Source organism: Hetaerina americana, unplaced genomic scaffold (assembly GCF_022747635.1).
Source record: "Hetaerina americana unplaced genomic scaffold, ioHetAmer1.1.p SCAF_6, whole genome shotgun sequence".
Lineage (NCBI taxonomy): Eukaryota > Metazoa > Arthropoda > Insecta > Odonata > Calopterygidae > Hetaerina > Hetaerina americana.
This window is the reverse complement of record NW_027287205.1, coordinates 72,615,797-72,758,548: the sequence shown is the minus strand read 5'-3', so window position 1 is coordinate 72,758,548 and position 142,752 is coordinate 72,615,797. Positions and strand designations below refer to the sequence as shown.

The 142,752-nt window shown below is 38.6% G+C and overlaps 2 protein-coding genes across 4 annotated transcripts; both read left to right on the top strand.

Annotated features, from left to right (window-relative positions):
- The first annotated feature begins 5,668 nt into the window (after window positions 1-5,668).
- Window positions 5,669-27,909, top strand: LOC139695003 (uncharacterized). Of its 3 annotated transcripts, none has more exons than XM_071593571.1 (7): window positions 5,669-5,752; window positions 5,841-6,090; window positions 7,208-7,345; window positions 20,791-20,952; window positions 21,039-21,098; window positions 25,498-25,714; window positions 26,572-27,909. In XM_071593571.1, the coding sequence occupies exons 2-7, from the start codon at window positions 5,956-5,958 to the stop codon at window positions 26,940-26,942; spliced, it is 1,083 nt and encodes a 360-aa protein (XP_071449672.1). In that variant the 5' UTR covers window positions 5,669-5,752; window positions 5,841-5,955; the 3' UTR covers window positions 26,943-27,909. The 3 variants fall into 3 exon arrangements, with proteins under 3 accessions (XP_071449672.1, XP_071449673.1, XP_071449674.1); XM_071593572.1 differs by having other exon boundaries at window positions 5,709-6,090; window positions 26,572-26,736; window positions 27,305-27,909; XM_071593573.1 differs by adding an exon at window positions 11,908-11,996 and having other exon boundaries at window positions 5,709-6,090.
- Window positions 27,910-49,505: 21,596 nt separating this feature from the next.
- Window positions 49,506-141,370, top strand: LOC139695229 (xyloside xylosyltransferase 1-like). The gene is made up of 3 exons (XM_071593914.1): window positions 49,506-50,764; window positions 125,874-126,227; window positions 140,629-141,370. Exons 1-3 carry the CDS (start codon window positions 50,156-50,158, stop codon window positions 141,001-141,003), a joined length of 1,338 nt encoding a protein of 445 aa, XP_071450015.1. The 5' UTR covers window positions 49,506-50,155; the 3' UTR covers window positions 141,004-141,370.
- The last annotated feature ends 1,382 nt before the right edge of the window (window positions 141,371-142,752 follow it).

The following is a 142,752-nucleotide window of genomic DNA, read 5'->3' as shown; positions in this document are numbered from 1 at the left end:
AAGGGAGTATTGACCGGCAGCAGGATGTTGAAGACTGTGATAGAGGGGAGAATGTTAGGCAAATGAGGAAAGGGAAGGAACAGGATAGGGATGTTGGACGGGGTGAAGGGAGGAAGAAAGTATTCAGAGCTGAAGAGGGACCTGATGTAGAGTAGGATGTTGTGTTTTGCTAGGGGTCACAAATTTTTTAATTAGTTATTATGTCCATCCAAAAAAAAAACCTATCTTAACCGGTAGATTACCTAATAATAATCTTAAGTCTGGGTCCTATTGCCTGATTTACTGAAACACGGGCTCTAATGGGTGTTTATCCCTCATATTAATTACAATTCTAACCATGCTTTTTGGAGAAGATTAAGTTAAGACTTCCAATGGAATTACTTTGGTCAAATTCACCAAAGAAGTGGTCGCTGCAAGAAAGCCCACGGCATTCTAGTTCTATCAGGCACACAAGTATTTATATTACATTATATTAATTATGTGCTTTCATAAGTCCTTCAGAAGAGAGGGCCCATGAGTTGGATATAAAACATTCTAATAAAATCAATCTTTAATCATCAAAGAGCAGCACTTGCCACTATGGATGCCATCAAAAGAAAACAAATAAATGCATATTCATTACTCTGGTGAAGAGATGCACATGTATTATAATTCACTCTTGGGAAGTCCAGTTCAAAATATCCACTTAAAGAATGCAATGGGTTTGAAATCAACCAATGCTCAATAATGTTTTTGAACCTATTACAGCTAGTCTGCCTTGCAGCGTAGGGAAGTTTGTCATAGCATTTTAAGGCGAGGTGACTGATTGAAGGTTTTGGACAATCTGCATTGAGTAATGTCAAACAAATTTCAAGACCTTGTATTACGGCTGCGTTACCTGCCTCTTGATACATAGCCATTTACTTTATTATTTAGATGCATTCAGCACTGGTAAATATATATGTTAAAGACTGTCATAACTCTTAGCCTGACAGATAGTGGATAAAAGTAATCATGATTGCCAGAGCTGGCTCTTAACTCCTTTCTTTTGTAACATAAGCAGAACTTCTGGGTCAATTACATTCCCCAAAGCCTTAGGCCAAAATTTTGGTGACCCTGGAAAAAGGCAAAGTAGGTATCTCAAATGTTTCTAAGGAACACAGCTTTTAAGTCTTCTGATTAGGAAGAGATTCTTGGAATGTGTTTTGGCGATCACAGTGCATGACTTTTCCAGGAAATACTAATAATAAATACTAATGAAAAACCTTTGGAGCTTGACAGAGCTTTGAGCTTCACCAGCACTTCCAAGGTCACAATGAAGATGTTGTGTTTTTTCACAATTTAAAAATAGTTTATTAGCTGAGAACCAGTCACTAGTTTGTTGTTGCACGTCTTTCAGTTCTTCATTTGCCTGTTAGGGTTTTTGCATTTATTTATAAAAATAGTGTCATCAGCATGCAGGATACAATCAGCAGGTATATTCATGGTAAGTCATTGATCATCAGCAAATATAACTGAGTACCAAATATAGACCCCTAAGGCACACCAATTTTTACTCGTAAGAATTTTGACTTACAGTATTGTACTTCTAACATTTGCTTATGTTTTTTTTAAATATCAGGTCATGAAATTTAGTTCAGTGCCTTGAATGTTATAATACTGCAGTTTTTTTAATGAGGATTTAGTGGTCTACACAATCAAATGCTAAGGAGAGGTAAAAAAATGAGAGATAAGCACAGCCTATCTTAAAAAGCATGCAGTCTTTGTTTCAAGACATTCAACAGCTTGCTTAGTAGACTTTCCAGGTCTAAAGTAAAATTGTGAATGCATCGTAAGTTCCTGCTTCCTAGATACATAAGTATTTGGGCACTGTCAATAGCCTTAATTACTGGAATGATGGAGATGGGGTAGTAATTTTTTGGATCTTTTTATCACCCTGCTTATAAATTGGTATTACTTTAGAGTATTTTAGGACATCAGGAAAGTCTCCAGACCAGAAACAGGAATTTATGACCAGAGAGTGAGAAGGAAATTTTATGAACGATGGCCTAAATAACATCATGAGGGAGACCATAGACATATGTTCATTTTGCTCCCTTAGCCACCACTATCCCTTTTTCAGATGGAGTGACCCACTGCCAGCACAAAGTTTCAGTCGGAGCAGGAGATCTATTGAGGCAATATTTAAAACCATGCTAGTTTAGTAGGGTCCAGATTATACTTACAAAGTAGCTGAATTAATACAGTGTCATATTCTTGAGAAACAAGTATTCCCACTATATGCCAGTGTATTGCTATAGAAGCTCCTTCGTGACTTCCAATGCCTAACCTGCAAAAAGCTGGAGATGTCAATTTCAGAACTTACCCATGAATATTCTGATTAATCAACAGTTTTATTTCTTGTTTGACAAAAGGGAATTTTTTTGTAAATTACCTGCTTTCTATTTTTTTAATTGGGAATGAATTTTAATTCCAAACATACTTCTAGTAGTGAGCAATTTTAATTCTTAACCCTTGTCAATGCTTTGTACTTTGGATTTACTTTTGCTTTTTGTAATTTGTTAATTCGTAAAAAATTTTCCAGCAAGTAATTTTTAACAACTCTGTAAAAAGTAATTTTTTCATCAAGTTTACAAAATGTTATGCCCTTTCTGAGGTGAAAATATTTACATTTGCTAATTTTTAATGCAAATAACTTTCCTATTTATGTTGGTTTCCATCATAATTATGGAAGCAGCGCATTTCCAACAGTGGTATCATCATCATCAGGATTTCAATACTAGGATTGGTTTGCTGCAACCCTCCATTCAATTCTATTTAATGTCCATTCCTTCGATTCCTGATACCTTCTCTGTTTTACGTCCTTCTTATTTGTTCTATGAGCATGTCTTTTGGTCTTCCTCATGGAATTTTCCCTTCTATTTTTTCTTCAATTATATTCCTTATCAATGCATTGTGCCTTAATGTGTGTCCAATCCATTGTGCCTCAATGTGTGTCCAATCCATCTACTTCTTCTTTGTCATAGAGTTCTCCACGTGGTCCTATTCTCTTCTGCTCTTCTACATACTTACTCAATCCTTTCTTTGTCTTTGCAATTAATCTTTAGCATTCTCCTCCAGTACCACATTGCAAAGGCTTCTATTCTTTGCTGGTCTACTTTTCCAATGTTCCAAGTTTCGGCACCATGGAGCACCATGCTCCACATGAAAGTCTTGACGAATTGCTTCCTTGTTTCCAGTCTTAGGTTCTTTGAACATAGTGACTGCCTCTTCTTCATGAATGCCTTCATAGTTTGGGCTATTCCCCACTTGATCTTGGTCTACCTTCTTCCATCACATGTAATGCTGCAGCCCAGGTAGATGAAGGATTCCACTTGCTCTAGTTTCACCCCTGGAATTGTGATATCTGCAGACAGCTACTCTCTGCCACAAACAAGGATTTTAGTTTTCTCCTTGTTGATGTTCATATTATATTTCTCCAGTACTTGGTCCATAGCACTTAGACTTGCTTGCAGGTCCTCTTGCGTTTCCGCCACTACTGTGATGTCATCTACAAACTGAAGCATGTTGATTCCTTCTCCATTTACCTTGACTCATTTGATACACAATTCTTGTATTTCTTTTATTGCCTCTTCCAGGTTTGCATTGAATATTGCTGGCGAGTGGTTGCATCCTTGTCTTAGTCCTTTGTTTTTTTTGGCTACTATTTATACCATTTTTGTTTACAATATTGTAACCTAATTCTTGTAGGGGTTATGGATAATTACTCTATCGATGTAGTCCAATCCCGATGCTTCGAGTAACTTGAACATCTTATACCATTCAACATTGTCAAAGGTCTTCTCTAAGTTCACAGATGTCAGCTCTTTGGTTTTCCTAGAATCCAAATTGGTTTTCCGAGAGATTTCCATCAATCCTTCCTTCTATTTTTTGGCTAATTATCCAAGCAAGGATTTTCGATGCCTGAGCCACCAGGCTCAATGTTCTGTGTTCTTCCCCTTTATCTGCTTTTGGTTTCTTCCGTATTGCAATGATTATACTTTTCTCAAAGTCTTCTGGTAGCTCTCTGCTGTCATAGCTATATTTGATTATTCCATAGAGGGTACCCTTTGCTTTGACCCCAAGAGTCTTGATTATTTCTCCATTTATTTTGTCAACTCCTGGTTCCTTGTCTATCAGGTCTCTGTTGATTTTGCTTCTTAATATCTGCAAACCCTGATCACCTTTATCTATCATGCTTTCATCTTTAATTATGCCATCTTCGAGTGGTTTGGGAGCTTGCTAGAGTACTTCAATGTAGTCCTTCCATCTATTCCCAATGTCATCATAATCTATAAGCATTTTTCCATTAGCGGCTTAGATATTTTGCAAGTTTGTTTTTCTTTATCAGAATTGCCTCTACACTAGTTTATGAGCCATCTTGATATTTCTCTTTTTCATTTTGTCATTGATTTCCTCGCAGCAGCTATCTATCCATTCTTCCTTTGCCTTCTCACTCTCTCATATGACCTGGTTCTGCAACTCTTTATAATGGTCTTCTTCACTCTTATTTCTTGTATTTTCTTCTTTCCTTTAAGACACCACTTATTTGAGCTGTTATTCATGATTTCTCAGATATTTCCCCCTTACTCACAAGTAGCTCATTTGCGGCTTTGGTGATGATATTCTTCATTTCTTTCCATCAATCCTCAGTGCTGGTATTTTCATGATTTCCTTCTATTTCCCTTTCAATGGCTGTGATGAACTTTTCTCTGGCAGTCTTTTCTTCCAGTACCTTTGTGTTCCATCTGGGTTGTTGTGTCTCTTTCTTCATCTTCTTGTATTACAGTCTACTGTCCATGATCACCAGGTTGTGATCACTGTTTATATCTGTCCCGGGGTAGCTCTGACACTTCTTGTGCCTCTTCCTGACAAGGATGTGGTCAATTTGAGAAAGTCAAAGTCAATTTTCCCAATCTGAAGTATCTCACGCTACTTCTATCTTGCCCCTCGCCGACCACAGCGTTCCGATTTCCCATCACTATGAGGTTTTCCTTCCCATTCACTGATTCTAGAACCCCATCTTGTTGCTCATATACTTCCTTTATTTCCTCATCTGAATGGCTGGACGTCGGCATATACACCTGTACTATCACTGTATCCATAGGTTCTGCTTCTAACTTTATCATCAGTATCCTTTCATTTTATTGCCGGTACGATATTATTTTCCTTGCCTATTTCTTCGTGGGTATGATACCTGCACCTACAATTTCCCGGTCATGCCATGAGTATAAATGTATATAAGGCGGTAAACAGATCATTATTTTCTTATGAAATATATTCCCTAAAATAAATTTTGTGTCAAATTTTGTCAACTTTTTCTTAAACGTCGTCTTTAGAGATAGTTATTAATATGAATGGATTGATATTGTTCACTGATGAGGGTCATATTCTGCATTTAGAGGTTTTCTTTTTAATTTGACTTTCTGGTATAGTAAGTGAATTAGAATAGCTCTAAAACGAATGATATACTCTTATCTAGTTTTTGATAAAGTTGAAGAAAAGTGTACCGTTATTTCATTGTGAAAAACATACCTTATCGCAAATCACACTTTAAACTATACACCCTTTTGAATTCCCTCCGGTATCCATATATGGCAACACCGCATGAATACGATTGCAATATACCATTCAGCATGCCATGAGAGAAGGGATATGTTGTCGGCAATTGACGTGGCAACACAGGTCTCCTACTCCATAACGTGCTAGCTCCGTATGTTGAAAATACCCGCCGGTACGGCGATGAGGAACGACGTTGAAATTCTATTAATTGCTCTCCCAATGGTTAACATCAATTAATTTTTTATCCCTCTCGATTCTAGCTAGCAACCAGTAGTAGTTTGGCCGTAAATCTGCAGTTATTTTGCCAGCCTACTGTAAGCTAATTACTTCGTGACAGAACTTTTGCCAGTACTGAATTTTAGTATTTACAACATCATGCGTAGCGTAAAATGTTTCCAGCAGTGTAGACTTTGCTTATGCAACAAAAAGTCGATGGTAGAAATTTTTCCGGAAAATGTGAAAGAGGAGTATGACGTTAAAGTAGCAATTGAAGATCTACTTGATTTCAAGGTTTGTGTCACCTAATTATAATTGTTATTTGTGAAAATTAAAGAGTCAGTGAACAGTGAAGTATTTGAATTGTTTTTGCGCAGCATTCAGAGGTGGTAAGTACATTGTGATTTGGAGATAAAATATTTTATACAACAGGACGCAAGCCTATGACTGCCATAAAGACGACTTAAGAGAAGAATTTTTATTTAGTTTACATTAGGCTAAGAACATTTGAAAAATGTTAAATTGAATAAGCGTATTTAAAGCATTCTTAGCAAGTACAAAGTGTGGACATAATTACTCATGTTATTACATTAAAGTAATGCTAAACTCAAGAGAAGTAGCCCAAAGATGACATCAATCTTTTTATTTAACTGACAGGAACAAAACAGTTGGTGAAACAGTAACCAGCTGCTTGGAAAAGGCCAACTTAACGTATACTTTCTTTATGAGCGTTACTTCAATGCAGAAATAATTACCTTTCCCCTTTATTTTTTTGAACAATTTTTTAATTTGCTTCTTTTCATCCATTTGTGTCATTTAAAATAGGCTTATAACCATAAATAAGGATGACTTCACTCTTATGGAAGAAGACCAAATTAGCGAATTCGGAAATTTAGGGCTGTGTCGAGGAGAGGAGAATTAGATAAAATAAAGCGAGAGATGGGTTTATTGAGTCGTTGGAAAAATGCTGGCTAAAGTGTGCCGACGTTCTAAAGATGTACTTCGACGAATTTTGAGGCTCTGTGGCAACCTTTTAAATAAATTTATTTTTCCAAAAATGTTCACGATACTTTTTATTCAAAGCAAGTATAATGCAATAATATTCTATCTGTATCAATCGGTTAACTGTTATTATTACCACTCGACTATATTTTTTAATTTCCTTCTTTTCATCCATTTGTGTCATTTAAAATGGGCTGATAACCAAAAATAAGGATGACTACACTCTTACAGAAGAAGACCAAATTTGCGAATACGGAAATTTAGGGCTGTGTCGAGGAGAGGAGAGTAGATAAAATAAAGCGAGAGATGGGTTTATTGAGTCGTTCCCAATAGCAAAACTTTTCTGGAACAGGATTAATTAAGGCGGCTAAAAAACCTTTCTCTTAACCTAAAACTTTATTTATTTCAGGTACTTCAATCTGATGGGTTTCCAGAAGTCATCTGTAATGATTGCTCCAAGAAGGTATTGGGGTACAAGAAGTTCAAGGATATGTGCCTGAAATCAAGGGAAATATTGTGGAGAAAAGCCATGGAAAAATTCAGAGAGGTGTGTCCTTAATTTTTTTATCTGTAATGCTTTTTAGGTCAGTGGTTCCTTTAGAAGCCACCCAACAAATAATAATCATAGACTATAACATATGTTCCTTAAGGTCCTACTTGGATTTTTGGGCTATCTGATTATTTTATTTAGGTAATCTACTGGTTAAGGTAGGTTTTTCGATGGACCCAACTACCCAATAAATATTTTATTACTCCGAACAAAACACAAAATCCAGCATCCTACTCTACATCAGGTCCCTCTTCATTGCTGAGTACTTTCTTCCTCCCTTCATCCCATCCAACATCCCCATCCTGTTCCTTCCCTTTCCTCGTTTGCCTAACATTCTCCCCTCTATCACAGTCTTCAACATCCAACTGCTGGGCAATACCCCTTCATCCACTTTTCCTGCCTCCATAGGATTTCTCCCAACAAACCCCTGTCCTTGCCCACCATACCAAGTACTTCCTCATTTGTTTTCTTCTCTGTCCATTTCACCTTCTCCATTCTTCTCCACACCCACATTTCAAAAGCCTCCAGTCTACGTCTATCCTCCTGCTTCAACGACCACATTTCCGTGCCGTACCTAGCTACGCTCCATATCAAAGTTTTTACGAGTCTTTTCTTAACATCCTTACTCAACGTCCCCGTCATCAACTCCCTCCTCCTTGTGAAAGCCTCTTTGCCTAGCGCAATTCTTCTCCTTACGTCCCTACCACTTTGACTGTGTTGGTCCAAAACACTTCCGAGATACATAAACTCTTCTACCTGCTCTAGTGTTTGCCCTTCTATTTTAATGTTTAGCTTAGCCTTTTTCTTTCTAGAAAATCGTATAACCTTTGTTTTATTAATATTGATTCTCATCCCATGCCTGTCGCTCTGAATTTCCAATTCACTCAGCAATGTTTGCAACCCCTTGGCTGACTGATAATGATAGTTATTATTGTTTGTATTCTGTTTACAGTAAGTTTTGAATGAACATGAAAAGATCATTACTGCCTTCTTAGCTTCTTCTGATTAAATACCCCAATCACATTAAACTGTATTTTCTGAAGTACCAAATATCTCCCTTCATTCTGTCCAAGGTGCCTGCTGATTTCCTCATCTCACTTCACCTGCCTAGAATCCTCCCCTGTTTCACAGTATTCTGTGTTCAATTAATAATCAAATTATTCTTCATTCACCTTTCCTACCTCCTTCAGACGTTAATCAACAACCCTTTCTCCTCCCCTATCATGCCCAGCTAGCATTCATCCTTTGTTTTGTTTTCCATCTATTTTGCCTTTTCCATCCATCTCCACAGCCACATCTCGAAAGCCTCAATCTATGTCTCTCATTTTGTTTCAACAAACAATTTTTCCTAACTACATATAAGAAACCACTTGAAATATCCAAGTTGTAATGACTATTTCCTGAGCATGCCTGTCATCAACTTCCTCCTCCTACAGCAAGTCTTTTTGCCCAAACCAATTCTGATATACCTACCACTGATATACCTACTACTTTATCACCTTGGCCCAAAATGCTGCAAAGATAGGTAAACTTTTACGAGTTCTAATTTATGTCATCCTATGTTAGTATTTAAATTTATCTCCCTCTTTCTTGAAAACCTCATCATCTTTGTTACGCTTACATTGATCGTCATATCATAAATATCACAATAGTTTTCTAATGTAGTCTGTTATGATTGTGGCTGAAAATAATTTCCCAATCAAATTAAGCCGTACAAGCGGATGGAAAAATGGGCTGCTGCTTAAACCTGTGCTATAATTTTTGACAGCATAATCTCTCTCAATGTCTGAATATGCTGACCTACTATCTTAATCCTATATCCTCTCTCTGTTATCTCTGTAATCTCTTGAATATTTTGTTGATCAATAATTTCCTGCCATATTTTTGATAGTGTGCATGCATGTGTTTGTGTCTCTTCTTACTGGCTTATGAGATGTTGGTGTGGAAAGGAATGGAAAAAATAAAGTGGGTGGAAAGGGAAAAAAATTATGTATTCTAGGCATGGTAGGTTAGGATAAGTTGCTGTTGAGAGAAATTGGTTCAACAGCAGGTGGAACAAGCAGATGAAGGCGATATTGACATCCACATTTGCCCAATACTCCGCAAGCTGCAGCTGGTGTTAGGTTGCCACCGGTAAAAGGGAAGAAAACCGCATGCAAAGTCAACACATCCATGCAAAACCTATACCCGCGATGACTTATAGATTCATGGCAAAATCCTCTCAACTTACACACATGCCAGTTCATGTACTATTAACTAACAAACAATTGCACCTTAGGATGCAGTGAAAAATTTATCCAATAACATCCAAGGTAGAATTTGAAAAGCAAGAAGGCAAAATTACACTATCACATGGACATGCAACATACAATGGTCTCCTCCGCCTGGACACAGGAAATGTGAAACAACGCTGTAGGCTGTGGGAGGGTCCCCCCCCCCCACTCAGAGAGAGACAAGGGATGGAAGGTGAAACTTAAAAACATATATTGCAGAGCAAGCAATACTGTAAAGAGCACTGCATTATTTAACAGCATTCTAATGTGGTCAAGCAGGATGGTCTTTGACAGGAAAACACGCGAGGTTATTGAAAGTGCTTGCATTTCAGTAGAACTAATTATTCCCTAGACGCTGAGGGAGGCAAGTGGAATTTTTGCTATCTATCACCCTACAGTTGCGATCTCGTATTGTCCGTGGGAAGGAGTCCTTGAGTCTGCTAGTTCTGTCATCTATTTCCCAAATTTATAGGCATGAACTTAGCAGCGACCAATGTATGTTGGAGTGTGAATAGTTTGAGATACCTCGGTGCTGAAACATGTGGATTTGAATTTATTTAGTAAGTTCAGCCTAGCATTGTATCGTCTTTCTTCTAATGATTCCCACCTCAACTCCATAAGCATTTTAGTGACACATTTCGTTTTATCGCTACAGTTTTTAATAAAACTGGCTGCCCGGCATTGAAACTTCTCAACTTCCCATATTATCCATGGGATAGCAACTGTAGGGTTATAGATGACAAAAATTCCACTTGCCACCCTTAGCATCAAGAGAATAATTAATTCTACCTAATTGCATGCACTTTCACTGACCTCTTGTGTTTTGCTGTCAAAACCCTTCCTGCATGACCGCATTAGAATGCTATTAAATAATGTATTGCTCTTTACGGTAGCAAGGGGATGCTGAATACGGGAAAAGGGGAAAAATGCTGGAGAAACAAGGCAGAGGGAGGAAAAGAATAGGATTGCAGATTAAATTAATTGAGGTAAAAAGTGTGTAAAGCTAAGGAATTACTTATTGGCTTAGGCAGTATGGGGTTCATGGATTATTTGTAATGTTAGCCAGGAATTGAAAGTTCCCTAGGGTGTGTTGAGTCATTGTTTTAAAAACCTATCATAATGCATTAATAATAAAATTAAAATTAACTTCCTGACACTGCCAAGTAAGTCTTCATATACAGTGCACCAATCACCCTCCCATGCGCACTCGTCTAAACATACTTGAATTTATTGTCTTCTACCACCTCACTTCTTTCTCCCCAGTAAATCTTGCCTCAGTTTATTGTTCAACTCTGTGTACTTTTTTCTGCCTAATTCTGTGTTTATGTTCTTCGATTTCCTTCTCTCATCTATCCCCTTAGCAATCATCTTGCGTTGTAATCCAAGGTTTCCTTGTCCTCTCCCTATTCCTTCATTTATGGCTATGATATACCTTCTCTTTGTACTCCCATCTTTTCTCAATGTATCTATCTCCTTGTCACTCATAAACTTTTCCACTGCCTCCTGGTAATCTTTATTTATCATCCCTATGAGTTAGCTTTTTTTTCCTCGCCTATTTTTCCTGTGTGATCTTCTTATATTTGATTTTACAATTCATCAGCACACAATTATGGTCTGCAAACTGTGGGTTTTTGTCAAATACACCTATGTAAAAGTATATTGTGGTGTTTAAGCCAAATGTTTGTTTTGATCAAGCCCTGTTTCCTCACAGAACTCAATTGCTTTCCCCCCAGTCATTCCTTGTTCCTGAACTATTCATCCCCTTACCCACTACCACCTCTCCCTTTGTTCACTGCAGCATTCCAATCCCGTATTGCTATAAAGTTTTTCATAACAGGGATATCCTCAAATATTTTATCTAATTGATATACTCTGTATGTTTCTTCATCACTAAGATTGATTGTTGGCATGTATGTCTTAATAATGACCAAGCTCATAGATTCAGCTTTTACGCCTACGTATTATTTTTATCACTCATCTGAACTGTTTAGTAAGCTATTTCCCTTCTGTTCAACACTACCACCCCCTGTCACCTGCTCTCTTCCTCTATGATTTATTATTCCATATGTATCATTAGAGTAATATCTGATATCGTTCCATAACATATAGCCCTTAAAGGATCAATATTTTCTCTCTTCATATCTTGCTTTACAGTTTATAATTTCCCTGTCCTTAACATCATCCTGACTTTTCAAGTCCTTATTTCAAGATGTTCATTACTCTTTTGTTTCCTCTTTCTTCGTTGCTGTTAATTCTGGTTCTGATTTGCAATGATTTCATGTGAAGACTGGAAACATATGGAGGCCTGAGCCATTGGGGGAATCCTGTAGTTGCCAGAACTTCCTATTCTTTTGTTTGTAGCAAACATTGAGCAGGTGAGTGATAGAATATATTTAGTGCACGTAAAAGCTGAACCAGTGCACTAAGTCATTATTCATGTCTACGTGCAATCAAGTAATCATTGGGAGGAAGAAATATACTGGGTATGCGATCAATTAGAGATGATAATTACAGGCAAATTTGTTAGAGAATATTTGATAGTGATGTGGGGGATTGGAATGAAATGGTAGGGAAGAGATTAGAGTGAGGTAGAGTGCTGCTGTTTAGAAAAAAGTAATGAGTGTGGGAATACTGAGTTTATCCATGATGAACACCAAGTATAAATATGACAATGCACTTGCTATACTTTTAAAATCCCTTAGCATTCAGGGAGATATCAGTTACATTATACTATGGTGAGGCACAGATTAAGGGCAGCATGATTAATTCACACAGTTACCTGGGAGCTTGCTAAGATTCAGATCATAATTTAGTTCTAATGAAATGTAACCTCATCGATTGAAGAGGATAAAATAGGGGAGAAAGATGAGGAAATGGAATGTAGAAGCATCAACCAGGATGTATTCAACAGATTCAGGTGAGATGTAGTGGAAGTTCATCATTATGAGAAAAACAACATTTGCACTTTTCCACTGATTTATTTGTAACATACATCAGTTCATCGAACAATCTTCAGGGACAAGACAAGAATCAACATGTGATACATCATATTTATACCCGTTTGAGGAAGGGGGGGGGAAGAAAAGTGTGAGGAGTAAGGTATAGGCGGGGACAAAGAGGGGAAATATGGAAAACCCCAAGAAACAAGGAAACTAAATAAATGGAGTACAATTAAGTTACAATTTCAATTTGCTCTAAAATATCAAGCTTTTGCCCTTATTATATTAATAATTGCAGATAAGCAAAATATAGGGTTGAGAATTCCATTCACTTAACATGTAATCTTCATCATCTCTCTTTGCCTCCCAACTTCAAACTAGTTTCCTTTGACAAAAAATTCATTTACTTCTGTGCGCATTCAAAAATCTTTGTTACTCGCCAAGGATTTACTGAGAGACTCCAACATGAACCCAGTGTTTACAAAAGAACTCCATCTGCTCATGGAACTGTATGCCAACCAGAATTGCTTTTTAATCAGTAATGTGTTCTATCATCAAATGGACAGCTTAGCAATGGGATCTCCTCTGTCCCCTCTATAAGCAGAAATATTTATGGACTATTATCAACTTAATTTAACTCCGGCCATCCTATCCTAACTAATATTTTCTACTGGTATCGCTATGTGGATAACATCATCTGCTGTTGGACTTGGAGTATGAGATAACTAGACAGTCAAATGAATCTTTTAAATTTCCAACACTCCAAAATTAAGTTCACCATGGTAATCGAATCCGGGAAAGAGTCGAACTTTCCTGACATTTCCATATCTATCATAGATGATAAACACAGTTTTGGTATAAACAGGAAACCACGTTACAGTGATGCAATCATCCCAGCCGATTCCTGCCACCCTATGAACCAGAAACTGTCAGTCTTCTATTCAATGATACACAGACTTGTTAATTTACCACTAACATTAAAAAGTTTCTACCATGAGCTGGACACTATTGAAATCAATAGCAGTATCCAATGGCTATAGTGTAAATATTGTTGCCAATCTGTGAAAGAAAAAATTAAAATTTAAATCTATTTCACAGTTATGCTCCCTTACTCCCACGCAAGAAAAGCCCAAAAATGTAACAAAAGGAAATTCAATATTTCATTTCATAATCTGCCAAATCTGGGAAAAATCCTTTGCTGAAACTAAGACAAATTAGAACCCCTCTTACAATCGGGAATTTACAAAGTGAAGTGTGATTCCTGTGATATGTGCTACATAGTCTAGACAAGAAGAAGTTTAAAAACCAGAATAAAAGATCATGAAAGATGCTGGAGGACTTTCAATGAAACATCACTCCTAGCTAAGCATCTACTACAATTATCTCACTCATGTAAATTTAATCTGGGAATTATGCACTATGAAAACAAAGGCAAATGACTTGATATTTTAGGGCAAATTGAAATTGTAAAATTAAAGATTAATGGTATTTCAAATGACAATATTTCTGTTAACTGCTCTCTGCTTCTCCTAATCCCATTTCCACAACAAAAAGTGAAACTCCCTCTTATCTTTTTGACTCAATCCTTTGCGTATTTTCCTATTCAACCACACTCCTACCCTTTACTCTCAGTATGTGTCGAACAGCTCTTCTCTGATAATGTCCTTGGAATCACTTATACCTCATCCCTCAACCTGCCTCTATCCCTTCGATGTCTCTTCCCCGCTTAAACCTTCTTTATTCTTTCCTCTTTCCTACCGCCAGGATGCCAGCTCCATCCACTCAAATAATGACAGAAATGCTTATTCCGCCCCTCCATTTACCTGTCCATTTCTTTATGTTCCCTGTTTCTTTGGGTTTTCCATATTTCCCCTTTTTGTCTCCGCCTACCTTACTTATCATCTTTTCTCTCCCCCCCCCTTTCCTCAAAGAGGTATATATACGAGGTCTGTTCAAAAAGTATTGCGAATTTTTAATTTTCCTGGGTTACATATATTTGAATTTTGATTTTTTTGTGGCGTGATGTTGGTATTTATGACTCTCACTTATGACGAAAAGTTTAGCCATTTTGAATTTTCAGTTATGTGTTGACAGCTGTTTTGCTTGGACGTGTTTTGGCTTGTCTTTGAATTTTGCCTGCTCCAAAAAATGGATCAAAGAATCTGTATCAAATTTTGTGTGGAAAACGAAATTAAGTGCGCAGACACATTCCAAACGTTGACTTTGGCATGTGGAGAAGCTACCTTGGACCGAAGCAACGTTTATCGTTGGTACAAAATGTTCTCAGAGGGCCGAGAAGACGTGAACGACGAAGAGTGTGCCGGATGCCCGAGCATGTCAACAATAGACGAAAACATTGATGAAGTAAAGAAAGTAGCATGGGCCAATCATCGAATCACCGTTGATGAGAAGTTGCTGAAGACCTAAACATATCGATTAGCTCGTGATATTCGAGTTTTACCAATGATTTGGGCATGACACAGGTCACCGCAAAATTCATACTGATATTGCTCAATTTTGACCAAAAACAGCAATGCATTAACATTGCTAATGAGGTGTTGGACTGTCCGCAACGACTCAATTTGCTCCAGAGGGTCATAACTGGTGACGAATCATGTTATGGTTTATGGTTATGGCGTGAAATCTAAAGCTCAATCATCCCAATGGAAGCTGCAGCACGAGCCATGACCGAAAGAAGCGTGCCAAGTTCGGTCAAATGTGAAAGTTTTGCTTATAGTTTTCTTAGATTGCAGGGACATTGTGCATCATGAGTTCTTGCCTCAGGGTCGAACGGTAAATAAGGAATATTGCCTGCTGCAAAGTCATGCGCAATTTGCGCGAAGCAATCCACAACAAATGCCCGGATTTGTGGAAGAAAAAAAATTGGCTTTTGAACCATGACAACGCCCCTGCTCACACATAGTTACTTGTGCGTGAATTTTTGGCCAAAAACAACACACTAATGACGCGGCAGCCACCGTATTTCCCAGATCTGGTCCCCAGTGACTTTTTCTTGTTCCCAAAACTGAAGAGGCCCATGAAAGGATGACGCTACGCTATGATTGACGAGATAAAGACTGCATCGAAGGAGGAGCTGAACAAGATCACAAAAAATGATTTTTTGAAATGCTTTGAGGATTGGAAAAAACATTGGCTCAAGTGTATAATATCTAATGGGGATTATTTTTAAGGGGACAAAATAGATATTCATGAATAATTTTTGAAAAAACTCAACAGTCACCATACTTTTTGAACAGACCTTGTATGAAGTCTCACACGTTGAATCTTGTCTTGTACCTGAAGATGGTTCGATGAACTGAAACGCATTGTATGTTACAAATAAATCTGTTGAAAAGTGCAAATTTTTTTTTCTCATAATCAACCAGGATGAAAAGAAAAGATTAAAAGCAGGGGATAGAGAAAACTATGAATGAGGACAGGGGACATGTAATGGAGAATAAAAATGGGAATGGGAAGGTGAGAGCACTATCAGTAAAGAAGGTAGGCACACCTTTAAAATTGCAGCATGAAAAATATTTATTCAACAAGGAAAGATTCAAGAGAGATGGAAAGAAAACAAAAAGAATATATATGGTTAAGATATTAGGCAAGCAAGTTTATACATAGGAAGAGAGTATGACATACATGGGGCTAACTTAGGCCCAGGCATATTTGATTGTGAAATAGAAAGCACATTATGGGAATTGAAATCAAATATGGCTGTAACAAAAGATAAAATCTCCATAGGGTTGAGGAAAAATGTAGAAGGAAGAGTTTTTATGGGTTAATTCATAGGTTTTATGATGGAGTAAGTTGGCCAAGACATTACGAGGGTTGTCCAAAAAGTAACCTCTGTTATGCTATAAAAAATATACTGAAATAGGTACAGAAAATTTATCATTTTCATCTAAAAATTACATATCTCTACTGTTTTTATACATATTTGCCAGACAGATTTAAACATTTGTCATATTTCTGAACTAATTTTCAACTTTCTTCAGCATAAAATTCTGCCGCCTGAGATCGCAGCCTACCGATAACGGTATCTTGAAGTTCCTCGTCAAACGAGCACAAAACATGTGGCAGGCTAACTTTTCAGTCGTGTTTCCATGCAACAGAGTCGTAGAAATCTGTGGACAACTTTCTAAATATTTCAGATGTCATAAAACCCTGGTTTTCACGAACTTTATGTTAAATTTCTGGTGAAGTTCATTGTTCACCAAAGACTTCTTGTTCATTGTTCACCAAAGACGGGCGGCCAATTCCGTCGTCATCATGGACATTTGTGTTCACTCTCAAACGAACGACAACACTGATGCACAACTCTCGTCACCCATAACATTTGGTCCATACAGAGCACAAATTTCCAGATGAATATCCGCAGCTTTGAAGTTTATTACCAGTGCAAACCTTATCACAAAATTGATTTTAATTTTGATGGGATTTCCAAGTGTATTGTTCATTTTGACTCGCTGCTGTAGACAAGCAGCATGGCCTCCCAAACACTGCAGATCGAGGAGTACTGTCCTAGTGTGTGTGTCAATACAGCAAATATTCTGCTCCCCCTATTACTTTGCTTGCTAACGGAGGTTACTTTCTGAACACCCCTTGTATATCAGGTATGTGTTAGTTGCAATCCTAAAAAAGAGTAAGGTAGCCCTATGACCTGCAGAACAATAAGTTTGATATTAAATATGAAAATAAGAGTTCACAGACTGGAGCAATGTACTTATCTTTGAAGTATTTTGAATCAAAATAGTCAAAGTGGTGTGAACATAGTATGAAGAACTGGGAAAATAAGCTTGCACAAGAAGGGAGTCGATGATAGAGACCTTGGATAAGAATGTTAAGAAATGCTAAAACATTCAGATGGACCATGGTATTGTACTGCAAGAAACATCGCTGTTAAATCAAGATGATAAACATGGTTTAGAGACTTTTGAGAAGTGGATGTGGAGAAGGATGGAAAAGGTAAAATGAATGAAAGGGAAGAGCAATGAATTATACTGGTACTAGGCATGGTGGACAGGACAGATGATTGTTAAGAGAAATCCAAAGGAGCTGGAAAGAGTGTATACAGAGTATTTTAATTGGTGATAATATGTGTGAAGGTTCTTAGAGAAATAGATAGATAGTCGTCTATATTTTGGGGTTAGATTGAGACTATGGAGTCTCTTCTACCATCTTACACCTTGTCACAAATTAACAAGATTAAACTTAAAGTTAAATTTCACAAACTATACATAAATAGAAGTAAAATGAATGCATATAGTATCTTAGCACTAGCATGCAGCAATACAGTACATTAGTTGTCTAGTTCAACTACTAGATTTAACACTATTTGTGCGGGGTGTGGCAACATAACTTCCTTTTTAAATGCAAAACACTTGTAAAAAAGGAAATAATGAAAGTTTTGAAAGCATTTTGCTCTTGAAAAAAGGAGGTTATGTTGCTGCACTCTTTACAACATACACACATACAATGCATACTATACATATACATACCAATAGATGCAAACAATACTTGTAAATTAATATTCCTGGATATGTTTACAAATGCCAATACAAAGTATGATGCTCCTGCGAAAGAAAAAGGAAGGATCTCAAAGTCTGTTTACAGCTGGATTTTTCCTGGTTGGTTTGCTGTGAAATTAGTGATTTATGAAGTGCGCAATTGAATGATGGGAGAGAAGGTACATTTGTTATAACAGATGGTAGCTCATTCCACTGATGACACGCTGTGACTGCTAACGGCATAGCCATATTGGTTGTATGTAGTTATTCTGTGATGAGGGATAATGACTTTATGAATAAGTCTGGTATTTAGTTTATATATTCTATCAAGGCTATTGAAGTCATTGGAAAAATACTGAGGGGTTTTATAATTTAGTACTTGGTAGAGTAAGGACAGCACATGAAGTTTCGTGCAAGAATCCAGACGTAACCAGTTGAGTTTGTTAAAATATTCTGCAATGTGGTCTGTAATTTTCAAGTTGTAAATGAAGCATATGCATGAGTTAAATGCTCTTTGGAGTTTTACCAACAACATATTTGAAAGGTCCTTATACTTGACACTGTCACCATTATCAAAGTGAGGAATAATGAGAGAATCAACTATCAGCTTTTTTAATACGATGGGCATAATATATTGAAATTTCTTAAGGCAGTGGAGGGTTTGATTGACAGTTCTGCAAGTTTTAAAAACTTATGAAGGCCATGAAAAGTTTCCATGTATAAGGATACCTAGATACCTTGATTTGTAATGGCATTCTTAAGTGGAATGAGTGTGCCTTGAAGATACAACTTGAGTGGTTAAAATACAGCAATAGATTTAAGCAGTTTAGGATATACAATCACTATAGCTTTCATTTTATTTGAATTAAGGCTAACTAAGTAATGCGTACTCTATCTTGTTATGTTATTGAGATCAGCATCATCATGTAAGTTGCCAAGAAGGCTGACTTGGGTAGAAAAGAAATCTACTTACTTTCAAGTGCCATAAATCAGCCAATCAGAATGTGCTTAAACAATTCAAATCTTATAAGATGGAAAAATTGGATGGAATGCATAGCATCGGCTTATCATCATCACTGTCATCCTCCAAAAATGATTAATCTGGCTCCTCTCTACTTGTTGCCCACTCTTTGGTGGTCACGAGCAAAAAGCCTTTGAATGAAATGCAATTTGGTTCATTTAGTATTTTATAAACTCTAAAAGCATTAAATAAAGCACAAGCTACAGCACTTCTTTCTTTGACCATTTCATTGTTTTTCTCTAAATTGTATAATGCAATTAATACCCATCCGCCCTTTCTATGCCTTTCATGAACTTATTTTATTTCAAAATGCAGATAGGTTTTTTGATTGGCAGTCCTGTGATCCTGACTTTCAACTGTATATTACCCATCCTATTGCTGTGAATAGTGCTAATCATCCTCACCTTCCTTTTGTCTTTCCAAATCACCAGAAGCACTTCACCTTTACAAGTAAATGTGCACTGTGTCTTATTAATTGTTTTCACCTCACTATTCAATGTGGCAGGGAGACCTGATGGTTTTAGTAGAGATTCTTGGTGAAATAGCATCTTCATTGGCTTTACTATCAGAGTCACGTTCACTTATCAAGATAGGAGTGAATTTTCTATTTCTGGCCTTCACTACAATATCAGAATAACTTCTTCTCTATTCGTCATATTGTAATGGCACATCTGACTAGTCATCACAGCACAAATCTAATAAAATTTCTTCCTAACGCAAAGCACTTTCTTTCTATGTGATGACATTATACAAATGCCACCATACAAACACAACATCAAAATCACAATGCTCCAGGACTCGAGGAAACAAACCTCTCAATTTGCATAGAGAGAATGAACTGACCATAGCTGTGAAAGATCTATTGACGATTCATTCTTGGTCCCCCTCATGCTTTTCATAATGAATGTTTACGTTGACGGAGCAGAGCTGAGAGTGCATTCCATCAGCCAGGAGTGGAACTTTCAGTTAAGGCAATGGTTCCTTGCTGATAGCTCAGCTAGGGCCATGTGGATAAACATTCAAGAAATAATGAGGCAAGGGGTTGGGGTACCAAGGAAGAGATGAAAGAAATACTATCCCTGAAATGAAAAGGGACGATGAATAAGTTTCAAACTTTTGAAATTGAAGTTGTGTCCCATTACAGAAAAACTGTCAGGAATTTAAATAGAGTTAAAAAGCTCATACTATCAAACTTACTTATCGAATTAAAAATGAAGTTACAACTTCTTATTAAATAACAAAAGGCAAATGGAAAATTACCACCAAATATGTAAATAATGTTAATTTAAAGGTTAAAACGATGCTCCTAAATGGTAAGAATTCTTGCCAGCCATACGCAACATTTTAACAGTGGATGTTTTTTTTAAGCCAACTTTTGGGAAGAAACTTAATTGTTAGCTATTAATAGATTGACTGCAAGATATTTGGGCAGATACAGAGCTCAGTGTTCTGAAGTAATGATATTTTGGACAAAATTTTCACTACCTAATTACATATATGGCATAAGATGATAATACTGCTAACACACATACTCTGCCTAATACAAATATGTACCTGTTAACAGAATAGAACAAAAACTGTTTTTACTGAAATGTTTAGAATATTATGCCAATTCCAACATATTAGCTATGCTTAAATTACATATTTTATTACTCTTTGATGACTAATGAAAACAATGCCTTTATTTTCTAAACAGCAAAGAATGGAGTTACATGATTATTATCTGCAGGCCATTGGATACAAAGAAAGTGCTGAGATCGATCAAGCTGGAGATGAACAAAGTGATGATGATAATATATCATCTGTATCAACTCTTATTTGGGCTGATGAAAATGAAAATGGACTGGATTTTGATGAAGTTAGTGTTGATTGAAGAGTTATAATTTAAATTCTCTTTATTCTTGTTTTAATGAAATAATTTGCATTTAAATATTTTTCCCACAGGAAAGTATCCATCTAAAATTGGAGACCTGCAGTGTAGCTTCTGAAACCAATAGTGTGCAGGTAACATTTACCATACTTATACAATTATGAGTAGTACTTCTAAAAAAATTAGCATATTAAAAATATTCAATTTATTGAAGTGTGGTTTCAGTTAATTTTGAAGCACTGTTCGTATATATATTTAAGCACTGTCCATTAAGGTGGGTTTTGAAAGGACACAACTACCAAATAAATATCTTGTCTGTCCTAACAAAACATGACCCAACATCCTACTCCGCAAGTGCCCCTTCATCTTTGTGTACTTCCTTCCTTCATTCCATCCAACGTCCCTGTTCTATCCTGTATTGGCTCCTTCCTCTTTCTCCAAACTTTTTCCCCTCCATCATAGGCTTTAGCATCCCTTTCCCAATCAATATGCCTTACATGCATATTTTCTCTCTCCTCTAAGTATTTCTCCCAGCAATCCCCTCCCCTTCCCCACCATACCTTGCACCTCCACATTTGTTTTCTTTTCTGTCAACTCAATCTTCTCCATCGTTCTCCATCCCCACATTTCAAAAGTCTCCGATCTCCACCTATCATCCTGCTTCAATCACCTTATTTCCATGGAATTCTTCTCCTTTTGTCCCTACTAATTCGGTAATTTTGGTCCAAAACGCCTAAGAGATACGTAAACTATTCCACCTGCTCTAGTTATTGCCCTCCTATTTCTACATTTAACTTAGCCTTCATCTTTCTGGTAAACGGCAAAACCTTTGTTTTATTTATAGTTATTCTCATCCCATATACAGGGAGCATTCCAAAAGTAATGCAATTGAATTTCCCGTGCCGCTCCAATTGGTTGGAGAGGGATCAAAACACTTAGACTAAGTGGGGGGGGGCACTAAGCTTTGCTGAGAAACCCATCTCTGTGCCCTCCAAGCTGTAGAAGCAGCAGGACGTCAGTTATTGTAAACCTCTGCACGCTGACCATGTCATGAAAAAAATGGAATCGACTATCGAGCAACATTACGCGATTACTAAGTTTTGTGCTAAACTGTATATCACATCTATCCGGCATATGGAAATGAAAAGAGGATTTCGGTAGAAGAGGATATTGGATTGTTTTGTTAGCAGAGAGAAGATATTTATTTGGTGTTTGTGTCCATCCAAAACCTAGGATAAGGGTAGTATACTATACTATAAGGGTAGTAACCTATAGTAAACACAAATACATATATATGTAATATTAATATAAAAAGTATCAGGAAAAGTTTTGTAGAAAAGATTCATTTCAGATATTGGTACAATGCCTCCAAGTTCTAATAAGAACATCCCTTGAGTGTTGACTCACTTCTGCCAGGGTTTTTTCCAAGACTTCAAGGCTGCCTGGTAGGTGGATTCCGGCAGGTCCTTAATGCACGTGTGCAAGCTTCTGTGAGGGTACTTGGGATCCCACAGTGGTGTCACATTAGGGAGGGTTTCAATCTTGGGAATAGGAAATAGTCTGATGGTGCCGTGATTTCACAGTGGCCATATTGGTGGAATTCTCTTCAAAAACCCTTTCAACTTACACGCATGCAAATTCATATACTATTAACTAACAAACAAATGTACGTGAGGAGGCATAATTCAAACACCACATGGACATGCAACATGCAATGATCTCTTCCCCTAGGGACGCAGGAAATGTGCCAATGCTGTAGGCAGCTGGAGGGTCCCCCCCACAGAGAGAGATTAGGGACGAAAGGGGAAACTTAAAAACAAGCAAAGAAGAGCAACTAGTACTGTAATGAGCTCTACATTTTTTAATGGAATTCTAATGCGGTCATGTGGAAAGAAAGGGTTTTGACAACTAAAGGCATGAGGTTAGTGAAAGTGCATGAAATTGAGTAAAACTAATTGTCTCCTAGACTCTGAGGGTGGCAAGTGGAATTTTTTGCTATCTATAACCCTACAGTTGCCATCATGTTTTGCCCGGGGGAAGGAATTCATCCTAGCATGGAATCATCATTCTTTACATGATTGGCGCCCTAACTCAATAAGCATTTCAGTCATGCTTTCCTTTTTTTAACGTATGAGTTTTTAATTAAATGGGCTGCCCAGCATTCAACCTTCTCAATTTCCCTAAGGAAGCCTTTTTCACTCAGATGCCATTCACTAGATGCATATTCTAAATGGAGCCTTACAAGAGCGTGGTATCAGCATTCCTTGACCTTGGAGTCACTTCTCCCAACAGTGCATCAAATTAATCCCAATTTTGTATATGCTTGCCTTCAGATTTTACGTTTGCGGGTCCCCCAAGTTGTCTTAAGTGATTGTGACGTAGGTATTTTACCAAATCAACTACTTCTAGGTCAACTCCAGTCAATTTTTTTTAGAGTCCCATTGATTTTTTAAAGAAATTTACCGCCAAACATTTAGTAAGGTTAAATGGCAATCCCCATTTTGAATGCCAAAATGATTCTGAAATCTAGATCCTGCACTAGAATTCAACAAGCTTCATCCCCAGGTATCTCCCGATAAATCACTGTGTCATCAGCAAACATCCTAATCTTACTTTTGTTGTACAACTCATTTACAAAAATCAAGAAAAGCAAGCAGCAAGAAAGCAACAGCCCAATAATAATTCCTGGAGGTACCCCGAAGGTCACTCATACGCTATTAGAAACAGCACCATCCAGCACCACCCTCTGCTCCCATAACATATTCCATATACTTCCTCCATTCCATTTAGCTTCCCTTTGCTTTTTCTACCCCTTCCTCGTTTTCTTAACATTTTACCCTGTATCACAATCTTCAACATTCCATTCCCAATCAATGTACTTTGCATCAATTTGCTAAGTATTTCTTCCAGCAATCCTTTCTCCACCCTCGCCATACACCACCCTTAGCACCTTATCATTTGCTTTCCTTTCTGTCCCCTCAATCGTCTCTCCATCTCCACCTACATTTCTAAAGCCTCCAATCTACACCTAGCATCTTTCTTGTATTAGGTATTTTGTAAAATCTTGTGTTATTTATAACACATGAAAATTACATTTTAAAATATTTTTCCTTAAGTTTTTCAACCTTTTAGTTTAACCTTAGTTTTTCATGGACCTCTTTCTACTGGGACCACTATAAAAGTAATGTGCATTTGCTGGGAAAAATAGATTCATTGATTGTACTTGTACAAATGCTTAAAATCCTTCAAAATCCTCTCCCCATTAATCAATACACTTACGGAGACATGTCAGCCATGCCTGGAAGGCACCCTGAAACTTGCCTGCGGTAATGTCTCTCAGAAACGTTGTAACATGCTTTTGAATGTTTTTCATGGTCTCCTAGTGCTTTCCTTTCAGCTCTCACTTTAGACGGGGAAACAAGAAAAAAGTCGAATTGAGTGTCTTCGGGTGTGATATGGTGGAAGTTGAACATAATGAATAACTGATCGTAGCACTTTTCCACTTGATAAAATTTATTTATGACCAGGTTTCGATGTATTACATCATCATTGGGTGACAAAATGAAACTGTGTGTCATCTTATATACATTTAAGATTCTGGAAGGAGGGGAGTTGATGTGGTAGGAAACGAGGGGAGGGAGGGAGAGAGAGGGGGAAAGAAAAGGGAGACATTTACAAAGGATAGTGGAATACAGGGTCTCGACCTTGTTAAAAACAGTATACACAGTCTTCAATGTGTGAAGTGGCCCTCTTGGGTGAATGGTGGCTGTCACCAATAACCCATCTGCAGCCGGGGCAACGCCAGTAGGCAGGCCAAGGGTTGGAGTCCTGGCCATGGGATAAGGCCTTTCTGGAAGGGTGGCAGCGGAATACCCCACTCTCAACTCACACGCTAGGGGAGACTCAAGGGAAGGGGGCGGTTTTCACACGTGGCCAATGTTTACAAACGAAAGTTGATGGAAAGGAGGGGGAGGAGGAAGTGAACTACATATCATAGAGGAGGGAGGTGTTCTTCTTTATTCGTTGGATAATTTTGAATTGTTCCAAAGCATCTAATTTTTCGCTTTTATTAGACGCATATAAAAGAAGAAAAGAAGTGGCATTGGGGTGATGCTCCAGGCCAGGAAGTAGGTAACAATGAAGGATGTGTGGCTGGGTGCCATGTTAAAACACTTCATGCGCAGGCACGTCTTTCCACTCAGATTGCTCAGAGCAAACAGGCGACCAGCTGTGTTGGAAGGGCAGACCACCCACTACATTTCCTGACTGGTTTTACCGCACTGCCATGGATATTCACGTTACCATAAAACAATGTGCATTACTTTCATAAGGGACCATGTAATATATTTTTTCACTGATACCCTCAAAAATGTGAATTCAAGGTTTCACTGTATATGGTTTTAGTGTAAAGTAATGGTCAGTGGTAAATACAGTATGACACTTCTCAGGCCATCAAGCATTGATAAGTGAAGACAACTATATTACTCTAAGTACCTATAAAAAATTGACTGAATAATTTGTGTTTAATTATAGCTGGTGGATGAACTGAATAATTTGCCTCTTCCAACTGTGCAAGAGGTGCCTATAAGTACATCATGTGATTATCAACTTGCTGACTGCAGGGTTGTGTTAACAAGATGTGATTTGGAACAGTATATAGCATCACAGAAGAGCTCACAGACCAGTGATGAGAGAGCCAGAGAAAAGCAAAAAGCATCACAGAATAGCTCAAAGACAAGTGATGAAAGTGGTAGGTGCACATGCCCCAGTTCTTAAAAAATGATATTTGTCATAGCTAGACAAAGTTATTGGAATGTAAGAATAACTGAAAATTGATTGTTTGCTTGAAATATGACTTAAAAATTCATGTTTAATCTAAGTTATATACTCAACCATTATCTATTCCACTGGCTCTCCAATGTGCCCAGCGATGGCTATAATCCCTTGATTGCTGGGCTAATTAAAGCTTGATCATCTGTAAACCTAACTGATTTAATGAGTTCTCTAATTACTTACATTCCTATGTCCAGTTCCTCCCATTCTTCTTTTACCATTATCTACATGTATACAAGTACATTGAAAAGAAGTGGTGATAAAAACATCCCTGACTTACCCTCGTTCCGACACTGCCTATCGTGATTCTTCATCTGTCAAATGCACCTGAGTAATCTGAGAATTACACAGGTTGTGCAGATAATTCTAGCCAGCTTATCAAATGTCTTATCAAAAACTGTTGAACCAACAAATACATCCTGATGGTACTCTTTCTGCTCCTCTCCATCAGTGACTACATTACTGCTATGCCATCATACGATATTTAGGCAAGGAGGTATAAATGTAGCAAAAATAAAGCTAGCAAAATGTTAAGAAGATTAGTTTAAAATGTTCTCAATATATTTTATCTTTTTTCAATAGCTGTCAAATTTTTTCAACATAAAATTCATGTACTCCCTCAAGCAGTCCTCATCCAGAGATTCATACGAGGGACTTGTTTACCCCCAGAAAATGTTTCTCAGGATGTTTCAATAATGTCCTCATTGGGTAAAGCAATTAGTTTTATTGCTTAATAACAAATATTTATATGGTTTCTTTTTCTTTGGTTTTCAGGCAATCCCTTTCTCTGTATTGACTGCCAGATTTCATTCTTATCCTTGGACTTATTATTGAAGCATAAAGAATATGCTCACTCAGGTGCCATGCCTGAAGACGTTCAAGTTATTGAGCTGAGGGGTGATAGAACAAATAAAACTTCTGCTCGCAGTTATGGAAAACGTAAGGGTTTGCCAAAAGGAATCAGTGGCCGAACCAAAAAGAAAGCAAATATTTCTAAACAAAACCATAATCCGGGGATAAAGTCTTCTAGGGCTAAAGTTCCAAAATGTTCCAAACAAAAAATGAGTATTAAATATAAAAAAATTAACAGTGCATCATCAAAAAAGAGGAATTCTCCTAGAAAAAGTAACACCGGTGCATTTTAGTTCACATTCTAATTAAACATCAGTAGAAGAGCAAGTGGTTGAGAGAATGCCAATAGAAGAGAGAGAAAATAAGGTTGAGAGCTCTTCAGGGAACAGTATTGTATCAAGTGTTATCGATTCAAGGATTGGTTCCAAGAACCATTCAAATGGATGCTAGAAACAATTTTAGTGTGATATATGTCAAAGTATCTTCACAAAATAGATATACCTGAAAAATCACATTAAAATTCACAAAAGTTTTAAATCATTCAGTTGCCAGATATGCAGTAAAACTTATTGTAATAATTTCACCAAGATTAACCATAAGTCTACGCACTTGATGATATGCTCTCTTCATGTTGTAATTGTGAAAATTGTTTTAGGACAATTCTTCCCATGTCCAGCAATTGAAGACTCACTCCAGGCTGAAACCACTTAATGGCCAAGAGTGTCGAAAGGGATTCCTCCAAGACATACATCTGAGTTGGCACGTGCAGATTCACACTAGCGAGAGACCCTTTTAATGTCAATTTTGCCCCAAACATTTGCAGTGAATTTGACTTTGAAGGTGCACATGAGGCAGCATACTGGTGACTGTCTACTTTAGTGCCTGGACTATGATGGCATACTTTAAAAGAACTCCCATCCTTAGTACCACCAGCAAAGATATCATTTTAATACGTTATTATAAAAAACCTATTAATTGTGCATGAAATTTGCCTGAAGGTATATGCTTGTTTGGATCAATGAGAGTAACAATTGTGTGTAATTTATTGTAGATGTTGTATAAATGCAATCAATGAATCAAGGAGGTTTGTCTATGACTATGGCAGTAGCTTACCTGGAAAAATACTCTTATGGTTAATTCAGAAAGGAACAGTTTTTCAAATGTTTCCTCACTCTTCTGCTAGATTAAAATGCAAAGTAAATTCTATGCAAATATAAGATATATTGCCTTGTAGAATTGTACCCAAATGAAATACTAATATTTAAGTGATATTTTGTAATAAAGATATTTTGTTTTGCAAATCAAATGTTTTATTCTATCCAGTAAAACACCTCATTCAAAAAGTTAGGGCTCTAACCGACTTCCAATGATTACTTTTGCTACTATCCTTTCCCCTTGTCTTAGTCTATTCCTCATTTGGTTAGTGAAACAGCTCCCCAATGCCATCTTGTGGCCAAAGAATCAGGGCAAGTGTTTGCACTGCAGATTTCAGTGTTATTTTTTCCTGTTATCTTGTTATTTGTTTCCTTGATAGCTCAATCGTTAGAGCATTGTTTAGACCTGGAAATTCAAAGATCTGTGGTTTAATGTATATATAAATATACAGGGTTTGTCCAGAAAATAAGTGTACTGACTCCTGGGCTGGGCGCGCCGCTCCAGGCGCGCCCAGCACCGCTCTGACGGGCTGCGATTGGAGGGGGGTATGTTGGCAAGCGACGCTGAAATAGGCAGTCGGCTCTGAGCTGTGGTGTAGTGAGGAGCTCTGTTAACGCGAACCTCCACGCTCGACCCACGTCACGGAACGCGATGCCGAAGCAGCGTTATTCCATCAAATTTGCGGTAAAGCTTGGGAAATCGTCTACCGAAACTGTCGGTATGATTAACCAGGCTTACGGGGAGTCAGCCATGTCCAGAAACATGATCTTTCGGTGGCACAAGATGTTCGTGGAGGGCAGAGAAGAGGTCGACAACGAGTCTTCGAGAGGTTCCCGATGATGCCTTCGCGGGAGCGTTCCAGGAATGGGAACGCCGCTGGAACAAGAGTATCGACTCACAAGGGTCCTATTTTGAGGAATATTAGCTTAAGATATGTAAAAGTGTAATAAATTTTTTTTTCCTGAGCTCAGTACACTTATTTTCCGGACGAACCCTGTATACACATGCATGCATATATTTTTTTAGGTAAACTGCTGGTTAAGATACCTGTATACTTCCTTCCACCCTCATTTCGTTCAACATTCCTATCCTATTCCTGCCTTTTCCTCGCTTACCTAACATTCTCCCTTCTTTTTCACAGTCTTCAGCATCCCTTTGCCAACCAATATGCTTTTCGTCCATTTTTCTTGTCTCTTTATGATTTCTCCCAAAAATCCCCTCTCTTCTCTCATCATACCCAGCACTCACTCATTTGCTTTCCCTTCCATCCAATTCACCATCTCCATCCTTCTCCACACCCACATTTCTAAGGCTTTCCATCTACATCTATCATCCTGTTGCAGTGACCATGTTTTCACGCCGTACATAACTATTCTTTATACTTGTAATAAAGGCTCATCGTTAAGAGTTTTAACAAGCCTTTTCTTGACACCCATACTCTGCATCCCTGTCATCAAGTCCCTCCTTGTGAAAGCCTCTTTTCCTAGTGCAATTCTTCTTTCTGTCCCCCACTCGCACCTGAGCAGTCAGAGGCATGTACAGGTTAAGGATTAGCCTCCTATCTTTCCAATCTATTCCTATTTTCTGCAATATATTCGTTAGTTTTTATCAATCCACTCAATCTATTGCCTTATTTGATTCCCAGGCATACCTTTCTTGGCACCCTCAGCTCCCCCCAAGCTGTGATTTTTAAGGTGCCAGATTTTCTTATGAAACCATTGCCAGCTCAGGGAAAGGAATAGGCCTCCGTACTATAATATGGAAATTCTGGATGCTTTCAGTCTTAATATCAAGTGAACTCTGCCATTATACTACCTTGATCAAAAAGTTCCCGGAATAACCACCGTGTGGCGCTCCCATCGTTCCGATTTGAGTTCTGTTTTTTTTGTTAAATTGGTAGTATACCAAATGAACCGTTGGGTGGATTACTGTATTTATGGTTCATATATATGTTTTATAAATAGAGTGTACAAGGGGTCCAAAAAGAAGCAGAAACCTTAAATATTTCAGAAACTAAAGGTTTACAAGAAAAATTTAAAAGCAAAATTTGAAGAATTTTGTATGAAGAGATCAAATATGGCCTGTATCTTGAGGTCATTTTTAACCTTGAGATTATACATGAAGGTCTTTTTAGATCAAAATATTTTTTTTTCAAATAGGCATATTTTTGACCCTGGGTATGGTAAGAGGGGGAAATTTTACTGCCAGATATGTACAATTTATTTTTTTTTAAAGAATGCCTCTGTAAGTTATTTCAAGATCAACTATTCGTTAAAGGTTTTGCCAACTTCCGATCCATGAAATTGAATCATTTTATTGTAATAACCTGATATTTGAATAGTTTCTTAGTTAAGGCACGCTCCTGCAGTCTGCAGCTAAGAAATCTCCCAGTTTGGCCAATGTAGCATTTTTACACTAGTACATTGGGTCCTGGTATACTCCTTTGTAGAGGTCATACGTTAGCTTGTAGCTGTAGTTACTGAAGGTGTGCATTATAGATATTTTTCTTCATGTTGTATGGAGAAATTGTCTTCATTTACATTGTACCCTGCAAGCCTCTGCTAGGGTATGTGTTGGGGAGTGACTAGCAAAGCAGACTACTTCTGACACTATGCTTTTCCCCCTATATCCTACCACTATTGTATTTAAACTTGAAATTTTGAATAATGCTTCAGAACAGAGAAACAAGGTAGCTGAAAGGCAATTTGACCCACCACAAACTGAGAAGGTGATATGATAATAGAGAGAGCAGAAAATGAATTTTAAAAATGCTGATGGGTTGAAAAAATTAAGGTTCATGAGCTCCTAAATGACTAAAGATTATGGAATTCATTAGGAATTGGATAATAAATCACTGGAAGAAAGGGATTACTGTTTATGATTTTAGCTGAAGTGAGAAAATAAGTGATAGGTATGTATGTCTATTGCCAATTTTTTGTTAGATGTCATGGTGTGAGATTAATCAAGAGAAATGGTCTGTGCATTCCTACCAGATCTACATTAACACAAAAACTGACTCATGAATGTGAAAGAAAATATGTAAGTCACCAACTCCTGATGCCACACTTGTGATAAGAATGAAACAGCATGATTACTATATTTTGCTATTGAACAAGTCCTGGCAGGAAGTTAAAAGTGAGGTTATCATTGTCTTTTTAAATATGTGAAGTCATTAATGGGCTGAATGGAAAAGAGGCTGAAATTGGGTAAAAGGAAGGCGACAACCCCGGTGTAAATAAATGCAGAATTGATTTAGCAGCAGTGATGTCAAATTTTTGTGATTCAACAATGAATAAATATTGATATACGCGTAGCTACTAATTTTATAATTCAATTCACTATGTGAAATTTCAATTTCCTTCATAATAAGTGTTAATATGAAAATACTTCGATCCTTTTCTCTCTGATCCAAGCATTTTTCCTAGATTCTAACCTGAACAATCAGGGTGCAAAATATGGGCTAGGAAATACAGTATCAATATTCATCTATAAATGTGTGTGCATATATATTAAGAGTATTATTATTGGAATTCTACCAGTCAAGGTAGGTTTTGAATGGACAAAGCTGTACAATGATATATTTACTCGCCTCTCCCAACAAAACTCAACCTGATATCTCACAGTATAAGAAGACCCTCTTCAATTCCACATACTTCCTCCTTTCTTCTTTTTTCTTAGTATCCTTACTCAACGTCTTTACCATCAATTCCCTCCTCCCCATTAAAGTTTCTCTGCCTAATGCAATTCTTTTTGTCTCTATGACTTTGACATGATAATTTTGGTCCAAAACACTGTCATGATCTAATCCCCCATCAATGTGAAATGTTTCCTTCAGAAACACCTACTATTATGTCCCCGAAAATATATATATTTCCTCTCCACATCTCCTCTTGCTTTATATTCTCTTATTTTCCTGTCCTCAGCCTTGCCTATGGGTTAAATGGAAGAAGGGACCATTTGGTCTCAATTTTGCCCAAATAAAGACCACTATCTATCTTAACATTCTAAGTTCCTGATTGAACTCATTCACCCCTTTTCTCTGCCTTCTGTACAGCTCCTGCTGCTTTTGCTTAACTTGGATTTAGTGAAATGACAGCCGTTGAAGCCTTGCCTTACCTGCTGCTGGACAGGACTTGTTACCCTGCAGGTAGAGTCCTGAATTTTCCAGGAGTCATGCTCTTATCTATGCCCATAATTGCTTTGTGGGATAAATAATTAAGGTAGTTTCCCTCAGTAGTTGCCCTCCTTCTATAGTATTTTTAATTTAACAGCAGCAATCAAATGGCACCCTAATGGGGTCAGATGTCTTTGTAGTTGCTTCACTGAGGAACACACTATGCATAGACTATGTACCTTTTATCTGACCTGCCCTTTGACCTATCTGGCATGTGTGACCATTCCTAGAGCCAATTTCATTGGTCCTACCAGCATAGCTCTAGGGGTAATCAGACTGTACCAGCCCTTGTCCCACGTCAAGGTTGTGGTAGTAGCTTACATAATGAAAATTTTAAAAATAATTTTAACTATAAAATTAACTCAAGACTTTGCACTGCCTATCTGAGAAGTATGAGGAAATAGTCAGAATTATAAATCATTGGTGGAAGCCGTGAACTGACTCGGGGCAGGTTTTTAATGGCAATACATAAATCTGTACTACTAAGTCCTAACTAACATGAAAAAATATCCTTACACCCCAATTAACTATAAAAATCTTCAGCCTTGCATACTTTCTACCATCCTTAATTCTTTTCCCCTCTCTACCTCACTTCTCTGGCAATCTCTCACGTGTCTCCTGCATCAACTTGCCCAGCCTTCTTTAACTAAATCCTAATAGTCGTACTACATTGCCTAGAGTTTCTATTGTTTGTTTACCTTTCCATATACTTCATTTATCCCATTCTTCCTCACAACCACATCATCTCAAAATTCACGATGATATACTTATGCTCAATGACCAAGTTTCAAAGTTATACAAAGCAGTACCCCATATTTAGGTTTTCTTTGGTATTTTCTTTACATTTTTACTCAAGTTGCTTGTCATCAATCTGGGAGTCATCTCACATTAGACTCCATAGAACTCATCTTTCATTCAATTCTATTTCTGCCTTCAACCAAATGTTCATAAATTTTATCAAGCTTACTTATTGGGGATATTCTCAAGATCCATGAAGAATACAAATACTACATGTTCCTCTCTACTTGTAACATTATCCTTGCTATTGCATCGCGCCTTTCCATCACCCTTTTAAATACAAAATGATCTCCTTATAAGCACTCATTTACTATCTTCTTCATCTTCAGTGATCAGGTGCACCTTTGCATAGAGTAAAATGAAACTTGCGGGCCACAGAAACTCCTGCTCTTTTTATTGTATGGGATTTTACCAAAATTGATTAAACCTAGTATTCCGACCTAATTCCTCTCTTATAAAGGGCATTGATTAAAAGAATATGTTTTTCTTTATCAACCTGGATCGTCCGGCAGGAGGCATTAACTTCATTCTTCCCTAATTTTTCCGAGGAATCAGAATGGCATCGGTCGTATCCGATACCGTTTGCTGGTGTTATTCCCGGGCGCTTTTACGGAATAACTTCCGATACAATTTTCGGATCCGTTAGAACAAAAGCATCGGACGACTTGAGTTAGGAAATAACCCCACCCCCCCTGATTCTAAGCTATCATTTCCACATTGCACATATGTACTAATGATAGCAAAAAATAATAAGATACCACCTAAAATTTTTAAATGTGATTACTATTTCATTATTTTCTCTTTCAAATAATTATTTTGCTACACCTATATCCTGGTAGAGAACAATCGCGACCGATAAAACTGTGTCGTAAAAATACGCTTCCGAACATAGCACCTACACCTGTCAGAAATAAGGAAAAAATTAAATGAATGAAGTACATAAAGCTGATAAATCCAAATGATATATATGGGATAAATAATTTTGATATTCCCATTGAGCCTTGGTAAAGACCAGCTGTTGCCCATAAAATAGCGTCGTAGAAGATGCATGCCAGAATTTTATGACCTACACCTGCCTAAACAAGACGAAAACCCAAGCGAATGAAGCCGATTAATTGTAAGGAAATAAACATTTGAGGAAATGAAACTCTAGGGCCCGTCATCGAGAGCCTAGAAACCATAATGCCAGGCTTAGAAGCGCCCACGGAGCGAGCATAGAGCGCGTCCCTCGGAGGGGCGCTTTTTTTGAAAGTGAAAACTTTCAAAGGAGACCAATGAGTTGCGTGTGGACGGAATATCTCTATGTAAATGAGCGTTACGTTACGTATTGAAAATATTTCAAAGTGCATTTACGAAAATTTTCTTAATTCTAACAATAGAATAATATTACGTCCCTAGGTTATGTGTATTTTCCATGAATGCAGCTCACTCTCTTTTTTCCGTCTCTCTAAAAAAACAATAAAGATTTTTTATTACTTTTTAGTTTAAGATTAAATATATTGTTTGAAAGCCCCACAGTTTTTAAATTCATCAAATGGTTTTAACTAACCTAAGAATAAAAAATTGCATAATGTCTAATGCTGAACCTAATAATTTCCTATCTTAAAATTCATGGCATCCCAATCTAAGGACATCTTACTTTTTCATTTGGTCTATTTTCTACATTAATAAATAAAATCTATATTAAAACCCAAACTATGCCATTGTTACAGTGGAGGCCATTGGCCCAAAAATACAAGCTGCAAGTAAAAAGATTTCCTATGCCTGGCAGCGGTAAAGACAATTATGTTATCCCATTTCAACGTTATTTATATATATTAAAAAATATGGCTATTTTCTCTTCATAGAGCACCATTATAGCTTCTTGTTTGAAAACCAAACATTTGATTGGAATTAACAATGTTCCTGATTATGTAAATGAATAAAGGAATGAATATCCTTTTTCATTGTTCCTCCAAGACCATCATCTTATCAGGTACAGTTTTCAATATATTATATTCAATTATTTTATACAATTATACCAGTAGTGTACACTCTGTTCTTCCTATTTCACATAAATTACACTTCTTTCATTTTAGGTCATTTCAATCATATCATTACGTTCAGCAGTGATAATTATAAAGTGATTGCAATTTCAATTGGCATTTAATCATTTTTCAAGAGTTGCATAGAAATACGTTTTATGAGCTTAGACCCCAGAAGCAATTACATTGTTCCAGCAGTTATTGCACCTTAGAAAGGATATTTCTAGACATCTGCAGTGGGGCACACACACCCGAGTAATAGTAACAATGATTTTCAAGATTGAAATATACATGTGCATGCAAAATTCTTGGCCTATTATTAAGAAATCTCTAAATGGCTCACATTTTAGTTATTCCAAAGATGCACTTGGTGCACTGCAAAATAATATATTGAAGTCATTTTATAGCAAACTGTCATAAACAAAGCTCTTGGTATATATTTCAGGTTCCCAAAGCTTCTGTGGCACAGAAGATGGTGGTAGGGTTTCAGAAACAAAGCTGATGAAAGAATTGAAGATTTTTGGACTGAGGTAAACAAAAATATACTTATTCTAGGGACACCCAAAAGGGTTAATAGTGCATTTTTCTCTTAGATTTTATCAAGGTTGGAAATAGATTTTATAATTCTGTTACATTTATAGAGAGACAATGACACAATTGGGCCTTAAATAAATAAACCTGAGAGCTGACAGGGCCTTTTGTACATGACAAATATGGTGGCTGCATCACATCATGTCATTTTCATTCGTACACATTTAGGACTACTCTAAGGCCCTGATCAAGGACTTTATGCTGATAAAGCAATTCAGAATGAAGTTAAGAGTAAAATGCTTGAAATTCATTAAGAATAGGACTAGTTCACATTTCTACTTTAGGGTCAACTCTAAGCAACAAAAATAGATAGAGTGAGTGGTCCTTTTTATCAACATGGAGACAAGAAATGCTTGCTGATTTACTGAACTCAGGATACATATGTAAGTTGATGTGAACAATGTAAAAATTTGTCCTTTGAGTAAATATAAATGGAGCTTCTCTTTAGTTCAGTTCTCACATTTCAATATGACCAATTAACCAGCCTTCACTTCCTGACAGTTCTTTCATCCCTCTGTACTGAATACCCATTTCCCCATTTTGCTGAAATCTTCATATCCTTAGCCTCCATCTTTTCACTGCAATTCTTTTTTCCTATCAGACTCTCACTTGAGTTTATTGTTTATCTCTTTTTGGTTTCTTCTTCCTCATTTTGTGTTTATATTCTCCTATGCCCTCTTATCTCTTTTTGAAATCATCTCCAATGATCCATGGCATACTCATTTTTTTCCTATTAACTGTTCCAATTGTTCTGCTTGCTGCTTCCATTATTTCTTCTTTGAGATGTTCTCCCCTTTCTTCTAGTTTACCTATCCTCTTATTCTCTCTCAGAATGTTGTCAATTTCTTTGCTCTCTTCCTTCCTTTTAATGCTGTTAATGCTTTCTACAGCCCATTTTCTCATTTCTCTTACACTTGGAGTGAATTTAAATACATATTAATGAACTCATATATTCAACAAACTACCATTTTTCAGTATATTGTTAAAAATATTTTTCATGAAAAGATTCACTTAACATATCCATCACTCTGAGATTTTCTAGTAGATATGGATTCCATAATATCAGTAAAAGACTTGATTCAATATCATTTGGTTTAGGCCACTTCAGCATGCTTAGTTAAGTGAACTTCAAGCTTAGAATCATCAACACCTGACAATAAATTGGCCTGGACTGTGTTCTCATTATATTACCCTCCACTCATGGGTGTAGGATACATATTTTTTCTATTTAGCTAACTGTTGAACCCAAAAAATTGGTATGCATGTATGCATCTGTTCTAAAAGAAATTCTGGGCTTGATAGAATTTTTTCGGATTCAACAATTTGAAAATAAATATATGATCCTACAATCAACAAAAGCCAGGAGACCATGAATTTTCAAATTGGCAAGCTTCTCACAATATGATGGTCTGATTGGTTATTGACCATTCAAAAATTTAATTGTTTCCTTTTAAAAATTCATCTTCTTTCCATAAGAAATGGAACTCTGCCCATCAGATGCATTCAAGCCATCAATATATGCAAATAGATTCCCTGATTTTTCCTCCCTGAGAATTTGATGACCTACTTTTCATAATCTTTTCCTACTTCAGCATAAAAATTTTCTGGTGTATTTATAATTCAAAACCACAACAATTCTATAAATTTCAATGATGAAATGAAACACAAATGAATAACTCATGTTTGCATAAGTTCACACCACACTTCCGCTCAAGGGCTTAAAACAGACCAAGAATAAATTTTTAACTGATTTCTGCCGTATACTTGTATTAATCTTGTATCTCCTGGGTGCATCCGCTTATATCAAATGCCTATTTCATCCAATTACCTGAGAGTCCAAGCTGACTGGCGATCTAGAGAAGTAAAGCATTACCTTGTGAAACGGCAAGCATCTGCAGTTTCTCTGTAGCCTTATGAAGAGCCTCCCTCTGACTCACAATGACATTATACTACCACTGCACATTCTTATATTTTTTTAGCTGACTTTTTGAAATTTCTTTAGGTTAACACCATGTCAGCCAAGAAACTCAGAATGAATAACAGATCAATATTTGGTGTTTACTCAAAGACTTCCAGGGAATACCATGAAAGCTATTTATCCGATGATGTGCACTAAAATGCGAGAATTTCATAGTGTAAAATTAATTCGAATTTCCACAACAGGAAACTCCAGCATTTTCATCTTTATTGTCTTATGCTGGTATATTCGTCCTAAATAACAATTGCGGTCCTAAATAGCCAGGCCAGAGACCGAAAAAAATTCGCCATGGGTGAAAGGGGTTTTTTCAAAAAACACCAATTATTTTTAAATCATGCATACTGTTCACGCCGTTCCCTTTATGGTTAGACAAATTAAATAAAACCTGGCTATAATATTAGAAGGAACTTATTCTCTTTTCTAATTTTGAATTAAATTAAATTTGAAGTTAAAAAAATATTTTTCACTTCGAAAACAATGAAAATTGGGAAAATGGTCCCACAATCATGTATAGTCAACGAGCATTATTCCCATGGCATTGTATATCGAAAACGTTATGCAAGGTATGTGACAGGGCACCAAAAGCAGTCTTTTTGTACTACCCTCGTGTTCCCAGCAGTAGTTCCAATAGAAAGGTCCAAGGGGACATCCTGCGACAAAAGTCAATCAAGGCACCATGAAACCATGGGTTTAGACCACCTGTCTCATAAAGTTGGGAAATATCGCACTTGAGATAAATAGGTTGTTGCTCTAACTGCGTGTAAACAACACATAAGGCCAGTAAAATATTTTTTTGTTCATTTACTGCCATTTATCTCTTTTAAAAAATCAATCTCCAAGAGTCACTGCTTTTAGAGTCTACGGTGTTCATATTTTATGCGAACGCAACTCTTCGTTAATGTTTATCGTTGTGTCTGAAACCAATCCACTTCTAAGAACAATATGATCATGTAAGATTTATGACTGTAGGTCGATGGAATAATGCAACTTATTCCCCCACTCCTCAAAAATAACGATAAGAGGCACTCAACATGGTAGTAGGTCGGACCGGAAGTCACATTTTTCCGAGTTTTGGATAATTAGCCGTTATTTTATAAACATGCATGTATATGCATGCGCGAGAATGTACAGACATGTATAATCATAAAGCACCATCTTGTTTAACCGAATTTCCCTTTTGTCTTAAAATTGAATAATAGCTGTCCTTAATTAAACTCCCATGATCAGTTTATCCTAATTTCACCAGAATATGAACATCGTTCGGTATTTGTCTACAACTCTTCTGTTAACATAATAGTTCAGTACTACAAGGTCGGTTCCAAACATATTTAAATAAAGCTCATCGTCTTTTTCGACTCAAAAGGTGTTATCCTCAAAGCGTCTGTGCCTTAAGGACTATCAGCAAACATTTAGTTTTTCGTGGAAGTCCTCGAATGGCTGCGGAAAAGCGTCAGGATGGAGATCTTTGCCAACGAGAGGCTGCACCGCGACAACGCGCCATCTCTCACCGCCATCCTCGTAACCGAGTACCTAGCCAAGTACACGGTGGCAATGCTGCCCCAGTCGCCTTGCATCCCCAATGTGATACCGCCGGATTTCTTTTTGTCCCGAGAGGAAAGAACACGGAAAAAGCTACCGTCGGTCGCGCGAATGAATGCAGTGCCTGAGCGATGAGCACGAAGGCGATGAACATTCCTGGCGCCGTTGTGAGGTCCGTGGATCCAGGTCACGAGATACTTTGGGGGGACACTGCCCGGACATGTCCCTGAGACAATGAACTCTGGGTAACGCCCATCCTGACCCATTCCCAGCGTCATCTCTGAAGTCATGGTTCGTTTATTGGACACGCGTGTAGCTTAAGGCTAGTTAATACAACATCGACGGAAACCCTCTCAAACTCCGTACGTAGCCGCCCAATCACCGTCATTCTATTTCAAAAGGTAACTCACCCACATTTTACACAACTCTTTTAAAATGCTTTACAATATAAAACAGACGTTTAATGAATTAATTTGATTTGGCGAAAAGCGGGAAATGCCGTGACGGTAACTTTAGCGGACTGACACGCTGGCGCAGGCATAAATACGAGAATCTCCCAGTGCAAAAGCTTGTCGTCTTGACGGGATTCGAATTCGGAGTCATCGATTTCACATCGAATGATTAATGCTAACGATATTAACTCCGTGGTTAGCAGTAAGATACACTAATTTGCCGACGACGCAGAGATATCCGTAGTCCTGAGGATAAAGTAGCTTTAGCAGATGACCTTAATGCCATTAAAGGTTGGTGTGGCACTTGACAGCTAGAATTAACCTAAAAAAATTGCGCGAAGATGAATTTTTGGAACAGGAGTAGTTCCCTCCCGAAATCCTCTTGCATTTGTATCATTATACAGAAATAGAAAGTTTAGACTTGATTAAAAAATTGGGCGTTGTCCTTCATAGCGATCTCTCCAGGGTGAAACGCACTTTTCTTGCTGGTTCCCCATGGGGTCGTGGTCAATAACTCATCCACCCTATGTTATTGCCCTTTTTGTTACATATGGGTCCTCTTGTACGCGTAGAGAAGTGTAACTCACTTAGATACCGTAGTGTATGCCCTAGTGATCACTATGATCTTCTTTATTTGAATTATTTTACATAAGTACATTGTAACTAAAAAATTGGAAAAACTTGATTTTTGATGTTGCATGCCTGGTGTGTAATCGCCCCCTTGCGGTGGCTTCAGGGTACATGTAGAATTCAATAGAATGATAACGACATCGTAGAAGAGAAATACAAATGGTTTACCTTTATCTACATCTGTACCATATCCACCAGTCGCCGGCATAGGAGCATATGGCGGGGGGGGGGTGGTAGGGCGTCAGTCATGCATGTTAAGATATACATAGATTCGTACACCTATATGCATTTTAAAACGTATTACCTGAAGTATGGGTACACTTGATCACATACACGAATGAATTCTTCCGTGCATCATGCAGTACTAGATGTATGCGATTAAAAATTAAATATTGGTCTTTAAGTAAATATTTATATCAGGACGCTTGGGTCCAATTTTATTATGAGTGAAGGAGGAACGAATGATTAAATCTGTTTGTAGTGGTGTCTGTCTCTCTTATTTTATAACGATGGTCGAATCTAACAAATTAATTTGATGCATCAATAATTATCTCTGAGTTACATGCAAACTCAAGTGTTCTGGGCCTTCATCAAAGTGTGTCTTTCCTGCTCTCTTCGTGAATAAAGGGACTCCGAAACTAATACTTCCGAAATACCCATCTACACACACACATAGATATAATTCTCGCATTTGGGAAAAATTAATATTTTGCCTTGGGAAACGGTCCCTGTCTGCACACTACAGTAGATCATAGGTAGTGGCAATTTCTGTTTATTTCCTTGTAAGCTTGGGAAATAACTCTTGAAAAAATCGTTTGGTTTTGAGATTTATATTTCTTTAGACGTTAATATCGCCATTTAGTAATGATTCAATAGGGAGTCACCAAATTATTCTCTCCCTTTAAATGTGAAAAATGCTCTGCAGGCTAGTGACCTTCACTATTGACCTGGTGGGGTGAGTAATTTTATCAGCCTAACCTAAGGCTTCGTTGTCACCTCGAAGACCTATGGTCCTCATTTCCATAGTGGCCACACTGTCCATAACGTCGTTCACAATTGCCACACCAAAGCTACATCGTCTCTCAGCTTTCTTTCAGAATTCGTTATTCAGATCGGACAAGTCATGGCCAAATACACGTAAAGGATCCAACTTCGTTCATGTAAACTAAATAGTGACATTGATACTTCATAAAATTTGTGCCGCCAGTTAACGGTGAACAAACGATCATGATAATCGAATTGTCAATTCAAAAGACATTTTATAAGCAGCAGCAATTCATTCAATTTGCCGACTTTGTAATTATCAATTGAAATCGTATCTTGGTAGTTCTATGTTCCTATGAAACTGCTAAGTCTATCTTAGACCGCTAAACTATCAGTTGTCAGTTTAAATGCTTCATTGAATTTGGCTAGTCAACTCCATCGCTGAATAAGCTTGTTCGGTAGATCGAGCGTATGTGGTTAGTGCCGGAAGGTGATTGTGTAGCGAAATGACCATAGGCCCCGAAGCAAATGAGAACCAAAGCCACACCAACTTTAAATAGAGATGACGAATGCTGACCCATTTCCAAAAAAATATGACAAAATGTTTTCGACTTGGTAGAAGGACTGCAGGGACAGCTCCTTGAATTTCATCGGCCCTCAGAGTAAATACATAGGTCAGCCAAAACCAAAAGCTAGAAACCCACCGGGGATCGGGAGCCGCCCTGCTGATTAAAAATCATGGTAAGTTGGTATTTGGCATGTTATATTGGGTATCTAGAGGATGATTAAGTCCCCGCTGAGCTATCTGATGTGGATGAGGAGTTTTTGAACATGATTATTATTGGCAAAGTAGCTCTCTGTACGGGATTATGGTTAATGTATGAAGTGCAGATTGAAAACGAGAGTAGAATTGATGAATAAAACTATATGCATCCGTCCCTACTTTCCAAAAGGCTGTCTTGCAGGATACGAAAAAAACCGACTAGCAAAAGTTTATACTTTGCAGGTTTTCTGATATCCAACTAGCATGATATTCCCAGAGTTTTCCAAATTTCCTAGGGAATATTTTCATTTTCCCAGGGCATTCCATATTGCGAAACAAGTGTATTTTTGGGCATATGTTGACCAAGTAGTAAAAATAGTTTACTTCAACACCAGGTATTGTAAGGATTTGTTGGCAAGTACATTGTGATATTGGGCGCGTAATATATTATCCAACTTTTTGAAGAAAGTATACCTGAATACATGAGAATAAATATTTACCATCTAGATCAGAAATTCTCTTAGAATCGCAAGTTATGAACAATGACCCCTCCTTTAGAGGAAGGTGGATTTCCTGGAAAACATAATTAAAATTCTTTAAACGATTAATGTATTGTTTTACTGAAAGAATATATTTTAGTGATATTGAAAAAATTGCCGAGATAAATATTTTCTCTGTTCATTATCATTTTCATATCAACCGAAAACCAAAAACCACTTACAAGAACCAGATAATGACTTCTTAACAGCTATATGATTGAGAAACAAATTGAAAAATTTTCTCTACAGAATTAAAAAAAGGCAAATATATCGGTTCCACAATGAAAAAGAACAAAATAAAACTGTTAGAAATTTAAATAACTGAGTGAAATAATTTTGCTTTTATTTTCACGTTAAGTTTGAAACACTGCCTGAATTGGTGCCATCTCAAGGCAGTGTCTTTCAGTCGAGGGTTTACTCAGGACTTCAAAGGAGAATAGAGACGCCCAAGAAGACGTATTACCTTGAAGACTCTCTCAAACAGCTGAAAATGACAAGCCGGAGCTTACCTACGTAAAATAAATCTGACTTTCCACTAAACCCGCCCAGTCCATCAATTTCTCAGAAGTGTTAAATTGCCTGAGTTTTTCGTATTTTTCAGGATATTATACCTATGAATTAGTACATAATGCTAAATTTTCAAGATAGATTTTAAATAGAACGGTCAACAACCTGTAGGCGTCTAACGTGATTTTAGCTTAGTGTTGGCTAACTACCAAGTTACATTCCATAAGGTAAAGAAGACAAAAAAATATATGATTAGAATGCACAAAATATGAGTGAAATTCAACCGAGGCACACAGGAGACGTAAGATCATTCGAAGGGCCGTGAAGATAACCACTCACGAAGGAAAACTGGCGAAATATGAAAAAATGGACTGCACGCTCATTAGTGGAAAAGATAGCGACGAGGGTTAATAAAATCCTAAAACGAAAAGGTTTCCTACTGATGCAGAGTATACTAAAGTTAATAGAAGGTAAATGAATAATTACAAAAACGTCCAGTTATCAATGACGGCCGAAAATGTCATAAATGGACACATTTTTTACATGATACACTGCAAGCCACCGCTAGGGTGTGTGGCAGGGGTGAAATAATTAAGATAACGCTAATCTGGAAAGAAAGAACAACTTAAAAAGGATAAATACAAAATATTCATCTCATCTAGCCCGGGGTATCGTGCTTTTGATTACCTACATCTCCCCTGGCATGCATAGAGAAGTATCATATTATCGGTATTCTAAAGGTTAAGGTATGTTTTCGCAGGACGCAAGCTGCCAAGCGGTACAGTGACAATTCCCTTGTCTCTCTTAACAAAACACAATCTGACATCCAACATAACAAAGAGATGCTCTTTAATTCCGGATACATCTTTCTCCCCTTCATTCGGTCCAACATCCGTACCCTATTTCCGCCCCTTACTAATTATCCTAACAATCTCCCCTATATCACAGTCTTCGAAATCCCATTGCCAATCAAAACCCTCTGCATCCATCTTTACTGCCCCTTTTTGATTTCTCCCAAAACTCCTCTCCCTCTCCTATGACACCTAGTACCTCCTCGTCCGTTTTTCTTTCAGTCCATACTACCTGTTTCATCCTTTTTCATATCCACATTTCAAAAGTCTCCAATCTATGCCTATCACCCTGCTTCAATGACATAGTTTCTGCGCCGTACAAAACACGCCGTATATCAAAGTTTAAATTAGCCTTTTCGTAACAACCTTACTCAAAGTCCTTGTCACCTACTCCCTCCTACTTGTGAAAGCTTCTTTGCCAAACACAATCCCAACTTCTGATATCTTCTGTTAACAAATACTTAGACCGTTGAAAGCACTTCCAATATATGTAAACTGTTCAACCTGCCCTAGTTTTTGCCCTCCTATTTGACTTAGCCTTTTACTTCCTCGAAAACTGCATAACCCTAGTTTTATTTACACTTGTTCTCATCCCATTCGGCTTTGAATGCCAAAGTCACTAAGCAGAGTTTGCAACCTCTTGGCTCGCTGATAAACTTAGAGCTTGTTCATCGGCAAACCTGATTTTATACATACGCCACCGACTTTCATTCCTATCTCCAGTTCTTACCGTGCCTCTTTTGCCACGTCCTCGACATATGCGTCAAAAGAACAGGTGATAATAGACGCAATGCAAGGGATAATGGACACAATGGACCCGTCTCATTCCTCTTCCTTTACCGCATCTAACCTTCGTCCAACACTTACACCTGCGCAGTCTATCACATCTTATTTTCTACAATATATTCATTAATTCTATCCAATTTACTCCATTAAACGCCTTTTCGAAATATACGAAACAAACCAATACATCCTGATTGTATTCTACATCCCCCTCTATTAGTGCTTCATTACTGCAATGGCATCCCGCGTGCCTCTCCCCTTCCTAAAGTCAAACTGATCATTCCCTAAGTAATCATTTGCATTGCTCTCCATTCTTTTACTGATGATCCTGAGAACCACTTAACCTGAGGTCTAAATCAAATTTATTGTTCTGAAGCCCTCACAAATGGCTGTCTGACCCTTTTTCGGAATAAGAACTAACACTGATTTGACCAAGTCTTTCGGCCATATTTCTCCCTCAGATATGCTACGAAACAGTCCATAAAAACTATCCTTCCCACATTATCTAAACCTTAAGTAGTTCCGCGGGAATATTATCCACCCCAACGACCTTATTTGATTTCATCTCCCTTACTGACCTTTCTATCTCGCAACGCAGATTGAGCCTGGGTCAAAGCTATCCTTATTTACATTACTTCTCTATCAACGTCCAACCTTGCTAGCTTAATGTCTTTCCCATGGAATTCTTATATATACGAGGGTCATCCGGAAAGTAGTACCCGTTCGTGAAATAAAGACACAAAAGTAAATATTAACAAACATAAAAAATTTTATTTGAAAGAGGATACTTTAAACTACTTCTCAACATAATCTCCAAGCAAATTAAGGCATTTGTCATAACGTGTGACAAGTTTCTGTATTCCTGCTGCATAGTCCTTCGCCGCCAGCTCATTGAGATACGCGAGGGACCCATCTTGCACAAATTTTTGCATAATGCAGATGGTGTTTAACAATTTCATGAACAATTGTTCGAGAAACATTGGGAAAATGCTCACAGATGTCATCAATTGTGACGCGCCGATCGTTCCTCACGAATTCGTCAACTGAGCTCACCAGTTGGTCTGTAATGACAGACGGTCTCTCCGAACGCTCATCGTCGTGTGTGTTCCCCCTCCCCATGTTGAAGTTGCGACACCACCGCCGAACAGACGACTCGTCCATTACATTGTCTCCATACACCTCCTTTAATTGGCGATGAATATCACATGGGCGAACGTTTCTTGCATTGAGGAATTTAATCACTGCCCTCACTTCACAACTGGCGGCGTTCTCAATTTTTTTAAACATTGTAAACAATCACAGAAACAACACAGGCAATGCTAGCGTCACGCAACTTGGCTCAGAGAAGGCAGACAAGCCACTGAAGCTATCTGACCTCGTCCAGCGGCTACTCGCGTCGTCAGCACTTCATGCGGCACCAACGGGTACTACTTTCCGGATGACCCTCATATATATATATATATATATATATATATATATATATATATATATATATATATATATATATATATATATATATATGCGCGTGTTTGTGTGTTGGTGTGTGTGAGGAGGTGGTTCGTGGTACTCTAGAGGTAAAGCACTACTGACCGGAGGGCCCGGGTTCGATTCTCAGGGAAGCCTCTCTAGGCATCTGCGGCTCCACCCAAGCTATGTGATTTTGTAGGTACCAGATCTTCATGGGGAAAGTTGGTAGAGGAAGGGCGAAATTGGTGAGCAATACAAAAAGATTTAAACAATATCTGGAAGTGAGAAGGGAAGATCTGTGTTAATAGTTAGAGATGCGTCGAGTAAGATAATAGTTGAAACAAAAGATCCAAGAAGGATGGAAGGAATGTATAGAAGCACTGTGTGGTAAAGAACCTAGGCCAACAAGTTTACATATTGAAAGGGAATATGACAAAGATGAAGATAGCTTCGCACCAGGCATACCCGATGATGAGATAGAAAGGGCATTAAGGGATATTTAATCAAATTAGGCCATGGGGTAGACGACATTCCTGCGGAACTACTAAAATGTTTAGGAAAATGTGGGAAGAAGAGTCTTCATGGACTGATTCGTAGAGGGAATCTGGCCGGAATACTTAGTGAGATGAGTGCTAGTTCCTATTCCGAAAAAGGTTATTATTATTAGGTAATCTACCGGTTAAGGTAGGTTTTTGGATGGACATAATTACTAATTAAATAATTTGTGACAGCTCTGAGTACTTTCTTCCTCCCTTCATCCCGTCCAACATCCCTATCCTGTTCCTTCCGTTTCCTTGTTTGCCCAACATTCTCCCCTCTATCGCAGTCTTCAACATCCCGCTGCCGGGCAATACCCCCTTTATCCACTTTTCCTGCCTCCATAGGATTGCTCCCAACAAACCCCTCTCTTCGCCCACCATACCATGTACTTCCTCATTAAATTTCTTCTCTGTCCATTTCACCTTCTCCATTCTTCTCCTCACCCACATTTCAAAAGCCTCCAGTCTACGTCTATCCTCCTGCTTCAATGACCACGTTTCCGCTCCGTAGATAGCTACGCTCCCTATCAAAGTTTTTACGAGTCTTTTCTTAACATCCTTACTCAAAGTCCCTGTCATCAACTCCCTCCTCCTTGTGAAAGCCTCTTTGCCTAGCGCAATTCTTCTCCTTACGTCCCTACTACTTTGACCGTGCTGGTCCAAAACACTACCGAGATACGTAAACTGTTCTACCTGCTCTGGTTTTTCCCGTCCTATTTTAATATTAAGCTTAGCCTTTTTCTTTCTAGAAAATCGCATAACCTTTGTTTTATTAATATTGATTCTCATCCCATACCTGTCGCACTGAATTTCCAATTCACTAAGCAATGCTTGCAGCCCCTTGGCTGACTGACAAACTAAAGCTTGGTCATCAGCAAACCTAACTGATTTTACGAATTCCCCGCCCACCTTCATTCCTAGCTCCAGTTCTTCCCATGCCTCTTTAATCATTTCTTCTGCATACAGGTTGAACAGCAACGGTGATAATGGGCAACCCTGCCTTACACCTCTTCCTAACACTGCCCAACCGGACTCTCCGTTCCCCACTCGCACCTGAGCAGTCTGAGACATGTACAGGTTGCGGATTAGCCTCCTTTCCCTCCAATCTATTCCTATTTTCTGCAATATACTCATTAGTTTTTCCCAATTCACTCTATCAAACGCTTTTTCGAAATCTACGAAACAGGCAAATACCTCCTGGTTGTGTTCTATATCCCTCTCGATTAATAATCTCATTACTGCAATGGCATCACGCGTACCTCTCCCCTTCCTAAACCCAAACTGGTCATCCCCTAAGTAATCATTTGCCCTACTCTCTATCCTTTTGTTTATGATCCTGAGAACAACTTTAGCTGCGTGGGATATCAAACTAATTGTCCTGTAGTCCTCACATGACGTAGCCTTTACCTTTTTCGGAATAGGAACTAAAACTGATCTCACAAAGTCTTCCGGCCAGATTCCTTCCTCATAAATACTACGGATCAGCCCATATAGCCTCTTCCTCCCACATTTTCCTAAGCATTTTAAAAGTTCCGCGGGAATGTTATCCACCCCCACGGCCTTATTTAGTTTCATCTCCCTTAATGCCCTTTCTATCTCCTTGTCTAGTATGCATGGACCTAAGCTATCTTCCTCTACGTCATGTTCCTTCCCGGAAAAGGTAAAGACTACAAAATGTGAAGACTACAGAACAATAAGTTTGACTTCCCATGTCGCTAAAGTGGTTCTCAGGATCATCTACAAAAGGATGGAGAGTAGGGCAAATGATTACTTGGGGATGATCAGTTTGGGTATAGGAAATGTAGAGGCACGCGCGATGCTATTAGAGTAATGAGATCACTAATCGAGAGGAATGTACGAGAATAGAATCAGCCAGTATATGCTTATTTCGTCAATTTCGTAAAGGCATTTCATAGAGTGAATTGGGAAAAACCAATGATTATATTGCAGAAAATAGGAATAGATTGGAGGGACAGAAGACTAACTCGTAACCTGTACGAGTACATGCCACTGACTGCTCAGGTGCGAATGGGGGGCGGAGAGCCCAAATGGGCAGTGTTAGGAAGAGGAGTAGGATAGGGTTGCCCATTATCACCGGTTCTATTCGACGTAAATGTCGAGGACATGATTAAAGAGGCATGGGAACTATAGATAGAAATGAAAGTCGCCTTGGAATTCGAAAAATGAGTTAGGTTTGCTGATAACCAAGCTCTAGTTTCTCTGTCAGCCAAGGGTTGCAAGCATTGCGGAGAGAATTTGAAATTCAGTACGATAGATATGGAATTATGATCAATATAAATAAAACGAAGGTTATACGGGTTTCTAGACAGAGTTAGCTACATATACCTGTAATTATATAGACACATATAAATGCTGTTAAATATAAATAGTACATTACCTATAATATATATGTACTCACATTCAAACAAAAATTAGTATCTGCATGCACAGTAATCAACGGTAAGGTCGGTTTGCTAGGCAATTGTGGAGTTCACGCAGTGGTAAGCCCGACGGCGTATGAAATTCACACATCAGGGTAGAGGCCGGTTCCAATCCCTGTGCTGGTTATGGTTTCCCATGAAGATATAATTTTTTTCGAATAAGTTTGCTTTAAGGTTGCTTACTGCCATGATTATCACGAAAGTAATACCGTTATATATTTTCGAAGGTATTTTTTTTATTCACAGTTATCCGAATAAATTATCTGATAAGGGTGCGACCCGGGACTCTGCCGGCCGCAACGCATGGGTCGCTAGTCCCTTTCCTTCAGTGCCTTGAGAGCGTACTCTTTCGTGACCATCCCCATCGCCTCTCAAACACAGCCGTGCACCGCTTTACCAAGCATCATCAAGTGACTAACTATTCATTATTTCCTCCTCATCCAAAGTTATAACAGTCATTATCCTCAAAGATAACAATCCATCAAAGGCGACCACTCGCCGAGACGACGGTACGCTGCAAATTGAATAAGAGGATTGAATTTCTGGGGCAGCGACGACGGCGGCGGTGACGTTAAACTCAGAAGTAGAAGCACCCTGGCGGCGAGCAAAGGAAGTTCTTACGCTAACCCACGCCTATGTAGTGGACTCAGTCGGCCCGAGGGAGGGCCGAGTGAGCCGAACAGCTGATCACGTCAGTCCAGCGCTCATTCGGTGTTGGGCTTGCGGGGCGCTCGGCCCTTGACATCTGGCGAGGAGGATCGTGGGAGAAGAGGGAAAGTAAAGTGGAGATGGTAGGGCGTATCGAGAGCGTCGGTGGGAAGGATCAGACGCAGTAGTTGTGATTCGTGGGGAGAAGCGGGGTTGGCAATGAAAATTCTTCCGCGGAGAATGCACTGTTACTCGTCTTACCGGCGTGCCCTTGCAGCGGAGTGAAAATGGTGAAGGGAAAACACGGCGCCCTCAGGATGGCATGTCCGAGTATTCTCCAACCTCCTCGAAGGACAAAATACTGTTGACAGCCTAGGATGAATGTAGTGACGTAGGTAGGTGAAGAGTGTGCGAAATTCTAGGCTCCAGGAATAATATTTGCTCGCGAGCGAATGTGGGCATGAAGGCAGAGCTGTAGGAACCTCGACTGCAGATAAGCGTTTTTTTGTTTTTTCCGTATCTTGCATTCTTCCCTGCGCACCCTTTTTTGAGTAAACATTATAATATCGGGTGAACTTTCGGGTCGCGTTTAGTAGGAAAACTGGAGATCCAGGAAGAGAATGACGCTTCGTATGCATCCACCATGATAGCGATGCATACACCACCCGCAACTAGGATCGACTGTGAGAAACGGAAGAAACTCAAGAGGAAGAGGCAGAAAAAGTTCGCAGCATCCCTGCTGCTCTTCCTAGTCACCGTTCTCAGCATGTCATGTGGCCTCACCCGCATGCTTGTCGACGCAGAGGCTAGTGCCCTCATAGCGGCCGTCCTAGACGCCCAAGCTTCCGCCGACGGCTCGGATGGGAGCAATCAAGGCACCAGCCATGTTCCTGCGGGGAAATTGGGGCCGTGGGTGACTTCGGATGTGTCCAGGGGCCTCATGCAAGTGTCTTCCTTGTCCAACGATGCCGATTCTGTTGATGCCGTAAACAGGGCAATGATTACGGACCCTGACGGGGTCGGCGTCGTGCATATAGTAATGATTGTGACATTTCCCTCAGAAGGAGGTGATGTGTCAGTCTCATCGTCCGCCAAATTTACCAGGATATTCGAGGAGTGCATTGAGAGTCTCCTATCCACTGCGAAGAGGATGCCTGTTCATTTCATCTTATTGACCGACAAAGGCAGTGAATTCTTCTTCAGGAAAATTGTCGTCAACATTGCTGTTGCCAAATCAAGAGTGCCCGTATACGTAAGTACAAATACTTGGTTAAAATTATTATCCAAGACTTCCATTTATCATTAGGTTTCGTTTTTTTCCTTGAAATTTTTTTTTCATGAGCCTGAGTTCTGCTTCTCTAAGGATGTATCATTAAGAGGGATTCCTACCAAACGATAGATTGCTGTCTCACGAGGATGATTTGTAATGGTTTCAATATATTCAATTAAATAAAAGGCTTATGATGGGTCAATGCGCTATCCGAAGAACCTAAGTGTTTTGTCGTGTTCTCTTCAGATGATCGACTTGTGACGCAAGATAGAGTCCAAGAATTAATTTTCAATGACCTCCCTAGTGACCAGTACGGAAATTGCCACACTATTCGTATATCACGCCGAATCATCCTAGGAAATGTTTTCAAATACGCAAAACCAAAGGTGAAATCTGAATCTTCATCTTTCACATGGGGGATATTTAAGTTTGCCACAGTAACGTGAAATTGCATCGTTTAGTTTGTGCTTGCCCATTCGAAATTGCGTGCCACTGAATAAAAAATACGCTGAGAAAGAAGTGTATGCTGAACTAACGACGAGCAACATTAGGCAGTGGCTTTCCCCTAGGTGTCCGGGTGTTTAAAATATAAACAGCCAGTGTTTGCACTGGACTAATACCTAATACTCATTCAGTCGGAAGTATGACGCCAAGTGCGTGAATTATTTTCCCTTTTTATAAGAAAGTATTTTATAAAGCATTGGGCAGCCGCTTTTTAATGGGAGTACGTTTTGTGAGAAAGATATTTTCAGCTTAACCACCAAGTTGATGTATAGTGTGTTACCATAAACATCATCGAGGCCGAGAGCCAAAGTAAACTTCTAATTTCTAATGATATCCCCTCGCTCTCCATCACTTTTAAAAGTCCATCGCATACGGGTCTGCATTAGCTATTATAGTGGGATGAGAATCATGCCATGATAATAATTCTGCTCACCCAGCCACGTATTTTAAATGTGTCCAGAAAAATTTCGTCGTGAAAACAAAAGATAGTTGTGGACGTTATATTCTGAATTAACTGAATCGAACTGCGTGCTTATCTGACGATTTTGTTTCTCTTGTTTCTTACATACGATACAGGCTACAATGATAAACGATCAGGGCATCTGCCTTCCCAATAAGATGAAAAATGAGTGAAGGATCCCACTAGTTTTGCCTGTCACCAACGTGACCTAGCGAAATTGAGTTTTGGTTGGGTTTCGGCCTCAATGTATGCGACACGTTAAGCACCATTATATTAAATGTTGCTAAGCTTTAATGGGTTGCATATTTTCATGAGGCTCTCTTAGAGAGGTCCTCAAAGATATTTTACACTCGCGTTAGCACTTAAGAGTTATAACATAAATTTAGGAGTCTCTAATTTTCCCCTTTCCTTTGCCGAAAGACAAAATTTGTTGAGTGGTAAGAACCATATGAACTTTATGTAATTGAAATTGATATGTTCGTATAAAGGTATTAGTATGCTTAGACACCATCACCCGCCCCCGAGATGTGTGATTTTTCGGGTACCAGATCTTCATGGGAAGCGACGTGGAAAGGAACTGGCTCCCCTACCCAGATGTGTGAATTTCATGCCTTATTGACCTTCCTAGTGCGCGAGCTCTACCCTTGTCTATCAAGTCAACCTTTGGGTTGATTAGGGTTGGCATCGACTTCTTCTAGACTCCAATCTTCTCCCATAAGCCGTTCTTTCTCATCCAAGCACAACTTCGGTAATAAACTTAAGAATTAATCGCTCCCGTGAATTTTCATTACGATTTTCTCCTGCTCAGGGATTTCGTAGCAATGTTAACATACGGAAGTCTTTTTCTCCGTCAGACAGGATACACGAACGGCGAAAGAATTAATTAAATTAAAGTTGACATTGGAAGCCTTGACTTGGTAAAATAATACCCAAATGTAATACATGTATATTTTCACACCTATGAACTCTTTGTTGGCATTCTGTTGGGTCCTTATACTTGCACGTATAATCCAATTCTGACGGTGAATTTTCATTTTTATACTTGTGAAGTACCTTGCAATGCTGATGGTGCAGTTATTTCTGATGCTTGAATAGGAATTTTGAAATGATGATATATTTTTTCCACAGCAATGATGAATCCGTACTCACCTTCATAGGTGCCCTCGAGCCAGAGATAGTTGCATTTTTGATTCCTCAAGTTTTTGGTTGTTCCGTATTTGAACAATTATATTTTCATTCTTTCGCTTGTCTTCACGAGGAGATGCTTCGCCTAAAAATCGATTTTTCTCATTTTCATTTCGTGCTGCTCTTCGATCGTGTCCAAATTCTCTCTTGCTATCTATCCACTCCTTCTTTCCCATTTCCACTCTTCATAACTCTAGTGTCTAGAGACATCAAACACCTAAATTACATTTGATATTTTTCCAGTTTTATAATGACAACGATCCATGGTTTAAAGTTTTGATCATCTGTTTACAATTTCAGTGGTGGAAAACTAAGATCATATCAGTTTTAATTTTCTTGGAAATATTGGAATTGACGTGTTTGTTCAATTGTTTTGTAAATTAGCAACTTTCCCTTCTGTTTGAATCCATGAGTCATTTTCAGTTTTACTGTCCTATTCCATTTGCTGAAAATATTTTTCGATGGGTTTTTCTTAGGAAAAAAATGTTAACTCAACACTTTGGATATCCATTTGGATATTGGACCATCCACTAACTCGTTTCTAATTCCAGAGTTTTGGTGCTATGAAGTCGTAAATCAAATATGCACATGAAGGCATTCGGTAATCCCAACAGAATTTCCTTATATGTATATATATATATATATGTATATATATATATGTATATATATATGTATATATATATATATATATATATATATATATATATATATATATATACATACGTGAAGGGAGGTAGAATATTCACTTAAGACAAAACATATACACTTCAGCAGCCAACAGTTTTCCTGCCATGCAATTTCAGATAGCGTGGAAGTTTTATTTCAAAGTCTTCAACTAGTTATGATGCCTTAATCTGTGTCGCATTTCTTAAATCATTGATAAGGCCTCCTAGAAAATGGGGTTCATTTTTTTAAAAGTTCCTTCTCCCGTGTATTTGGATGACAAATATGAATTAGTGTAGCAATAAACCCACCAAAAGACTTAGAAAATTGATTTTGCCGATGGAATCTTAAACCTTACTCGATCAGGCTTTACTTTGTGGGGTTTTTTTAATCCATCAAATGAAATAGAAAACCTATCTCTGTAGAAAAGTGCATTCTCTTTTACATTTGATTGATAGGACCTTGATACCTGTATTATCATGGATTATACATATAAGGTGTATATAAGAATTAGCCATATTTTTTCCACATTTGCCATACGTGATTTAATAGATCACGCCGGAGTGTCATAGAAGAAGAATTGGTTGCTTTTACGCTGGCACGGGCCCACGGACTTTGAATGATCAGAAAAAAGAAGTGACTAATAGACCACAGATTTGGCACACGCTAGTTTAATGGCAAACCTCAACCTCAGAGCGCTGTTGTGACAGAGATTCCACGTAAACTTTTTTCTCTCCTTATTCAGCTACCCCTGCCTTGAAATCTTGGCTTCATTTCCCTTCGGAAGAAGTAAATTTTTGTAACCCATTAATGGTGATTAAGGAATTGGGAAGAGCATTCCTGATGCCGATCCCCTTTCCGATCAGTAGGCTGTTCTAATGCAGAGGTATCCTTTTCTCCCCTCCGTCAAATATTAAAAGAAAACTAAGATTGGTCACAAAACCTTTATCGAAGTGTCCTCCTTAAGCTGAAAAGTACCGAGGGAACGTTGACACCAATGGAACAGATACCATTAGAGTGACGCCCGTGGAAGTAAAGACAAGTCGCATTTTGGCAGACATTAATCGAAGATACTCCCAAGACAATATAAGTGAGGCGAATAATCACACATGCACTAGTATTTTAGTGAACATGGGTTAATCCTGAGCAAAGAAATTATGTTCAGCTAAGAGGCTTTATAATCGGAGAGAGGTTTACTGAGTTTTCTCGTCATTCAAAATGGGAATACTTGGCCTAAAAATGGTAATCTGGTTTCCCTCGACAAGGACTTCGGCCCCATTCGCAAGCTGGGGAATTCACGTTTGCATTCTCGTTCCTACTTAGTGTCGGATGGGGTTTACCTGTTTTTATGTCGTCGGTTGGGGCGTCAAATATTTGATCCCCACGGCGCCTGTGGTTTAAAAGACGCTCATATAAATCCCGGGATATTCACCACCCTGCCTGAGTTCTCTTAATTTTTACTTCCATTTATTACCCCCGCTTCATTTATATGGCGTAAGTGACGTCGGTGGTCGCGCGCCAGCCCATAATGACTCTCCTGCCTTGTTTAGTGCGACGTTCTCCACTAGATAAATAACATAATTGTAAATTTCAGTGAATCCTAATGCTTTTTTCATTTATTTGCAACAATTTCTCGTTTGAGGAGAAATTGACTCAAGGAAAGTTTTAAACTGCTGCTATTACTGATGCATACGTCAACTTTATATGTTGACGTTTTACGGTCCGGATGGAGTCAGGAAATGTTTCCTCGCTTTTCAGGGTTGGCTGCTTGTCACAGGAAGCGCTAATGGTTGTTGTTGATCGCCAGTATTTTTGCCGCAATTATTAGAGTAGTTGTGTTACAACGAGCTGTAACCCTTTGCGTATGCACCCTCAATTGATGGGACCTTTTTAATGGCTAAGAAAAATGAATATGGCGCTCATGATGACTCTCTTCAAACAAAGAAGATTTTGAACGGTTTTCCTAAGTTGCGGAACTAAGTTCGATCCTGTCCTAGTGCGAAAACGTTCTTCTCGAGCGAATTTTCTCGTGAGTGCTTCGAAGTACATGTTTATTTTTGCCATCTACCGATAGATAGGTTTGGATGATCGCCGGCTAGATACCACTGCGCTTCCAAGCCTCGCCTAGCAAGAAACTGAATACCCTTCACTTCAACAACCCTTCTTTAATTCCACATGCTTTCTTCCTCCCTTCACTCCGTCCAACATGCCTATCCTTTTTTCCTCTACCTCGCTTGTTATTCCCTCTATTCACAGTCTTCGACATCTCATCGCCAATCTTAATGTTCTGAATCCACCTTTCCTGCCTTTTTTGGATTTCTCGTAACTCTCTCTCTCTCTCCTTCCCTACTTCCACCGCCTAGTGTTTCTTCCTTTGTTTTACTTTCCATGAATTTTCCTTTTTCCATCCCCCGCATACACATCTCTCAAAAGACTCAGATCTTCGCCTATTATCTTACTTCAACGACCAAGTTTCCGCGCAAGGTTTTGTGGGAAAGTGCATTCGGTAATTACTTTAGCATGTTCCAAGATTTACTGTCCACGTTCACTGTAATAGTAAAAACAACGTGCAAAATTTGTGTCCATGAAATACGAAAGATAGTACGTGGTGCAGGTGTCAAGAGTCATAATCACTTATTTTTCTTACCTAAAAGGAGAACTACGACATCTCGAGATGTACGAGAACTCGTACATCAACACCAAGGAAGAACCGACCCTGCATATAACCAGTGCTGAGGATATATTCTGAGGCCGTTTAATAGTTAAAATCGACTTGTGAGGGAATGATTACAAGAATAATGTTTGTGTTTCTTTTTATGGTAATAAATTTTTGAGCGATACGTTTGAACGGGTTTTTTGTTTCATTTTTTTTCAATTTTTTACCAATGAATGAAAGATAACCTGGTCATTTTATTGTATAGGGATCAATTCTCCTTTTATTTCTCGTAGGGTATTTTTTATCGGTAAAATTAATTTGACTAAGTTTTCCAATGATCTTCATATTTCCTTTTCGATACCCTCTTTTGTGACCGAAAACCTTGGAAAGTCAAGAAAATCCAGAAAGTTGTCAATCTGCAGACGTGTAGCCCCTGACGTAAAGGTGCTGATCATTCCTGCACGTAGCGGTGTATTGTATGTAACCCATGGTGTGATAAAAATATTTTCTTAGTATACATTAAGATTTTAGTTGTTTTTTTTCCCTGGTCGTCTACCGATCATTGTGAGATCATGATGGTCCCAAGGTTCACGCACTGCCATATTTCGAAGCTCTGTCCAAAACGATAGTAAATAATCGAAAACCACAGATTACAATAGACTAATTTTCAGCTCCATGCACTTTCTATCTCCCTTCCCTACGCCCAAAATACCATGTCTTTTCCTCCACTGCGCTTACCCAACGTTCCAACGTTTCCTCCTGTCACACTTCTTAACTCTTTATAGGCAAACCTGTTCCTACCACTTCCCGCTTTTCCTCTTTCCCTCAAAATTCTTACATCAAGCGTCTCTTTTACCTCACCTTTTCTAACCTATGTTTTTTACTTTTTGTTCATTTAATTTCTGACATTATTCTCCCCATGTAAATCTCAAAAGCCTACAATCAATCTACCCTTGTTTTTTCGCTTTGACGACCTATTCTCGGAGCCGTACAATTACACTCCAGATCACAGTTTTCATTCGTCCTTTTTGTACATCTTTACATGTCTTTTCTTCAACTTCCCCTTGTGGTTACCGACCCGAAAACTTCCCCTTCAATGATTTGGAAGCAAAATTCCATTATTCAATTATTATCATTGGATCGCGAAAAACGACTCTATTACTCATTTCATCCACGGGTGGGTGCTCATTTTAAATGACCATCTGATGTTCAGCGCATATGAGACATAAAATTATGTATTCTAGGTAATTATTCAAATTTTCTTAGCGGTTAAAAATGTGAGATTCAATGGATGAGGTTTATTCACTGTAACTATCGCCGAAACAGCAATGTATGCCTCAGAAAACCTATAATAGTTTTTGCCAAATGTTTATTTTTTTATCACAGTTCGGCATTGTTTTTACGCCTTCGGCACTACTACTGCAACAAGAAAATTTTAAAAGGCTATTACAGCAATTATGATTCTGCTAGGTACTAAAATTATTAACATTAACTATTATCAAAGTTCTGAAGCACACATTCTACATGGGCTCCAATGCTCGCTAGCGTGTATTCACCTAAAAATCCGAGGCTCACGATAATGTTCCTTAGCCGGGAGCGGGAGAACGGCACCGTCTCTGCCGGCTGTCGCCACACTGTGCTGGTCGATTACAATTTCAAATTACGAGGGTCATCCGGAAAGTAGTACCCGTTCGTGAAATAAAGACACAAAAGTAAATATTAACAAACATAAAAAATTTTATTTGAAAGAGGATACTTTAAACTACTTCTCAACATAATCTCCAAGCAAATTAAGGCATTTGTCATAACGTGTGACAAGTTTCTGTATTCCTGCTGCATAGTCCTTCGCCGCCAGCTCATTGAGATACGCGAGGGACCCATCTTGCACAAATTTTTGCATAATGCAGATGGTGTTTAACAATTTCATGAACAATTGTTCGAGAAACATTGGGAAAATGCTCACAGATGTCATCAATTGTGACGCGCCGATCGTTCCTCACGAATTCGTCAACTGAGCTCACCAGTTGGTCTGTAATGACAGACGGTCTCTCCGAACGCTCATCGTCGTGTGTGTTCCCCCTCCCCATGTTGAAGTTGCGACACCACCGCCGAACAGACGACTCGTCCATTACATTGTCTCCATACACCTCCTTTAATTGGCGATGAATATCACATGGGCGAACGTTTCTTGCATTGAGGAATTTAATCACTGCCCTCACTTCACAACTGGCGGCGTTCTCAATTTTTTTAAACATTGTAAACAATCACAGAAACAACACAGGCAATGCTAGCGTCACGCAACTTGGCTCAGAGAAGGCAGACAAGCCACTGAAGCTATCTGACCTCGTCCAGCGGCTACTCGCGTCGTCAGCACTTCGGCACGAACGGGTACTACTTTCCGGATGACCCTCGTATTAACTTGTGACTCCCGGCGAAAGAACGGCTTCTCATGTGCTGGATTATTCCAAAGTGTGATTTCAGGTATTGGGCCTTCCTTCTCCGATGAGTGTAAGCTTCATATCTTCGAGCACCAATTTGACTGTAAAAGAGGGTTTCCAAACGGTTTCTCTGGACTACATTTGTATAATAATGTTACATGTGTTTTCCGAAACTTTGGAACACAATAAAATAAGTTAGCAATAAATTTATTTTATAAAAATATAAACTACTTGGAAGTTTGCGTTTGGTTAGAATGACTCTTTGTCATTCATTGCTTTTCTTGGCTTTTAATTCTCCATTCGATTTTCAAGGGGTAAATTGTAGTTTTGAAAATTGAGTAGTTAAATTCCAAAGAAACTGCTGGATATGCCGAAACAGTAACTTTTAACGGAGTAATCCGCTAATGTGCATTTCAATGCAACAATTTCAGAGTGTAAAAATCATTCGCCTTGACTGGGATACGAGCCCAGATCCCTCAATATCCGGTCGAGTGCTTTAGCCACTTAAGCTATCGAGGCGTCCTCTTAAACTCTGAAATTTTTTTGGGGCTTTTAAAGGATCCCAGTTAAGGCGAATGATTTTTACACTCTGAAATTGTTACATTTAGTAGTTAATCTTAAACGAGACAATCTGTTGACTTAATTTGGGAATAGTGAATCAAAATTGCCGCAGATACATTTTTTTATCCCGAAAATACGTTTGAACTTGTGAAAAACTCATAAAACTAAAACTCACGATGCAGGAGGTGATACTATTAACAAAATATTTCAACTTTCGGCACATATCTCGGTCAAAGTATTATTTTTTATAGACTTAACAGTTTACAGGGAAACATAAAAAGCTTATTCCATCAATACGCTTACTTGCCCCACTGCTGAACTTCACTTTCCAAGTTCAATCCTTGCCAACTTACCCCGAGGCCCTATCCCAACCTGCAGGTAAACGACATGATAGATTATTCCCAGCGTTCTGGGAGAGTAATGAGAAAGCGTATGTTGGGTTGACAGAATAGTAAAAGGGAAGCAGCTTTGCAGAATCATTAATATATCAGTGGTCCCTATGCGTCACACAATGTTAAACATGACTATGGGAATATGATTCGGTAATGAGCCTTCCATCTCCATTATATAGGCCAATAAACTCTTTATTACCATATGGCTACTTAAATAGAAGTACGTATATATTATTTTAATGGATTAAGCCAATTATTACAGTAAGAAACCAAATAAAATTGCGGTGGGATTTTTTCAGTTGGAACCTGGACGAGGACTTAAAAGATATGAAACATATTATGATGTGCCATTAATAATTATCAAGCTGATGTTGGATTTGTGATTGATTAATTCGCAAAACTAGTGACAAAAAACTTCTTTTTGACTGCACATTTGAGATGGTGACAATTGCTATTAACATTCGTAGAAAAAACTGCTAAAATACTCTCACTGATCAGGTTAATTTTAGAGCATATTTCCAGCAGAGAATACATAATTCTAGCGCCCGCAACTTGTGTGAGTTTGAATTTAAAACAAATAGAGTAGCAAGAAAATATACACTGATCATTTACACAGAAAGCTTCCTTTAAGTTGGACTGTTTATACACATTCAATTTGTCAAGGTTCGAAGTCAAAAACAATCATACGTGTTGTTGGATAGAAATATGGCGTCCGCAATCCAATTTGAGTGAGTTCCTAACAGCAAAACTTGAACTGAAATCATCTGCTTTCTCACGGTCATGAAAAAAAATACGATTTAAAAGGTCCTGAACCGAAGCGATACGTAAAGTTGGAAAGGTCAATTGATCGTCTTTGGACACTAAAAGATAAAAGTGTAAAGGACTGTTTTACATACAAAAAATGTTTTATTTGCTGTATGGCCAGCGTGGTAGAAATATTTCTCGTTTCCGATTTTCCAAATTTTATCTTACGAAGCTCATGCGAATATCTTTTATATATTTGTGTTCTGAAACGCCCTTTCGTGGGAATGAATTGCCTGACTAAAACCCATTGTTCAGATTATCTCGAGCGTATTTTCGTCAAAAGTTCCACCGATGGTTCGATATTTCATTTACGCTGGTGGAGATACTTTTAGAGTAGCGTAGCGTACACGGTAGCCTAATTAAGGAACGTGCACTTTCTTGAAAAGATTGTTCCCGGAAAAATTATTTGGAAAGTTCCATCAACTACCACTTTTGGGTGCGACCCTGTAGAACGCTACCACGTGATCGAAAGCCTGAGTTGCTGACCATTGTCGTTTTAAGTCTAAGGTGAACAACACTGCTAGTTCTAGAAGTCACATGGACTTCCGGTTTATTGTATCTCTACGGTTCGTATATTCTGCAACAACAAAGTGAGCAATCGAAATAATGCTTGTATAAAATACGCACTCGAAGACATCCGTACATTGCCCTTTCATCCAGACTTCGACCCAAGATTGTGCTTATACTATTGAAAATAGGATGTTTCAACTTCGTTGAAATATGCGATTCTGGCCACAATATCAGGGCTAGCCAGAGTTCGTGGTCTGCCTTGTAAATTAAGATGAACGGAGGCATCGCAAGTAGGTGAGCGGCGAAATATTCCACACATTTACCATAGAGATACTACCTTGATCAAAAATTTCCCGGAATTTATTCAGAAAATTAAAAATACAAGTTTATTCATCTAAATCTATATTGTCCCCTTCAAAGTAATCCCCATCGACTGCAACACACTTATGCCAGCGCTTGATCCAATCCTCGAAACATTTTTTATATTCGGTTTTCGGTATGTCCATCAGTGCTTCCTGCGATTTTTCCATTACTTCCTCTCGGCTGCTAAAACGCGTTCCCCGTAATGGTTTTTTAACTCGATTGAACAGAAAGAAGTCACAGGGAGCCAAATCAGGTGAATTCGGTGGCTGTTGGATGGTATTTGTTGCATTTTTCGTCAAAAAATTACGAATAATGATAGCACTGTGCGACGGTGCGGTATCATGGTGCAAAATCCACGAGTTTTCTGCCCACATTTCTGGTCTCTTTCGGCGAATTGCTTCACGCAAACGTCTCATAACGCCCAAATAATACTCTTTGTTTACTGTCTGGCCTTCTGGCAAAAATTCATGATGCACTACACCGTTGTAATCCATGAAAACCGTCAGCATTGCCTTCTTTTTTGACTGAAAACGACGTGGTTTTTTTGGTCTCGGCTCATTTGGTGAACGCCATTCACTTGCCTGATGTCTGGATTGCGTGTCGTACTCATAAACCCACGTCTCGTCTCCAGTAATGATCCTTTTGATGAATGTGGGATCGGATTCAGCCTCGCAAATCATGTCTTTTGCGACGTCAACACGGTCTCTTTTTTGCATGAAATTGAGGTCTTTTGGCACCAACTTTGCTGCTACACGACGGAAACCCAAATCATTAACCACAATGTCTTGGGCGGATCCATAGGCAATGTTCAAGTCCTCCGCTATTTCTCTGATGGTTAATTTGCGGTTATTGACCAACATTTCTTTTACTTTATCAATTTTTTCACCGACTTTCGATGTCGATGGTCTGCCACTGCGTTCATCATCTTCGATTGACTCACGACCACTTCTGAACCGCTCGTGCCACTGGTAAACGACCGTTTTTTTTAGAGAATCGTTGCCGAAACACTTTTCCAACATTTCCAACGTCCGTGCGCCACTAAATCCGTTTTTTACGCAAAATTTAATACAAGTTCGTTGTTGCAAATTTAAATCCATTTCTGCAATTGTAAAAAATCGCCAACACACACAGAGATAGATGTACTCTTGGCTACGTAACTTTTGCAAATGTCAAGTTATGACACTAAGATGTAAAGGGAATATCAACAACAGATGTACCAATTTAACAAAAAAAACAGAACTCAAATCGGAACGATGGGAGCGCCACACGGTGGTTATTCCGGGAACTTTTTGATCAAGGTAGTATTAAGAGCTAATTTAGGAGCGATTTCAAGGATTGCTGCCGCGGCACGAACAGGCCGCTCTTTATTCATCCCCCTCTTCTTTTGACCGCTACGTATTCAGAAGGGTGTGGGCCACCTATTGAATTTAAGAGTGCCAACAAATCAAATGACAGTCAAGTCCATGGGACAATTTTAAATGTCCTTGGCAATATCAGAAGAGCATACTCCTCCCACCCAGGACAATGACGGACTGAATGCTAATTTTGCGTCAAGTGTTTGAGGTTTAAAAAACACCATTCACTCTAGATTTAGTTGCATTAAGTCTTGTCCTCGGTGACTAAAAGCCATCTCTTCAATTGTCATTTCCTTTATTGATCGTCGAGAACGGTGAAGTATCGGGAATGATAAACTTGTATGTCTATTGTCTACTATAGTCAACAGACTATGAAGGAAGAAGCTTCAGGAAAACGATAAAAATGTGGCTTATCATGTGGTTAGAATTGCCATAAATGACGACCAACTATTCTTAAAAGTTTGACTCAAGGGCAATCCCATTTCTCAAAGCAAAACGCATTTACATCCAATTTTTGACGAGCAAACTTTCGTTTTCCTGGAAATACAAACGAGAAAACCTCCAATTAAACTTGCGCTCTAGTAAAAAACTCGTTTTTTGGTCGTTTTTTACCTACCGTATTACACCTCCAGCATTTGAAATTTATTTTCTATATTTATTTTTTCATCCATATTCTAACTTGGCACCAGACAAATGGGGGCCGAATGTTGGACCCTACCTAATGTAGTCATCATTTGTTGCATTTCTAAGTCAAATTATTGTAAAATTATCGGTCGGATATTTTCGTTTTATTTGTTTTTGAATAAATTCAGCCTCAAAAGCTCGGTTTTTACTTAAATGGAACATAGAATAATTTATTCCACGGATTTGTTACGTATATATGCATACTGCTCCTGTCGCTTAAATGTCTCCTTCGAGAGATAAAACTTTTAAGATGTCCAGTGGGAACTCCAGTTTATATCAGAATTAAATTTTCGATAATACTAGCAAGCCGCACATGACAGTAGAGCGCCACAGGTGACCGGCTGACCCTGAATTTGAGGTATTTGGTCAACTGCAATTCATCGCTACCGTGCAAAGTAGCGAATGTAGAGGAAATGTGCATTACGAAACTCCGACTCCCGGAGTCCTGTCGTACAGCGGGAAAATTATTATTACATGGAAACATTGTCTTGCTAGCTAACTAATATATATTTGCACCGTTCGTGTATAGGCTTAATTGTTGCATGCATGTGTGGACGTCACGAAACTTTCCGATGATCGGGGTAATGGATATCGTTGACATAACACACACACTCCGTTGCCTTACGTATTAACCCGAAGGTCGAGGATTTCCCGATCCCATTCAGGGCATAATAATTGTGGCGCAATAGATTTTCCTGAGTTTTATTTGCGAAAGCGAAAGACAAAAACATCCGCTCAACGCGTGACTGACAATGACTTTAAAATTTCATGGAATCGATCCTAAACTCGTTTCCACGATCGCAGTTATAGAGCTCTTTAATATCAACTTAGGAAAACCACGGAAAACAATTATTGCCACCTGTCTTTATTTTAACCAAGCATAATATGCCTCAGCTTTTCACATATGAAACGCAAGCCTTGAAGCTAAATGAATGGCCTGCTGTTGTACTTTAAAATAATATCCTTCGAAGGAATACCCCATCAAAGTATTTATTGGTTCAGAATACGTTAACTGTTCCCACAGTTTATAACTTTATATGCAGCTATTATTTCTGTGCGGTTATTATTGATAATCTGCCGGTTAAAGTAGGTTTCTTTGCGGTAAAGAATTTATTTTACCGGCATGTATAATATTTTTATTCTTACAGGTAAATCAAATCCTATTAATTAACTGTTTCACTTTCACGATCTCATTTCTTGCAAAAAATAATATGAGTTTTATATGTGTGATGTCAATATTAAGGGAGGACTTCCCATCCGGCTAAGATCTACTCCAAAAATTATTCAACCATCCTAACCTTTCCTCCCCAGCGCAACACATCACAGCTTCTAGCACCTTCAGTTCATTTAGTGTTTTTCATTATGTCCTAATTCTTAACAAATTCGAAACGTTTTAAATGACTCCAAGTGGCATTTTTGCAGTCTAACACTTAATTTTCCATAAAATGGGTGATTTTTTTAAATGAGCCATTTTCCCATTACACGGAGGAAACATTTCACCAAAGATGTCCTTGATTCAGTTAGGTCTCTTGAATGAATTCCTTTTTAATCTGCCACATTAATTCCGTGCAAGGCAAGTTACCCGTCCGTTCCCAAGCGCCCAATTCTCCCTGCATCGACACGAAACTTATTGGCTGGATCGCCATCAGTGAGATTACGGTCAATGAAAACCAAATCCTCTCGGGTATCACTTACTTCGGATGGATGACCTTAATAGGAACAAGGGCGCGACATTCACACGCGGCATTTATTTTCCCTATGCTTTGCTAATTGAGATGATCGAATTAGAAATGGAAGCATCAGCACTCGCGACTGGCTCTCCAGCGGTCTCAGGGATAATTGAATTCAATTGATTTTCAAGCCCAATTGAGCTGTTAACTCATCCTAAACGAAAGCGTGTCGAAAATCGTGTTTCTCCGGCTAGTCGGCTTTAACCCTCATTTCCTCCTACCCCCTGCCTCGTTCCCCTCCCTCAAGAGGCCCCACTCCCAACAGCCCTGCTCCATTAATTGGCAGTTTTAGGAGCGGGGATCGATTGTGAGTGATTCCGCGTCGCCGTGGAGAATGGTCGAGCACACCTTGACATTGGTTGGTGTGCTGACCACTGAGATCCGACGTCATGTTTCGCGGGAGAATTTCACATTCCGCGCGACGATCCCCATTAGGCAGGTCTCTCCGGGGTCATAACTCGATATGCGTCCACGAGAGCCAACCCATTAGGCGAGCAAACAACAGGATACGATCCCGTTCGGTTATTCACTTATTCGTGGGTATTTCGTTTTCCGAAACAGGAAAAATGGTACTAAGACCTGAAAGGGACTGGAAATTTAGGGCTTTTACTCTTAGGCTATTCCAAGTAAACGTTCGCCTCTCTCTCTCTTTTTACTAAACCACTCCTGGACCATTTCCCGAAGTGGATTAATGGCAGAGAAGGGTGATGCCTTGCGGAGGAATTCATACTTCTTTTAATGTTAACAGCTTTTTTTTATTTTTATCCCTGTGAACCTAAAAACTATTACCTATAGTCTTCATGCGTGCATTCCAACCGGCCGACTCTACGTGCTGGGCCCACTCCACGTTATCAAATTAACATCGTTTCCTGACACCTGCATCATCTCTGCGAACCATTTTACCCTAATGTAAGATCCGAGATTTCTTAAGTCGGTGGTAGAAGGTTTATTACAGTACCACTTCATTGGAAGGTTGCTCGTAGCACCCTCATCTATAAAAGTGGACCTAATTAGAACCAGAGTGCTTGCAGAATAATATCTATAACTTCCACAACTAGGCTACTTCTTAGGACGAATCGTAAGCTCTGCTATGTCCGTTCGGTGCATTAGAAATATACTAAGTACAAGGAATCATGGGTTAAGATTGGAAAAGATAGTGTGAAGTACAATTTGTCATATTTATTTATGGAATTCTAAAACCAAATTAAATATTTGACGGAATATTGAATGTTTACGCAACAAGGGAACCTTTGATGAAGCCCCTCTTTGCAAACTCTTGCACACGCAGTAAAACTCGACGGAATTGACAAGAAAGTGATGGACTGGTTTAGCGAGTTCTTATCGTATGTGAAAACGTATAATGGATGGCACATGCTCAAAAGAGGTCAGTGCAGCATGCGGCATACCGCAAATAAATACGTTAGAGCCCCTACTTTTGAACAGAACTTAGCCTTCACTTGATATTTATTTTATAAATAAATTAATCATCAAATAATTCATTCAAGTCATCGCTAATGAAAGCTAGTACGAATTCTCTCCATGATACTTTAAGTTCCATTAATTTATTCTCTATTTCTATAATTCCCGATGATTGGAAAAGTTTTCATTGAACTTCATGCTGTTGAAGCGTTGGAAATGATACTCGTTGTCGGCCGGCAGTTGTAGCGAGGCTACGTCCACGTCAGCCAACCCAGAGGTTGCTGGTTCGATTTCCGCCTTGGTGGATTTTCCTCGCAAGACTGGATTTTTTGTGATTTCCTTCATCTTACGTACTCGTATATTCTTACTCAAGTATCCGATTCAAAGACCAAAAATGAGGATGCTTCCGAATTATTTCCACATTACATTTCTTTTAAATCTAAATTTCCAAATCAACAGTGAGGTCACCATACATCGCGAACGCCGTTTGATCTTGAAACTCATGTGGCTGCCGAGTTTCTTGCCCCGAACGTACTTTATCATTTGCGGAAATTTCCAAGATAATGCTCGTGCCCTTTCCCTCTCCATCAATTTTCAAAGTACTACGCCTCAGTGAATCAGCTGCTGAAATCATGGGACGATGTCGCCTATGCGTTTCGTACAATATACAGTGTGATGGTCCATTTGCGAGCGATAGAAAATTACTCCTCAATAGAGGCACTCGAAAGTTACAGAGGCACCGTGAAAAGAAGGGAAAAATTGGCGTACTTGAAAATCTGGATACCAGTTTGCACAACTTTGAGAAAGATCCAGCTGTTCACTAAAATATATTTGGAAACCGGCAGACGATATTTGTACAATGGAGCGCATGCAGTGGCTCGTTTTGTGAAATTGCAGACTTAGAAATCAAAATGTGCTTAACCTTTAAGATTTTGAATATGAATTTGTTATATACAGCGAGTCATAAGAAATAATGCCTTGCTAGTTCCTTCTTTTTTTGTGAAGAACGCATAAACATTCTTCGGAGATGAATAATAGCGTGGAAAATGATTGTTAAACATACAAAAATAACTTTCTTATTTGTTATAATGCAACTGATATAGAAATTTGTGAGATTTCAGTGCTAACCTATTGTTTTACGACGATGGGGAGCAATAACATGTTTTTAAATTGAACTTGCCCGTAAAATAAATTAAACCGTTTTTTAGTATTCATTCGAACTTTATTTAAAACGATGTACATTTTAATGTCACCTGTAAAAATAGCAAATCATAAAACGCGAAAGGACAAATAGTTTTTAAAATGAAAGCATATTTCAATAATATAGTTCCAATAAAACATTAGAATATGCTTTATTTGTTTCATGAAATATAAATTGGGTATTGGAGAGTGAGGCGAGATAACTTCTGGATTCTGCTACCCCACACTTATTTTGTTCCCTGCTGACTCACCTAGGGATACAAACAACGCCGATAAATCGAGACCTGCAAGAATTAAGTTCAGACTATCAGGTTAAGTTAATAACTTGGGACTACCCCTATCGTTGAATCGATGCATGGGCACGATAAGCCATCACGACTTCAGTCGCAGCTAAAATTGCTTGGCGGTCACGTACAGGCAATGCGTGCGAACCGACTAATAACATACGACTTACCTCCTCCCCGCAATGAAATCCCTGCGAATCTTTCCTTGTAGGCAAAACGTGCCATAATTTAAACATAAGTCCAACCGTGACCTTGGTGATAGGAATACTGAAGGTGCTCTTTGAAAATACAAACGCTGACGAAGATTGTAGCAGGATATGCGGCTTTAGGAGCAGCTTACAGCGCTAAAATAAACTGAGGAATGTTTCGGACACCAAGCTAACGCTAGCCGGGAGAGAGCGCCATCGGAGGTCAGTTACTGTGTACGTCATAATTTTTGCGTAGTAAATATGCCCATCGGATTATGTTTATTGGGCCTTAAAGGGGTTTTGTTTTAACCTTCAGGCTCCAGTATCACGTGCACAATAAAATTCATCCTACTGTAGACAAGATCAAAAAGTGTGGCGCCAAGCCACACTCCTATCCGCAACGTTACTCACTCCGATGCTAATTATCTTTCCAATTTCACTCACAACTAGCTTAAACTTGCTGGACCTCATAGGTATGCGCACACGAAAAAATTCCAGCTTGGGTAAAATACAATGCAAATTGGAATTGGTGTCCAGTATTATTTGACCATATTGCCTATTCCAATTCATTCCCTGGTCTGGCCTCCAGGAATAGATTTTAGGCATTAATTCATCATAATAACGGAAATGGCCTTGATCCCTGCTATATGCTATTTATACCATAATACTTTCTTTCACTTAAAAATAATAGTGTGATGGCAGGTAATTTCTTTTGGACTTTACATTGAAAATTCCCTTTGGCATTATTCATATCTCTCCTTTTTACATAATACATTATCGCATACTTTAAATTTGGCGTGGTGTTTCCCTTCATTAGAATCCGATACGTCAGTTGAATATAATCAACATGCATATCAGAATGAAATGGATTTTTTCTTAAGTCTCGCCTCTTTTTTACCTTTCCACATTTTTACAAGTTTTGTTGATTCTTGTAGTGTGTCATTAAATTTCAGTGAATACGTGTTACGTCGAGACGGAAAGGTTGGCATTTTATTGACAAAAAGTCTCTTTGAATTTTTGAAATTATTATTAGTAAAATTAAGTAGTGCTACATCTATTTGAAAATAAAATAGGAACGGTAACCAAATGTTCTCATCCCGTTGAAGAACCAAGGAGGCACGGAAAGGAATTAAATTGATAAACTTCCACTTCAGGTACCAAAATTGTATCCGTTGGAAAATTTTTAAACTGCAAAATTATAAATCGCTCTTGCGGACTTGTCATTTGAAGTACAAAAACCTGGATGCCATAAAATGAATTCTTTCTCCAGCCTTCGTAGAGTTTTCTCCCAAATAAATTGAGAAATGTTATTTCCTTGGTTATGGCATGATGCAACGGAAATCCATTGTTTGCCCTCAGATTGAATGTTTACACATAAGCCTCACCTTAGCACGCCAGCTTTTCCCAAAATACCAATAGTATTCTTCCGGAACACAGTGATACTGAAATTTGATCGGCGGATTCGAAATAATAGGAAATGATAAAAAGTTAGAGCCTGTCTTGGGAAAATGAATCATGTAGGCATATTTGTAAGGTCATACATTCCAAAATGCCTCGTCTCATGAAATCGACTATCTACCAATAGACCAACAGTTCCACAAACTGTTATCCGGTACTTTTTCGTGGTACTAGAGAAGATGTGCTAGCCTTCGTGTGTCCTAAAGGTGACAAAGGCTCTGCAGAAAACCATATGTCTCCATATTATTCAGGAAGGAAAAGTTCCTTCTCCCGAAATAGCCATTTCCGTCTGATTCGTTGTATAAAAACTCAAAAGGTTTTCTTTATTCATCATTCCCCTTTTTTTATAAGAATTATAAGCTCAGATCTTTCAACACATGTATCACTCGCGTTCAACTTTTACATTTTCTATTTGGTCCTCGAATTTGCAATAAAACATTATTGCACTAAAACGTCATGAGGGTTTTCACTCATTTAATGCATATTCGGTGACCGCGAAAACAAGGTGCACCGTGCATGGAATCCCAATGAGCATTAGCAGAATTCCTGTGGTGCAAAAACATGAAATTATGCTCGGATGTGGACATGGGAAATAAATTTTGCGAATGCCATGAATGATGTCATATACTTTAGGAGGGGAGAGGGACTGGATTATCGTGGTCTTCGGTAAAGGTTTTTCTATCCGTGGCGTCTCTAGGTACGAAATAAATAAAATATATCACATTCTGAGATTGGTCTGAAGAAACCAACATCTTGATCAAATGTGCCAATGCTACATACCATAGACTTATTGTGAGGAACTAAAATATCTCTTAGTTGTGAAATCTACCTTTTTCCACAGCCACTAGTGACCTAATAAGAATTCGCATGGCTATTCTTGATGTACATTTGAATTTTTATATCAACATGTATTTTGAACCTAAAAATTTCACTTTAAAAAGCCGACTTAGGATCGGGAAATCGGCTTCTCCCAACTATTACGTAGCACCCTCTGGACCTATAAATCGGTCTTGCTGTTGAGGACATTACTTTGCAGCAGGTATAACAGCCCAGGGAATTATGAGAAAGGAGGGTTAAAAACATTATTTCCCATCCTTTTTCAACCAATTTGAAACCTTTTGATGATTCATCATAATTGTTTTTCTCTTGCAAAGAGATGAAACACTGATGCCTTGAGATGAGCCACTACAGCCGCAATACTCATCATATGATTTTAAACCAACACGCTTATTTTAAGTGCAGAAGAGAAAGATTTAAGAAATCATTTTTTCCACGGACGATAGAGGATCATAATAACATTGTTCGACCGCGGTAAAATCATGTTCGGGTAAAATTATTCTGGTGGGTATTCACCCTCTGCCACACACTCTAGTGGTGGCTAGCAGGGTACATACATAAAGAACTAAATAAAAATAACGAATGCACCTCCGAACAGAAAGCTTGATGTTTTCTTCACCCAACAGGTAGTAACATCAATGCATTCATTTCCCAGTAGTAGAGTGTCGTATATCTTCGAGAAACACGTGTCCAATCGATGGACATTTTACCAATTCCACGAATATCCGAGGAGTCTTATTCAAACTCGTGTGACTACTTCAAAATATATAATCCACCTGTGTCAGTGGCTTATGTCCGTTGCTCTTCTGTCTGATGCCACGCGCTCTCGTGGGAAATTCGATGGCTGGCAAGGTAAGAAGCGGGAAGGAAGCATGCGACTTGCATTTTAAAACTTTCCATGCCAGACAGAATAAAAGATATGCTGATTCAAAGCCGCGTGCGAGGCCGGGATGAGTTGTGGCGATTCAAACTTCACAAAAACGCGACCTTGAATGTCTCCAAAAGCTTGGCCAATATTTGGTATTCGATTGGTGGGAGTTAATGCATTTTTTTGCTTGACAACCGCAGTCAAATCTAACAATGGAAATATTCGGAGTTTTACATACAAGGAGCAATTGTTATATTTTCATGTTTTTCAGCAGCAACTTTTCCTTTTTTGTTTTCGCTATACGCATAAACTATGGACTACACCAATATTTAAAAGCGGATACAAGGCGAAATCGAGTACACACATATATATTTCCATCACATACCTATCGTGAAAGGTCATGGAATATTTATGTAACTGTTAGTTCGACAGTTTGGCACATGGATAGTCAAGAGTCAGCAATGAAAAAGCAGCACGGTTTCCGATCCTGCGAGAGACAATGCCCTCGTTTTGTTCATGATATTTTGGTTTCGGGAGTAAATGATGTTCAAAAGGTCGCCGTTTTTCTAAACTTTAAAAAAGCCTTCGACGAAGTATCCTATAGTATACTAATCAAAAAACCTATGGCATATAAAAATATCCTTGGCTGGATCAAAGACTTTTTGAATTTTGCGTACAAAGATTTGTTATAGATGGTGTTAGTTCAAATCCAGTAAGGTCACTTCATTGTGATTATCAATTATTATCACACCTCTTTATTTACTTTTTTTAGTAACGACATTAACTCTGTGGTTAATAGTAAGATACGTTTATTTACGTACGGCATTTCCCTACATTACACTGGACCTGCAAGCTGCAAGCCACCTATTAGGGTGTGTGGCGTGGGGTGATTACACACCGGACTACTTTTAATCCAAAATAATTATCCCCCCTGGAGCGGTCGGTCGGCGTTATTCTGATCCCTTATCATTCGTGAGAAAAATGGCATGTTAAATCTATCTATTTTACATTCAATATCTCCAATTCTACTAACAAGATCTCCCGCGCCGTATTATGATACGGCTAGGAATACATTGTCAACATCATCAATTCATAGACCTTCCAATTTATATGAGAGACAATCTACAATTTTTACTTTGCTACGTGCGTGATTCCCAACCAAGTTTCGCCCATAATCTTGATACGCTGCTCAGCATATTATAACATTTTACCAACGTTCTACGTGTAGCTCCTCTACGCTGAACGCCTTCTAATTTGGCAATCAGTCCAACTTCATCAGGATCCCATAGACCAGTGGTTCCCAAAATTGGCGCTACTGCCCCCCGTGGGGCGGTGCCCTAGTCTATGAAGGGGAAAAGAGGTAAGGGGGCGGCAGGGAGGCGCCGGAGAGTCCTGACAAAGTGGCATTTGCGAAGGCTCGGTAACCTTCCTTTTTTTTTGTTGTCTCATGCATAACTTTGTGGAATTTGCATAACATATTGAAATGTAATGAAATAATTGACTTTGTAATTCCACACACTTTATTTAAAAAACACGACCCAGGTTTCGACGTTGAACGTCATCATCAGGTCTGATGATGACGTTCAACGTCGAAACCTGGGTCGTGTTTTTTAAATAAAGTGTGTGGAATTACAAAGTCAATTATTTCATTAAATTTCAATACCTTCCTTTTTCTCCGTTTTGAAGCTTCGTTTTCAAAGTTTTCATTGTTTCCCGAATCCGGAAGTAATTTAAACCATGTGTTTACTTACATTTCAAAGTAGGAACGGTTGAAAAATATTTCCAAGCCTTTCTCCCTCAAGGGAAACTTTTGAAGGGGTTTAATCTCATTTATTTATTCCCTGCAAGCCACCGCCAGGGTGTGAGGCAGGGGGTGAACACACACCAGAATAATTTTACCCGAACATGACCCAACCGCGGTCGAGCAGTGTTATTATGATCCCCTATTATTCGTGGAAAAAATGGCATCTTGAATCTATCTGTTCTACTCTTAATCTCTCTAATTTTACTAGCATGATCTCTCCTACCGTCGTACGATGCGAGTAATAATACATTTTCAGCATTACTGCAAAAGAGACCTCCTCGACAGGAGCCCCGGGCTCTTAAAGCACCTGATTCTTTGTGTTGATCCACGATTTACCTGGCTGTTGCTCGCAGGTGGGAAAAGAACACCACGGTAGAGTTACGGATGCCACCCATCCAACCGCCCAACGGGGTCCAGTAAGATAGCCTAGCTTGGATCTAACGGGAACCCGTGTTTCAACGTGGCCGCGCCCAAGGCCTTCACGAGTCTTCGTCTAAACAAAAAAAGAATATTGTATTTGACCATTTTTAGGAATCTGGAAGGCAAGCATTCTGGTTGTGAGTAGACTAGTTAGGTTAAATTCGATTTTTCAAGATCAAATAAAATACCAATTGCACTTGGAACTTCATCTACGATGCATTTACTCGTATGGTGAACATCTGAAGGTGTATGACAACTCATGTAAAAGGTCTGCACCTGGAATGAATGAACAGCAGTTAAATACGTAACACATAGCAATGAGAAGGTGGGCAGTACAATTTTTATTTAATCTAAAGTGCTGTTCGTAGAATTCCAGCCTGAAACGGTTGCCAATATAACTGTGCAACGGGAGTGGGCATCTGCAGTGAAGCTGATTCCTGGGTGGGCGTTTACGTACAACGAGTTGGTATGGTTTTCCTTTTTCTTGCACTTTTTCCGACCTTTGTTACGCTGTCTTTCTAAATGTGTCTTTCGGTTGTAAATGTCATTCAGGAGAAACGTTTATTGAAAAGCTTGTTTGGCCGTATCACTATATCCGAACGAGCTGGGGGGGGGGGGATTATTTTTCTCTTTTTCCGTTCTAAGTAGCATAATATGCTGTCATTACGTCATCTAACCTAGATATTGCCCTTCCGCCGTATGCGTAGAGAAGTATCTCACTTAATACCGTAGTGCATGTACCTGAAGTTACCATGACCTACATTATTTTTATTATGTTACATATATATTGTAATTAAAAATTAAGCAATACTTTTTTATGTTGCAGGAAAAGTGTGTAAGTACCGCCTTCTAAACACCCTAACGTTCGCTTACAGGCTTCTTGTATAAATAGAAAAATATCTACAGTAATCTACGGGAATGGGGCAAGCAAACAATTACGCTCGCTCTGAGTCACAACTTCATCGATTTTGTTTTTATCTTATGAAAATCCTTTTCCCATGAAGGACAAATGAAGCTATTATTTGTTTTACTAGTTTATAAACTTGTCATGAAACATAATATAGTTACACTTTCAGAGGTCCGTCTCTGAAATCTATGTCCAATTTGTGTGCGAAACCACGCAAAGCAAAGTCGAGTTACAAGTTCTCTGAAAAGACTTAAATAATGTGTGGTATGTAATAAAATGTAATATAAAACTTTCGGATTCATGTTCTGTGTAATTTAGGCGATTGGAAAGTGCTGCTCCCTTTATTATATCAGAAGACTCCGAATGGGAAAATTAAAATTTGCTTGCAGCTTTGAGAAACAGGTCCCTGATATCTGCCTCTTTTGAGACCACAGCAAATGAAATAGACCTCGCAGCGTACAAATCACATAAACAACGCCAGCAAAGCATCTAGTACCTGGAAACAATCGCCGTAATTTTACTTAACTATAAAATTTGTCAAGGGCGCCAACTGATGAACAGGAATCGCAAAATTGTTCTAATCGGGCTAATAAATATGTCATTCATGGCCAGGAATGACAAGCACATGCTGTTTTCCCTTAAGATTATAAATACCGCGTTACAAAATAGGTGTGTACATTTACTGCGGAGACATGGGGCGGCGGTTTTATTAGAATGACCTCATTTTGGAGAGATGAAGTATAATTTATTCAATTATTTACCAACAGCAACCCATACATTTCTACTTATCAAAGAAACAGTGCCGTAACCTCAGCTTTTAAGGGTCAGAAACTATTTCTGGAATATTTAACAGTTTAAAATACATCTTATTAAGTGTTTTCACCTTTAATGCGTTTTTTTTATTATTCTCTCTTTGTGATCTTGAATTATAAGCAAGACTCTCTGTTATTGCGGAAGTAATAGGAGAAAAAACTTGTTGTCAGGATGCGACAATAGTTGATATACATATCATTGAGTAATGCCTTTTCACATTGCTCATCTTGCAATTAATATGCTGACTTGAGGTTGAAAAATATTTGAAGTTATATGGGTTAAAGTATATTTCACCCGTGTCCCACAACGCCCTTGCCATTTCATTATTGAGGAACAAGCGACTGTGTGCCTGAAAGTGTTCAAAGGCCAATGGCCGGGCGGAAGTTCTTTGTGCTCTTGCCTATTGAGCCGACCTCGCCACTGGTCCTAGTGAACGGAAGTGCAGGATATCCACTGCTGCCTTAGTGAGACCAAAATTAAGCGGAGACCGATGGGGGAACAATTGAACTTTTATGGATGTTTTCACCCTCGGGGGAGCTTCCTCGTTGACTCTATTTAAGGAACCCCTTTGTCGCCGTCGCTTTGGCGATGAGTCTACGTTCCTGCCGGCTTTCGCTCAAAGAAATCTCACTCAATACCCGCAAGACTGATATTCATCCCGTGGAATTCACAGGATAATTAAGGCATTTGATCTCCTGTTTTTTTTCGTGTTTTACGAAGGCTTGCTTCGCGAGTGGTTTTTTTTGAGTTAATTTTGCCGTGACAGAAAGATTGAGGAAGCATGAGACTCGATACTAAAAATAAATGTGATTTCGCTTCTGAAAAAATGCGCAGAATGGAGAAATAGCCTAGGGAGGCCATCGGTTGAATTGGACATATACTTCGGCAAACAGTTTAGCCTTAAAAAAATCTCATGTTCAGCGTCCTAACAATTTTCCCCAAAGTGTGTTTTCCCTAAAGATCATACAAAAATAATATTTTTTCAATGATCAGAGGGTGCTATTATAGGAAAATAATTTAGGTAGGTATATCCTCTGCCAAAAGTATAAGGCCGCGGTTTTTCGTGAATTAACTATCATTATTCTTACATGCGATTGGTACACCCATCGGATAACGCCTTTTCTAAAATTTGATTATGAAAAGAATACGGTTATTGCGATTAGTTTTAATTAATAGTGGATATGCGTGTCAGAGAAAATTAAAAATAATTTTCTACCGTTGCTCCGGAAGACGATTATGTCAAGAAAATGATAGACCAATCACTATTCCGATGAACTATTGATGAATATGTACATAAATAATGCGAATTATTTGGGAATTTTCTGAGAAGCTCAAGCGCTGGGTAAACTGACATTTGCTGTTTGAAATCCCTAAAGGGATAAGCGATGTGTTGGGATGTTACTCGTTTGCATTATAAATTTGGCAATCTTAAAAAAATCTGAATCCCTTTTACGGTCTTTGGGGGCCATTAACTTATGTGTTGCAAGAAAAAATATTTCTAAGCGAAATGCCGTCCGTAATTCCTTATGCAATGCAAAAAGAAGGAACTCCTTAGGCGGACTTAACGTACAAATTCAGCTTGCTAGAATTTTTCAGCAATACGTAGAAACAGCCTCTCTTATAAATTTTGGCAAAATAGGAAAAGAAAAGTTGAACAAAACCTCAAGCTGGACATGGCAATTTTTATGCCCACTATCTCCTGGAGAGATTTTTTATGATAAGGCAAAAAAATCGAAGAATAAATTTTCCAAGGTCATAACGCACAAATAAAATGAAATATTTCAATGCACGGTGCAATATGACGAAATACCTGCGCCTGAATACCTTTTAACCTTATGCTGTACCTTAACTCTCGTATTGTAATCTTATCTTGACTCAATTAAACAGTGACGAATGGGAACAATTGATCCATTCAGACTATGAAATCCTACATGAAGTTTCTAGACATTGTCAACGTAATTGTTTCCTTGAAGTAGTGTACGCAACATGCATTAAATATTGAACATTAAAAAGTAAGCTCTATTCCAGTGGAGTTATCGTTTCTCGTGAACGATTCAGTTTCCAATTTGATAGACTCGGAAGAGTACGCAATTATGACACCACACGGGATTCAAAGTGAAAATAGTCGGAAACGTATCATTATTTCATGAGCGAGAGTTAAGCGATAAGATAAATTGCGTTTGTGTGACGATAGAAGTCACGCTTCGATCGTCATAGATTTCCAGTAAGAGGAAGTTCTAAAGTGACCGTGCAGGTTTCAAAAGGTTAATGCGGACGGAATTTTTTAATTCTATTGCGTCACCGTGACATCGGATGCCTCAAGCGTGGGAATGGCAGGTATATTTCAATGCTTAGCACATAGTAACCTGGGGAGGTTATTTTTTCTTTCATTGTGGGAATGTGCGCGTTGTTTTGCCTACCCCAGGAAAATATCGCATGGCGTTAGAGGAAAAATTGCACGCACTTCAGCGATGAAATAAAATGAATTGAACGCGAACAGACGCATGAGGTTTGTTTTTCCCCGCGAATGACGGAATAAATGTTGTAATCTCAATGAAGATTCTTCTAAAGCGAAGAAAACCACCTAGTGCCACCTAACACCGTGATTAGTGTTTGCACCTCTGTTATTTACCCCCGTCCATATCACTTCTGTAGCGACTCCGGAGAGAGGGGTTTTTCAGGAGGATCTAGGGCGATGGTTTCGAGGCTCTAGATTCAATTTAACGTTATATTCGAAAGAATGACTCGAACTTGCTGCTTGAGGGCTCTTTAAGTCGTCCAATAATGTCGATAGCGAACCAATTATTCGGTCCGCGGGTATGATTGTAACGAGGCACTCGATGCGGCTAACCGATTGGCTTTGTGAGTTGCCGAGCCCCATATGACATTTGAAGTGTGTAAATATTGAATAACTAATGAGCACAGAAATTTGAAAAATATTTAATATGTATAACATATATTTTAGTAGTATGTTCACAGTCCCCATTTGAAATGGCGGAAAAATATTAACATTAGATAATGGCTAATGCTTTCGGGAGTTGTGCAAAATATAAAATGAATGCGTATGCTTACGTTGATTTGGATTTCAACTCACCTACATTCGTAGCATTAACCTCAAGTCTTACCGAATGTGCACCCAATTAGGAATAGCTATTCGAATAATGCGATAATGCATAACATGGCGTACAAGTATTGGCGCATAACTTATGAATTTAAACGGAAGTTTGAAAGCATTAACTATTAATTCTTGGATCATTTTTCGAAAGATTCGCTTGAACTATGTGTAGTTTATACAAACATTTTAATAGACTGAAGCAGCAGCTCATTGTAATAATATACATTGAATTATTATCATTCATGCAATTTTAAAAATGGGCGATTCGTCGGATTCTAGAGAAAACGTGAATGGATGTACGCCCCACTTAAGTTATATGTTATAATTACCTCATGAGGCTTAATTAATAGTAAATTACTGCTACATAATTCTGTTCAACTATTATGACTTTTCAATAATGTAATAATACAAAAACTCACAGCTCATTGCATAGAGGTAATATTCACTACTGAAACTGTCCACTAAGCTCACTGAAACAAAATAATAATTATAACTTCTGTCCATGATATCCAAAATATATTTCATTTTGACATAATTTTGTCATTTAACATGTATGCAGGAAACGTGTAGAGAAATAAAATAAAGAAAATAAAAATTCTTATGCAATGGTTGTTTCTACGTACTGTGGGGCCGAAGTGCAGATTTCACAATCAGATCTGTTAGCGTTATCGTCCCAGGCAGCTTTATTCCACCGTGTCTTCACTAAAGCGGCTAAAAGAAATTTCAGTTCTAATTCAACGCAAATAGTTCCCGGCGACAGTCGCTTGCCGTCCAAAAGTGACAACTAGCGACTTTCGATGGAGATTCCTAGCAGTAAGGCAGTCTCATACTTATGGCTAGTCTCATACTTATTCAAGCATTCCCGATGAACGGATTGGGTAAAGTGACTCGTGATTTCTCTACCGAAAGCAATGAGGACTTGGGGTGTGATAGGGAAAATTCGATCAGACGGTAGCTAGACTGAATTGCTACGTTGTAAACTTACTGCAGGAAAATTTGAACAATATGTAGCTTTAACTTTGTTTTTGCTCACCTTCAAATACAACTAAAAACATGAACAGGATCACTGAAAAGATGAAATTTCAAATTGACAGTCAACAATTTATTTTATGTAACGGAAGGTAAATTTATGATGGTGGCGGGCAAATATGAGAGAAATCCGATTAAAATGCATTATTTAAATTCAAAATATGGTTACCATTGCGTAAATGTTGACAAGGTATACGAAATCGTTACTGAAATTTGATAAGAATCACAAATTTTCAGATGCTTAGATCGGCATTTTAACAATGCCAATATAAGTATATGCTAAGAATCGCGTTTTCCCCATAAAGTAAGTTTATTTTCATATTTTTCTTTCGATTATGCACGCAACCAGATCCAATTTGTTGACATTGTGAGTAAATTTTGACCACTGTCTGCAATTCCTAGCATGAAAAGGAGTATAAATATAATTTCTGTTTCATAAAGATGAAGGCAACAAAAATTCGCGGTCATTCTGAAGGAAGTAATAATTTTAATAGATTTAAACTCATATTGGTTTGAAAAATATGCGCACCTCAAACAGAATTTAATACTTGTAAAAGTATATAGCGAGTTTGGTCCTCGACTGGCGTACATATCTACAGGTAACGCCTGTAGGTAACGCCTCTGAACATCCTATGCCTCACTCAAACGATTTCATTCTGCCGGTGTTAGATTTTCCTCAATGCTAAGCGGATGTTAGATTTTCGTAGGAAACCAACTGGCCTCCCCATCCCCATATACGTAGGTATGAATGTCGCATGCCGCCTTAGGGCTTAGGCCGAGGTGAACCTCGTCTTTCATCTATAAAACCAAACATGATTTCTCTAGTTTTAGCTCATTTCAATTGGGACGTTTATTTAGCAAATTGTTCACTATAAAATGAAGCCTGCAGGTATTTGAGGACAATCAGGCAGACTAAATTTGGTTTAGGCCAAAAAAGCATAAAACATATTGAAAATTAATATTGTTTAGACAGCTACAGACGCCGAATTAGTGTGGCATAAGATCATTAATATTTTTCCGCATAAAATGAACTTTTGTTGGAAGAAAAAGAATTTAAAAGAAACAATAAATCGTAAACAAGAATTATCACCGAAGGTCGAGTACACCGGTTGATAAGATATTAGGCTAGTTTAGGTAGTTTTAAAGTTGTATTCGATATATTTACACTTTACATTCATATAACTGCCTACTACTCCTAATCGGCAAATACATGCACATGCTTCTTTTAAAATTCGAAGAAAGTTTCCAAAACAGAGGTAGCGAATTGTGAGCAAAGCGACTAATCAAGTGGATGACTTATATTAAAGAGAGATATCGAGACAGGAAGCTTTGAGACTTTACTTCGTAATATTAAAAAAAAATTTAAGGCTCCTAAAAATATCATTTTTCAGTGTATTGTAGTGAGGCGCAGGAGTAAGTAGAATTATGGTTGTTGATCGTATCTCAATTTTCATATATCTTTTGACCTAATTCTTCTTACTCCGTTCATTTCATTAAATGCATGAATTAAATAATTTACATTGCCTGCAAGTAAAGGGGAAGATTTTAAAGTTTGGTTTTCCTAAATGAACTACACAGACATACTACAACTTTAAAATTTTCTTTGAAAAGAAAAAACTTCTCCATTCTGTGGTGACTTAAATTCATTTAGACTCAAATCGAATCTGTGACACACATTGCTCCTTGCAGACTCAGAAAGTCACTTTCAAATTAGTAAAAAAGCATAAGCTTGAGGAATAGTCGATTTAAATAATTGTAATTAGAAATTAAAGGTCGTGTAATGTTTGTGGGGTAGCTAGTGAGTTTTAACAATTAAATTCACCGGTAATAAAATATTTTAATTTCACTAAACGTATAGGATAAACACAAAGAATAAACCTTGTATGTAAAACTGGGATATCTTTGGCCAAAAACGTCAAAAAATAATTTTTCAATTTAAGCTCTTATATTATTTTGATTTTTGGAGTCCCCACTTAAATCCGTGAATTATCGAGTTGGTGTTCCGAAGTATTGTGGACGGTGATGCTTCGTTTCATACTATCCACGATAAAAAGAGACGTTTCAGGCGTGATATGGTGGAATATCATGATTAATTAAAAATAGCAATTTTCCACAAAAATAAAATTTAATGCGACCGGTTTCAATGTTACTACATCATCATCACCTGATGATGATGTAGTAACATTGAAACCGGTCGCATTAAATTTTATTTTTGTGGAAAATTGCTATTTTTAATTTATCCACGATAAGTTAGGGCTCCTATAAATTTTCGTGAAGCGAAATTTAATACAAATTTGATTGGATCCAGTTTTATCTGTAGTACTGAAAGGCATTGTCTAGCAAATAGGGATTTTTAAGGAAAGAGGAAATTGAAGAGTTTTCCAGTCGACAACTCTTCAGGAAGGTGAGGTTTTTATGACAAATTGAAGGTAAATTATTTTTTCATTTCATACGCATTAAATTCATTATTTATTTTCACCGAACACGGGTGGTGCGACAGCCCATTGTGTAAAGCCTATTTGAGGGGCCCTAATTCAAAGTCACTTCAGCTGATTGATCTCAATGTTATCTGTTTTGTATTTTTGTTCCGTGGAAATCGCACCGGGGAAAAGGAACAGCGACCCTAATTTAAACTTGGGCCTCTCACGTGCCGTAGTGCTTACCACGAGGTGAGCTCTACCCTCACCTATCAAACCACTCATCCGGTTGACCATTCTCGTGGTTGGATCGTAATGCGTATCGATCGCCTGGGATGCGTCTCATGTCTAAACCATTCACCGATGACTCCCGTTGAGTGGGAATTCACGGATGAGTAGAATTGCTGTGTAATTATGAGCATCGGTTGCGGTATGTGAGATTGCCCCCATCGTACTACGGTAGGTGAGGTCTTGTCAATAACATTTGAGATATTAAGTGTAGAACAGATAAGATTTAGCATGTCATCTTTTCCACGAACGATAATGTACATTGTTCGACCGCGGTAGGGTCACGTTCGGGTAAAATTACTTTGGTGTGTGTTTACCCCCTGCCACGCACCTTAGCGGTGCCTTGCAAGGTATTAAAATATCTAAATATCTAAGAATAATGCATTGCCACTTAAGCGGACGTGTTTGTATTTTATGCTAGTCGTGACGCAAACAAGATTTCAGGTGAATCCATAGTTTGTCGGCGTCTTCTCGAGGCTTATGCAATGCCCTTCTTTCCGTGTTTATCGATTGAAATCCCACGTCAATGTCAATTAATATCATCCGAGGTTCGTATGGGTTAGCTTGGGCAGACTTTAGGTAGGGGATATGCTTCGATAGTCACGTACAGTAGTTCAGTGGAAAATTCACCACGCAGTTTGATGAAATCGGATCAGCCCTTTCTTCCTTAACATGCATTCTGTCATCGTGTGGCGTTGATAAATAGTATATTCCTGTCAATTTCACAGTGCAACTGTCAATGTCTATAATTAATGGCGTTATACATTCAATCATGAAAACACGTACGAGTAATGGAAAAATCGCAGTTAATTAAATTTGATCTATCGAAGGGAACACTCAATACCGGTGTCTGATATCGACTGCATGGCGAAATACTAATATCATTCATTTGAAACAAAATAGTAGCACATCATAATGTTTCCCTCGGAAAACATATAATCGGAAGAGGGATGAAACATTGGCATTCGAGGGAAAAATAAGTTACTCTGACGCGAATTTCGAATCAAATATGCGTGATATGCTAAGAAATTTCGTTAGTGGTGATATTGAAACTCAACAGTGAATTAGAAATAGTGCGTTTACTCTTTGCTCTGATCTTTCCTTTGGACAAAACGTAAGTTTCTTGGTAAGCGGTGTAGGAGCATGTCATTTCCTTAATTGGAGACATCGGTTTTTAGGTCAATTGGCTGGAATTGTAGAGTTAGCAAAGTTGCATACATGCCCCGCTTGAATTTCACTCTTTCAGGAATCATCCTTGGGGTCACCTAATAAAGCGAAAAAAATGTGCCATGCCTTTGTCCCGGAAATTGCCATCAAAGTTAGATATACGTTCAGTGTTCAGCTTCCAATAAAATTCAAGTTAATACTCCAGAAAACGACTTCTAATAGAACCGACAAACTCAAAATAGGATCAATCAATGGTGTGGGAGGGTAAGCGGGACGTGGCGGGTCTCATTTTAGGGCTTACTTCAATTTTCACATGACCTTAATAATGGCAAATACTTTTTTTTAAATAAAAATATTTTGTCCGTTTTCCATTGAATCAAACATTTGTCGAAGTGCCTACGAATGTGGCTTGTAATAATCCATCTTGTAATACGAGCTATTTCAACCAACAAATATTAGGATGAAAATTATTTAAGTCCCACAGTTACTTTAGGTCCGTGATGATAGTACGGCTCCTCCTTTGTATCCAAGAAAATATCTTGATACACTCGGGACTGATAGCTATATAATATCTACAACAAAACGAAGGCAATGACAAATCAAACACACACATAAAAGATAATTCGTATAAAAGCTAAATTTTTATCAACATATCGAAATATCTACTACAGAAAATACGTAAATTAATTTCGTATCATTACATACGAAAAGAGCCTTATAGATTCCTTGACTCAAAGCTAATTAGTATTTTTACCGTATTATAAATGAATGCAGGTCACCCCATTTTCCCCAGCATCAACATACGACCGCTTTTAAGATCTTATTGTGGTAATTACTCGAGACACGAGAAACGAGATCAAAAATAATCCGCCGGCATTAAAACTTTGGCCCTGGGTTAAAAACCCAAATTAAGGTCATATTTTCTTTTTAAATAAGATTCCTAATTTCCAAATAAATTTAACACCTAAAAGTTTAGGTCACTATTGTCCATCCTTAATCTCCCTCCGCAAATAGAACATGCGCAGTTTGAGACATGTACAGGTTGCAGAGAAGTCTTCTACCCCTCCAATCTGCTCGAATTCCTATTTTCTGAAATGCTTAATTACTTTTACCAATTTCAATCTACCGAACTCCTCGAGATCTACGAAACAAATAAATATATATTGTTTGTACTCCAATTTTTCTATTTGTGATCTCATTTCTGCAACGTTCTTTCGCGTGCTTCTCCCCATCTTGAACCCAAACTAACCATCCCCTGAGTAATTATTGGAACTCCTTTTCATCCTTTTATTGACGATCCAGAGCACCACTTAAGCTCCGAGGGAAGTCAAACATATTGTCATATGACCGCCTTTCTCTTTTTTTTGGGTTGGGAGCTAATATTGATCGGAAGAAATCATCCTTCCCATAAATCCTGCGAATGAGCCCATAAAAACTCTTCCTTTCGCGTATTCCTAAACCATTAAGTAGTTCCACGAGAAGTTGATCCAGCCCACGGCCTAATTTGATTTAAAATTTCTTAATTCACTTTCTATCCAGTAATTAAGTATGCCAGAAAATATACTATCCCCATGTACTATATGTCATATTCTCTATATTTAAGCATGCTGCACGAATATCTGTACCATATAGATCCTCTGTGTATTATTTCTATCCCTCTTAAATCTTTCCTAGTTCATTTGATAAATGTCCTGGGTAATCTTTGATTTCTTGCGCGGATTTTGTCTTTTTACTTCCTGACAGTGCTTTTACCTTTTCTGGTAAACTTTCTATATTCTCTTACCTTGTCTTCCTCCACGCATCTTTCGCGTTATTATTTTCCTCCCTCCGTTTATTATTCAACTCTTTGTACTTCATTCGTCCTAATTTTGTGGTTGCATACTTCCGTTTCCTTCTATCGTCAATCTTCCCATTCAATTCCTGTGTACTTCATGGTTACCATGCAGGTTTCCTATTAACTGTTCCTATAATTTCTTTCGAAGCTTTTAATGTCCCTGTTTTGATATGTTCTCATTTTTCTTCTTCAGCATACGTTTCCTTTCCCTCAACCATTATTTTCTCTAAATCTTGTTGGTACACGTTTTCTCATAGTTCCAGTTAATTCTTTTACAAGCCATTTCCTCATCCATATTCCTCGTTTTATCCGCTCTAACCTGACGTTACACTTCATTTGTACTAAATTATGATCTGAACCACATTCATTACCAGTTACCTTTGCGAATTAAAATCCTAAATCTGTGCCTAAAAATAATAGTGTAATTGATATTTCTCCGGATCCCAGGTCATTTTCCACTTACATCTACTCCTAATGTGGTGTTTCAACCCGAGTTGCATTATGATTAAACATAAAAGTTTTTATGGGGTAATTTGTAGCTTTATGGAGGAGAAATTTGGCCGGAATATTTCATCAGTTTAGTTCCGAACCCAAGTAGGGAAAGGCCACCATGCGTGCAGACGTGCGTACCTGCCACAGAGCAATGTCTGTTTTTTGCACGCAGCCAAAGTGATTCTCAGCATAATCACAACGACGATGGGGAGCAGGGCAAGCGAATACTATGAATGTGATCAGTTTGGGTTCATTAAGGGGTAAGGAAAACGTGATACCAGAGCAGTAATAGGGTCAATTGTAGAAAGGACCATAAAACACAATTAGGGCGTCATTGGCTGCTTCGTAGATGTCGAGAAAGCGTTCAATAGAGTGAATTGGGAGGAATTAATGAATGTATAGCATCAAATATTAGTAGATTGAACGTAATAAGGCTTTATTTATATTTGTGTGAATATTGATATTTGTTTGAATATTTATATATGTGAATATTTATATTTGTGTGAATTAATATGAAATGTATGGATCTCACATTCTTCAGATAGCTAAATGAACAGTATATTTATGCGAGGGACAACTAAAATCCATTCTAGAAACAAAGATAAATTTATGCAAAAAATGAATATATATTTAATGAAGTTTAATTAAAAGTTTGGAAAAAATCATTATACATATTAATGATCCAAATATCGTGGTAGAGTCTGATTTAGAGCTGATTATCCTTCGTCTTTCTTGATGAATTTCCCAGGATATGGGCTCAATACTTCCCTTCGTCTCTGACTGGACCAAGATGCGCATGTCCTTAAAGCTATGAGGTATGTTAGTCATCTTCTCGGGGCCTGTTGACTGCGTGAAGCCTTGAATTCGAATGGTGATGTTATCACCACCGTCATCATCATCAGTCTGTCTTTATACCTATTGCAGGACCTCTTTCCCCCAATGAATCGACCACCCGCGGCTCCCTTTTCTGTTCCGTTTCTTTCGAGGCCGGTCTGTTTGCTCCTTTCCCTTGGTCAAACAGAGCATCCCTCATGCGATATTAACAAGGTCTTCTAAAACCGCATGTTCATCTGTGTTTACTATTTCTTACACTCTGCCAGAGGAAACGCGAAGCAAGGCAGGACCTTCCTCCCTTCTCCTTTGAAATATATTTCGATAAGAGTCATTCCACCTGAATCCAAGAATCGATTCCCTTGCAATTTCCGCGTTCCTTCAAAGTGGTTTGGCGATTAGACGCTCATCCCAATGAGATATCCTAAAACCGGTTCGTCAAAAATTTTATTTCGCTGATTTGTGCTGCAATTAAACTTTCCCTCTTTTGCTGAAAATCGATACTTCATATCCTGTTTTCAATTCTTCGCTACTATTTGATGTAAGAGCATTAATTTTGGTGAATATTGAAGCTTAAATATTTAAGGTAATAGAAGCATTTCAGCGTGATGTGTAGAATTTTTCATTAAATAGCATTTTACATTATATTCATATTATCCAAATAGGCCCACACTTTTTATAGCAAGCATGTATGTGTCTAATTCTAGCATGACAGGATACATTGGAAATGTATACTTGATAGTTAAAAGAAATATTTAACTCTCGCGTTTTCCGTCCGGCGTCGCATGCTTCACTCTGGCAAACACCCGTGTGGCTCCATAAATTATGGGCACCGACAAATGGTTTTTCCTTGTTTTAGAGCGCGTTATGAGGTATGATATAATGTTTTACCACCCATATTTATTGCCAATAACGTTAATTCTATGTGATTTTCAGCAGGAAATGGATAATCAGTGAACTATTGTATCTTTAAATCCGCCAACCAAGCATACCGACGTATAAATAATGTGGTATTTTATTTACTTAAGTCATTGATTGACTCATTATTTAATTTGCCAGTTCATAATTTGCTAATGGTATGGAATTCTTTTTTCAAATTGCATTATAGCTTGATTAAATTTCTGTTTATAAATTCACTCACGTACAATGTCTATACAAAAAGTTCACCTTATGCGAATGCAATCTCAAAGTGAAATTTATTCATCAGCACCATTCCGCGGAAGCCTTAACAAATACATAATATATTATGTTAGTTAAAAAAGGCTGAAAATTTAATAGGATTTTTCTTACAGTAAGGTATTTATTGCTTGCTATTAATGTTGGCAGAGGTGTTTTTCTAGCCATATTTTTGATAGCTTCTGCGAGTGGAGAAAACTTCATCAAGTTACTATTGTCGAGATGTTGCCCGTAAAACTGAATATTGAGTTACTTATCGGAGAACAAAATCATTTTCATTAATACTTCTAGACTGGGCTGAGGTATGGCAAGGTATACCCCAATGCAGGCCGTGTGTACTGTTTTTAGGAATCTCTTCTTGCGTAACTTGGCTTTAGCGTTTACTTTCTCCTTCCCTTTAAAGCAAATGCGATTTTTGAAATGTTCTGTTAGGCCAAGCCGAACAGCTGTATGTCCATATGTATCTTACAGAAGCTGCAGGTTTACTCACTCAGCCAGTCATATGACGGTGACGATGACCGTTTCTATTTGAGGTATCGAAAAAGCGCCGATCATGTAGAACGTTGAAATTGCCAATACGTAGAAGCATGTCGAGAACTTTGCTTTTATTTGTATACTGTGCAGCTTATTCAGTAGATTATGTGTTTTAAGTTATGATACATTTTTTCGCTAAATCACAGTTTTTTTCTGAAATTAGAGCACTGCTGCTTTCATATGTTAAAGGCCTAACGTCATGACGATGTTTTGATGATATACCTCGTATGTTTGGCAGTTAGTGACACGCGAAGTGGTGACCTTTTGCTTAAGCGTTGTACTAATGAATGCCTGAATACTGTCCTGCAACACGATGACGTTATTTTCTGAAAGGTCAGCAACTACTCGTTCGCGAGCCATCTTCAACTTTTCTTTGAAGTTTCTCAGTTGTTAAGACAGCTTTTAGGTGATTAAATTGTGAGACTAAAGCATTAAGAGTTTTCATAATGAATGTTTATGGTGTTACCTGCAGACTTTATAACAAATTCCAGCGTACAGCGGTCCCTTTTATCCGATTTTCGGCATGTCACTATGTACAATTGTGAATTGTCCTATCTATCGTTTGATTGAACTGCACAACGGAAAAGTTTTCTTTATATGACGTCAGCGCTTGCGTTTCACCCGAAAGTTTGAGTAGCAATAACCTTTCTTTTATGGAGGATAATATCACGATATGATCACAACGCCGTGTGTCCCCGATGACCCACACACTTTGGAAATGAAATTAATTAATCAAGGCATTTATTCTTCATCGTCATCATCACGGGTTGTTCTTCCGCGTGACTGGTTGACTCACGGTCGACTTTGCCTGTCTATCTTGAGCTAGCGCCTTGGTTTCTTCATATTTCCTTCCAGTCCTATCAATTTCCAACATTATACACCTCATTACATGGACTTCCACAAAGTTGAGCCAGAAACAATCGAATACATTGTATGCCTCTTTCTTTTCTTGATTTCCTCTATCAATTGTCTCTCTTCTCTTGTTCTCCGTATCACCTCATTAATTATCCACTCTAATCAACCATATAATTCCTTCCTTCCTCCTCCAGGTCCACATTTCATAGGCCTTTGTTCTTTTTACCTCACGTTTCCTCAAAGTTTATGTCTCTACTTTGAACAGCATCACACTCCAGATATGCCATTTTGCATTTCTCTTTCTCAGAAACCTTTTTCAAAGGTCCACACAGTCATTTATTCTTATCACTGATCCCCTCTTTCGCCATAACTATCCTTGATTTGCTCCCTTGGAAAAGGGCATGTCTTTAATGATAACATTTTCGTATAACTAAGACTCATCTTTCCTCACCGTGTAATGAGTAGCTCCGAACTCCTAGAATATTTTTATCTTTTTTTCTCAGTATTTCAGTCAGCCGCTTGAAACCGTTCTTGTAGTTGACTCATTGTTGCACGCCCCACTTCCAACTCCTTTGACACTTTTTGATCTGACAATGACGAACTGAATAAACTGATAATCATAAGTTATAATTGAAAAGAACAGCACGGGTGCGGAAAAGGTAGATCCTGCGAGACACAACTTGCGCTTCTGGTTCATGATATTCTTATTTCGGGAGAGAGCAATGTTCCAGTGGACGCGATTTTTCCAGATTTCATGAAAGCCTTCGACATAGTACCCCATTGTAAACTACTCGTAAAGCTAGAGGTATATTACATGAAAAAAAATATCCGGAGCTGAATGAAAAACTTTTTGAATGGCCAGGGGCAAAGTGTCGTGATTGATGGAGTTAACTCAAATGCAGTAGAAGTTACCTCAGGTGCTCCCAAGGGAAGTGTCGTCGGACCTCTTTTATTCCTACTTTACGTTTACGACATTGACTCCTTAGTCACTAGTAAGATAAGTTTATTTGCCGACGATGCAGTGGTTTACTGTGATATCCGTGATCCTGAGGACACAGCAGCTTTATCAGATGACCTTAATGCTATGCAACGCTGGTGCGAATCTTGGAAATTAGAATTAAACTTAAAAAGTGCGTATTCAGTAATTTTTGGAAAAAGAGCAATTCCCACCCGAACGCCTACTGCCTTGGAAACACCGATATGGAATGTGTAGACTCAATTAAATACCTAAGCGTTACCCTCACTCACGATCTCTCCTGGGTGAAATGGTGAAAATGTGCACAAGATAACAAAAAATAGGATTTATTAGAAGAGTACTACGTAAATGTGAAGGAAAGGTCAAAGAGAAATGTTATCTGCCGTTGGTTGGGCCTCAGTTAGAATATGCTGCAAGTATATGGGATCCTCACGAAGCTGGATTAATTGCTAAGGGTAAAAACTAGAGCAGATGGAATAGTTAACGTATCTCAGAAGAGTTTTGGACCAAAATGATCACTGTATTAGGGACATGAGGAGAAGAATTGCACTAGGCTTTCACATGCTTGATCGGCAGGGGGATGTTGAAGAGTGTGTTAGAGGAGAGAATGTTTGTCAAACGAGGGAGGGGGAGGAATAGGATAGGGATGTTGGACGGAATTAAAGGAGGAAGGAAGTATACGGAGATGAAGAAGGGCTTGCTGCAGAGTAGGATGTTGGTTTGTGTTTTGTTAGAAGAGATAAAAGAATTATTTGGTATCTGTGTCCATCAAAACCTACCGTGACCGGTAGATAACCTAATAATAATAAAATAATAGGAGAATTGGGGACCATGCCTCTTTAAATTCATGCCGCTGTCAGTTTTGGACCTAAACGTTTTCGAGGGCTCCTGATCCATTGTGGCTTATAAACCAGAATGTCCTGGTTACATTCATGTTTGTCCTGATATGTCTAAATAGTGTTAGATATTGAGAAACTTCTTGGTTGTGGAACTTTTTCGAAGTTTTTTTCCGAGATTTCATGCACTCACCTTTCGTTGCATAGATATACTAGTCTTGTAAGCGAATTAGTATTCTTGCGTACTTTTCCAAGTTTGAATTGCGGTTTACAGATGCACCTGTTCACAGTTTTTTTAAGTTCGTACAATTTCCAAACTGGCTTTCTCTCGAAGAATAGAAAATTGACAACGGTATCTCATGAAAATCACGTACAGTATTTACGTGACACTCCTAGCCTTGATTATTTGTAACTTTCTTACTGAATACTCCGCCATGGATTTAAAATAAATGTCTTTTTAATATTTCCCATCTCTAAAAATTCCTATGGAGAACCTTCCCTTAGATGCCGCATGAAAAGTTACGAATCCACAGAAATGAAAATCTCAGGTAACAAAGTACATGGGAATTCCTGTACCCTCGTTATGGACCAGAAATAGCAACAGGTTGAGCCGCAACGACACACTGACGCACGCTGAAGCTGGCTTTCACCGAAAATGGGGAGGAAAATGAAATTAGCCGATTTCCAACCGAGCAGAATCACCCACGCTGGCAAGAGGAAGAAATGCCTTGGGGAGGTGGGAGACTATTCTTCCTCTCGTGCCCTGATCTCTTGCCACCAAACAGCTTTCCTTCAGGACAATGAACTCAAAGAGATGCGAAATATCTACATATTCTCCATTTTTCCAAATGTAAAGTACCTTTAATGATTACGTACTTCGCACTTAGTCATTAAAGGCAACTTAAAATCATATAAAATCACATTCTAATTTTAATTATGTACACTTACAATGAAAAGAGTGATATTGTTCAATGAGAAGTGACGGACGGCTTAGGTTGGTACACATGAATTGAGATTGCATAAGAAAACTCCAGTAAAACCAACGGTATTGGTTATTAAATAATGCACATTTTTTAGCATATTCAGCATTAATATTTGTTAATAACAATATTTATGATAAAAACTTTGACGATGGACAAGATCATTTTGAAAATTTTGCACTTCGATGCGATATATATGGGAACTTGGAAGATTTGATTTATTTACATACGCTCTTGGAAAATTAATAATATGCATTAAAATAGTACACAAATTTTGTTTCCTATTCTGGAAAAAACTATGATGATAATACCTCAAATACGGAATTTGTTATTTTACAAACAAGATATATACATTAATTAAAGAAAATAATCCGAGGAATCCTTACGAAGAGCTATTTTTGGTATCTCTGTTATTTTCTTTATCTAAGCTAATAACAGAGATGAAAACTACTACAATTTCCCACTAAATAAAAATTTACTCACGCCCAGATTCGATCCACTGAATCATTTTCAAGTGAAAATGATGCATTGCATCGACACTTGTCGCGAATAAATGTTTATTTAGTGGAAAATTGTAGTAGTCTTCATCTCTGTTATTATGGAACAGTTGCACTACATCACAACTGAATCTGTAATTTTTATTTTCTCTAAGCGCTTTTTCATCAGCATAACCTTCAACCTGAGGATATTAGATCCAGTCCTCTCCTCGAGTCCTCTCCTCGAGTCTTCTCCTCCGCCTTCCGTATAGCGCTAAGTGTTCACCTTCCTTCTTCCTTCTCCCATTATCTGACTCTAACATCGAATCGCGGGTCTTTCTCTAAGTTCTTCCCGTTCACTTTGGTATCTCGATTTCAAATATTCCCCCGATTTTATCACTTCGCCTTTCAATTTTTTCCATGGGTCTCTTTCTTCACGCACCCCTCGAAGAGCTTCCTTAGTCACTCTATACGTCCATTAGATCATCATCACGGTCGTACATCACCATTTTACGCTGCTGTTATTCTTTCCTCCGCTACTGCGGCCATCCTCGTCTCGCGGACGAAAGGGATGTATGCTCCCTTATATCCCTCCGCTCCATGCCCCCTTTTATTTTTCATCACTTGTGATCCTACTTAGTAATGAACAAAACAACCACTTCTTCCCGCTTCGATTGGTCCGTTTCATGCCTTCTGACCTCCAATTGCATGGCTCCTTAAGTTTGCTCTAGCTCGTATTCAAATTATTTGTTCGCTGAGGATATGATGCTACAGGCATTAATATTTCAGTTTGCGCTTTGTCATTGTCAATAAATGGATCAAAGAAGGTGCTTTGGCGATATCAGAGTTTGTATTACAAATTAATGAGGAATACTTCCGTATTTTCTACCATTTAATTTTCCATGAAATCTGCAGCTAAGCATTTGAGTTACAATGACTGTAGACATGTTCTTCACAACACTACTGTGATTTTTTCTTAGTCGACCAAGCGTGATTTGATTATTAATTCAATGTCAGCAAAAATAATGCAGTAGTTCAGGATTATGTATGCATAGTTGGGAGGAACTTCATTCCTTAAGGCTAGTAATCAGCATAAGGACATAGCCACATTGAGAACATAATAACCACGCGTGTAAAGTAACACGGTCCTCGCCACTGAGTGATTCGACTTCATATGAGTTTGCGCCGGTGCACTCCTGCATTCTCTCGGCTTGATGTACCCGAGTAACTGATTTCGATAAAGTTAATAGCCTCCTCATCTGTGCTGCTCAGAATACTTTTCCACGTTGTCTCCAAATTCCAATAAATTCCAATGTCCGTTCTTCCTTTTAATTATAAAATCAGCTGGTTCATAAGGACTACTTATGAAAATGCCTCCTCTGTCTTCTCTCTATAAATTTTATGTTTTTCCCTCAACTTTTTTCTCGTCGCTTTGTGTTCATCAAATCGTGTTTTGACAGACGAAACCACTATGATTGCAGACACTCGCCCAAAAGAATGACATTAAGTTTTCTCTTCCGACTCCCAAATAATACGGGAGAGAGCAAGTATCTGCGTATGACCCTTTGTAAATAACTAGCATGGTAACCGAAATAATTCTCTACCGCTTTATCCTGCGGTACCAAACCATAAGCAATTAAATATGTAAGTGACGCTTCCTCGATATATCCTATCCTCTAAGTGTTCACAATTCGCCCTTATTTGAGGAATGGCTCAATTTCGAATTCATTTTTAACACTTTTACCAAAAAAATTATCTAATTAACCTAAACGAAATCCACGGAATTAAAATAACCCTTAAAACCGCAATCCTCGAGCATGAAATAAAGAGCCCATTTAAAATATGACTAATATCAGCCGAAACGGCAGTTGACTCTCCCATATATCAATACTCAATAAATGGAGAAACCATCACTTCAGAGTGCGCTGCGTAGTGAAATTAAAGCACATAAAAAGAAATATGACTCGAATTACGGTCATCATTAAGAAAAGGTAGTTAGTTTTACCTCGGGCAGGGGACGTTCTCTATCCTTATGTAATGGTCAAAGGTGAAAGTCCGAATTTTTGACCTGCAATCATGCTATCACCTCATAAATCTGGCAAGGACATCAGTCGCCCTTTGGTGCTCGGCTTTCGGTCTCATGCGTTGCAATATACTATTGACCAAAAAATATCTGTAGTCGTCGTTCACTCTCTCGGTGTTTGGAAATTCCTTCGATACGTGTCATCAGAGCCTTGAGTTAACATTCACGGCAGCGGAATGCCCTTCGAACGATGGGTAGTGAATATCTTCGGGTTACTACGAAACCTCCAAGGGCGAAAAATGAATAGGTATCTTGAGGAAAGAGTTATTATTGAAAACTTTGCGGCCAAGAACAAATCATCTCCCTCTCTCAAGGCGAAATAAATTTAAATGGTGATGAGTAAGAAATGGCTAAGGATTTCATAAAAATAAAATTGGATTTCGTGATGCATACATTTTGAGGACTCACTTATGAAGTAGTCACGTACAGGTATCAGGAAGCTGAGATCATTTGGGAGGGGCATTAACACGTAATGGACCCTTGATGAGACTTGTTCTTCAGAGAGAATAGTTAAAAATGAAGTTGATAAATCCAATCAGGAGTTTTTATTCACTCAGCGTCTACATCTACATAATGCCCCACAAGCCGCAGCAAGGGCGTGTGGCGGGGGGTGTTAGGTCACCACCCGTAAAAAGAGAACAACACCACATGAAAAATCAACATATTTACGTATTCTAACCTACACCCATAGTGACGCATACATTCATGTAAAAACCCTTACAACTTACACTCATGCAAATGCCTATGCTATCAACTAACAAACACATGCCCCTGAGAATGTAGTAAAAATGTTTTCCATAACATGTAAACTAGAATTAGAAAAGTGAGAGGTGTAATTCCTCTACCACATAGGCATGTAACATACAATGCAACATCCCCGCCCCCAAGAACACCGGTAGGGAAAGCGGTAGGGAGAGCCCCCACCCCACAGAGAGAGACTATGGATAGGAGGGGAAAATTTAAAACAAACTAGAAAGCAATTTTGTAAGGAGCACTACATTCTTTAATAGTATTCCCGTGCGGTCTTGCGGGAATGGTTTTGACAACAAAACACACGAGGTTAGTGAAAGGGCTTGCATTTGAGTAGAAATATTCCCTAGAAGTTGTGGCTGGCAAGGGGAATTTTTGTAGTCAATAAACCCTGTAACATTATCCAAGCGACTAATGAATGTTGGCGTGGGAATAATTTCCGAGACCTTGGCGCTGAAACATGCGGATCTGAATTTATTTAGTAAGTTCAACCTAGCATTGAATCGTCTTTCTTCTAATGATTCCCACTCCAACTCTAGAAGAATTTCAATGTCGCTTTTCGTTTTATCGTAAGAGTTTTTAACGAAACGGGCTGCCTGGCGTTGAACCTTCTATATTTCCCGAATGACGCCTTTTTCACTCGGATCCCATACACTATATGCATATTCTAAATGAGGCCTTACAAGAGCGTGATAACAACGTTGTGGGTCCCCCAAGTTAAGTCTTTAGTGATGGTAACACCTAGGTATTTCACCGTATCAACTACTTCTAAGTAAACTCCAGCTAGTATGTAAACAAATACTGTTGATCTTTAAAAAAAATTACCACCGATCATTTATTAAGATTTAATGTCAATCCCCATTTTAACGCCATTTCGAAATGCAATCTAGTCCCTTTTGATGGTATTGAACGATCCTCATCCCCAGGTATCTCCCGATAAATCATCGTGTCATCTGCAAACATCCATAGCTTACTTTTGACTTCGCGGCTAAAATCGTCTACAAAAATCAAGAAAAGCAACGGCCCGATTACACTTCCCTGCGGTATCCCCGAGGTCACTATTACGCTGTCGGAACTAACGCCGTCAAGAAGTACGCTCTGTTCCCGCTCTGAAGTGAAGTCTTCAACTAAATTTATTGTGCCCTTGTTTATGCCTGCGCCCTTAAATTTATGAATGAGTTTACAATGTGGAACCATGTCAAATGCCTTTTGAAAATGTAGAAAGATCGCACTCACTTGCTTACCACTTTCGCCCGATAAAAATAGGTCATGTGTAAATAATCCTAATTGGGTCTTGCATGAGCGGGTTTTCCTGAATCCCTGTTGATTTTTGCTTAAAAAGTTAATTGTATGAAGATCTCTCATTATGGAACTGACAAATATGTGCTCTAACATTTTGCAACATATAGAAGAGAGAGATATGGTTCTGTAATTACTGGGGTCCTCCCCGTCATCACTTTTAAAAATAGGCGTCGTTTGCGCGTGTTGAATAAATGAAAAAATCCAATAGCCTTAACACTGTTCACGGCTATAGGAGTTATTCATTTATTCAATACTACAAGCCGGAAGAGCTCAAATCTATCAATATTGTTATTTGCGCGGTTTTCCAGTTCTTAGGGACTTTGCACTCTGTGAGGGATTTGTTAAATATAACTTCGCGGTACAAGGCGATGCTAGGAGCTAAATTTTTATCACCCTAGATGGAATATTTTCAGTACCTGGGGATTGGTTGGGTTTAATCTCTTTGAGCAATTAGACAATTCCTTGTTCGCCCGCTGTTATAGTTTCCATGGGTTCAGTATGTATTATTTCTTGGAGATACGCGGTGATAACATCGTTCGTGAAAACGCTTAGGAAGAATGTATTTAGAATGTTAGCTTTTCCCTTACTTTTAGCATGAATGATATTGTTACAATCTTTTAAGCAAGTTAGGAAACTCCACAAGTTTTAAATCCCTTTTATTCCCCTAACATATGACCAGAAAGCTTTAGGGTCTATGTCCAAATACTCGCTATGTACTTTGCGTTAAAAGTCTTTTACGGCGCTACGTAATTTTTTTGGTTTCAATTTTAGAGGATCGATACTTGTCCAATAACTGTTTATTTACTGAGGAAGATATGTTCACGCCTGCTTTTTCATTCCGGAGTTTAAACATTGTCTGCTTTCGAAGGGCTTTCCTAATGCCTTTATTGTACCTGAATGAAGTCAGTGAAGCCTCGGTGAATAATATTGACAAATTTTGCACAAATTTCTTCCACGTCGGCATGACTTTAGAGAAATGAAATTTTTAAAGTCAGCCTTTTGGTATTTCTTGTATATATATGTATATATATGTATATATATATATATATATATATATATATATATATATATTATATATATATTTCTTATTATTTGGAAATTTTTCTCTATGGTTTAACAATTATTTTATTTCCACGTCTAAGTTGACATTAACGGATTTATGATCACCAAACCCCTTCTCATTTACTACACACGTATTACGCTCTGGCGTGTTCGTAGGAAATAGGTCGGATATGTTCTTTCCACTGGTGAGCTTTCGTGCTGCTAGATGGAAAGAGTTTCTTTGCACCAATTTTAATTAGGAATTACTAGAGTCGCGGTCACGGGTCCGAGTTTTAATGCTATTACCGTCCCAATCGATACCAGGGAGCTTAAAGTCACCACCAATTATGTTGATGCTGTCATTATTTTTTCGTGAAAATTGTTATATTTTTTCATCAAGTGCATGAATTATTTTAACATTTGAGTCTGGAGGTCTCAGAGGAATACTTTAAATATCGATGGTTTTAAAATTAGGGTAGTAGCATCACATAGCATTCGTTCTTTGTAAATCCTCCTTTAATTTTTTCCTTAAAAGTCAATGGCTTTTAATTTGAAATTTCCTCAAATTACACCATCAATTTCTGTGAAAATTATCCAATAGAATAAGAGGCTTAACATAGCCTCTTATTAAAGGCAGAATTCCCTTTCGCTTACTTTTAGCCTTCATTAGTTCCTCCGTTAGCCCACTGTCACTTTAATATTTCACAAGATTGGCAGCCTTATTTATTCCTCTGCCAAATCACCGATGCCTAGTGCATGTGCATGTGGGTCTATTTATCTAATTAACTATTAGCAAAAATCTTCCTAATAATATTTTATTGTTCAACGATTGAAGTTCACCGAAGGAATTTCCATTTCATGACCTAAGGCTGCAGCCTTTTCCTAATATTACACAACAAACCTTAAGTCATCTTCTTTCCGTAATAATTCATCCAAAATGGATTTTATAATGACTGATTCAGTCCAAGATGACTCGAACTGGGAAAAAGTGATATTTCTAACTATATCTCTCGAGAGGAATAGCTAGGAAGTACTACTCACGTTCATGAAGTTTTCAAAATGCACAATTCGAATGGTATACGGATTTCCTGGCCCTGCAGCTGTTGAAGCTCTTTCGGATCGTCTATGAAAAATTAAGCATCATCAGTAGCTGTTTGAATTTTGATTCAAAGGTCATCCTAAATCCAAGACATCGAGGGTTATTGCATTCTTTCTATCTCCACCAAAATTTAAGGTAATAATAAATATAGCTATACATACTAATTTCAAACAGGAAAGTTGAGAAGACAATGATAATTCGAAAAAAATGAACTAAAATACAGCTCAGCATACCATAACAACAACTACAAATAAAAAATAACCATGTTATTCGTTGATGACAAGATTCATGACCAAGTGTAAGAATGTACATACTACCTAAGTTGCAATCAAATCAACCACAATGGCATTCATATATTTAATGCAATAAACAGTTCTAATGTACTGATAAAGCTCTGAAATATTTATCCGTCACTTTTCAGGCCCAAACTTCCGAGGATAATGTGAATCAAATTTTGTATTGCGTTCATTTTCTGAGGATAAAAATGTGATTGACTTCAATGTGCAATACTTTCACGAATGAGATAGCAAACACTAACTATCGTCAATACTCATCGAAAAAGTTTATGAAGGAATGCACCACCATGAAGCAATATAATGTTAAATGTCGAAAAATTAAAGTCACTGCCAGCATAGCAAACTCATTTTTGTATTACCCTATTGTGTAACGAATAACCTGTTTTTGACACACTAAGGCCAAAAAGTATAGAACTGCCGACACTGCATTTCACAAGCTATGATTTAAGTGTCTGCTTTTTCGAGACATCCACACTTATAAGTAATTTAGACCGTGGTGGTTGAATGAATGTTGTCCGACTTCCTTGAAACCAATCCGGTTAAGAATTCTCCCGTTGCCTTTCATTTGTCGAAATTCCTCACTACTCTCTCTAATGACGCATATGGACGACCATGTCTGAATTCATTAAAGTAAAAAATTCAAGTTTTTGCTATCGATAGTAGAATACCCGTCTTCCCAATCGGCTACAAGTTTTTCATTTCTTGCATTCGTCTACATGCGATGGAAAGAGAAAGTTGTCCCCCACTAGCATTGGGTAGAGCCGAACCGCCTTCAACCCGCCCCCACCACTGCCTCATCCAATAACATCAAAATTCTAAACTTTCCCTTTCCATCAAACTGGCACCAATTATTGAATCGAGACAAACAAAAAAAATCCGAAGCCGTCTTGACCTTCATTGTGAGGGGTACCGCCAAGCTAATAATAAGATAAAATAGATGGATACGGGCGCACGATTTCTTAGGTCTTCTGGGACGTCTTACGGCTTTAAGACAGATTTATATCATATTTCGCGCTCAAGCGATTCCAACCACTTAGCTTTTTTAACAACCATCGAGGCTGTAAAATTTAATCGGTTGATACCTTTTTGAATGCCGATCATTCAATATTTTACGGTGGACCTTTTAAGTGCTTAGGAAACTCCTCTGCGTTGTAATAATAAAGAGGATTACATTACCCTTAAGGAAATTCCTAATCACACATTCTAAATGGTAAGTCTCCGTAGAAAATGTGTGAGAGATACCTATACAATCTAATATCAATCGATACGACCATAATTTTCGCAAAACATTACGCCTTCTCTTGAGTATGATAATTCATGCGCTCGAGTTTTCAGAGTAGCTGACTCAGATATAAACTGTAGGGAAAGGACTGGTATAAACCCATTAGAGTCAATGTAATATGAAGGCCGATTAATATACTTAAAGTTAGAGTATCGATGACATTATGGTGTTGTATCACAATATTAGGTGATATAGTACTACAAGATACTGCTAAATTATACTCGCTTTTTGAAATTTTAGAAATATAACAAAAAATTGCGACAAATTGGGAATAGTTAAAAACTAAGATATTCATCGCGTAACCGATAATCTATGAGCGAGTTACGCAGAGTAACGTTTTAATTAGATAAAATTTGACTAGCTAAACAAAGCCTATGATTTCATCATGATCTCCGCTGGTATTGCCTGTGGATTAGGTATTATTTTCTTATTAAATTATTTCAAGCAGTATTGATAAACATAAATGACTAACTTTAATTTTTTTAAAAATTAAAGAAGCATTCGTATAAAAATCAGTCGCAGAATTTGAACTGAGACAAAAATATTTTTTTGTGTTCCGTATTAGTCTCTTTACACATAAACATTCCAAGTCCTTCCTTTGGGAATACATCCTGTATGGTGAAATACAAGGCGTCTAATATCTTCCCGTGTTGACAATATGTGCTAGATTTTTCAGTAGCTTTCACGTCTCAACCTCTGTAAGCATACATTTTCCCCTAAAATTTACAGTTGTGAATATGTTTTTGAATTTTAGCCGTTATCTTGATTATATTAACTCAAATGATTGATGGATGGGAATTTTTAGGAGTAAAATATTCCGATTCTAGATCCAGACGAATATTCGTGAAATGTTAGATTCCATGTATTTAAACTCACCGTAATCTTTTTTCAATTACTCCTTTCAGATGGCTAACTGAAAAAAACGACACTTACGAAATCTCACAATGCTTAGAACTACTCTCAACTGCTACAAATAAAAGAGAAATTTTAACAGAAAGAGATCATTTGTCAGTATACTTTTTACCAAAGATGTAGTCAGCACACTTTTAATTATTCAGTACGCCACTTGTTACGTAAGATAATCCATTTATATGCTTGCATATTTGCTAATTGTTCGTGTATTTGCAAATAAAGGAATTAAATAACAATAACAACATAGAAAAAGTAACCATATGATTCTTCAAGTTTACTTATAAAATATGGTCTGACAATTTTTCGTTGATCGATCATTATTGCTGCTTGTCACATTACAATTATACTCGCCGACATTCATCTGGCTCCTGATCCTTTTGTCTGAAATTTACCATATTGAAGAAAACTGGGGTGCATACATGTAGTTGGAGCTAACATTATCGCAAACCTGCTGTTTCTTCTGTCAGTATAATAACACTAATCGGAGTAAAGCGAAAAACCACTCCTGAAAATACACTCTATCATATAAAATAGTAATTAATATGACTGATTTTTGTGATTGTTCCTTCAATAAATGACCTACTAACACTGTGAAATATGTATTACTGAGGGGAATAGAACAGAAAATAGTAACTGTTTCGTTGTAATTTAGTACAGTAAAATTTAAAAAAATTACTTTTAACCCTATAATTCCAAACATTATTCCGTAATACACAAGGTCTGTCCCAAAAGTTGCAGGACTTATATTTTTTCTGGATGTATGGACGGGCGGCGGGTTCCCTAGCTGGGTTCGAGGGAGGGTAGTATCAGGAACAGCTAGATAACAGTGGCAGTGGCTCCCTGCTTTTGTTAAAGGCGGATCGTTCGATTACTAAACCACTCTACCGCCACCTCGTTACGCTCCGTCATAAACCGGTTATTGGAACAGAGCGACGCCATCAAATTTAACTTGATACTGGGCAAAACCAGGAAAGAGACTCATATGATTGGGTGTCTTTGAGTAGCACAAGTTGTTTCGGGAGGTTAGAGAAGATGTTGAAGACTTCGAACGTCCAGGATGCCCTTCGACCTCAAAAACAGGAAAATTGTGCGAAAATCAAGGCTTTGTTGGACAGGGATCGCAGATTAAGTGTTCGTATGGTTTCTGATAAACTTGGCATCCATGAAAGCTATGTGCATCGACTTGTGACCGAAAATGTGGACATGAGAAAGGTGGGTGCTAAGTTGGTGCCGCAAGTGCTCTCGGACGATCCAAAGGAAACTCGCAGTTGGCTCTACCAAGAGCTGCTCGATCATGCGAGTGACGATCCAAATATTTTAGACAATGCCTCACCAGACTCCTTCCTCTTCCCCCGCCTGAAATACGTGCTGAAAGGGAGTCACTACGGCTCGATGGAAGCGTTACAACAGGTCTTGACGAGGGAGCTTAGTAGCATTCCGGGAGCCGCCTTCCAGAAAGCGTACAAAGGTGTGGAAAACCCACTGGCAGCGGTATATGGACGCCCAAGGGTGTTACTTCGAAGACTTTTGAGTGAAAGTATCAATTCTGGCAATAAAGTTTTGTAATCAACTTTTCCCTACTACTTTTGGGACAGACCTTGCATACGAGTATAAGAGTAAGATAATGAAATTTAAAAAAATTCAACCCTTTCAGATAATTTAATCTTGGAAAAACGGGTTGAAATAAGCCACGATTATTTGAGGATTAAATGCATTATCACCAGCACATATTTCCTGTTCCGCATATATTACCCACGGCTATCTCTCAACAGGAATTATTCCGTCGCCCAACTGGAATCCAAATTTCACCTGCTCGTATTATAACCTCGTCGATATTCCAGCACTTCGAGGAAGAGTTAACTTAGCATCCGCAGCGCCTAATCCCGAAAAGTGTTAATTACTCTTTCTTTATATCATAGTATACATTCACAACAAATCCCGTGCTGGAATCAAAATTCATTATGATTCCCTCATTAAAGCGAGGAAGGATCAATTTTTTCATGCAACAAAATATCATTTCCAAGAGACACATTTTCTCTTCGTTTGGTTTGGTTTTTTTTAACAACCCAACCTTCCCGCTTACGTTCAAGTTCCCTCTTTCAGTCACCGGTTGAACGAGTTCTGAAATTTTTCCGGAAGGAAAGTAGCATTTCCGAACCACCGTGTTTTCTTTTTTAACTCGTTATCCCTTATAAAGGCATAGCGTACCCGCTATGATTGTCGTCGGCTCATACATTGAGACATAATGGCTGTAAGGGCGAATAGTATGTTATGAGTTGATGATATAAAGCCCAAAATAATACAAATGTCGACTGTACTTCTTATTATTAAAAATAGCTCGACCAATATGGCCGAGGATTCATTTTATCTCATTTTTTCAAAACCTGTATTGAATTATCACCAAAATGATATTAATAGCTGACGCACGTGTTCTGTTGGTATGTCCATCATTTTGTACGTGGAATAGTTCAACGTGCGATCGAAATACGGCTTCGCCGAATGCCGTCGTGGAATCCATTATGTGGAACTGCAGCGGTGCGAATGGCGCTTGATTGCCGACACAAGCCACGGGTTCGTCCGCTTTTGTTTGAAGACGCTGACCAGTTTCGCAACTCGGCTTTGTTCTAGGCGAGGAGAGAAATGGCTAAGAGTCAGTAAATAAAGCTATCATCAATAAAGAGTTTTCCTATCGGGCATATATTTTATAGCTGTGCTACAAAACTTCGCCATTCGCGATATGCACTAGGGTATAATATTTTTTTATTGTAGCAGTTATCTGACAATGCTCCTTGGAAACACGAATGTTATCCCGCCTTTTATTTTAAGGGAAAGTATTTTAATGTGACGCTCTTCTCATTGCAATTACTTTGGAGTACAATGTACAATATTACACGGATTTAATAGTATATTAAATGAAATTAATAATAAATGTTTTCATGTAATAACTCAGGCATTCAACTTTCCAGCACACCACGTAGACATACATATCAGGTTGCTGCCATTTATTCATCTCCTTCAAACAATGACTGCTGAAGTCATGCAAATGATTTTTAAACTTAGAAATTATTGCATTTATTTTATTGACTTTCCATTTACGCGCACATCCATGCGCTCAGAGTAATTCAAGCTTTAACTCGAGGGGTAATCAGGGATCGCTTTGCAAAATTGGTCATAGACGGAGGCCGTGATTACTCGTACTTACAATTAACATAATGGATCAGTGAACCAAAATCACAGCGTGCAAAAATTGACAAATATTAAATTAAAAATTTCGCTAAATTCATAATATATATGGTATATACATATACGAGGGTCATCCGGAAAGTAGTACCCGTTCGTGAAATAAAAAGACGAAAGTAAATATTAACAAACATAAAAAATTTTATTTGAAAGAGGATACTTTAAACTACTTCTCAACATAATCTCCAAGCAAATTAAGGCATTTGTCATAACGTGTGACAAGTTTCTGTATTCCTGCTGCATAGTCCTTCGCCGCCAGCTCATTGAGATACGCGAGGGACCCATCTTGCACAAATTTTTGCATAATGCAGATGGTGTTTAACAATTTCATGAACAATTGTTCGAGAAACATTGGGAAAATGCTCACAGATGTCATCAATTGTGACGCGCCGATCGTTCCTCACGAATTCGTCAACTGAGCTCACCAGTTGGTCTGTAATGACAGACGGTCTCCCCGAACGCTCATCGTCGTGTGTGTTCCCCCTCCCCATGTTGAAGTTGCGACACCACCGCCGAACAGACGACTCGTCCATTACATTGTCTCCATACACCTCCTTTAATTGGCGATGAATATCACATGGGCGAACGTTTCTTGCATTGAGGAATTTAATCACTGCCCTCACTTCACAACTGGCGGCGTTCTCAATTTTTTTAAACATTGTAAACAATCACAGAAACAACACAGGCAATGCTAGCGTCACGCAACTTGGCTCAGAGAAGGCAGACAAGCCACTGAAGCTATCTGACCTCGTCCAGCGGCTACTCGCGTCGTCAGCACTTCATGCGGCACGAACGGGTACTACTTTCCGGATGACCCTCGTATGTATGAAAATGAAACTATTGAGCAGTTCATCTTGAAATTCACGTTGATACATTTAAATCGCGGTCGGTGGGTACTAAATGTATGTAGAAGACCACAATAGTTTTTTATTCCTGGTTAATCTTAATTACTAGTGATGGAAAATTTCTAAAGATCACTAACGAGATAATCGATAACACTCGAAAGATTATGAATTTGAAAATTATTTTCCCTGAAAAATACTCAAAAGCCATATTATCACGAACATAACGAAGCTAGTAATTGAACTAAATACGCTCTTTCAAACGTTTTATGCCAACTTATAATTTTTTAAATATTTTTTACGGGAAGTACTGACTGTACATCAAATTGGAAGGCGTATCCGAAACGACACAATGTTCATGATGGATGATACTGTTGGTATTAAATGCTGCAAAAAATCCTAATGCACATTAATTGCCTTAAGAGCATTGGTACCACGACGGCGCCCACCCAAGACTGCCATTTTTCGCATGTCACTATTGGCGGGACCCAATTAAAATCTGAACCCTAATCTAGATAAGAGGACCGTCTGGGTCGCATATGGTCTGACTTTTCAAACCACTTTTTCGAACCTCAATGATAATTCCACAAATTGATTATCACTGGGGGTTCTAATATTCTCCGACATTCTTTTCCCTCTCGCTGTGTCCGCGGGAAACTGGAGGAGGATCAGGTGGAATTCAAATCAAATAAAACATTAAATTTTCGTCACGGCTTGCAACATTGCCATATCTGCTATCTTTGGCCACAATCGAAGCCCAACGGCACAGATTTTTCTCGCAAAGATGAGATTTCTATTGTCCAAATAGTCAGAAAAATAAAATGCAAACAAAAGAGCAGATGGGGATACCGATGATTCCTTTGTTCGTTCTGTTAAATGTTGACAATGTAGATAACTATAGGTACTCCCTGTGCATGCTACCAATTGGATGGGATACTCCTATAGAAGACGAGTGTGGAGTGTGAATGAATATCCTCACAGTTGCTAAAGAATGCCAAAGATAACAGCTTAATTCAAGTTTTCTGCGCCGACCAGAAAGCACCGTTTATGTCGCATTGATACGAGTGAAACGTAACTCGTACATTAGTAAAGTGGAAAGACAGAAAGGGCTATTTCGTATCACGCTGACTCCGGCAGAGTGGAGAAATTTCAACTTATTGTGATCGAAATATGAATGAAATTCTTCTCAGTTGCATTTATTACACGAACTTAATAATTATTCATGGTCTATTTACCTATCGTAAATAGATCTAGAATATTAAAAGATCAGTGTAGCAAAATAATGGTTTTAAGAAATTAAATTGTTATACAATGTGATGAATTTTATAGAATATTAATTTTGCATTGGATATTTTGTAATGAGTGGTTTTTACCGTACTCATGAAAAAAGGTAATCTAGTAAGAAACTATAATCATGAGTGGACGGAATTTTATAACACAATTTGAAGATATTGTGGTTTCAACTTTGTTGGTACAGAAACACTATTGAAGATCATCTCAGAATATTTCCACCTATATTACTTAGAGGACCTTACTTTGTACAATACCGACATACTATACTTTGAAAAACGCCGGGCCACCCTCGACTCAAACACCTTTCTCTTCTAGCGCGGTAGGAAAAATGTTATTTTATTCTGACCCCTTATCGTTGGTGGGTTGGTATCTATTCTGCATTTGATCTCTCGAATTTTATTGGCATGGCCTCTATTAACTGTAGTACGATGGGGCTAATGACACATTTTTAGTATCAATGCTAAAGAGACATCCTTCCAATTAATGGAATCGATAATTTAATTTTCGGTCCTTGATTCCAATTCATTTAAATGTAATTCATCGCTCGTTAACACTCAACAAAATAATATCAAATTTGAAGAGAATGAATCGGGCATTTCACGAACTATCGCCGATATCATTACGGTTGTATCATTTTGACATAAACCATGTGAATTTGAGGAGGAGGGGTGGAAAATCGTCAAACTGCATATGCCGTTATGCCATATGAATGTTATGATCTCCATTTAACTTGCGAGGTCGCTGTCGATGCACGGACAATTTCCACATCCAATATGTATGTAGTGCACATGCGATCGCGAGGGCGCAAACTCCACCTCTCGCAACCATTCAGAGGACTTATTCGCTCCAATCCACCGCCGAAGAGTGACACACTGACAAGAAAGGTCTTAAGAATGGCGTCGAGCCGACTTTTTGCTCGATTGTATGCGAGCTATTTCGTCACTATGCGAGTTGTTTCGTCCTATAATCCCGGACGCCGTTTAATGGATCGCACGTGTAGACTTTTTCTAGTGCGGCACCCGAAGAGGCATGAACGAAAAGGACATGTGACACGTGATGAAAGCATTTGAAAGGGCATCGCCGCGTTCACTCGATTGGTATCTGAATATTTTCCATTTGGATGCTACACCTCGTATGCTCAGCCACTTGGAAGAGTTCCATTTCCTATTGCTGCTGCAGGAAATATTCCCAGTATTTCTACCAACAGAAACTTCCATTTCGCGTTTCGCGGGGTAACTTTGAAAACTAAATGAACCGTAAACAAAAGTAATTTGAGATTTCAGTGATATTGAATTTTAACAATATGTTAATGCATGGTGCATTTTGAAATACGCGGGAATTTAGAGATGGGCAGGTAAAATGGATAGTTTGGAGACTTGGCAAAAAACAACCCTCAGATTGATAACCTGTAATGTTAATTTTATGCTACAACTTCGCATATCAAAATTGTGCCCGCTAAAACCATTTCCTGGGTAACTGGAGAAAACCTCTGCCTTTATTTACGATTGATAATTTCTCGAGAAAAGTCACGAACCGCCAAAATAAACGCTTTTTTCGAACCGAAAGGAACACTTTCAAGTAAAAACATGTCTCACAACAATCAAAGGGATTTGAATTATCCTCGGAGTACAGATTTGTGAAAAGCAATTTGAGTACGAAAGGTCAAGAGAAAATTGAGGGCTCTTAATAGTTGGTCGTCCTGATTCTCTATGGCTGACTTCAAGCGATTTCGTGAATAATGCATTGTAGAGGCTGCGGGAAATGATGAAATTAGCCGCTGCTGTTTTGTAGTGTTTTTTCATCCATTATGTCATGAAAAAAATGGAATATTAAAATTCAAGGGCGATGTCACAGTTAAAGGACGAGATTTTCTCAAGGGCGTATCGATAGGTTTGAGATGTTTATACTCTTTCCCTGTTTGTTTGCGGTACGACTGCAATTCAAGAAATATTTGAAGAAAATATACTTTACAGGGGCGACTCATAATAGGATTAAAGCGGGAAGTCGTAGAGATCGTCAGTTTACGGATGTCACGGCTTGCGTCATTATCTGGAGTATTCGAAAGGCCAGAGGTAAAAATAAATATGATTAAAAAGCATAGAACGTGTGGTCATGTGAAGGGGTGGCGAAATAGAAGTTCACCTAGGGGTGGTGTTGTAGTGGTGAAAAAGTCCTTTCCATATAGGGCACAAGAACTTCAATTAAGCACTTAATTCACGGGGCTTTGCGGTGTGAAATTGATACTCGTAACTCTTATGAACGGACGTGATCTATGACTTGAATATATTTCACTTCCGTAATATCGGTCGCCACACTACATGACTGGAGCCTAGACGAGGTGGAAGGGTTGACGGGGGAACCGAGAAATTAGCTAAATTACTTTCTCGTGAAAATATGACTGACACGATGAACGGCAAGATATAGTCTGGAACATGTTTTCTGTATATTGTCACAACTTGAACATGGAGACTGTATCTACTGGGGCAGTAGTTGCATCCGGCAGTAGTTGGAACGATGCCTTCGTAGCGATCCTAACACGAATTTCTCACATCCGACTTAAAAGAAACCAGAGAAGAGAGCAAAGAAGAGTATTGTCATTTTTGAAATAGATTTAAATACTTTTGACGGATGCGAATGGATAAATATGACTTAAGGATGGAAATATACAGGTAAGATAATACATAAAGAAGCTTTATTCGAATCTTCTTACATAAATCCGACTTTATAATTTAAGTTAGCGAATTAAGATGGCAAGTGAAAGGCTGGAGATTAAAACACGGCTGTCTGTGATAGGAAAGAGCCTTAGGGAAAGGGATACATAAAGGATGTGAGGGATATTTGAGACGGCAAGAAACACTGGAAAACGCGAGAGGCTTAAGAAGGGAGTGGTTCCGAGTTGCGTGGAAAAGCTCAAGAAGTTCAAAACGGGGTGCCATAAATGTCGGAGACCGGCCAAAAATACTGCTAATCATTGCCTTCAAACAAAAATACTTATATAATTATCAGTGATACTATACAGGAAGGATGTTTTTCTTACAAAGCACCCGTACTGAAGTGATACTCCCAGTTTATTCTGGTGTTAACTCTTTCATTTTAAGCCACGTCATTATTAATTATTGTCTCACAATGAAAGTAACATTGCGATGTGATTTCTTTGAGATGAGGCACTAAGGGTTTGATCGACAAAGCGAAACGTATGCTACTCCTGAGGATGCTTCAAGTTTTCCCTAACTTCAGCTTGCCACGCATGAGGCTACCAAGTTTGATGATTTTGTCGACAAAATTTTACCTCTATGAGTGACAAAAGTGGATTCCAGAAATTGCCAAAAATAAAAAAAAACTTGAAAAGAGACACATTACTAGGTTGAATGAAAGAATCATAGAAGCTATTCGAAAAAAATCGCTTTTAATTTCACTTTTCCGACAAACTCCTGTTCCAAATGGGAAAACAAAATTAAACATTAGAATGCAATAAATAATGAATACGAAATTCTGATATAGGAGCAATACCAAAGAAACAGTAAGCTTGTATGGTCTCCCTATCAAAAGAGGAAGGCGAAAATACCGAAAAAGAGGCAAATGTAACGGCAAGCGCCACCCTTAGAAAATATAAGGAAAAAAGCAGCGTTTGCATTAAGTGCTAGAATCTAAATGAGACTGATAATGAAACTTCCTTGTGTTCCATGATGTCAATTTTTGCTGTTTAAATTACTTTACCAGACCAAGGAGTAGTTTAGCTGTCTTTCGTCGCGAAAAGAATGAGAAAAGTTCCAGGGATCATCTAAGACATTAAACTTCTAGAGAGATAAATCTGCGACGTAAAATTTGCGATTCTCTTGGGCTGAGAAGCTAACGAAAGCGTCCCTCCCATATAAGCCGCCCAATGAGGCAGTTCACAAAACTAATTCGCGCCGAAGCCGTTGGAAGGCTTGCCTTCTGCTCCACCGGACACAGAAAAAAAGTCCTCCCCTGACCTCTCCGAAGCATTTAAGGCTATTTATGGGCGATGGCTAGCACGCGGAATTTGTGCGACAAGTGACGCGAGAGGGGGCGCTTAGCGCCTCTTCAAAATGGCAAAAATCAACTTTCTGTTGAAAATTGCTGCGCTCTCTGTCTCGCAATCATTGAATTGGAACTTAGACACGTTTAATGCAAGCCTCAACATTTTCTCAATCAATCTAGAATGACTATATGTAAAATTAAGACTTACATCGTAACGTTTTAGTATATAAAAAGCCATAGAAAAGTAACTTTATTTTCGAAACTTAGAGTAACTGAAAAGATTCGCTTGGATCAGATATTTAGAGAGAAATTGCCTTTTGTAACATCAATAATTGACTTTAGGAAGTCGTTCAGAGCAATTCACTGCTATAAAATCTAATTAATGATTTTGCAGAAAATAAGCACAGAATGCACCTTACATAAAAAATAATATAAATATTTCATAAGATAAAAATGTGGGTGCAGATGTGTTTTAAATCTAAATGTTAATTCTCGCGTTTTGAATCTCAAAATCAAAAATACATAACTAAATGAATAGATGCTCTCTCTTCGTGAGCTATATTTTGACCCTATAATGCAGACAGCTTCGTAAAAGGTTTACTGCCTCGTTTATCCAACGTAATCCAACGGAAACTACTAATACGTACAGTAGTAATTTTCCACTAGATAGTCCATCTAGTGGAAAATTGCTACTATCCGTTCTTTATTATGTTCAAATTCCACCACATCACGCCTAAAACTACTCCCTTTGGACACTGCTAAATTAAGAGCACGATTATTTCAGTAATATCACCTTTCGTGGGTTGATAACTAATTTATAAAATTTGTTTTAAAACCATATGGACTTAATAGTTTTCACTTTAAAATTCCCCTTTCAGACAATTTTCTCAATCTCTTGTAGAGTTCTTCTCCATTTTCCAGTCCCTAAAACTTCTCTATACCCTTGCATTAAATTATTCTCATTATTTCTCGACTATGTTTATTACTTAATTTTCTGTGCATTATCTATTTTAGCATCTTCCCTTTCCTCCTCTTCATCGAAACTTCTCCTCACATCTCTATCATCCACAACCTCTCTATTCACTTCGTTTTTATCGTTCATACTAATTCCGTTGCAGCTCTTTCCATACCGTTTTTAAGATTTACCACCTTCCCGCAATATTTTCTATGATTACGACACTTAAACTGATTTATTAGCCTAAAATTCATGATAGAGAATCTCAGTTATACGAAAGTTTACGGGGATCGAGATGGTGCGGGGGCTAGCGTACTAGCTTCCCACCCAGAGGGCCCGGGTTCAAATCCCGGCGGTGTTGAATATTTTTCAGAGGTATCTCGATCCCTACTTGAGGTGCTTTGTGGAGGGCACTTTGAGTGAGTACGCCGTCCGTCGGATGGGACGTTAAGCTGCGGACCCCTTGGCGCCTTTCGTTAAGAGTAGGCTAATGCCGACGCCGGGTTTCTCCCCACCCTTTATCCTTTCCTATCCATCCCCTATGGCGCAAATGACCTCAGCTGTCGGTCGCCTCCCCTCAAAACTACTACTACTACTACTACGAAAGTTTACTTCGACTATTTAAGGACTGCTACGAAGCATTTGTTAATGAAAAATTAAGGTGTTTGATAAAATCTTTCTACTCATACCCCATGCCTTGGGCGCTTCACCGTACGTGAAAGCGTGAAATGAGAATTTTAGCTCCAGGAGAACTATAAGATTTTATTGCAACTTCCCTGATATTGATGAATTGACGACTCAACCGAATATGATAATCAACACTATAGCATTTTTATAAACCATGTGTTTAAAAAAAGATTCTGGAAAGTTAATTACGGAGTGTACAGGCGTACAAAGAAAACGAATTATTTTATCGTATACGATACTCCTTCCTTGACAACAGACGAGCATAAAAAACCACAGATATAATGTTTTGGTGAATTTTATGGAGATTACAATGCTATAAGAACATAAATGTATACAGAATAATTGTTGTATTCCTGGACGCAATTAGTTTTCGAGTTAATCAAGCTGTTTTCAGCGATGTTGCTCTCATTTTTACAATAAAACAGACCTAGTCGGTATAAATATCTGAATATAAAGTACCAATGTGATTTCCACATTTTTCGGGCTGCGTCCGCGTATGTCGTTTAAATGTACAACAGTACAAACTGTTGTACATTTAAACGACATACGCGGACGCAGCCCGAAAAATGTGGAAATCACCTACTCATCGCCGCGGAAACCTTCGAACGAACATAAAGTACCAATGTTGGCGGGTTTTTCCAGAATTGTGTCTTTGGCTTACTCGTAGAATATCCTATCGAACGGGTAACAAATTAATACATGTTAGCATTGCAGCAGAAGGCAGTGTCGTGGCATTAAATCAGACCCCATATCAACCCAATTTATGCGGGAAGCGTTTATATATTATAATGACATAAGTAGTTAGAATTAATAAAATACCGTTTATATAAAAGCATTACCGCCACTCAGCCATGATGTAGAGATCGCACACGTTCAACTAAACAAAAATTCCTGCCAGGATCACGATCGGCATGCTGATTGTAAATGAGGCATTATCATTTGATTGAGATCAACGGGAAACCACTGTTGCAAATCTAAACTTACTAGAATGTAATGACGGACACTTCTCTATAAGTTGCAGGCAGATATGTGAACATGCAAGATCTAGATTTCAATTTTCGAAAATTAAGACACGTGATGTGGCAGACACTAACCCCTTCAGTCCAAATTATGGCTTAATAAGGAATTTCGAGCATTACTCGCGCTGCGACGGCGTATTTCAGATGATTCCACTCGAGCCCTGTTTTTTGGAATAGTAACTTACTTCCGAAAGCCATTAAGTCTTTTGATATAGCTCACGCCATGTTGCACGAGTGAATATAGAAACAAGTAAATAAGGTGGCCGCCGAGAAAAAAGGCTTCGGAGCTCAAGGTCGAGGGAAGCGAGACCCTATCGTATTTTTCGCGCTGCTAACTCGACGCCACCGTAGCCGCTTCCCTTGTTGCAATCAATGCTACACTAGGAAGCAATTGAGAACTGCATATGTTGTACTAGTTGTGAGACAGGTGTCCCCACGTTTTGAGCCCCCGATTTCTTTCGTGTTTGTCGCAAACTAGCGAAGAATGTTTACGTGACCACGAGGAAAACGTTTCTTGAGGATTTAAGAACTAGCAAATACCTTCGCTCATCCTCCATATTTTGATAATTCTTCAAAAATTGTCCCTTATTTGTAACAGTGAATTTGCCACGTCTTGTCTCCGTCCTTCCAAGGCATGCTGAAAGCCAATTTTTTATAGATCCCTATTAACCTCGTCTCAGCAGCTTTCACCACTGCTTCTGGTGATGAAAAGCGCTTTCCATCAAGGTCTTTCTTTAAAATGGGGAACAGAAAAATGTCACGGGGCTGAGTCTAGACTATGGGCAGGATGAGGAACATACTTCATTGGCTATCACGAGAAATGCATTATCATAGTGCAACATTCAGACTGCTGATTCCTTAATATCTACGAATGATTTAGTCGTAACTTTCCCACCTGGAGATTAGAATTTACTCGGGATTTTTTGGGGTTGGTGATGCTGGAGATTTCCACAAAGTTTTATTGTTCCCTCTCACTGTTAAAATGATTTAGCTAAGTTCGTCTGCGGTGAGAAATTTTGAAGGAAACTACTCTTCTGCTTGCAATATCAACTTCAAATACGGACAAACCTGCACTCGAACATCCTGTTGTTCGGGCATGAATAACCTTGGCGCTCACTGTGCACAAACACGTCTCATGTGGAATTATTATATTTTCAGAATATTAATTCGAAAATGTTTACAATTTAGCGCAGATTTATTTATTCCACGCCAATACGGGAGTACTTTTTGTTTACAAATATTCTCTCAACACATATTACTCGTAGACGCATAAAAACATGAGAAATTTAATAACCAATAAACATTATAATTATAGTTTTTAGTGTGTGAGTGACAACCGCCGATATTTTTAATGTATCTGATAGTGACGTTATCGACACTTTTCCGACAGTGACAGCAACAGTGTTGTTTACTAATACAGGAGTAATGACTGGCCCCCTAAGCCTACTTTAATATGAAACTGATTGCCTCCCTTCTTTAAACATTTTAAACTAGACTTTAGCTGCGTTAAAATTCTTAAGCAATCGATTGTTATAAAAGACGGAATGAAACTTTTAATACATATGCGTTTCACACTAAGCTAACAGTATGAAGTAAATTACAGGTTGGTACATCATATTCTTCGAATAAGAAAATTATGATCACACTTTATTGATCAACTCTCGTATTTAATCCGGTGTTTAGTCTAATCTATTGGACAGTCGATGAACAAAAGACCATGGGATCGAGGAAGTTTCGTGGGAGAAAATTGATGGAGAGGTTATAGTAAAGAGAACTAGCGCCAGTGAAAATGACACTGCTTTAAACTCTAGATATTAGTAAATTAGCTATTCATATAATAATATTATTAAAAAGGGAATCATAACCCTGGTACAGTGAATAAGATATCACACTTGGCAAAAAGGTATTTACAACTCCAACTGTTTTCTATATTGAGTACTTTCTGTAATTTGAATGGTTTTTACGATGATAAATCCAACTAAAGTAATACATAAGTGTGAATCCAAAGTCTCGCACATATCGGCTAATCGTGGATTTTATTATTCATCAGCATGCACTTCACACTTCCTTAATACTAATGAACAAGTATTCATAGTTAATCGCCATTACAATTTAATATACTTCCCTGTCTGCAATTTTCCTTTCCCTCTTCCTAAAAGTAACAAAGGTATTTTGGTAACCCAATCATCTTCTCAAATAAGGTTTCGAGATTTCTTTCCCTTTGTGCAGGGACTACCCAAAGAAGTGAACGCTAACTAGTGGAATCATTCCCTAAAGCAAAGCCGTTCCCATCAATGTGCTTAGCGAAGATAGGTTCTCAATACGCCCCTTTACGATTTCGATTCTCTCGTGCACCAATTGAAGATAATAATGAAATTTAAATAAAATTAATCTTAAGAAATCCCTGAAAATGAATTCCTTGAATTAGAAAACGTGATGACTAAATATGGAATGCATAGCTGGGATTGAATAATTCAAGACATTCAGGACATCTCAAATACTTGGTAGCCTCGCTCACCTAGAGCCTTCTAAGCTGTATGTTACACACATATCACCTTGTAGAACAATTATACTGGAAGAGATGTACTTAAATCTAACAAAAACACACGATAGGTGTGTTATTTTGGGTAAACAGGGGCATTAAAACAGGGGTCATTTTGGAACTCGCAGAAAGCCCTAATTAAGGAATGACATCTCCCACGTCTAGAAGACGGTCCATTATTGTTTCGCGAAAATGTATCTTAGAAAAATTAGGATAGAGCTTAAGTCCCGAGTAGAGGGAGCATTAGACTAAAGTTTAAAAAGGTGCGGTTGCCAGTAGCCATTACACATGACGTTATTTTCATCTCTATTGCAGCTTTCGAACCAGCTAAATCCGATTAATACGTGATAGTTCTTGAATGACATTATGACGAGTTTGTAGCGGAAAATCAATAGAATGGTTGTTTTTGCCATGTATCGCGGTAATAGTGAGCACGATGACGCGTTAGAAATATCATTGATTAGTCCCAGACAATTCAAGTGAATTTTTGACTGCAAGAATATCATTTAATCTCTAAGCTATATCAATGGATTAGAACGCATGTATGAAATAAGAAAAATTGCCTCCCAAACTGGCCGATATAAATAGTGATTTTTTTTCACGCAAATTTTACAGTAGTTGTTATAAGGGGAGGCATTCGACAGCCCAGGCCATTTAGTGATAAGTGGGTCATTTTTTAGGGGCAAGATGGAGGAAGGAGGCTCGGCGTTGACATTAGCCTACTCTTAACGATAGGCGCCAAGGGGTCCATAATTTAACTTCCTAATCCGACGAACTAATTAAGGTGTTCTCCTTACAGCACCCCAAGTAGGGATCGGGATACCACTGAAAAAACCCTGCTACCTCCGGGATTCGAACCTGGTCCCTCTGGTGGTTATTTCTTGTAAACAACAAAACCAAGGTTAAACACTCCATCATTCATTCTAACTCTCCACTCTTCTGATGCATACAACAATAATGTGTGTTTGTGTGAACACGCGAATGTGTTGGTCGTGGTTCAGCCTTACTCCAATTGTATACTAATAAATCTTCCCCATCCTTTCCTTCTCTCCTCTTAAAATTTATTGGGGTGAAAATGATACCTTGGCCTTCCCTTGGCCAGCGGACTGAGGGTGAAAGGGCAATGCCCCCCGGGCACTCCCTCTTCTCTGCACCATTGCTCCACATGGCTGACTGCCCGGGATAAAAACTGGTAGAGTATCTCTGAAGCCCGTTACACACACTAAATCCACCTCTACATGTTATCATGTTTGTACCGAAAAGAAAGAATTCACGTGTCGCCGTGCATATACCAACTCATTTAATAGGAACACAAAACTAAGGTACAGTTTCAATCCAACCGCGTTACTTGTTAAGCGGAAGGCCGGAATAGGTTTTTTGAATGTATCCTTGGAGATTCATTTGTTTTTCCCAAAGTGCCCATTTGTCTGTCCATTAGTCGGCCCTTATGTATGGGCACCTTTTGCCAGAGTTTTTATCTAATGAATCTTTTTATTATTCGCGTGTGATAAATACAGAGTATTTTTTCTATTATGTGGCAATGTCAATGCATTTTTAATTATTCATTACATCAAAACATGTATGATATAGTGTTTAATGATTTTGTTTATTCCTTTCGTTCGTTAGGTACAAATAGCCTATGATAAAGGTTGTATTAATCTACATGAATGAATAAAACATAAAACGTACGATCTTATAAATTCAAATTACAGGAACCATTAAAAATCCACTTTCAAGGAACTTTTTCATCTACGCTGTTGACCTGACAGCCTTTTTCTACCTACGATACCTCGTAATTATGGGATCATTACATACTGCACCAGATGATTTTGGCCATTTATTTGTATTTCGCTCAGCCCCTTATCATGACTTAGTGATAATTAACAGTAGCCTACCGTTTAGGTTGATTTTTTTATGTGAACAATATTTTATACCTGCCTTCATAGTCCCTAAAATACGTTATCTTTTCCTTCCACTACCTCGCATACTCAACTATTTCTCCCCGCTATCACCTCCAGCATTCGATTTCCACTAAAATGACCTATATCCACTTTTCTTGGCTTCTCTGAATTTATGCCAACCATTCTTGCCTTCTTACCATGCCCTGTATTTTTTTCTTTTTCCCCTCTATCTCTTTTATTTAATGATATGTAATGTGATTTAGGGTAAGACAGGTGATACCTGGACAGTAGGTCATAAATTCCTATTTCATGAACATCCACAGATCGGAAAAATTGCATTCAACCACAAAGGGTGTATGTTACAGAATAAACAATTTAAACCTTTTTTATACAAAATCTGGAGAAGATTTTAAAAACTTAAACATTTAAAAATAGATTTATCATGCGAAATGCTTCCATGTATGGCGTTTTGTTTCGAAAAAAATGGAAAAACTTCCAATTTAAAAAATAATTTTGCGTAGTCCATTTGCCCAAGTGTGCTTGAGCCACCGAGTACAATCCTTTCCTTAAACTGAGCATATCACATTTGCGACCATGAAAATCAAGTTCCATACATTGTTACATCAACAATAATTCCAATAAATCAAGGTAGAGGTCTTATTGAAATGTAAAAGTACCAGAATACTTAAATATCTTTGACTCATGCCACTTGGTACGCTAATACATAGATGAAAATATCTAATATTCACTTGACTTTATCTCCACTTTTTAGTCAATACGAACCAGTCGTTAAAACGAGAAAAATATGGGAATACATAACAAACTGTTTTATTGATACGAAATCGATGATGAAAAAATCCCTTCAGTCACTCAGCTTATAAGGCATATCGTACAACACATGTCGTTTTTCAAAACTTAGTTAAAATGATTGCATCTGGTGTAACATTGTGCAATTTTCCCATGATTTAAAAAACTTTTATTCAACATTTTTTAGTTCGTTTTTCGCTATCATTCGCTAAATGTGCAATTTACCTGATTACGCTACTAAATAGCGTAACATATGTGACACTTGTTGGATAACAATCTCGTAATAAATATATTGTTCTCATTCAAATGATTAAGAACCTCCATTTGTGGCAGTCGAGTTTTGTGAAACATTTCTGGGCCATGCTACTTTACAGTTCGTAATTGATGTTAATGGGAGTGGTTTCAACGAAATCCCATCTCGGGAATTTTCCATTTATTTATATTTATACAATCCTTCCGGTGCTGAGGTTACTAGAGTGAATCATTGGCAGCTGCTCTTTCCTTGGGGGTGTGTTGTGCATCGAATGCCTGCGGTCTCTTGATCCACCATTAGGCTGTGAAATTTTATGGTCCCTATGTGAGGGAGAGAGGGGGGAGTTCGTTCTTGGAGAAACGGATGCGAGATTTAGCCCCGGATGAAGAAATGCGCAAAAACTTCCTTGAGGCGTCCAAGAGAGAACACACAGTAGTCCCGTTCCTCGCCTCAGCTACGCGCAAGCATCTATTGCTCATCGGTAAATGGTTATGTGAGGCACTTCAGAGAAGTCATAAGCCGTCGATGTTGGCGTAAAGACTTCGATTAACAAAATACCCGGATGTGATTCGGCGTGCGAGCTTAGTATTATATCTTTCAAAATATATAAGTCACGTTCTATTAGGATTCCTCAGTGATTTTTTTTTTTTAAGGTAATCTACCGGTTAAGGTAGGTTTTTCGATGGACACAACTACCAAACAAATATTTTGTGACTACTAACAAAACACAACCCTAAATTCTACTCTACACCAGGTCCCTCTTCATCTCTGAGTACTTTCTTCCGCCCTTCATCCCGTCCAACATCCCTATCCTGTTCCTTCCCTTTCCTCTTTTGCCCAACATTCTACCCTCTATCACAGTCTTCAACATCCCACTGCCGGTCAACACCCCCTTCATCCACTTTTCCTGTCTCCATAGGATTGCTCCCAACAAACCCCTCTCTTCGCCCACCATACCAAGTACTTCCTCATTTGTTTTCTTCTCTGTCCATTTCACCTTCTCCATTCTTCTCCACACCCACATTTCAAAAGCCTCCAGTCTACGTCTATCCTCCTGCTTCAATGACCACGTTTCCGCGCCGTAAATAGCTACGCTCCATATCAAAGTTTTTACGAGTCTTTTCTTAACATCCTTACTCAAAGTCCCCGTCATCAACTCCCTCCTCCTCGTGAAAGCCTCTTTGCCTAGCGCAATTCTTCTCCTTACGTCCCTACTACTTTGACCGTGTTGGTCCAAAACACTACCGAGATACGTAAACTGTTCTACCTGCTCTAGTTTTTGCCCTCCTATTTTAATGTTAAGCTTGCCCTTTTTCTTTCTAGAAAATCGCATAACCTTTGTTTTATTAATGTTGATTCTCATCCCATACCTGTCGCACTGAATTTCCAATTCACTCAGCAATGCTTGCAGCCCCTTGGCTGACTGACAAACTAAAGCTTGATCATCAGCAAACCTAACTGATTTTACGAATTCCCCGCCCACTTTCATTCCTACCTCTAGTTCTTCCCATGCCTCTTTGATCATTTCCTCTGCATACAGGTTGAACAGCAACGGTGATAATGGGCAACCCTGCCTTACACCCCTTCCTAACACTGCCCATCCTGACTCCCCGTTTCCCACCCGCACCTGAGCAGTCTGAGACATGTACAGGTTGCGGATTAGCCTCCTTTCCCTCCAATCTATTCCTATTTTCTGCAGAATACTCATTAGTTTTTCCCAATTCACTCTATCAAACGCTTTTTCGAAATCTACGAAACAGGCAAATACCTCCTGGTTGTGTTCTATATTCCTCTCGATTAATAATCTCATTACTGCAATGGCATCACGCGTACCTCTCCCCTTCCTAAACCCAAACTGATCATCCCCTAAGTAATCATTTGCCCTACTCTCTATCCTTTTGTTTATGATCCTGAGAACAACTTTAGCTGCGTGGGATATCAAACTAATTGTCCTATAGTCCTCACATGACGTGGCCTTTACCTTTTTCGGAATCGGAACTAAAACTGCTCTCACAAAGTCTTCCGGCCAGATTCCCTCCTCATAAATGCTACGGATCAGCCCATATAGCCTCTTCCTCCCACATTTTCCTAAGCATTTTAAAAGTTCCACGGGAATGTTATCTACCCCCACGGCCTTATTTAGTTTCATCTCCCTTAATGCCCTTTCTATCTCATTGTCTAGTATGTCTGGACCTAAGCTGTCTTCCTCTACGTCATTTTCTTTTTCAATGTCTAACTGTGTTGGTCTGAGTTCTTTACTATACAGTTCTTCTATATACTCCTTCCATCTCTCTTGGATCTTTCCTGCGTCAACTATTACCTTACCCGCTTTATCTCTAACTATTAGCATAGCTCTTCCTTTCTTACTTCCCGATAACGATTTAACTTTGCTGTACAGCGCACCGATTTCACCCTTCCTCTGGAGACTTTCCATATCCTCAGTGATGCTAATAAAAAAGTACTTCACTTTTCAATGGTGGAGCTAACACGCTCACTTTTCGTAATGCAATTTCCTTCGCGTTGAACTATCAAAATGTTTTTCCTTCGGTAACAGTCGATTGGTTTACCGCACACTTACACCTTTAACCAACGAACATATTTCATTCATAAATAGAACATTAAACGCATTGTCAAAGTTGTTTAATTGGTGAAGAAAATCTTAATAATTCAACAAGAGAGGATAATGTGTCTTTTATTGAGATTTAATGTTATCAAAATATTATTCCTTCAAATATTCTGTAAATAATAACATGAAACGTCCTCCTTCCGACAAATATATGATCCTCATTCAGTTCTATTCCGGGAATATTCATTTTCCTATAGATTTCTCTAAATCGGTGCTTGGGGCTATCAAGCTTTATATATATGTATGTATATATAGTGGATTTAAGCCATCTGGAGAAATTTTGAGAGATACCTGTCGTACGCTGCGAATAGTTCCGAAACGTAGGGAAAGTTACGGTAAGGTACAGTGATATCGAAAGAAATTTTTATTTTGCGAATTTTATGCTTCTCTCCCGCTATGAAATTTGTCAAAACTTTCCCATGGAGTTGTTGGGCAACGGAATTGAAATCTGTAAACCTATTGCCAAAGGGAATTTTCCCAGATGTAGGAGAGTAAAAATATATATAATGGAGTCACGAGTGCTGGTAAATCAAATTTTAGTGTCTATAGTGATTTACGAGTAAAGGCAATAACAGAATTCATTCATTTAGGAATGAAAGCAAAATAATATGGTTTTAAATGTTATTTATATTGATATAAAAAGGGGACGTAGTGGTCCAGGCGGTAGAGTATTGAGAGTGGCCTACTGACCAGAGGGCCCGGGTTCGATTCCTAGGTATGTCTCTGGGCACCCTCAGTGTCACCCACCCAAGCTTTCTAATTTGCCGGGTTCCATATTTTCCCAGTAAATAATTGGCTGCACAAAGCATGGAACTGAAATCATGTATACCCTTACGCGTGAATTTCATTTGTTGTTGGGCTTAAACCTGACCTTCAGGTTGAAAACTCTTGTTATTTTTGTGTCATAGAAAATTGATTTCCTTTGGAATTATTTGAAGATGGATTTTGTATTCTGAATACACTGTATACTTGTGAAACGTAGCTAATCATAATTAAACAAAATGGATATAACAATGCATAAATATATATTAATTAATCTAACGCTAAAATAAGATATTTATAACGGGAGTATTTTAAATATAATTCTTATGGAGCATATCAATAAGGCTAATGATTTTTGCACTTGGAAATTTTTGCATTTAAATACACATGAACGCATGGCTCCGTTAAAGTTATCACGGCAACTTCCGCGGCAGTTCTTTGAACTTGTTCAAAGGGGTAAATAAACTGTGCTCCTCCTGGAATGCAAAAAAAACTTCAACAAAACGTTTCTCAGAGGAAGGAGAGGGATAAGTAAGGAAGAAAAGAGTTTTTTTCTGACCAACCAACTCTGTTTTTCGGATGGATTCAGGATGATAATATTGCGAAGCACTAGCTCATATTCCGCCGCCATCGGGAGGGTCAGATGGATGAACCTTACGGACTGCCGCCCTCCGGAACAGAAAGACGGAAATATCAGAATATGGCGATGAGCTGGGGATGCAAATGCGACGGAAATTACACGCCTGGTTGCTTATGAAAGCGGAAAGGAGGTGAGGCCGAAACATATTTTGTTTGCACTGGAGTGAGCACCCCATGCATCAGTGGGATTTATCTCTTTCACTAGCCGCAGTCGATCCCTCATCCCTCTTGTGACGCTCCCTGAAGAATTGTAAACATGACCGCTGGGACTTGTTGCCCAATTTTACTCGACAAACTCTTGCCTTGTTGTCCTGTGTTTATTTATGTCACAGGTCTTGTTTGAATATAGCTTAGTTTGTCTGCTGCTGGTATCGAAGTATATCTTTCTTGGTTCATACTATCTGGCTTACAAACATGTCTGTTATCGCACTTCAAATTTTGATCTATTTTCGTCTCCCAGTCTGCTGCATAGGGAGATTTTTTACTGGGCAGAGGTCAACTATTTAAAATTTTCAAACTTCAAAACATGACATCTATGACATTTTCTCTCCAGGGCAAAACAACATGATGTACATTTATCATTCATTATGATTATTATTCTGAAGCTTTCCCTTCATTTCTCTGTCGAAATCCGTCAACGCTTAATCGTAATTTATTTTTCTCTGTACGTTTCTCTGAACTCTGGAGTTAAGCACTCTTTCGACGCAAGGACGTTAGGGTAATTCTGGAAATGTACATGAGGCTTTAATATTACTCTGAGAAAAGATTCATTCGGTAAAGATACTGGGACACCTTATTTTGCCTCCGAGATATTGTAAATCATGGCAAACTACAGCAAAATAGTGAGAGTGAAATTTTCTATCATTTTCGTATGGGAAAGTACCATGTATGCTGTTCCCTTGAATTGTCCTATTTAAATCTCCTTTTGCTTTCCTTCCCAATCAGTTCACTTTCTCCACCCTTCTACGGGCCCAGAGCGCAAAAGTCTCCTCAAATCTAACTCTTCTTCCCTCCGTCAGTTTTCAAAGAGTAGCGCAGAGTATTTAGATCTCCTGCAAATGATGACCATATTCGGCAGTGTTATGTGGTTACTTGATCCGATACCTTTTAGGGGTAGGATTTGTGTTGTAATAGCATGATCCTTCGTATGCACTCACAGTGCGAAATGACTGCACGATCTGAGGCTTCAGATTTGTTGTATTATAAAAGTACGATTTATCCATCTGTTATCTTCCATGCATGGGAAAATAATTATGATTTCCCCTTTCCCCTTTCTTTCCCCTAGAGTGCGTTCAGTGTAACACCATTACCTAATGGCTGCTCCACTAGGGACCTTTTAGGCCGCCTTACAGAGGACTGTTTCTTCTCCCTCCTACCATTTGTTCTATTTAGTATGGGTGTGGAGACTACCAGGGGCTTCCTGCAGCATCAAGAATAGAGGACTGTAAAAGCGGGAAGGAGAGATAGTTAAGTGCTGTGATGTCTAATAGGTTATAATTGGCATAAAGGTGAATTTTACTAAAGGGGAAGGAAGACAATAGGCTTTAAGGCTGGAGCAAAGCTACAAAAACTGAATAAGAAAATCGTGCAAGGCAAATAAGTGATACGCGTTACGTGATTATTATTGCGGACTATCTTAACCATTGGGGTCCACCTTTCATAATTACAAGCCTAAGATGCCTATCGATGGCAGCGGGGTAACACCCTCGCCTGCTAATATAGAGGTCGCGCGTTCGAGTCCCGCCTAGGTGGGATTTTCTCCAGCCAGAGCTTGGGTGTTCGTGATAAAGTCTCAATCCCCCCCGAATAAAGTCGATCAATAAATAAATGAAATAATAGCCTATGATGATGAATGTAAAATGCAAAATGTAAATTCTCTCACGCAATGTCCATCTTGTTCTTCCTTCAGTATCCCGTGAATATCAATGCATGCAAATAGATCATCTCAGTGGTTAATTCCCGAATCTTTTCTCCAAAAGCAGTTGACAAAATGCGGGCAATTTAATTGAAAATTAACAGTATATGTTGTCATGTGAAAAAAAGTTTCTCGTTCAAATTTGAAGACTCACCGGTGCCTCCTTTGTCACATTTTCTTCCCACTTATACCCCACCCTTTCTCCAAAACACCGGCTTTTTGGAATCAATCGTACCTTCTAGAAGCACAAACCAAGTTTCTGCTCAAATCTGCTCTTTTCGTGCGCATCAATGCCGGCTCGCCTCGCCTTGCCAACGCTTACTATATTTTCCATGAAAAAATGAAGCAGTATCCATGTTCTTGGTTAAAAATATATTTAACATTTGATGGCTTTGTGAGATAATTTGTAAGTTTCAGCATGCATTACTGACATTTAGAAGATTTATTTAGAAAATAAGATTTGAATATTTGAGTCGTTAAATGTGCTTATCAATATGGTAAAACTGCTTTTTTTATATTTATGTACAGCTCTTTGGTCCTCGGAAATAATACCCTTTACTAATGACAAATCTTTCATGTGACTTGTCACCAAGTGTGCGATTACCACACTTTTATTTAACTTAAAAGAAATAACAAGTGTATAGTGTATTTAAAGACTTATTTTTACATAATTATCGAAATCTTTTCGCGCTCCAAGATCTGTTTTCCCAGGTTATGTGCTCTAGGTTAAGAATCGCTGCCCTAAGATGACACCAGGATATGCTTTTCATTGAGCTGAGCTAGGCTTGCGCATCTTTTCGAAGTTCTCACTTTCGAGATAGGGAGGGAAATGAAAATTCTTTTAGTGAGGCGACAGACGCACTTCCTTCCTCGAGATGTAGGAACCGCTGCGGAAATATTACACCGGTCCATCCACTCGAAACTTAACGTTTGACTTCGCCAGCTATCCCTCCGAGAAAGGTGTTATCCCCTGACGCCGCTTCTTTGGCCACTGATGCCCTGTCATTATGTCATCCAAATTTCATGTGGCAGCACTAAATACGCGAGTGAATATGAGTAACATAAAGCAGCATCACCCTTGATCTTTTTTGTGGGCTCACACCATATGGTGGAGGACCCAATATTTTCGCTTCCCTGCCGGGGGCGATGCTTTAGGCCTCGGGACAATGGGCAGAGTGGTGGAGGACGATCTCGGTAAACACAAAGCATCCCCGTCATCTCGGCGAGTCCTTGACCCCTTCATTTCACGGCAAGAGTCCTTCGACCACACTTTTTCTATGCCAGCACCACCTTATCATTAATCCCCTCGCTCTCTTTATCCCTTCTTCCGTCAGGTGGATGCCGTGGCTCTGGTCGCGATCACCTCGAACATGACCTCATCACTGGAGCGACTGAGGAGCCATCTCCCTTCGGCTCCGCGAACCAAGTATGCTGGCCCTCTCTTTCACGTGGAGCCGTTGCTGCCTTTCGCCGCCCTTCCCGGAAGACCGAACCGAGTCCTGGTGCTGGACGCCAACCTACGATTCAGGACGGACGTCTCCCTCCTGCGGGATACGTTCGACCTGTTCGGAAAGCAGAGAGCCATCGCAATGGGCGCAGAGCTGTCACCGCTCTACAGGGAATCGTTCCGTGCACACAGAGACAAGTTTCCTGCGTCAAAACTAGGGCTACCCAGGCCTGGTTTTCAGGTGAGAGTCAAGCTTGTGCATGTGAAGGGGAGTTTAAAGAGTGAGAATATGAATTTTAAAAATACGTAAATGTTCAATGGAAATATCCCAGGGTCGTAAGAATGATATCAGTTATTCAGATATAATGATAACTGTTTAGAAAACAACTCACGTACAATTTAAATGACACTCTCTTGAAAAAAACAATTTACCGAGTCATTTCAAATGCAACTACAGGTATGATTTAAAGGAATCGATTATTCTACATGTGCTCGACATTGTTAGAGTAAAATGCTTTTCAAGTTTGTCATTAATTTTGTTATGTATTTTTCGTGAAAATTATTAGTTCCTGGTTGCCACGAAGGAAAATCCTCAATCAATTTGCCTTTCAAGTTTCAACTTCAATTAACTCTGTTGGAAGTTAAAAAAGCAATGAACTGAAAACGCTACTACAAATGACGCCCTGAAAGCACGTATGGTAATAATAATCATATTGGTCTAAATTTTGTGCGAAAATTAAAAAAACTCGACTCTTAGGTATCATCATTGAACAACACCAGATGAAGAAAATAAGTCGAATAGATACCTTATGTGACAAAGTTTTCTTATGTATACTCTTTGTTCCTATTTTTTCACACATCATCTATTATCGCGTATAAGAAAAGGTATTCTCAGTCTACATGTACTTCTTCCATTGAAAACAATCAAGAACCTAATATCTACATTTAAAAAATTTCTAAATCAATCGGTATCTCATGTGTCGCCATAATATTTCAAATTAATTTAGTCACATCAAATTACTTTTCTTAACGTAAATGACCTCAGCTGTCGGTCGCCTCCCCTAATAACTACTGCTTACATATTCTCTGGCCGCCTATGGCGGCCCGACCCCTCGCTTTTCTTGCTTTGGCGCTAACTCATGCCAACGAAGAGAGAAATAATACTTGAATTTAAGTATAGGGAAAGGCAATGGGACGAGAGAAATGTTTTTGTTGCATAGGCAGCACGATCAGATTTGATGGAAGAAGCATGGGGGATACATTAAGTAGAGAAGGGGAGACGAAGAAGGCTGTCTAAATCAAAAGAATATCGACCTAATATATAAAAATCGGCAAACAGTACATAGACATAAGAAAGCTATACTCGCATGTTAAGAGTAATACGCGGAGTCTACTTTTCTAAGGACGTGATATGTATGACGATAGGAGCAGCAGAGGAAAGGAAGAGTGGAGGTGATGGACATTAGGTGCTACAGAGAGTTCTGAAAATAAAATAGGTAAACGGAGTAACACGAAGAATTACTTCGAAGAGAGAAGCCTATGGAGAGGGCACTCACAAGAAGAAGGGTGAAATTGGTTGGACAAATTTGAGATAGGATAGCATAATGTAGATCATAATTGAAAAAAACATAAATGGAAAGAAATAAAGTGGAAGGCCTAGGATGACCCATGAGAGGCAGGCTAAGAGGCACGTAAATGTCTGGGCTACGAACTATGAGGCAATGAAGAGATTGGTAGGGAAACGGGCTTACAGGACTTGGCTTGGTACACCTTGTTGTAAAATTCATATTTGATACATCTTTCAGTTCCTCTTCAGGTCAAAGGAGCCTCCTGGATGTTTATTACTCTTTGAAATCGGGGCCTTTCGCAAAGTTCACAATGATCATTCCTCGGTAATCTCTAGGTTGTGACGTCACAACCTTGTATAGCCTTGATGATTCCCAATTCTCATGGGCAACATTCAGAATTCGTCGAGGTCATGACGTCAGAATTATGCCATTGTCATGGCCCGACTATTTCGAGTCTTCACCACGGAGACGAAGAGATCTCGTCGTGAGTGCAATAGAATTAACGTCGGGGAACGTTTTGCTGCGTAAGCAACGCTCCCACGCTTGTCTCAATACCTAATGGAACCCGATGCCCTATGTACAGTGAGTCTGTGCGTGTAGAAAAATCCACCAAATGACAAGCACAAACCATTCGTGTTTGTGTGCGTGTGATATTAGGAGAGACATGATTTCTCAGCGACTGCTTCCCGAGGCCTTTACGTAAAACGCTGGAAGGTTCGAAATTGAAATGGGAGATTCTGCAATTTCCCATGATAACTATGATAATACAGCGTGGCCATTCCGAAAAAGTCTTTATCTTTTCGCTCGTTTTATTATTATTATTAAAAATACACATGTGCTGATAGACATTGTCAGGTGGCACACAAGTCCCAAATAATTGCAAAAGATAATACATAAAACTAGACTTCAAAACACAAATCTCTTTAACAAAACAAGTGAATCCCCATCCCATTTACAACCATTAATCAGCAAGAAAAAAAAAGATAAATTAAAAAAAAATTAAGCTATTACATATAATACCATACACCACACATCAATCAAATTATTACACATATGCCTTACATCTATTCTTAAAAGTATACACTCTGTTAGGAAAGGGCTCGAATATTTTTGCAGGTAAAGTGTTCCACTCAACAATCGTTCTATTTAGAAAAGAATTTTTTTTTTATTTGTTCTCTGTGCCCGGCATTTTATCTTAAATTTGTGATCATTTCTGCCTATAAAATTTGGGTTCCCCGCCTCTTTCCTAAGATCTGCCCTATGATTATAATTGATTTTTTAGGATATCGGGTGCGACATAGCTCGCAAAGCTTTGACGTTGAGGCACTAAAATCCGAAATGTATAGCGTTGTAATTATTTTAATTCTGCGTGACTTCAGGGAAATAATTTTTTATAACACTCACAATATGTCACGTACACTAATTATATACAAGTTACTATAATACTAATTACATAAAGTACATTTCCAACTTCTTCAATAAAATCAAGGCAAACCGGAGTAGAACTATGTACGTTTTCACGGGGTACATACAACATATATTTCTTGTAATCAACCACAGTCAATAACCTCAAGGTTGGTTGGACAAGTGCTAACCTAGCTAGTCTTATGCTAAGCCCTATAAATTGGGAAATTCTCTCTTCTGTTTAAGAGGCTAGTCTACCAGTATTTTTCTGTGCCGGTAGTTTCCCAGAAGGATCTAAAACCCGAAAAATCCCACAGCGTGAGAGATTCCACTAGGATTTGAGCATTGGTCATCTGGTCATCAGCCGAAACTTCGGCCTATTACCAGCCATGCGAACAAAGTTACCGATAGGAAATCTATTTAAAGTTCAGAGTAAACTCATTCATAGTTGAAAGCACTTCCAATGTTACTCGGCCGTGAAGAATAATATATTATAGAACGTATCAAATAAAACATAATTACTAATTAACAGGGGATTAGTTAGTAACAGTTCATGAAGTCATCTCGATACCTGTCAATCTACGCAAGAGTCCCTCTTCAGGCATTTCATCCTCACTTTCCGCGTATTCAGTCCACTTACACTTAAACTCTATAAGCCCATGCAACCTGTTGAAAGGCTTCCTCTTAAATCCTTTCACAGGATTTTTTTGGGAGGTGTCTTTATGTTTATTCCCCCAGCTCCTTTTGGAACCGAAAAGTTCTAATATATTAATCGGCGGAGATTATTATTATTAAAATCCACATGTGCAGATAGGGTCAGGTGGCACACAAGTCCCAAGTAATCACAAAAGATAATATATTAAAATCAATCAGTAAAACCAAAGTACTTAAAGGAAGGCCTGGGACACACGGTAAATATTTAACAGCGCAATGCATTTCTGCAACTAAGTTATCCAATTCTCCAATAGCCCAAACTGATTTCATGGGGTCAACTACAAGGTTATTGTGGACGAATTTGACTTATCCAATCTGTGAAGTAATTTTCATCCATAAAACAGAATTCGGTACTGATTTATCTCAGGAAAATTTTCACCTAGAGATATACTTAACGGTGACGTGGAAGTCGATGGGGTAGAGTATTGTACTTCTGACTGGTGGTCCCGGATTCAATTCCGGGGTACCACCAGCTTCATCCAAGAGGTGTGATTTTTTGGGGACCAGATATTCCTGGGAAACCATAGGTGGCAAGGGGAAAGGACCTGCTACCCCTAAAGCAAATCGGCCCCCCGGTTGATAACTGTGGTTTTTAGTGTTATTCATTACATCAGGCATCGAGCTGCTGCACCTACTCTTAGTTTCCCCTTAGTTTCTACGGAAATACACCAGCCATTAAGATAATTTTTACCATGTCTATTATGTAGTCTCCACTTTCGCTCATTTGTACGAGGACTGCCGATCCATCTCATGTAATTGGCGTGAAGGGGTGAAGGTTAAGACAACTTTGAGGTCGGGGAATTGTGAAAAAAATTCAACAAGAAATGGAAAATATAAAAAAATATGGTAAACCAGGTTGACGTGAGTGAAACAGAAGAACAGGGTGAACTATAGAAGCGATAGCTAAAGGGTGATTTATTGCACGAACGAGGTAGTACAATAAACGTGTCATTTTACAGGAAATTGAGCATTAAAATACTCAGTACAGGGCAGATGAATGAAAGATAAATATTATTTGAGGAAAAAAGCAGAATGACACGGGAGCCTAGGTGGAATCCTATGTACTGCGAAGTCAGAACTATTGCCGGTACAGAAATAATATATATTTGAATTTGACGATTAGTATAGGGAAGAGTTAGAACCATTTTCAAAACAAATCATATCACCTTTTGGCTCATGCTACTCTGCGTGTTCTAATTACAAAATAATGTGTCGCATATACAAAAAAAAATCACCGTATGTAGGATGAGAACCTAGCAAACTCATATATTTAATGCCACTAGGTAATAACTTAATTTAATAAGATAAATTTCAATCATTCTGAAATAGGATTATAATCATGCTATGTATTATTGAATAAAAATTTTGTATTTTACTTTCATTTTACAAGTAACTCGTAAATCCTCGAAATCATGTTTTTTCCTTGGTTCCAAATGACAGAAACACAGAATTATGTAGAATAAAGTACAACAAGATATACGATGCAGGCGGTAAATTAGTGGAGCGAAAGAAGCCAGTGGGAGGATAAAGTGTCAGCATTTAAGATGGAAGGGTGAAATGGGTGCACTGTACACAAATTTGAAAGGTCTAACAGGAAGTAAGATGGAAAAATCCGTGCATGCACACTTACGCGGTGGAAAATTATTGAGCCAGGTTACATCTACATCTACATCTACATAATACCCCGCAAGCCGCCGCAAGGGCGTGTGGCGGGGGGTGTTAGGTCACCAACCGTAAAAACGAAAAATATCACATGCAAAAAACAACACGGAAAATTACACCCCAGCAGCGCACACACTCATGCAAAACTCCCTCCATCCAATACTCATGCAAACACATACACCGCAAAACAACAAAAAACTGCACCCCAGGATACAGCACGAAAGCCATCCTAAAACACGCAAGCCAGGACACAACAAGCAAGAATGTGAAACATCACTACCACATGAAAATGCACCACGTTAGATTCGAGAGAGGAGGAAAGAATGCATAGAAAATCTGCATGCTAAAAATATTGCACTAGCAAGTTTTTACTAGAGAATATTGGTTTGATAGGTTAGACCCAATCAGACTTGATTACTAGATAACATACAATTAAGGGAATTTAAATCCAAGGAGGCCATGGGGTTAGATAACATACATGCGAAACTGCTTCTAGGTTTAGGACAAAGTGGACGAAAACGTTTTTATGGGCTAATTCGTAGCATTGATGAGGAAGGAATTCGGCCGGAAGATTTCGTTGTATCAGTGTTGGTTTCCACTCAAAAAAAGGGAAAGACAACCATGTTCGAGGACTAAAGAACGTTTGATTTCGCTCGCAGCTAAAGTCATACTTAAAATTATCAATAAGAAAATAGAGAGCAAGACAGGTGTTAACTTAGGGGATGATCAATTTTGATTCAGGAAGGGGAGAGGCACGAGTGATGCCAAAGCAGTAGTGAGGTTACTAAGGGAGAGGAACAAAGAATACAATCATTATGTATTCGGCTGTTTCGTAGATTTAGAGAGGGCGTTGGCCAGGGTGAATCGAATATAATTAATGCATATATTGCAGAAAATAGGAGTAGAAGGGAGAGATGGGAGACTTCTCCGCAACCTATACGTATCTCAGAGTGATAAGGTGCGAGTGGCGAATGGAGAGTCCGGACGGGCAGTGTTAGGCAGAGGGGTGTCGTTTATCGCCTGTGCTGGTCAACATACATGTATGTGGAGGAAATAGTTGAAGAAGCATGGGAAGAACTGGAAATAGGAATAAGGAATGCATTTCAGCTTTCACAAGGAATTGGGGAGTTAATAAAAGGGACGCTGAATAATGATGTTGATAAAAGATAGGAAAATTTTCATATTGATCGTGACTTTGTGCGGCTTTGAAACTTAAAAAAAGAGAAATACATGGGAAATCAAAGCATTAAGGAATCATTCCAAGAAAGGTGACGCAGTCAGAAGTGGTTGATCATGAAGCGACAAAATAATCCGCAGAGAGGAGGAAAACAATGAAATAAAACCAGGACCATATAGGGATGTACTAGACATTTTATGCTACAGTAATCGACCCAAAGGCTGGTTTAATAGATGCGGTTAGAAAACACCAAAAACTAAGCTCAACGGCGTGTGAAATTTACCCATCAGTGTAGGGGTTCCTTCCTTTCCTTGTGTCGCCTTTGACTTCTCAGTAAGATCTAGCACCTGAAAAATGTTGTAATATGGCAAAGAATAAATAAAGGAAATACAAATATATATTGTAAAATTTGGAAAATGAAGTGGGGATTATTTGCTATCAAAAATGTGACGTGATGATAGTCGGAAGGTGGGAATACGAGAATCTAGACCGAAGAATTTTACAGAGAAATGCGACAAAGCTTTTCGACATAAAAAGTTGAAGCGAAATACAGGGCCTTAAGGATGCATTTCAGTGAAAGCAGAGGACAGGTAAACACCGTTATAAATGTAAAATTTGAAATTGTTATTAACTATCAAAATATAGCGAAGATATTTATGACAAATCTTTGATGGAATGGAAGGGCACTAGAAGTAGATGCCTTCAATGACTCCTCCATCGCCAATGATGGTAGTGGAGGCGGAAAATACCATTCCCAAGGGGTGAATTTGACGTTGCAATGAAGGACTCACAGTTGAAGAAGGCGTTCGAACTCGACGAAGTAATTCCAAAATAGAATTATAGAAAATAGAAAAATATTACTTATCTAATTACCTATATGCAATATTTATTAACGTGATAGGATGAATACCAATAGAATTGGGGAAGAGCGTACCGAAAATGAAGCAAGTTGGAACAATGAACGTGACAGCCAATGTATTGCAGAGCATGAGAGTTACGATAAGAATAAATAATTATCAGGATAGGACAGTTGGAGAGTCTAAAGTGATAATTTTTAAATAAGGAGAGGAACAATACAAATAATTGTTGTTTACTCAAACATACCGTAGAGAAGAGAATAGTTAAACTAATCAACATTCATTTCCTCAACGTATCTGGGGAAATCTTGTTACACCATGAAATATTTTGCCACATGCTCCTATTAAGGACGTCGAGATTAACCTCATTGACTGATACAGACTATAATATAGATTTTATATAATATAAAACGATAGGAGATGGACGTGGTCAGATGTGGTCTAAGTACAAAACATTTCAAGATGGTGCTGAAAAGACAATGGTCATTACCAATCTTGTTTAATTTTTGCGTTTAGAAAGAAATAAGCGAGACAAAGAAAACATAAAAGTCGGTACACTGAAACATGGAGAGAGGACAAGTAGGTATTCTCTGGATTACAGACGGCAAACTTTACCTACAAAGGAGGAATCTGAAGGAGACCGCCGTCTATGTGGGGAGAAGAAAGAGAAGGATAGCATTACAAAAATGTGAGGTCATATTTTCATTGCGAAACTAGTGAAATATGGCTTTTAAGTTAGACCGATGATGGGCACCCTTGAACAAGGGAACTTTATTTTTGGCCTTGTACTATTTATCTACTTGGAAGAAAGGGTCATCGATGATGCAGCTATTCTCCAATAGAATAAAAAATTAGTTACTAAGAAAAAGAATGCAATTCAGGAAACTTGGAAACGCTATACATTTTATAGACTTGGGCAAGAGAAGTATATGAGAAAAGAATCTTCCAATACAGAGAAAAGGGTTAATTAGTTCATCATTTAATCAAAATGCTGCGGACTGCGTGAACATTAAAGAGGTCCTTCAAAAAGCAAGAATTTCATGGAGGACACTGTAAAGGAAGGAAAAAAATTATAGTTGAATACATTTTGAGGCACAGGAGCTAACCGAAGACTATAATGGGATACCCAAAAGAGGAAATAACTGCAGAAGAATGCCAAGAATTATATAGAATAATGGGTAACAGGATAGCATTGAGGGCTGTCCCAAACCAATCCTAGATAATGGAAAAAAACCGCGGAGGTTTTGTCTCCCACGCCTGCGGACACAACTGACTCCGCAATGGGCTGTGACCCGCAATTGGCTGAATTCCCTGGAATTTTGTACTGTTCCCATCCAATCCATTATTTTATTGCTTCCGTTCGTCATGATTTTATGGGATAATTGACGCGGTTTCCAGTTGTGTCCCTCGATTGTATTTTTTATGGGAAACTATCACTATAATAGCCGCTCCGATCAAATTTATTCGCATTCGGCTCACTAAATTAGCATGGACTGCCTTTTTCTTGTTCGTAATCTTTGATTAATCTCGCACAAACGCATCCACTAGAAGAAATCATCATTACTATCTTCATTACCTGTAGTGGCCGTGGTCATCAGTCATCTCTTCAAACATGTCAAGACTTTGACCAGGGAGTTTTGTGTAACAAAGCTTTAATTGCAAAGCCTTCCGAGAGATGCATGCTTTATACATAAGAGTGAAAACAGTAACCTTTCACTCCAGAAGAAAACTATAACTTTCGACGTTAAGTTCTCGGCTTGTAGGTTCAGCACTTACGTTTCGTTGGCGAGGCCTGCCATTATCTTCGAAGTGTATAATCGTCACCAGGGGAATACCACGCACTGAAGACGATGACAGACTTTTGTCGAAACGTTGGGGCTGACCAATGGGGTGGGAAACCAGAAACCCGGGTGGGAAACTTCATCTAAAGCATTCGCCGGGGAATCCGGAATTAATTCATTGTAAAGCTAGTGCATCACAATTTTATCAGCTCTTAATGCAATGTATTCACGAATATTGGCTTGTACTTGTTGGAAGAGCTAGTGCGGTCCCATGACCCCATAGAGCGGTGTTGGCGGGAGCAATGATTCTCCTGGTAAGGACACCGATACAAGATAAGTCTAAGGGTAGGAGCCAGATGAGCGGTAGTTCCCGCTGCGTCTGTTCCTCAGGCGGCTGCGAAAGTGGCGGTTTCAGTTTAAAAACCCTTCTGAAGAAGAATACGGAAAACCTCCTCAATCAATTATCACACGAAGCAGCTGTGGGCATAGATCTGAATGTTTTTAGAAACTACAGGACTCAGCCGGCTGGGCTTTGTGTCATGTCCGGCAGGGGGAGAGGCAAGGCTTCCTCATTCGTTATCACACGAAATCCTTGCAAATCACAATAGAGAGTGGCAGCACAGAAAACAAAACAGTTGACCGTATCAGTTAGAATTATTACTTAGAATGTTGAAGACTGGAAAATTAGAAAATACAAAGCGAGAAATGGAGAGAGCAAATACATATATATTAGGGCTGTGTGAGATAAGATGGAAGAATAGCGGCGATTACTAGAGTGGTAGTTATGAAGCAGAGGCTCATTTCATTAAAAGAAGCATTTAAGGTCACGAGGGAAAAACTGGGAGACAAAATTGCCGCATTAAAGAAATTTGGCTGATTTTGAAGTTTGGTTGTCACTGGAAAAGTTTTAGGTTCTGCCGTGTAGGCAGAGGGAATATGACGTCCACGTAGATGGAGATGGAATAGGTCCAGTAATACTTGATTTAGAGATAAAAATATCCTTAAGGGAATTGAATTCAAATGAGACCGAGGGGATAGATAACGTACCTGCGGAACTGCCTCAAGGTTTAGGAAAAAGACGGCGAAAGTGTTATTATGGACTAACTCGTATCATTTCACCGAAAGATTTCGTTAGACCAGTGTTAGTTCCACCCAAAAAGGGAAAGAAAACTATCTGTGAGAACTATAAAACAATACTTGATTTCCACGCAGCTGAAATGGTTTTCAGAATCATCAATAAGGGAATAGAGAGTAAGGCAGATTTTTATGTAGGGGATGATCAGTTTGATTTAAGGAAGGGTAGAGGTACGCGTGATGCCATAGCAGCAATAAGATTACTCATAGAAAGGAACATAGAGTATAATCAACAAGCATTTGTTTGTTTCGTAGATAGTGAGAAAGCGTTATATTTATTAAATTTGGTAGAATTAATGGAAGACTGGTGAAAGGGTGAAAGTCGAATGGGAATTCATTAAATCAGTTAAAACCATAACGCTAATTTATTTAGTAGAGAAGGCAAACGTACTACGCCCATGTCTCTCATAGCTGTAGCTTATGAGAATTTCAAAGCGGAAACAAACAGATTGTTGTTGAGATACCCGCGAATTACGCATGGACGTAAACATGAAGACATCTTGAGTGCACTCTACTCCTTAATTAACAACACGCAGATGACATTTTGCGTGTTTCCTTCAAGCAAGTGTCTTTATGGGCAACGGAACGCGTGTAAGACACTACATTAGGACAAGAGCACGCCTTTTTCCCCTCGTCGCGACGCGCAGAACTGTGCCAAGGCCAGGCTTCCGTAATCGGATGCACATCACCATCATCATCTTCTTGTGCTTATTCACCCGTCTTGGCGGCGTGCCAACACATCATCGTTCTAGCATATCCTTACTTTCTACGAGGGAGTCGGGAAATGCGAAAAAAATTCAATAGTAAGTGCGAAAAAAAATTTCCGGGGCATTTCAACCAAGCAAACTTACGCTGTGGCATCTAAGGATTGGATAGTGTTATGGACAGCAACTTTAACTAAAATGAAATAAAATTAAGTACATATAAAGTTATTGTTAGTTGACTATAACGTGCTTTCATTTTTACGAATACCATTGGTTGGCACTTTCCCTTGATTGTGTTCCCCAAAATACTCCCGAAAGTTGCCCTACATTTGGGCAGCGTTTATCTAATCTGCCCCGTGTACGAGTGAATAGCCTATAGCCGAATCTACCCGATATCGTATAGCTTTGGCAAAATAATGATCCCTCAATAAGACCGAATTTTCAGTCTTTCACGAACAAACTCATTTATGGGTCACTCTTTAAGAATATGGAATTGCTTAGTGCTTTGTTGTGGTCCATATAAGATGTCCGCCCCATTTTAAAAAATATTAGTGTAATTTCGATTACGTCATTAGGGAAGCTGTACCTTGGTGAATATAACTATACTTGGCATACCATAGCCAAGGGATTAAAGACACTGGAAAGTAATAATCGGGGAATGGAATTACTCTTTCAAGGTTTTTACTGATTGTTCTCTGCCAGATATTTTGAGGATTTAGAAATATTTTTTAATTTGCTATTGTATTGTGGGAAGTGTAAGATTTCATATTTTAGTGTTCGTAGTTGTATCCCTCATACAGTGGAGTGGGCATTACCATGATCGGCTAGCCACGCTAGGATATTCGCCCGGCACACTCGAGAGTCCAGGATTTCGTCAATTTCCTGGCGCGGTTTGCTTGCCTGCTTCGCGGACGCAAGCTCGTCGTCCATTCAAGAGCGCCAGATCCATCCGCTGTTGCCTCACCTAGAAGCATTTTCCCCGTAAATGGAAACGCGCCTTTTTTCGGAACAAAAAAAAACTTTCTAAAAATAAAACCCGGCAGATGCACCGCTCGCCGCCGTCTCATCCCCGCGGTCCATGCTCTCTCTCCGTTCCCCACATCACGCACCCTCCTCCGCTCCCCCCTTACTCGAACCCAGAGAGAGAGAGAGAGAACTCCCCCATTTAAAACCGTGAAAGCGGATGGCGACGCCTACTTGACTGACATGCTCCAGACGCGACACGCCCACAGCGGTGCGGGGGTGAAGGGAGAGGAGGGGGTGGATGGCCGGGGAGGAGAGCAGCTTTCAGGGCGCTCCGGGTGTCCACCAGGAACTGTGGCCGGCGGAGAGTTTCCCAGTCTGTCGTGTTTCCGCTTACGACTGCCTTCTCCCTATATAGGGCGCAAATAGAAGTTTTATATTGTTACAATGTGTATTATAAGCGCTCCATGAAGTAGAGGCTGGTCACGGAAGGTCCCTCGTCAGTATGCAATGCAGTGATCAATTTCTGACCATGGTTTAAGGAAAAACTTTCAACGCATGCGCTCTGACTATGCATGGACGAACATTGCAGACAATTCCCGCCCTGAGTTATTTGAATGAATGAGAAAACCCAACGATCTTTTCCTCTATCCTTATTCTACACTCAAATTATTCACTCTCTGCTAATATCTAAAACCGAACTGCAGTCTAAATATCTATTCCCTCCCGCGCTTACCATACCTATACTCCCACCAACGCACTCTCATTGCATACTTTGATCTCCCGCTCTCCCTGAATATCTTCCAAGTTCACTTCTTCTGCATCCTGCATCAATTTCTTTTTTCCCTGATCTATCCTTATGCTTTACCATTGCCATTTAACATTAATCACGCATCAGAAGCCTTCAATCTTCCCTCTTGTGGAAAGATTGAAGTTTGAATATTTCATGGGAGCCGGGGTTAATGACTTATGCGATGCTGGGCTCCATACAGATGTCTGGATTGTTATTATACCTTACTTTACACACATTTGCGACCAACGGCTCACTCTTTGTAAAAGACCCGCTAACGCCGAACTCTATCTGAACCCCTAAATTTTTTTATCTATTGGCCTTCAAAAACATCGAACCAAAGTAATTCTCCTCATTTTCTCTAATGAAATTCCACACCTTGACAATGATGCACAATAGGGTAAATTAAAGGGTTCAGGGCTGACCATAGCTGAAAGCGTATATTTTTATACGAAGCCAGAAACCGCTTATGTACCTCTTGATAGGCGAGGTTATTACCTTTCGGGTTAATTTCCCTGGCATTGGCTTTGGACGTACCCATCTAAAATACATACGGTACCATGTTTTGGCTGCTAGAATATCGTGGGAAACCGAAAGGCGGCAGAGAAAGTAAATGGCATCCCTAATCAGAATTCGTGAAAGTCACACGCCTTTTAGCTTAGTCCGGGATGAGTCCCAACCTTTCTATCAAAGCCACCCTCTTCAAGTTGTTACTGTGATGATGATGATGATGGCTGAAGCAGGCTTAACCTATTAAATCTTCGAAGTAATGTTAGTAGTTTTTATGGGAGGCGACCAACAGCTAAGGTCATTCGCGCCATTAGGGATGGATGGGAAAGGAAGGGTGGAGAGAAACCCGGCGTCGGCATTGGCCTACATTTAACGAAAGGCGCCAAGGGGCTAACGCAGCTTAACGTCCCATCCGACGGACGGCGCACTCACTCGAAGTGCTCTCCACACACTCAAGAGGTAACTGAAAAATATTAGTTGTCTCCGGGATTTGAATCCGGGCACTCTCGGTGAGAAGCCTGTATTGTACGAAAGCAACCTTACCATCCCGATCCCCTAACTAATGTATCAGCGTGCGAATCTCATAAGGGAGGCTGGAGGGATCACTCAAAATGCACTGCGCTTAACTGAAGTCATTGGTTTAAAAATAATTGAATACCATTGTATCATGAAATTACTTAATTTCCATTTTTAATGGTGTACTTGAAATATACACGTACGATTCAGTACTCACGGTACGTTCATAACGTACCCCATGGATACTGCTGTCATAATCTAGCTGGAATGGAGTCTGAATTGTATGGGGATGGTTCAATAAGACGAAGGTGGGGCATAATGCGATAGAACCCAGGGATAGTCTATAAGGAAATGATTTCGTTTCGAGTTTTCATATTAAACCGTATATTATTGGCAATAACGAATCTTAATGAAATTCTGCGATTAATTCTCTACATCAGTAAATACTTTCTTCAATGGATTTTGCGAACTAGACTCGCCCCCCGTGTATAGCGATTGTTTATTTTATCAATACATATAAGTGAATAAAAGTTTACTTTCAATTCAATGGTGCAGTGATGAAGAAGCTTTTATGCCCTGAAAAGTAAAATGTTATTCAGGTGTTTTCTATTTTCATTGAATAAGACATTCACAACGCCAAAAAATATTGGCTCAATTTAAACACTTGGACGCATGCAATCAAAATTCGTGTAAGTAGCTGAAAATGTGCCTAGTTGATGTGGTAGTGACAGAGCCTCTTAGTAGAGCGTTAGGCAAAATGCTTGCCCCAAATGTAAATCGTACTTGGTCGACTGAATCTTGAGTTGAAAATATTATCACACCAATGTAAACTTTATTCTTACCCTTCCTTTTATTTAATCAGGGTGTCAACTCAGGGGTCGCACTGATGGACTTGGCTCGACTGAGGAGCAGCGATTACTACAGGGATCTCGCGATGCCGTCACCTGCAGGCAGCCATCTCCATGGGAAGGCGGAGAGGAACGACACCCTCACATACCTCGTAAAGAAATACTCCTTCGGGCCGAGCGGCGTGGGAGACCAGGACTTCTTCACGCTGCTCGCCGCTGAAAGACCTGATATGTTCTACACCTTAGACTGCTCATGGAATGTTCAATTGGATCTCACGCTGAAAAATGAAGAGGACACTGAAGTCTTCGACAAATACCACTATTGCTGTCCTCAAGATGATGTGAAAGTGTTCCACGGAAATTCAGGGTACCCCATACCCGAAGACTGACCTTTTACTATTCGTGTCATGGGATATAACTTTTGCGGCACAGCGAATGAGCGAGTGCAAGTTGTTATTCTGCGGGACAATGTAATTTCTCCAATCTATTCACTTGCATTAACGTGCATTAACCGCCAGGGTTCGTCGGTGAATCTCCTCCAAAATACAACAGCATGTTATCCTCAGCTGTTCATGGTGCCTCAACTGTCTCCCAACGTTAAAAGAGGGGGTGATTTTTTAACGACGTCATATTTATGCTGAATTGTGTGTTGACTGAATATCTGTGTGAGGTGAAATGGTTGTGCAATGAACTTGTAAATGAATAAATTTATTTTGAATGATGTATAAAAGTTTAAATAAATATTCTTATATGTTTTACACGGTTTATTATTATGATAGTTTCTCCCAGGTGACAAATTTCCTAGTGATAAGAAAGCGAAAAGCGATAGGAACTAATTATTTTAGTTAAGATATAAATTTCCATTATGAAACTATAACCGAGTCATGTAAGCCTGAGAGAACACCTTGGAAAATAAATTAGTCCACGTCACAGAGTCAGATAAAGGCTGCGAGATGGATTATATAATTTGAACAAATTAATATAAATTACTGAGGTCGGGAAAGTTCAAAGTGAAATATCAATTCAAATAAAAGTTTGAATAGAATTGGAAGATAAAGATTTAGGAAAATAGTAGACCGAATAGGATCCACGCGCGAAGATGTGTTAAACATTTATGCGGATTGGGATAAATTCTTACACGGTTTTGAGAAGATGACGAACTGGATAGGAAACATACAGGAGATTATTAATATTTTAAAAAGGAATTGTACACGGCAAGATTTAATGCGAGGATATTTCTTCGGAAGAAATATAAAATAAGAAAAACCTCAATGTTAAAAAAAATAGCAATTGGCGAAAATAATACTAATATAAAGACGATATTACAGGGAAAAGTGTTGGCCTTTTAAAAAAATATTAACACTAGCCATGGGACAAAATCAAAGGAAATGGCATGGAACATATTTTATTTTGTGATTATTAATTTTAATTTTAAAAAGAGGTGGAATGTTTCGGTTTTCTTCCGTGTTGATAACATGTACTAAGGAATAACCACTTCCTGAAAACAATAGTAATGATACGGTATGGGCAGAATTATGGAAGGTTGAGAACGAAACACACAGTGAAGCAGGACAACAAGCAGAAAATTAAAAAAATAGATTTACTTAAAGTCTCGCATATGCATACATTAGAATGTGAATTGTATCAACAATGTTTCACAGATTTTCACAGCCTGTCCATCAAGTACAATGCGTATTACTGGTTTATTAACCTATTTGATAATGGCAATGTAAACAGTATTTGATACCTGAATATGTGTTACGAGCAACAAACGCGCCCCTCAGTCGTTTCCCTTTCCGCCTCTTTCCGAATTTGTTTTCCCTTTGGTCCTTCCTTTTTATGCGAGTTTTTCTCACTTTTATTTTTTCCTTGCCAAAGAGAACACTTTTATGGCCAATTTTTTTCTTCCTCGGACCACTTTTGGCATTTCAGAACTACAAAAAAAATGTGAGAGATAAGCAAATGCACAAGTCAATGACCGTCTGCAGAATTATTTCACCAATAATACAATAAGTCTCCGTTTTGCCAAATTTTTTTCACTGCCGCAATATGAGGAACAAGCAGAGCCAAATAAAGGCATTGGACATTAAAGAAAGATGTCTCCGTTGCAAAAATACCCACTCCGCAGCTCGGCACTC

Bases quoted from the DNA above. Each gene is read 5' to 3' on its own strand.
- LOC139695003 (XM_071593571.1), top strand. From the start codon at position 5,956: ATGCGTAGCGTAAAATGTTTCCAGCAGTGTAGACTTTGCTTATGCAAC. The intron at 7,346-20,790 runs GTGTGTCCTTAA...TTTTCTAAACAG, and splicing joins CCATGGAAAAATTCAGAGAG to CAAAGAATGGAGTTACATGA. The intron at 25,715-26,571 runs GTAGGTGCACAT...TTTGGTTTTCAG, and splicing joins AAAGACAAGTGATGAAAGTG to GCAATCCCTTTCTCTGTATT.
- LOC139695229 (XM_071593914.1), top strand. From the start codon at position 50,156: ATGATAGCGATGCATACACCACCCGCAACTAGGATCGACTGTGAGAAA. The intron at 50,765-125,873 runs GTAAGTACAAAT...TTCTTCCGTCAG, and splicing joins AATCAAGAGTGCCCGTATAC to GTGGATGCCGTGGCTCTGGT. The intron at 126,228-140,628 runs GTGAGAGTCAAG...TTATTTAATCAG, and splicing joins TACCCAGGCCTGGTTTTCAG to GGTGTCAACTCAGGGGTCGC.